General features: G+C 44.3%; 8 protein-coding genes across 9 annotated transcripts; 6 read left to right on the top strand and 2 right to left on the bottom strand.

The window, feature by feature from the left end:
- Window positions 1-4,012: 4,012 nt before the first annotated feature.
- On the top strand, window positions 4,013-37,518 carry arhgap23a (Rho GTPase activating protein 23a). The gene is given in 25 exon segments (XM_069709106.1): window positions 4,013-5,238; window positions 11,975-12,178; window positions 14,867-14,891; window positions 15,363-15,455; window positions 16,581-16,659; window positions 17,651-17,705; window positions 19,331-20,390; window positions 20,393-20,959; window positions 25,748-25,903; window positions 26,959-27,067; window positions 27,195-27,234; window positions 27,926-28,063; window positions 28,160-28,468; window positions 28,577-28,638; window positions 28,839-28,957; window positions 29,723-29,841; window positions 29,954-30,106; window positions 30,223-30,301; window positions 30,388-30,461; window positions 30,601-30,690; window positions 30,784-30,909; window positions 31,058-31,099; window positions 32,131-32,224; window positions 35,111-35,142; window positions 35,250-37,518. Coding segments are annotated over 25 exon segments (5,553 nt in total). The 5' UTR covers window positions 4,013-5,001; the 3' UTR covers window positions 36,741-37,518.
- Window positions 37,519-40,116: 2,598 nt separating this feature from the next.
- On the bottom strand, window positions 40,117-42,142 carry hexim1 (HEXIM P-TEFb complex subunit 1). The gene has a single exon (XM_069709134.1). The coding sequence runs from the start codon at window positions 41,955-41,957 to the stop codon at window positions 40,824-40,826; it is 1,134 nt and encodes a 377-aa protein (XP_069565235.1). The 5' UTR covers window positions 41,958-42,142; the 3' UTR covers window positions 40,117-40,823.
- Window positions 42,143-46,352: 4,210 nt separating this feature from the next.
- Window positions 46,353-66,228, top strand: LOC138627052 (1-phosphatidylinositol 4,5-bisphosphate phosphodiesterase delta-3-A-like). The gene is made up of 15 exons (XM_069709110.1): window positions 46,353-46,683; window positions 53,956-54,123; window positions 57,868-58,096; window positions 59,057-59,186; window positions 59,864-60,089; window positions 61,203-61,404; window positions 61,542-61,686; window positions 62,005-62,157; window positions 62,349-62,495; window positions 62,589-62,739; window positions 62,901-63,017; window positions 63,226-63,404; window positions 64,102-64,237; window positions 64,622-64,771; window positions 64,867-66,228. Exons 1-15 carry the CDS (start codon window positions 46,593-46,595, stop codon window positions 65,007-65,009), a joined length of 2,367 nt encoding a protein of 788 aa, XP_069565211.1. The 5' UTR covers window positions 46,353-46,592; the 3' UTR covers window positions 65,010-66,228.
- A 1,332-nt stretch (window positions 66,229-67,560) lies between these two features.
- Window positions 67,561-74,031, top strand: LOC138627001 (glycylpeptide N-tetradecanoyltransferase 1-like). 2 transcript variants are annotated; one of them, XM_069709035.1, is made up of 12 exons: window positions 67,561-67,699; window positions 70,373-70,502; window positions 70,683-70,827; window positions 70,997-71,115; window positions 71,265-71,356; window positions 71,526-71,642; window positions 71,961-72,131; window positions 72,249-72,357; window positions 72,446-72,616; window positions 72,697-72,861; window positions 72,966-73,103; window positions 73,681-74,031. In XM_069709035.1, the coding sequence occupies exons 1-12, from the start codon at window positions 67,596-67,598 to the stop codon at window positions 73,699-73,701; spliced, it is 1,482 nt and encodes a 493-aa protein (XP_069565136.1). In that variant the 5' UTR covers window positions 67,561-67,595; the 3' UTR covers window positions 73,702-74,031. The 2 variants fall into 2 exon arrangements, with proteins under 2 accessions (XP_069565136.1, XP_069565137.1); XM_069709036.1 differs by having other exon boundaries at window positions 70,373-70,478.
- Window positions 74,032-76,844: 2,813 nt separating this feature from the next.
- Window positions 76,845-82,582, top strand: retsat.2 (retinol saturase, tandem duplicate 2). The gene is made up of 11 exons (XM_069709012.1): window positions 76,845-77,045; window positions 77,747-77,929; window positions 78,127-78,368; window positions 79,557-79,758; window positions 79,877-80,074; window positions 80,181-80,300; window positions 80,710-80,848; window positions 81,077-81,186; window positions 81,306-81,475; window positions 81,875-82,034; window positions 82,142-82,582. The coding sequence occupies exons 1-11, from the start codon at window positions 76,886-76,888 to the stop codon at window positions 82,288-82,290; spliced, it is 1,833 nt and encodes a 610-aa protein (XP_069565113.1). The 5' UTR covers window positions 76,845-76,885; the 3' UTR covers window positions 82,291-82,582.
- A 1,261-nt stretch (window positions 82,583-83,843) lies between these two features.
- Window positions 83,844-86,560, top strand: cdk21 (cyclin-dependent kinase 21). Its single transcript, XM_069709058.1, has 7 exons — window positions 83,844-84,073; window positions 84,307-84,439; window positions 84,547-84,714; window positions 84,914-85,023; window positions 85,153-85,203; window positions 85,532-85,664; window positions 86,144-86,560. The coding sequence occupies exons 1-7, from the start codon at window positions 83,844-83,846 to the stop codon at window positions 86,219-86,221; spliced, it is 903 nt and encodes a 300-aa protein (XP_069565159.1). The 3' UTR covers window positions 86,222-86,560.
- A 1,327-nt stretch (window positions 86,561-87,887) lies between these two features.
- On the top strand, window positions 87,888-111,328 carry LOC138626990 (supervillin-like). Its single transcript, XM_069709013.1, is given in 35 exon segments — window positions 87,888-87,960; window positions 90,434-90,953; window positions 92,230-92,388; window positions 92,531-92,595; window positions 92,598-92,697; window positions 93,226-93,260; window positions 94,205-94,266; window positions 95,196-95,341; window positions 96,491-96,722; window positions 96,911-97,491; window positions 97,687-97,813; window positions 98,517-98,564; window positions 98,687-98,749; window positions 99,940-100,014; window positions 100,115-100,184; window positions 100,272-100,346; window positions 100,443-100,475; window positions 100,567-100,741; window positions 101,522-101,688; window positions 101,766-101,891; window positions 101,979-102,115; window positions 103,169-103,316; window positions 103,609-103,754; window positions 103,874-104,049; window positions 105,224-105,368; window positions 105,867-106,185; window positions 106,359-106,510; window positions 106,845-106,947; window positions 107,055-107,262; window positions 107,358-107,491; window positions 107,582-107,737; window positions 108,450-108,593; window positions 108,760-108,872; window positions 110,486-110,641; window positions 110,857-111,328. Coding segments are annotated over 34 exon segments (4,947 nt in total). The 5' UTR covers window positions 87,888-87,960; window positions 90,434-90,672; the 3' UTR covers window positions 110,947-111,328.
- A 1,195-nt stretch (window positions 111,329-112,523) lies between these two features.
- On the bottom strand, window positions 112,524-118,150 carry tmem98 (transmembrane protein 98). The gene is made up of 7 exons (XM_069709143.1): window positions 117,976-118,150; window positions 115,658-115,812; window positions 114,742-114,873; window positions 114,617-114,650; window positions 114,309-114,424; window positions 114,155-114,214; window positions 112,524-113,698 (listed from the first exon to the last, which is right to left on the bottom strand). Exons 2-7 carry the CDS (start codon window positions 115,786-115,788, stop codon window positions 113,497-113,499), a joined length of 675 nt encoding a protein of 224 aa, XP_069565244.1. The 5' UTR covers window positions 115,789-115,812; window positions 117,976-118,150; the 3' UTR covers window positions 112,524-113,496.
- Between the last annotated feature and the right edge of the window lie 23,485 nt (window positions 118,151-141,635).

Genomic DNA, 141,635 nt, shown 5'->3' on the forward strand with positions numbered 1-141,635 from the left:
CCCCCCCTCTCTTAAAGATTCAGCGTGAAAACTCATTTGAATTTTTTTTTTAAATGACAAAAGCAAAAATAAAACCATTTTTGGGGCGTAAATACGAAAGAAATGATGACTCTTTCACATCCCGCCGCTCGTCTCATGACTTCAGCTCTCCACCGTCGACCCCTCTGGGAGGTTTCTGTGCATCACGCATATTTTGAATCACTTATTAATTTAGACCAACAGTGTGATGACACAGATATTTCGCGTGGTTGCTGCTTCATCACCTCCTGCGCCACATGTTGAGTCAGCAGTGTCGGTGACGGTGTCACCAGTAGGGGGACCGGATTCACACTCTGAGCCTAGGACACTTTTCCTGAAGAGTTTCCACACTTCAGACTTGCAGTATTAGTAAAGTTCTCCTTCTCTATCTTGGCTTTATTGTGTTTTTTTTTTTTTTTATTATTTTTTTTTATGAGTTTCATTGCGAGCATCAAACCCGGCCTGACCTTGGGCGACCTTCACTCTGTCCCGTCTCTTGAACGGTCTCGGCCCGTGTTTAGAGAAAACACCCCGCCGTTGCGTCTGCAGTCCGGTTTGTTTGCGACACGCCGACCGAGATCTCACTTCTCTGCTTCCTGTGCGCTTCCTGTCGAGCCCTCGGCTCGTTTCTCCCTCTCGCAGCTCCGCATTTTAATGTCTAGACGCAGCGTGAGGAGAAAAACTTTTGTTTTGTCTTGCGAGGAAGGGGAAGGGAAAAAAAAAAAAGGGTGGAGGGAAGCCTCTGTGTGTTAATCTGTCGGGCCTGCGGTCGTGTTATGAGCACGAAGGAGGATTTAAAATATATCGCTGAACGAATCTGCCCGGTACCTCCCTCCTCAGACATTTTCACGTTTCACTTTCCACTTGATGGGTTTGTTATCGGAGAGCAGCGGAAGGTCGGGCAGGAGGTGAAGCGCCATCGCTCCTCCGACATCAACAGCCTTTGATTTCCTGACTTCAGGAACTTCATGCTGGCAGGTTATAAAAAAAAAAACTAAAAAAATGAAACTTTCCTAATATGAAGTCTGGCCGTCTCCAGGGGGGCGTGTGTTTACTCAACAATCCCTCTCATGCAAGTCAGATAAGGAAGGTATGCTGCGACGATGTACATGAGGCCCAACGTGCTGGATATGATGGATGCGTATCCGTCGGCCTGCTCGGGCAGGTTTCAGCCTCGGCAGCCGACGGTGTGGGTCACCGGTCGGAGGCGTGTTATTGTCACGGCTCCTCATGTGTGTCCTTCGTGTAAACTGTAACTTGATGCCTTTTTTTGTTCATTTCTCATCTTGGCTTTTTTTTTTTTTTTTTCTCCTTGTTTTTGTTCAAGTCTCAGACGGATAGACAGACAGAGATCTTTTGTTTCCAAATTAGGCGTCTCCCCCCCCCTCCTCGGCAAAACTAGCTGGTATTGTTACCCCCCCCCCCACCCCACACACACACCACCACCACCACCACCACCACCTCGGTGCTGCCATTGTGAACCGGAACGGTGGTGTGTTTCCAGATATTAAACCCCCTCGTCTGGCTCTCCACTAGAGATCCACCGGGTGTGGTCTCCTCTCTGCCCCCCCCCTCTACCACCACCACTAGGGCCTGGAGGAGAGCTGGTCCTCCTCCTGGACCTCGCGGTTCCGCCCGGTGGTGCGTCGAAACCCGGAGCTCTGGTCCGAACCGCAGAAGAGAAGAGAAACCCCCCCCACATAGCCAGAGCCTTATTCTGACTTTAAGAGGAACCATAATTACACAGCCGGGTGTATTTATACTCAGCTGTGACTCAGTGGGACATGTGGCATGTGTTTGTGTGAATGTGTGTGTGTGTGTGCGTCTGTGTGTGTGTGCGTCTGTGTGTGCGCGCGCGCGGGGGAAGCAGCCTTTGTGTTCACGTGTGTGTGTGTTTGTGTGTATCAGTGAAAGTGCATGCTGACTCAATAAACTATTTAAACCGAAGGATGAAGAGGAGTGTAGAGCCACCTCGTCTGGTATGGTCGCAGAAACGGTTCTTTTAAAAGTGAGACCGTATGATGCTTGGAAAAAAAAAATCAATAACTCGGTCTTCCTTTTGCAAAAGTAAAGTTTGATTTCGTAAGCAATAAAACACGTTTGCTGAAATCGATAGACTTCAGTGTTTTGGCATTTCAGCTCGGTCTGGTATGACCAGTCGTTCGATAAATATTACATATAAATATTTTATCCAAACAAGATGTAAACGCACCTTTTCTTACCCGGGAGATGTGCTCATTTATCATCGATACACTCCACGAATGGAGAACATGACTGCTACTTGGACGTGGACTACCGTGTCGCAATCCCTTCTAGAGTTTATTTTCCGAGTACTTTCCATCCAGCCTTGTTTACATCTATGTTTACTAGCCTGTAATATCTGGCCACATTACCTCCCACCTGTATGAGCAGCGTCCTCCCCACACACGCTGCTAGATTACACACCGACTCGGCTCCACCGCACTCCGCAGACATCCAACCCTCCACGGGGAACCTTTTAGAGTCAGGATATCTCCTACTCGTCTCCCTCCATTCATTTGTTTTTCTCTTTGTAATCTCTTTTAACTTTTCAGTGTCTTGCGAGTCGCAAGAAGAAAAGTGCAATATTGAAGCGCTGGAGGGCACCGAGGCGAATAACTGACTTCACAGAAGAAGGGAAAAAAAACAAACAAAAAAAAACAACTTCTTTAATCATATCTCGCTTGTAATTTTCTATTCTCTTATTATTGTTGTGTATTTCTTTTTAAACTGACAACCCACTATTACAAAAAGCCCGATATACCAAAAGTGTCACAAATTAGGTTAAATCCTGAGATGTGAGTATCTGATCTAAAAGAAACAGACTTAAAAAAAAATAAGTAGTTCATAAAACCATAAATCACTACTTTGTAATTGTGGATATTTACATTGTGTTTCATATTGATCTCTCGGGCTACTTTTATTTTATTTTACCACTTCCGTGACTGTGTGCGAACTATTCAGGCCTGCGAGAGTGTGTTTCTGCCTGCGACGTTGCAGCGTATCCAGAGGGTACGGACTCTCTCTCTCTGTGTGTGTGTGTGTGTGTGTGTGTGTGTGTGTGTGTGTGACGACGGCGGCGGCGGCAGCTCCTCTTCTCTGCAGTCGAGTTGCTACTTGCCCCGGCGCGCGGCCGGTGAAACCTGTCTAACCTCATCGGTAACGGATGTGTTAGCGGCGAGATGAGCGTCGGAGGGGGAGAGTCGTCGGCAGCAACATGGTCACCTGCCTGCCGCTCTCGCACATCTCCTGGACGCCTGGCTGTTTGGTGAGAAACTCTCTGCCGGTGCGGGTTGGTGGGCGAGGTCACCTCGCTCTCTCTCCGAGTGTATGTGTGTGTGTGTGTGTGTGTGTGTGTGTGTGTGTGTGTGTGTGTGTGTGTGTGTGTGTGTGTGTGTGTGTGGGAGTACGGGTTGGATAAAGAGGTCAAGTTGACATCCAGCAGCAGCCGTCTTTTTATTGTTGTTGTTGTTGTAATTTTCACGAGCGTCGCTCTCCGTCTCTTTCTTCTTCTTCTTCTTCTCCTCCTCTGGATTTTTCCACGTTCTGTCATTATCATCCTCCCTCCTCTCCTCTACATTTTCCTCTCTTAAAGCAGAGAAGAAGAAGAAAAAGAAAAAAAAAGGGAGGGAGGGAGGGAGGGAGTGAAACAGGGAGAGTACAGCAGCAAACGCAAATGTTTTCTTTTTCTCTTTGTGCTTGAAATGGGCTTCTTTCTCGTTTTTTGTTTTTTTTGTGTTGTGTGTTTTTTTTTTTGTTTGTTTTGTTTTGTTTGTCTCCTCTCTGAGTGTGTGTGGGTGGGTGGGTGGGTGGTGTGTGGGAGGTGGGGCGGGGAGGAAGGGGTGGAGGCAGGGCCTGGCTTTTGTAAAGTTTAGCGCCTGGGATCACAGCTTTGTCACTGTGTTTGTGTCGCTTACACACACACACACACACACACACACACACACGCACACACACACACTAAACACACACACACACGCGCGCACACGCAGAGCACGTGCGGCCGCCAGGCTTCCTCTCCACGCAGCACGAGAGGGATCTACGGAGGATTTATAGCCTATCAGCAGGAGATATCTTCATCTGGACTGTGAACCGCTGCCGACGGGCCTCCTCTTCGTGTCTGGACCTCAGTGATGTTCAGTGTGGAGGTTTTTTTTGTTGTTGTTTTTGTTTTTTTCCCCGGAGTTCCGCTTTACAGTCGTTTATTTGTGGCTGACGGTCGGACCGGTTCGATGTGGAAGGAGTTAGATTGAGTTACAAAAACAAGAAAAGAAAGAAAGAGAAAGCAAACGAGAGAGAGAGAGAAAAAGGAGGGATGAAGTAACTGACGCCGGGGAAGTGATGAAGACGGGTGTTTAGAGGTGAAGAGGGAGGGTAGAAGAAGAAAAGAGAGAGAGAGAGAGAGAGAGAGAGAGAGAGGGCGGTGGGAGGAGGGAGAGACGGACGATCCAGCCCTCTGGGACAGCGGCCTGTGTTTTTGGGATGTGGACAGAGTGGATTTGTATGCAGAGCAGCACCGGACACCGACGAGAGGGACGCTGTCAGTTGTTCTGTGTGTGTGTGTGTCTGTAGTGAAACCAGACCTACCTCCGATCCCTGTACCACACACACACACACACACACACACACACACACACACACACACACACACACACACACACACACTCCTCCATCTGCTGCCCGGGAGTGACGGGCCGTGATGTGGAACTCGTGGGATTAAATTTTTCTCGAAAACGCTCGTCGGCGGCGGCGGCGACGGCGATGGACGGCAGCCAGGAGACGAGGAGTTGAGCCTCTTCGAGCGAACGACCTGGAGGATCCCGGAGGGAAACTTTTTCGCAGCTTAAACCCACCAACCAACCACCACCACCACCGCCACCCCCCCGCCCTCCTTATCGGCTCTGTGTCTCTGCGTCTGGACACTGTCCGCGGCTTCGGCGTCGGCAACCCGAGTGCCCGCGGCCCATGCTGGTGGCGAGCGATGCGGATGTGAGCGAACCCGGCGCCCCGATGCCCGCCGCTATGCTGCCATGCCCTGCGCCGGCCGGGTCTGACTGGAGTTTCCAGAACCCGGTGGGGGTGGACTGCAGCTCCCCCGAGCCTCGCTGCATTTGGCTGGCGGTTCTCCGTGGAACCACGGGCCCGCCGCCGCCGCCGCCCGCCATGCCCGCTGGGCAAAACCAGAGCTCTCGCCAGCCCAGGGTAAGGAGAGGTCACCCGTCCTCACCGGTCTGGTGGCCGAACATGGAGTCTGTGACTGTCGGTGGCTGCTGTTGATTTATTCTCGCTAACTCCACATTAAATGTTCTAGCTGGGTGACATGCACACGATCTGATGAGGACAGTATTTATGAATGACCGAGGCAGGAAATAACTGTTTTTTTGGGTCATTTTTTTTGATTCACTGATATAATTTTTGGTCTTGTAAAAAGTGTGTTTTACAAGTTAAAAACCAGGGTTGAAGTTTTGTAAGATACAAAAAAGGATTCTCACTTTTGGGAATTTTTTTATTTGTGTGTGACGCATTCGTGAAACCGGTCAATCGACATGATCAAGTATTGTTGAATCAATTTGTTTTCTAATAGTTTATGACAAGACAACGTGTTGAACACGAGCCGCTAAATCCTCCTGAGATTTAAAAAAAAAAAAATGGTATTGTTTGGTTCCCGTGGGAATTTTTACGTCGACAGCGTTTCTCCGTAGCCGTTGTTTGAAATCGGTTGACAGATTCTTCAACCTTTCGTTGTTCCTCCAGCTCAGAGTCGTGTTGCCTTCAGGCTCCTTTCTTCTGGCGCTCGCTGTTCAGACATTCTTGGAAACTTTTGCATCAGTGGATTTGATGCGTTTCAGTCGTTTAGCTACAGTTGGTCTGCAGAGCAATTATGAGTTAAATCTCTTATTCTGTTGGGAGTCTGTATGACTTTTTTTGTATTCTGGTTATTTGGAGTTTTCCAGATGTTTTTCTTTTTTTAGTGGGTGTTCAGCTGGTTTCCTCTGGAGAGCATGATTGGCGTCTTTAGTTCAGTCGGGGACGTCGTGGTAAACAAAGCTGTGTAAACAACGATCAGTTACCGTCAGAAAGTAAACAGCCACCTGTACATACAAAAAAAAAAAAAAAAAAGTAAAATTCGAATATTTCTTTTAAGATTATTTCCTCGTACAGCTTTCATTATTTAAAATACCCTTTAAATATATATTTTATGAATAATGCATTGAAAAAATTAAATCCAAACCCCTTTTTAGCCTGTGTAAATACCCATGAAAGGAAACTGGTGTTGATTCAGCCTCCACTACATCATGATCCGTATTTCTCTCTTATTTTTGGACAGTTTATGTGTGTTTCAGTCTGCGGGACTCTTGAGCGCGTTGCGTATTGACCTTTTCCTTCCTAATTAGTGGCTAAAGAGTGGAGATGAAGGAGGCTGCTAAGTGCCACTTTTAGCGAGGTGCCGTGGAGGCGGGGGAGCTGTGGGAGCTCTGCGATAGTTTCCCCCCCCCCCTCCTCCCCCTTCTTCCTCCCTCCCAACTCAACCCCCCCTCAGTATTCAGGGCATCGCATGATCTAATTTTAGTGTGGGCATTTATGTGGAATATTACGTCTCTCTTCTTTTCTTTTTTTTCCTCTTTGTTATCAACAACCCCCCCCCCCCCCCCCCCCCTCCATCTGACTCACTGACACAGTTAAGAAATGACCCAATCAGGAATGCCAGTGTGTGTGTGTGTAGTGATGGTGGTGGTGGTGGTGGTGGGGGGGGGGGGTCTATGGACACAGCTGGGACAAATACAAACTGTACACGGTCTACATTTTAGGAGAGAGGTTTCTGTCAGACCTTTTTTTTTTTTTTTTTTTTGGAGGAGAGCCGGTTCGGAGGCGGAGCCTCGTTTTTAAACCAGGTCTTCCCATTTTTTGATAGAAGAAGAACCGACTCCCGGTTAGGTCCAGAACCAAGAACAGCTGATGTAATGACGTGGCTCTGAAGCCCATCCAGAGGTTAACCGGTTCTTGGAAAGGAAGTAACACCTTCCCAGAAACCTGAACTGGGTTTTACTGGATGGAAAGGTGGGACAGTCCGTTGTAATTTCACTGGAAGGAAAAGGAAAAGGAAAAGCAGTCCCACCGTCGCCATCTGCTACCGACGATGCCAAGTTTATCTGTGTCAGATCGTACGTCGGGGATTTTTGATTCGTGGTGATGTCGGTGAGATTTCCACCGTGTGTGAAGGGACCACAGGATGTGTTCCTCTTTCTTAACCTCATCGAGTCAAACAAGATGCAAGCGTCACAATATGTAGAAGCTTCCTCGGATGAAAAGAAAATCTATTTTATTTCATGTCGGAAGGTGATAAAGTGTGGAAGGGAAAAAAAAAGAAGAAAAAAAAAGCAAGGTCAACACACATCAATCATAGTCTGATGTGCTTTTTGTGGCTTTTTTTTCCTCAAAAGTTAAAAGTGGAGACAAAAGGGATAAAAAAAAAGTCCCTGGTCAGATTGAAATCCACTTCAAACGCTGACTGCATGCCACGTGCTTCTGCCCACCGGGCTACCGAGTCACGCTGTGGAAGTTCTTCTCTCCTCCTGGAAATGCTTCGGTGCCGAATCCAAACGGCCCCATTTTTTTTTTTTAGCATCATCACTGGCAGCGAGACGGGTTTCAGTCAGAGCGGAAGCAACAATACGTTTTACTGTTCGAGTAGAAAACCCAGTTTAACCGACATTGCATCATCACCTGTTGGCCTGGTTGAACTGACGCTGTGGGGTCGGACTGGTTTTTGTGCACACACACACATTCATACTGACACAGAGGTGCGTGCAAACACACACACACACACACACACACGCACACACACACAGTCAGGCCCGCATGTACGGCTCATAAAAACATCTTGTTATGTAAATTACAGAGGGATGTGCAGTGTTTGAGCTGCTCTTTGTTGTCGAGGGCACATTGTGTGTCAAGAGCTCAACGGGATGCGTCTGCTCCTCGAGTCGTACGATGCATTTGGACCTGCAGAGGCCTCTGTGTGGCCGGTGAGTCCAGCAGGAGTCATCAGGATGAGATGAGTTTGGGGTTGTTGTTCCCCCCCCCCTCCCACATCCCTCCCGTTCCCTCTTGGCAGCTCAGCAGCAGTGCCGCGGGCGTAGACAGCCGTTGGGATTAAAGGCTCGTCAGCATTTGTAACGGCCCCGTAAAGCTCCCATTTTTCAAACAGGTTGCAGCTCTCAGCTGTTTAGAAGGGGGCATTATTGTTCTGTCCTGCTGGGGCGTTAGCAGGAGCCGGGCTCCCCCCCCCCTCCTCCACCCCTCTCCGAACGGCCTGTTGCATTCCTCCGCGCTGCTTTTACCTCCCGGATGGAGCGAGGACGAGAGTTTGTGAGTGCTCGCCAACACGTACGCTGCTCCTGGCGATCAGGACCGCCGGCTTTACCATATTTTCACGCCCTAAAAAAAAAAAAAAAAAAAAAAAGCCTCTTATGAGCAGAAAATCCTTTTAACTGGATTTTTTTTTTCTTTTTTTTTTCTAAAAGATTATCATTGATAGTGTTTATTTTTTTTTAGCATCTTTATATTTCAAACGTCTAAAATGTGTGCAGAACGTTATAGATGGGATAGATGCTGCGCTCTTTTCTTTTTATCTTAATGATATGCACCTTAATTGAGGAGGAGAAATATCCACAGGGAAGAGCTTGCTGCTGCTGTGTGTGTGTGTGTGTGTGTGTGTGTGTGTGTGTGTGTGTGTGTGTGTGTGTGTGTGTGTGTGTGTGTGTGTGTGTGTTGCCAGCACACACCACTTTACCCACTAAACACCCACTCAAAAGCAGGAAGCTGTGGTGTGGCATTACAAGCCGCTCTGCATATTCAATTGTTTCCAGTAGAGCTTTTTGTGTGTTTAATGACATCATGTTCAGGTGGTAACAGGATCTCTGAGGGCTCAGTAGCATCTCATGGACACTCAACAGTTTATATTTGTTATTTTATTTGGCTTCAGCAGAAAATTTCAGCCCCCCCACCCCCCTCCAAGAAAAAACCAGCCAGTGTTAAGCTGTTGAAATTCCCACTTAAAAAAAAACAACCCAAATGTCTTCTTTCCTCAGCAAAACAATTGCGAGGTCCTCCCCCCCCCCCCCCCTCCGTCTATGTCTTCAAGCCTGCGTGGGAAGTCGGGATTTAGACTGAGAAAAACCGCAGGGAGAATTTTCCTAGTGCCTTGTTGGCAAAACTGAGCGTCCAGTCCGGGAGATGGCCGGAGCATGTCAGCAAGTTTGAGTTGTTTTTTTGGGTTTGTTTTTTTTGTCGTGGCTGATCAAATCGAGGTGCGAGGACACATGTGAGGTGTTTAAAAAGACAACTAAGACTGCAGGTTGAGAAGAAAAAAAAAAAAAAAAAGTCCACGGCAGCCGAGTGGGAAAAACGGTCCCGGCTCCCAGACCCAGTCAGACCCTGTGTGTTTTGGGTAATCACAGGGTTTTGGTATTCCCGAGCTCAGGGAGGGGCCATGCGGTCGAAACCGGCGTGCCGGAGCCTGCCCCTCGCTGGGGCCCAATACTCCTCCTCTTCCTCGTCCTCCTCCTCCTCTCCATCCTCCTCATCCTTCTCCCCTCATTCACTCTCTCTCTCTCTCTCTCTCTCTGTGCTCCCTCCCCTCCTTACGCCAAAGTTGCAGTGTGTGTTTCAACATGTCCCGACCCAAACCGCTCCCTCTGAGGAATTCGCTCTGTCTTTTTCCTCCTTTCACCCCCTTCGCTCTTTCATTTCCTCTTTTTTTTTTACTCTCTCTCTCTCTCTCTCTCTCTCTCTTTTATCATTTTAATTTGACACTCCTCGGCCTTCCTTCCTCACGCACTTCTTTGTGCTGCTCTCGTGCCACATAATGGACCTTCGCCGCTCGCCTCTTTGAGAAAATAACAGGGGTTACTTTACATTGTTTAGACTGCCAGACTAAAGATCAGGCTTTTCAGGATCAAGTAGATTTATGTATCTCAAGATACACTTTGGGACTCTTGGAGAAAGAAAAAAAAAAACAGAAAGAAATCTATATGTGCAAACTTATGTTTTTCTCTCTCTGTGGAATGTAAAAGTAGAGGAAAAGAAAACGTGCGGTTGAAAAGTCAGCGCCGCCGGATTTCAAATCGCACGTCTACATGTGGGGAAGTGAGGAAGACGAGGTGGAAGGAAGGAGACGGGACGGAGGAGTGAAGGAGTTCTACCCCACTTCCTGCCTCCGGCCTGCCACTTCCTGTTGTTGTGTGGCCGCCGGGTCAAGTGTGTGCGTCTGTGTTTGTGTGTAAAAGCATATGGGTTCGGTGTGCGTTTGTGTGTAGAAGGGGCGACAGGAAGTGAAATGTGGGGTGTCCATCTTTTTGAGGGTTCGGGGTGGTGGTGGTGGTGGGGGCGGGGGTGGTGGTTGATGTTGTGGTCTAGACGTGTTCACCTCTGACCCACTAACATGAAAACAAACACACACACATTCTCACACTGAAAACAAAACTGCACAATCTGAAGAAAGGAGGTTCAGGAGTTTCAAAAACTTTAATGGCTCTCGTACATCTAATGTGGTTCGATTTAATATTATATATATATATATATATAATTTTTTTTCAGCTGTACTGTGCAGGTGAGAAACCTGCCATTTAAAGTGACAAACCACACATTTACCGCCGTAGTCATACAAGTCCGAGGACTTTGTTTGTTTGCTGATATGTAGCTCGGGTGAATACAAATGATGGCAGCCTATCCTCTGTGCAGCTCGTGCAGCTGCTGTGAGGGTCACCAGAATATCTTTTTTTTTTTAATTAAAACAACATTTTTTTGTCACAGGAAAGATTCGAGACATTCACTGAAAGACTTGACTTAACTGGACCATTATCTGCACCCAGTTTAACCTGAACAGGGTCACCGGGCGCTGGAGCCCCTCCCACTTCGGGTGAAGGCACCCTGGACGGGTCATTTATTGATAAATCATTTGGTACGTCGTCGCATGTCAGAAAGAAAACCATTCAAAGTATTCACGTTGATGCTGCTGAAAAGAAAAATAGAAATGTTTTCTCAAGATTTAATACTTACTGGAGCCGTCAAAACCTTTGTTTAAAAGATTTCCTCTTTTCTGTTGGGCAGCTCATCGCGGTGAACTTGTAATTTAATGCAGTTTTTGACTAAACTTCATTTTGTGAACTCGTGCTGCGATCATGCAGCACTCGATCACTAAACCCCAGAGGACTTGACTTCAGACCTGACAGTGACACCCCCCTCCCTCCCTCCTTACCTCCCTCCTCTTCCTCCTTCCCGCTCACCGCCTGTTTGGTCAGGTGATTGTGTTTGACTGACAGATGTGGGTCGTCGGGGCAACAGGAGGGTGATAGTTCTCACGTGTGCGTGTCAGCTGAGCTCGCTGGGTTTATTTACTCGGCAGCAGGAATGAGATATTTAGAGAGCAGGTGGAAATCGAGCTTTATTTGGGACTCCCTGGACCTTTACTAACTATCACAGGACCATGGTCAGTCCCACAGTCCCCCTGTGGCCTCGTCTAGACGGGGGGGGGGGCCTTCCTGGTTGTCGACCTCCCCTCACCCCCCCCATTATGTTTATGGCCTATTGTTCTGAGGCTCGCTGGCATGTAGAGCTGACCGGACTTCGAGCTGCTCATGTTCAGCCCAGCAGTCGAGGGGTTAATGTCACCTTGCACTTCTTCCAGGGATTCAGAAAGGTTGTTGCATCTAAAAAAAATTTTTTTAAAAAGCGCACATTTCTACATTTTGTAGATCTTAATGGAATAAATCCATGTCTGTAGTTCTTTTTACGCCATAAATAACACTGAAATCACATATTCCAAATCTCCAATTTGCTATTCATTCCTTCCTTTATTCCTTCTCTGCTTGTTGGGAAACGCCGTTTACCGCCGGTGATAATTTCTCGACCTGACTCCCTTCGTCTGTGTTTCCAGGCTAAGGGGCGGAGGGATGGTCTCTCCTCGGCCGGCGACAACCCTCGGCCGCCGATGGCGACCCGGCCGGGAAGGGAGGGGGTCGGCGTGGGCTGGAAGGGTCCCCGGACGCTGGTCCTCCATAAGAACTCCCAGGGTTTCGGTTTCACGCTGCGCCACTTCATCGTTTACCCTCCAGAGTCGGCCCTGCACACCAACCTCAAGGTGAGACTGAATTGAGTTTCAAGATGTTGAAAGGTATTAAATTATGTTTCAAATATTATTATTTTTGATCAAGCGTTAAGTGTCACAAACCCCATTTCTTTTTTCCTTTTTTTTTTTTTCCAACTTCCGTGTTTATTTTTACGACACACATGGTCTCTATTTCAGCCCAGTTGGCATTTAAAAGGGTTTCCGAAAGCCTTTCGTTTAACTTTCTGAACTCGGGACAGAGCCAATTTGAGCTGGGAGATCAAGCCAATCATACTGCAGCCGAGGGTCAGCCAGGTTGAGCTGAGCCAAATGAACATCCAGACAAAGAGAGAAATCCAGCTTAGCTGATTAGAGACAAACAGACTGAACAAGCTGAAAGCTGTTAAAGGAGGAGAAACCCAAGACTTGGAGACAAAATACAGATACGGGCTCCGATTTTTAACGTTTTGACGATTATACAGTGAAAACGCTCCTCTATATACAACAAACTGGACTGAAAAGTGTTCCTCCTGTTTATTTCACGGGCCTTTTTTTTTTTTTTTTTTTTTCTGCCTTCGGTGAATTTCAGATTGTTTTGGAACGAGCATCTGTGAGCGAGTGGTTATTTAGCTCTTTGAGGTGTAAGGGAGGGGTGTGGGGCAAATGTCTCCAGATGTGACATTGAAGGATACGGAGGCAGGGGTGGGGTGAGCCGGCTGAAACAAGGCCTCTCTTATTTTTTTTTTTCCACCACCCCACCATCCAGCAGCTGCAGATAGGAGCACCAGATTGAATGAGATCTGTTGTCTTAGCCTGGTACCACTCGCTGGCAGGCAGGCCGTACCAGGCCGGGTCTGAACAATAGGCCCACTGCTGGCCTTTGGCCCCCGGTTCTGTCCTCGTCTGCACCGCCTCACAGGGGCCGGGGGTCACGTGGTGTTTTTTTGTACAATCGGTCTCACAGAGCCCCCGAAGAGGCTTCGTGGAAGTCGCCCAAGTTACCCCTCACGGTGTCCGGCTATCAGAGGCCGACCGGGCGTGTGACTCCATCGGGGTTCATATTTCAGGGTGTCTGCGGGTCCTGCAAGTCTTCAAGACTCTTTAGTTATACTTTCAAAAGCAGAAATCAAACCCCTCTCGTGTGGTGGTCCCAACAGTTCTCTGGTTTCAAAAACCTTCGGAGATGAACTGTTTGTCAAACGCGCTCGCTCACAAATTTCGAATCTGCAACCTCTTGACACTCAACAGTTATTAGGATTTTATTTTAATTGTTTATTATGCAGGAAATAAGCTTCCAAATGAATGTGAAAGTGAAGATGACAGAAAATTAATTGTGAAGGCATAAGGATACAAAATTTGGTTGTGTTTATATTGTAATATCATTATATTATAAATCTGCACAATGGGTTCAACTACTGCTGACATCAAAAAGCGTCTTGTAATGAAGAGATATTTTCCTGAATATGTGGATGCAAGTTTTAATTAACAAAACTAAATGAATATTGTTCAGCTTCAACAATTGAATTTCTGTTTAAGCTGAAGGATATTTTACACTAGAATATTCATATTTCATATTAAGTTTTAAAGGTCTTTTAGATGTGTCAGTTTCACTGTAAACTGCTCAGAGTAAGACTTTTTTTTTTGTCTTTCAACAAGCGAAACTGGTTTTGAAATATTACAAAAAGATGTTACAATGCATCACATCAAACTTATATCGAATCTGGGAGAGCTGATTTCATGGTTATAATTGTGGCGTCTTTATTAATAATGTCCCAGTGTCGGGTATCTGCAGTGTCAGGTCCCCAGACTCCCCCCTCTCCGTCCCCTCCCACCATCTCCTCCTTGGTTTCCGGATGTGCTGAGATTGGGACCGAGCGGTGGCCGAGCATCCCCGGGCTCCAAGTTCTATTCGGGGGTCGGCAGAGGTCCTTTCTCTGCCTCTAAACCCCCCACCATTGTCTGCAGAGCCCTGGAATGAGCCCACTCAGCGCAGCATAAAGCCACGCAGCCGTCAGCCCACCGTGCCCCTAACCCCAAACTGTCCACTCAGCTCAGTGTGTGTGTGTGTGTAGGTGATCAGACACGGCTATCAAATCTCGCCCACCAACCGCCGTTCTCTCTGCCACACACACACACGCGCACGCACACACACACACACACACCTTTGTTTTGTGTGTTCGCTGCAGTGTGTGTGTGTGTGATGTCACGAGTCTAACCTGAAAAGTCGGTCTCTGCGTTGGACCTGAAACTCCGACATTAAAAAGCTCATGAAAAAAATAACAACAACAAACAAACAGATCTGTCGCAGGTGTCTGGGAAGTTCCCGGCATCTGGAGGAGACTTGCCAACAGTTACTGGTGGCGATGCAGCTATGACGGCCTCGCTCCGCTTGAGTCACCTTATTTTTGATATTAAAGTCTATTTCCTTCCTTCACAACTCCATAGACAGTCAATTTTTGCTTTTGCATTAAAACTATGTCATTATTTTTTTTTCCACATTTTCTTAAGAGCAAAAATAAGCTCTAGAGGCCATATTACATGCTTACAGTCTTCATGTGTGTGCGTGGGACAGTTTACCCGCTCACTGTCATCTCACTTTTAAATCCCAGCTCAAGACCTTCATTACAATTGTGTTAAGAGTTATAATTATAACAATCAAAGTCGACACAAACCAACTTGATTTGAATGTGAATAGTAATTCTGCCTCCGTCTGTCCTGCAGGATGAGGAGAACGGAAATGGAAAGGGTAAGTCGTTTCTATCTTTCTCTCTCTCTCTCTCTCTCTCTGTGTGTGTGTGTGTGTGTGTGTGTGTGTGTGTGTGTGTGTGTGTGTGTGTGTGTGTGTGTGTGTGTGTGTGTGTGTGTGTGTGTGTGTGTGTGTGTGTGTGTCACTCTTTCATCAGGCCACTAATTAAACTTTACAGCAGTGGGGATGAGGGTGACGTAATGAGCAGGGACCTCCTGCGTTTCCTGCTGTCACCTCTGCTCTGCAGCCTCGCTGCACCACCTACAGGACACCATGCAGCACTACAGCTACAGTAGTCATGAGAACAACACACGTGTGCAGTAATGATATATTCTGAAGGTCGAAAGAGTCATAAACAGAAACGCTTTTAAGCAGAAAAGGTCTCATCTTTAAACAGCATTCGGTGTCACAATTCAACAGTTACAGTCCCTGATTTTTTTTTGGATTTCTTCTTTACCTTCTGTCACGCAGGGTATCAGAAAGGTCGACTGGAGCCGATGGACACCATATTTGTGAAGAACGTGAGAGAAAAAGGTCCGGCCCACCAGGCGGGCCTGTGCACAGGTAAAAGGAGCGCATGTGGTGGAGGAGCGTGAACATCGCGATTTGCATTTGCAAATCAGTCAAGGTTTGGGGTGGTGGGGGTGGAGGGGGAGCGACGGTCATGTGACGCTGCACACGTGAGGAGTTGTGAACTAATGCGGAGAAGGGCAAGTTAGCCGGGAATTAAAAACAAAAATATGTTCTCATTGTTAGAAATAGCAGGTTTTTTTTGTCGGCGACACGGTGCCGATACCAGAACGGCAGCTCAACGTCTCGCAGCGTATTTGACTGTAACGGCGCTACCGAGGACTTCCTGTTGCGTCTCGCTGCCTGAGCAGATCTGCAGTCAAACCAAACTGGGAAAAGCAGCAGAACAATTCAAACGCAGGCTGTCACATTCAGAAAGTCACATGCTGCCTTGAATATTATGCAAATACACACACACACACACACACACACACACACACACACACACACACACACACACACACACACACACACACACACACACACACACACACACACAGAGCACTTTGTATATGTATTTGCTTGAAGTCACCGTGAATGCATGCAAACTTTGAACACACACATGTAGTTCTCATGTAGACCCGGTCACAAAAAGGTAATCTGTGACGACATACCTGCTTTTTTTTTTTTTTTGTATTATTGTCGTGCGACAACTTTGTAGATCTGCTTGTTACATATGTTTATATTTGATTGATATTATTAACTTTTCCAAAAATGTGCTTTCAAGACGCGCCGGAGTAAATGTACCTGAAGTTTTTACTATAATAATAACAAGTATCAGATTAAATTAGAATTGGTTTCGTCCTTCATGCCGCACTTCGCCGTCCTCCCGTTCTAAACACGGATAATAAGGAGAATGTTTTGCCCGCATGCTTTTGGTTTAGTTGAGATTAAACACACCTTAGTCACTGGAACGTAAATAGAAAAGAAAAGAAAAAAATCCAAATATGGAAGCGAATGAGAATACAACTCTTGTTTTGATGCCTCAGGGGAAATAAATCCCTTCTCGGTGTCTTCGTTGGGTGTTTTCTTTATCATCGTGTTTGGGTTTCTACCTGCCTTAAAGGTCAAAGGTCACCATAAGAAGATATAATACGTTGAAATGTCTGTGTTCTGCAGGGGATCGACTGGTGAAAGTGAACGGAGAGAGCGTTCTAGGAAAGACGTACTCGCAGGTGATCGCCCTCATTCAGAACAGGTAAGACCTGCCGTCCGTCAGACTAGTGTTGATTTATTCAAACGTCTGTTTTTTTTTTTTTTCTTTGCCAGCTTACCTAAGAGACGACATGCAGCGAGTCGGTAGTATAAATCTGACCTACTTTTTAAAAAATAAAAAGTCTACCCTGAAGCGGTGTGCTCCACACACCCGCATGTCTACGTGATTCCAAATCCAAATACTGTGGTGCTCCAAAGGGGGAAATTAGTGACTTGACAAGAATGATGCTGGACTCGTGTTTTAACCCTCCCGTTGTCCTCGGGTCAAAATGACCCGCAGCTGTGTTCAGCCGTGTTCTATTTTATTTCTATATTTTTAGGGATCATTGGTCATCATTCTTTAAAGAAACCCTCACAGCCTCATTGTCACCAATGACCCCAAAAAAATATGAAAATAAAATAGAACTTGGTTGAACACAGCTGCGGGTCATTTTGACCCGAGGACAACAGGAGGGTTAAGACCAGTAAAGTACGTTAACATCGATAAAGTTGCTGGTTTTGAATCAAAAAGAATTCCACCCAAAATAAAATTTTGTAGGCCTTTCTTGGTTTTGGTTTGATTCTGAAACCTGATTTTTGTATATCATATTTACCCGCCTGAGTTGCTGACCTTCTGTTAGACCCCAAAATCCACAGAGGTCTCCAAAGCAACCAAAACACCTTTTATATTGATATGAGGCATTTGTTGTGGGTCTAAAAACAGAGTGTACAGTGAAGTGAAAGGATGATGCAACAACTCGGTGAAAATCACTTACCGACTGTGGACTTCAGCGAGACAGACGTTTCACTGAAATTAAACTCTATAGTTATTATTCTTTTATTTGTAATAATAGCAAGCACACATGTGTACATTTTTTTATGTGAAGTCATTTCCTTCTTGTGTAATTTGGCCTCTCGCCGAGTCTATTTTTCATCTCTATCTCTTGTGTACCTTTATTCCCGCGGCCCTCCCTCTCCCTGAACGTGTCCTGCAGCGAGAGTGTGTTGGAGCTCTCCATTATGCCAAAAGATGAAGACGTGCTTCAGTTGGTAAGTGTGAGTATGAGATTTTTGTTTTTGCGCACTTTTTTTTTTTTGTTACTCCTCTCACCCCCCCCCCTCAACCAAACAAAAAAAACCAAAACAAACAAAACAAACCCACACACTTCAGGAATTACACACTTCCATATATTTATCCCAGGACAAGCGTGTATTCTGCGGCGCTCGTCGGCCGGGTTGAACCAAGATTCGCCCCGTCATTGTCCAAGAATGTAGAGATTCTGTTAGAATGGCTGCCGAATGACTCACCGGCTCTCCGCTCTGTGTTTAGATTACAACACGCGTTCTTTAAAAGCCGCTGGTATCTCCACTCTTGGGAGTTTACGTAAATTTAAAAAAAAAAAACTCACAACAACTCGCTGCTCGTTCACACGCCCGCGTACAGAACATCGCATTTTTTTTGTCGCTCCACAGGTTGCTCCACGCTCGCTCACATGATCCGACATGCATCGTTCCCCCAGCCCCTCCCACTTTTTACCCCGAGCGACATGTCAACACGCAAACACCACACCGCCACATTTAAGCGATTCTCTTATCGCGCACATGCAGAAGCGTCCGACCGAAAGAGCACCCAAAAATGTGCCTTCCGTTTTTTTTTGTTTTTTTTTAAATATCCTGCCATGTCTTAACATTATAAACCCACTGCTCTGTCCTCACGCTCCTCCTCCTCGCTGCTACGCCTCTATCTGCTGCATTCCTCGCATGACATCACCAGTGCTGCGCCTCCTTCCACACTCCCACAGGGTGGAGTAAGGCAGAGAATGAGAGGGAGGAGAGAGGGAGTTTGGAAAGGATCTGAGAGAGCAGAAAAAAAAAAATAACACGAACGATCAGCAGATAGAAAGAAAAATCACCAAAAGAAAGTAAAAAGAAGCGAAGTGAAGTGGATTTTTCCGGCTGTTGAGTATGAAGGACGGCCGGTTTTAAGCAGCGGGAGGGGTCGTGTCGGGAGTGTTGGTGAGAATAAGTCTGCTCTTCCTCCTCTTGGGTTTGTTTGTGGTGACTACAAGCTTAACACACAAGCTGTGGGAAGACTCCGGCTTCTGCTGGACGGCCTAAACGATTAGGTAAACCTTTCAAAATGTGCCAAAGGCGTTGAAAAATGACCTGTTTGTTTTTGTTCCTCCCAGAAATTCAAGTCGTAATTGACGCTTTGAATGTGACACCGCGGCTAATTGATAAAGCAATCGTTTGTTCACGAGCTTGTTATTTGCAGGAGGTGCTGTTAAAGCAGCGGGAGCGTGTGTATGTATTTCCTGTATTTGTGTACGCAACGTTGCCGGGGACATGTATTTGCAGCTGGCTGCTGTGCAGTGTGTGTTGTGGCTTTTGCTCGAGGGACTTCTTGCAGTTTGCTCGCCAGCATGTGTTTTCGTCGAGCGTTGAGGCCCCCGGGGACGAACTGTGGCAGAAGGGGTTGAGCTGGAAGATCCTTCCACTTTAAGGCCTGCTGTGTAATATTGAGCGATACGACTCCGTCTTTAGTTCTGGTTGTCGTGTCTTGTCGTCCAACTTGTTTACACATTTTTGATTTGAGGTCGTGACTGCTGCACACGCTCCCTCCTTCCCGTCGCGTCCTTTTCTCACCTCTCCTCTGACTGTCCTCCCTCCTCCAGGCGTACTCCCAGGATGCCTACCTGACGGGGAACGAACCCTACGCCGGGGGAGCCGAGAACCTCCCGCCACCGCCTCCCCTCTGTTACCCGCGCACCAAGACCACGCCACTGGCCGGAGCTCCCCTGGCCGCGTCCATGGGCCAGAACCAGCTGGACAACTGGAGTCGCTGGCCAGGCTCTCCCAGCCCCTCATCGCCTCTGGACAACCGCTCTGCCGTGGGCAGCCCCGCCAGCTGGCAGGAGGGGCGGGCGGGCGAGCCCGGCGGCGTGGGTCACAGCAGTCCGGCCCACCGCACGGAGGAGATCCAGTACGGTATGACCAGCCAGCAGCCTCAGGGCCAGACCAGGGGACGCTCCTACTCTTCATCTTCCTCTTCAGGAGGCCCTTTGTCCAGCCCCCTGCAAGTCCACTACCCCAACCACCACGGTGCCGGCTCCTCGCAGGCTCAGCCGCGCAAGTCCAGCTCGGCCTGGACCAGCCCCCCCCCGCAGCAGGTCGGCCACTGCCGCACCGAGCGCTGCCAGCAGGCCCTCTCTGACTGGTACTACAACCAGCTGCCCGAACGCCCAGGACGCAGCATGCAGACCCGACATCGCAGCTACTCCCAAGACCGACTCAGCGAAACCAGGCGGCAGCAGCAGCGGACGGGCGGCTGGCCGCACAGCGCCTCCCAGGACACGCTGCTCTTACTGCAGCAGTCGGGCCCCGGACCTCACGGTGAGCCCTACTGGTCCTACGAAGACTGGGAGGGGGGTCCGGGTCGGGGCCCGTCCGGCTCTAACTACACACGAACACGCTCTGAAAACCTGCTGGCCGAGTACGATCGGCACGGCCGCTCGTTGGAGATGTTGGACCGAGCAGCAGCTGGACTGGTGTCGCCTCGGTTCGAGAGGCCTTCGTGGCTCCAGCAGGCTCCGCAGCCGCCCCCCAGGACCGACGCGTACACCAGGCCGGGGAGTCATTTCACTGCAGCGCCAGCTCCTCCGGCGCCCCGACACCCGCAGTCGCAGTCCAAACCCCACCCGCAGACCCAGGCCCCCCCCAGCCCCAGCCCCAGCCCCAGCCCCAGCCCCAACAGGCGGCCCCCCAGAGCAGGCGGCTTCCTACCGGGCAGAGCATGGACGACCAGCCGGTGGGCTACCGTAGCTACAGCCCCTCGTTTTACCGCAAGACGGGTCGCATCATGCAGCAAGCCCACTCTTTCAGGGACCCTTCGTACTCCGGCCCCCACTTGAACTGGAACCCGGCGCCGAAAACCAGCCCACCAGAGGCCACGTCGGCCCCCCTCGCCGCGTCCCCGCTCGCCTCCGCGTCCCCCGAATCCCAGGACAGAGCGTACAGGCCGACGAACCACGAGAGGGAACGAGGGGCGGCGGAAGCGCAGGCGGAGCTGGTGGCGCAGACCCAGGAAGTGGTGCTGAGGCAGAAGCCCCCCACCGGGCGGAGGAACGCACACGGCATGCGACACCCCCACTACGCCCTGCCCATGGACGGGCTAGAACCCTCTTTGTTTTCTCCCGATCCCAAAGACTCGGCGCCCGCAGGAGACGCGGCACCGCGCAAACCAAACGGCAACCTCGCCCCCCTCCCCGTAGAGGACGACTCTCTGGCCTCCATCCCCTTCATAGGTACGTAGGCAGCTTCTCGCCTCCATCCCGTGTCCCTTTCCCTCCAAAAAAAAAAACTAACAAAAAAAAAAACAACAACCTCCGACTGACCTTCAGGTTTCATCACTTCTCTTCTCAAATTTAATCCCCATTGATTGTTTATTAGATGTTAGTGAAAGCTTAACGGGAGGAAATGCAAAACCCGTAATTCAGAATGAAACGATGAGTTTGGGGAATGTGTGTGTTTCCTTTATTTCCTTCTTGTCTGTCTGTTCGGGCTCCAGGCGAGGTTTCCATCATCTGACTGTGATGCTGCTGCTGTGTGTGTGTGTGTGTGTGTGTGTGTGTGTGTGTGTGTGTGTGTGTGTGTGTGTGTGTGTGTGCGCGTGCTCGCGTTGGGTAATACTGGGACTTACCAGGGTCTCACAAACAGCATTAGTTGTATAATTGAATCATATCTGATGGGAGTTTTCGAATCCGGTTGCCTTGAAGGTCACCGCACCGCGCCAAGGAAATGAGGTGGAGGTCTTAACTTCCTGAATCTTTTTTTTTTTTTTTTTTTGTCCGTGCGTGAGCGAGAGAGTGATGGAGATTTATGTCATTTTAGCCCGGTATAGCCAAAAAAAAAAAAAAAAAAATGGACATTCAAATTAGGAACTTGTAGCCTAAAGAGGCGTCTAAACTTAACAGTGAATGTTTGTACCAATAATAATAATAATAATCTGTCGTAGCTGTTGTTCGTGCAGGATATGCAGGTTTCTTTTTTCTGCATGAATGTGTTCGTACTGTAGAGTTATGGCCTATAGCTGGTGTCGGTGGGAGGTGACTGCGATCGTGTCCCGGCTTGCTTCTCGCTGTGCAAAGACTGAAAAGAGACGGAGCCCCGCGGGCTTCAGGTCGGCTTCTATCGCCTCGACGTGGACGGCGGCCGCGGAGTCAAATGAAGCCGGTCGGGCGAGACGAGCCGTGCCTCCGTCCTGAAGGGGACGAGCACGGCCGGCGCTCACCCTGACGACCGACAGATTTAAATCGGCTGACCGACGAAGCTCCGGCCCGATCTCAGAGCGACCGTCGAACGTTTGAGCACCCGGACGGTCGTTTTTAAAAGAGAGAAAATCCAGGGCGAGTCCAGCAAACCAGCGGAGGCATCGCTCTGCCTCTGTCAGTCTGTCTGTCAGAGTCACATTCTTGCCTTCACCTGAATCAAACGAAACCGAGCAGTTGGCGCTGCAGGCCGGGACACGTTTTAATGGCCACGGACTGAAACTAGGCTAGTTTCTCCCCATAGACGAGAAGAGGGAGCTTTTCTCCTCCTGCTCCCTTTCTTCCTTTCTTTCCTCATCTCTTTATCTCTCTGACACAGATGCCGATACGATCTGGGACTGTTTGAGAACATGCGAATTCACAGGCTGTTGTTTTTCTTGAGATTTAAAAAAAAAAGAAGAAAGAAAAGAAGCACAAAGGCAGGGCTGTTGTCTGAAGGCAAAAATGCTTTTTATGACATCTTGTGTGTTAAGACGCTGAAAGATTTCCGAACTTTGATCAATATTTTCTGTTTCTTTTTTTTCTCGTAGCTCATGCAAAGTGAAATTGAAAATGATGTAAGCAGCTGTAGTGTTTTACTCTGCGCCCACTTAGTGTCTTTCGACATGAATCTAAGCTGTAAATTACCAGGAGGTTTTTGTGGTCCTTGTGGGGAACAGTAGGGGCCCGTACTCTCAGCTCCCGCCTTCAATGCTGCTATTGTGCTGCTCTGCTGGATGACGGGGTTTGTGGGTGTGTTGGGGGTTCAGTCTGTGACTGTCTTTACTAGCTGCACCCTGGACACTGACAGACCAGGACGGAGACTTCCTTGTCTGGGTTTCCTGTGCCCTCCGTGTTGTCTTACAGGCACTAACATTCTTTTCTTCCTTTTTTTTTTTTTTTCTTCTTTTCTTTTTTTTCTGCTCTCAAGTTCAATCTTTCTCTTTTTCATTGTTTTGTTTCCTACATTTCTGTTTTTAATCTTTTTTGGCACAGACCGAAATGCATCCGATATGCTGACTGCTGAAAACTATCAAGTCCCAAAAGTTGTCATCGGCTCCTCGGACAGATTTATAGTCCTGTTTACACAGCTGGAACAGAACATTAATCAATTATTCAATCAACTCATAATCCTCAACAGGCAAATTAACTATTTAAAGTAATTTGTCAAGTTGAAGCGGTGAATATGATCTCGTTCCAGCAGTTTACTTTTAGAATTTGCACCTTTTTTTTTTTGTCGAATATCTTTTTGACAGTTGGCCAAAAGCAAAACAAGCAAACTGAAGTCATCACCGCCATGATTATTAAAGTAATAAAATAATCTGCAGTTATTTTTCTAGGGTAATTGTTAGTTATCTTATCTGTCAGACTTTAATGGATTTAAATAAGACATTTGACATTTTAATTTAAAAACCAATGAAGGTACTGAAAGTGTTCGGTTGCTTTTCCCCCAACCTCCAACATTTTAAATATAAATTTCAAGTAGAGTAAGTAAAGACAGCCTCATTATATGCTTAGCAGCAGCGTATTTTTTTTTTTTTTGTTGAAGTAATCCAACGGGGTTTTTGAAGGAGGTTTAAAAGGAATTAACCTCAGAGTATCGTGTAATCCTTTGTATAATTTATCTCTTCTCTCTTCACCTTTGTTCCCATAGAGCTCTAATCTCTGAGTCCCTCGAGCTCCACATCATATGTTATAGGATGTACGGTGGAGTCGGGACACAGTGTGCTGCTCCCCTCTGCTGGCCCGGCTCTCTTCCCCCTCTGAGCTCACTCTCTGGCTGCCTGTTAATGACGGCCTTTGTTAAACCCACAGCCCGGCTATTTCTGGGCCCTGCTGTAAACAGGCAGATTCCTCATCCCAGATTGGGAATGTTTTCCGTCCCTGTGTCGGGGCACTAATATGCACGAGGAGGGCGGCGTAGAAAAAGCAAAAGGGCGGGAGGTGGAAAGAGAAGAACGAGGAGAGGTGGAGGACGGTTATATCACGAGGAGGCAAAGAGGTTCAGAAAAGATGAATCCGGTCAGATGGGAAAGAAAAAAAAAAAAAAAGTCATACATTTTTTTTTTTTTTTTTTAAATATGAAACCATAGCAAGAATTCTTTTAAACAGACTTTGCGGTGGTCTGACGGGGTGGCGCACGCCCGAGTCCGTCCGGTCCGCAGGGTTGTGCTGCCCTCTGCTGCCTCCACAGGGAGCAGGCCGGCGCCTCGCAGCTGCTCGGTCACGACAGTTGAAGACATCACCGGCAAATCTAGCTTCTCCTCGCTTTATGCAAATGTGATGCCGGTGTCTCTAATCCTCTTCGTCAGTCAGGAAGTGTGTGTGTGTGTGTGTGTGTGTGTGTGTGTGTGTGTGTGTGTGTGTGTGTGTGTGTGTTACGGTTTCATATCCCTTTACTTACGTCTTCATGTCAACTGAAACTGTTTAGGACTATTTCTCCTGCGTGGCCAATAAAACAGCTTTATTTCTGTGCGCTCTTTGAACACTGCAGGCTTCAGTCAATAATGTAAAAAAATACCCCTGAATATTTACATTCATTCACCCTCATGGTATTTTCTACTCGTTGGACATTTTCTCCTGCATGTGTTAGATCGTACACTACTTTAGATTTCATAAAGAACTGAAACCTGGACCTGGTAAATCTCTTTTACAAACCGACCTCTGTGAGCAAATGAAAAGCTCTTCCCATGGCAACTGAAGACTCAGGTACTGTACCCTATGTCGGCTATTTGCCTTTTTCTCCATGCGGGACTTTTTCTTCTTCTTCTCTTTAGGCAGGTTGCAGTCATGTGGATTCATTCCTGAGACGAGCAGCACAGGTTTCAGTGCCTTTGGCCTCTTCTGTGGTTTTGTAGATGACCGTCGTTGTATTTGTATTTCGTGTCTGTGTATCTTTCGGATACTTCCCTGTTGGAGCCTGGAGGGGCCGTGTGTTCCAGCGCGACAGCTGTACATGTTGATTTTACAGTTAAAAGAATGATATTGGAATGATATTGGGGTTTCCTGCGCCCTATGTGTTGTGTTACAGGCAACGGCCTTTCTTTTTACTCCGTTATCCGCTCTGCGGCTCTTTCTTTTCACCTTTTCCTGTTCTTGGCCCAAAACATTTTTTGACACCAACAAAAATGCATCCAATACACTCCTCGGTCAGATTTGTAGTCCCGTTTACAGAGCTGCAACAGTACAATAATTCATTAATAGGACAAGCAGATAATCCTCAACAGACTAACTAACTATTCAAAGGAATTTATTTCAGTAAAATCGGTGAATATTAACTTCTACCAGCTGTTTACTTATTAGCTTTTTTTCTTTTTTTGTCTTGCGTGATAATAAGCTAAATATCTTTTGACATCTGCTGACCAAAAAAAACAACCAAAAAGCTGTGTGAAGTCTCACCTACGGAGATTGTGATCTGCAACTCGTGATGCACAGATTTCTGTGGATTTGTAAATGACTGTCGGTGTTTGTGTTCGTGCTGCCGTCTGCTGTTGGTTCCAGCTGTACATGTTGTTTATGCAGTTAGAGGGATGACATCGAAGGATGAGGTGGAAACCTTGAAATGCACTTCTCTCCTTCAGTATCTCCGATGGTAACCCTTCGGCTCCTCGTCCGTCCTCTCCCTCGAAACCTCTCCTTTCCTTACCCTCTCCTGCTCTTAACCCCTGATCCCCCCCCCCCCACCCCTTTCTGACCTTTTTCTCTAACACCTAACCCTGCCCTCCCTTTTCTCCTCTTCCTCCCTCCTTCCTCTTTTAACCCTGCCTCCCCTCCACCCTCCCACAGACGAGCCGACCAGCCCCGGCGCTGACTTGCGCGCCCGCCACGTGCCGGCGTCCTCCGTGGTGTCCAGCGGCATGACTTCGGCGCCCGCCGTGGTCACCGGCCCCGCCTCCCCCACCTTCACCTTCCCCCTCACTAGGCTCTTCTCACACGACTGCAGTGAGTTCCCCCCCCCCCTCCCCGCCCCTCTGCCTCTCTTCCTCGCCACTGCATGCAGCAAAAAAAAATTAGATCTGTGGTTCCTCTTTTTATTTCCAACGTGGATTTACGAGGCGTGCATGAGATTCCAAAAACCTGCTTGGTTTGTTGGACCCAGTTTTACATTGTAAAGAGCCTGTTTGGGTTCTTCACTGCTGTAATTTCCATCTTATCAAACGTTTTTGTCTTAAGTCCTTAAGGTCTTATTTTCTGAAAAAGAAATCAGACAATTTCAACCTGTTTCTAATAAAAAAAAAAAAACACTTGTTTAAATATTTTACTGACATAAAGTGTCATTTTCCATAATTCAAGTGCAGCATTTTTCACCTGATAATGCCGTTTTCATTCACAGTCCTGACAAATCATTTCTGCATAATTCATGAAACAAGTCACTTTTTTTTTTTTTTTTATTGAAAACAGTTTGAAATAATCTCACCGAACGACAAGACGTCACTTTTAGTGTTCAACAACAGACTGAAAGGACTCGACGAGAGGAAGTTTTCAGCAGTGCCATTGAAGTGTTTGCATGTCGGATTTGTTAGAAACGTTTGTTCAGAGTGGTTTTGGTTATTTATTTATTTTATATCCGTGCATGAAGCCCCAAAAAAAAAAAATCTTTTTTTAAAAATGTAATCCCTGGTCTGGTTTAAAGCGGAGATCTGCATGATACGTCTCCTTGAAGCACAAACGCATGTCCGTCTGTACTCACAGGGACTTTACCTGCATGCTAGTGGTGAGCAAGCAGTCCGGAGGAAATGTAATCTAACCCACTGCTCTAGGTCACGTCCCCACCGTGAACATCGCAACCACGTCACCCGTTCCCTCTCACCACTGAAACACCCTCGCTCCCCCTTCCCCCACCTCCCGCTTTCCTCCCTCACTGTCCCCATCTCCCAATCCATCACCCTCCACTCTGGTGATTGGCATTACATCAACAGTCTGTCTTTCTCTCTGTCTCTTTTCTTTTCCTTTTCTCTCTCTCTCTCTCTCCGCTCATTCATCCTTTCACCGAGCAGGCAGTATTAAATCCAGTCGCCGTTCCTCCTATCTTCTAGCCATCACCACCGAGCGCTCCAAGTCATGCGACGAAGGACTCAACACGTTCAGAGAGGAAGGACGAGTCTTGTGAGTACAGCGGAGCGGAGACAGCTGGCTGTTATTGGATGAAAAAAAACAAAAAAAATTATTTTATATGTTGTGTCTGGCAGGCATTTTGACCTTTAACCCTTTGTTGTGTTGTTGTTTTCCACAGGAGGCTACCAAAGAGAGTGAAGAGTTTCTTCACAGATGGGGTGAGTTCTTCACCTTTTACTTATTTACATGAAGCAGCACATTTTTTTTTTGGGTGCTTTGCAGCTCTTCTGTGGGAGTACAGAAAGTGTAATTTAAATAAATTCACTCGGTCGGTCGACTATTAGTTACATGTTATAATGGTGTAAAATTCAAACCAAAAAGACCGCAAACAAACGAGGACATCATACAGTTAAAAATACCAAATTTACCAAACTTGCATTGAATTAAAAATCTATAACTTGTGACTCTCTACAGAATTCAGTCACACAAACGTGATATTTCAAAGAAATGTTTCACGTCGTTGGTAAAAAAAATTGCAAACAAGTGATCTGTGTAAAATGCTGCCTGAGGTTTGAAGGGAGTTTAAATTCACCTCTTGTTGCCACGGTTACCAGATGACAACCTTGAATTTTCTTTCCTTTTTCTTTTCCTCTTGAAAATTGAGTCACTTTTTGAGTTGAACTTTTCTCATAAAATCATTGAGGTGTTTACCTGTGACATGCTAAAATGTAGCAGAGCAGAACAGAAGAGTCATACAGTCAGTGAAATGACATAATGATGTCATTTATAGTGGTACGTTTTGGCCTAACATGGTGTTTATTTTCAGGCGTAAAGACAACAATGGGTAGAGGATTTAAAAAGGCTGACATGTCAACAAATACTCTGAACACGCTCCTGTCTGTGTTTCAGTCTCTGGACAACCTCGGCACCGCAGAGGAGGTCCGTTCCAAACGTCACTCCACCTCAGAGCTGGGAAACATCACTTACAGCGACGTACGGCGGGAAGGATGGCTGCACTTCAAACAAATCCTCACAGAGAAGGGCAAGGTGGGCGGACCTGAGCTCGACCGGAGGATAACGAAGGCAGGAAATCGTTGACAAGGATTCACTCGCATCACATCGCATCTCTTCTTCACTCCGCAGAAGGTGGGCAGCGGCATGCGTCCCTGGAAGCGGGTCTTTTCGGTCTTCCGCTCCCATTCGCTGTTCCTCTACAAGGACAAGAGGGAGGCGGTGCTGCGCGGGGCCACCATCGGAGGCGGGGCCGAGGACGAGCAGCCGATCAGCATCCGCGGCTGCCTGGTGGACATCGCGTACAGCGAGACCAAGCGAAAGCACGCCCTGCGGCTGACCACGCAGGACTTCTGCGAGTACCTGCTGCAGGCGGAGGACCGGGAGGACATGCTGGACTGGATCAAGGTCATCAGGGAGAACAGCAAGACGGACAGCGAGGTCAGAGGACGCACCTTTACCGATCAGATCTTCACGTGTTCAGTGTAGTGTGTTTTCACTGGAGCAGAGCATCACGGAGTCATCATGAAGATGTGTTTGTTGTTGCAGGAGCTCGGCGTCTCCAGACAGGCCCTCATCAATAAGAAGCTTAATGACTACAGAAAACAAAGGTGAGTCAGCCGAGGACCTGAAATAACCTTAAAATCAGGTTGCAATAATTAGCAACTCCAAAAAAAAAAGTTTGAATGTGAGTGTAAATAGTTTTTCAGGATGTATCAGCTCCTGACCCCCTCAGCAGATATACAGTAGATCGTTGTCAATGGAAGACATTCAGCTGGACTTACAGCCGTCTCTCTGTCTCCCCCTGCAGTCCCACAGCCAGCAAGCCGGACTCGTCTCCCAGGTTGCCCCGCATGAAGCCTCCCTTCCTGCTCAATAAGCAGGAGAACGCTGCCGGAGCGCCGCGATCCCCGAAATCAGACGGCAAAGGTCAGTGTCGGGGGGGAAAGAACCGTCGATGTCGCTCAGTGGTATTTTTAGAGGGGACCTGGGGTCAATTTAACAAAATAATTTTCGAGTTGCTATTTGTAAATTTGATCTCTACAAAGTTGTGGAAACCGCATCGTTTAGTCGTTCAAATTCACTCTTCTTCTAAAGGTGCCATTTGGTGAATTGTTGACAGAGCGCACCTCCAAAACTGGCAACTGTTTTACATTTGTTTTTATTAAAATATCAGAAGTTATTAAGACTCATTTTCACCTGTAAGCTTTTTCACTGTTGGCATTAGCTATGGGTAATTCAGTTTTATATGACGAAAGGGAAATAAATCGATGAATTTGTTATTCTGCTTATAGCTAATAATTTTACGCTAAAACAGGACATTTCTTTTCAGTGTTTTTGACCATATTTTAACCATATTGTGCTTTTTAACATGAACACTAAACAAAAATAAAAACAAGACTGACTTAGAACCAAAGTCAATACTTCTATGGCGCATATGCTGTAAACAGAACGTGGAATAACCAAAGATAAGGCAGCATAGTGTCAAAGTAAGTAATACAGAAATAAAAATAAGATGATAACTTTTATTTGTATTTCTAATTCTTTACATCAAGATGTATAAGTCTTGTAGAAATCCTTTTACATCATTCTACAGGTATTAATTCTAATATCTGCTCATGCAGTCCCATATTTCCAGCATTGAGGCTCTGTGTCGAGCTCCAAAATCTAATGTAGTGTTCGATCCGTCCCCAGATGAGAGCAGCCCTCCCAAGTCTCCGTGGGGAATCAACATCATGAAGAAGACGAAGAAGACCGGACCCAAAGCTTTCGGCGTGAGGTTGGAGGACTGTCAGCCCGGTGTCGATAACAAGGTCGGCCGCTTCAACCTCCGTCTCCACCTGAACGCGTTGGAGCTGATTTTATTTTTATTTTTTTTTCTCTTAATGCTCTGTGTTTACATCCGTTGTCCTTCTTCCCTCTCAGTTCATCCCGCTGATCGTGGAGATCTGCTGTGGTCTGGTGGAGGACATGGGGCTGGAATACACCGGCATCTACCGAGTACCGGGGAATAACGCCATGGTGTCGTCGCTCCAGGACCAGCTCAACAAGGGCGTGGAGATCAACCCCGCGGAGGAGGTGAGGGCGACGGGAAATAAACCGTCAAACCGGGCGGGTTTGCTTCGACTTTATTCAACAACACGGTCTCAGTCGTGTGCGGGAGGTGAAATATTTCCGTCCTCTGTCGTCCGCAGAAATGGCAAGACCTCAACGTCGTCAGCAGTTTACTCAAATCCTTCTTCAGGAAACTCCCAGAGCCGCTTTTCACCAACGGTGAGTCCAAAACACGACGTGCCACCTCATGCTGCCACGCCGTCTCGCCTTTTGCACGCGTTTTAATATTTCTTACATCTTAACAGACAAGTACAACGACTTCATCGACGCCAATCGGATGGAAAACGCGTCGGACAGACTGAAGACCATGAAGAAGCTGGTTCGTTCGTGTTTGTTTGTTTTGTGTTCACGAGTTCAGTGGAACAGCATCATTTACCCTCCTGGTTAAAGTGTGTGTGTGTGCAGAAGTCCTGCAGGTTAAACAGGTTTATCATCGGTGTCGTTTGTCTCTCCGGCAGATCCGAGACCTCCCGGATTATTATTACCACACGCTGAAGTTCCTGGTTGGTCACCTGAAGACTGTGGCCGACAGCTCCGATAAAAACAAGGTGCGTCGGATGAGATTTTCTATTCAAATGAATCGTGTTTCCATGTAAAGTCCCTGGTATTAATGTCACGTGACCTCTGCTGGGCGCGTTCAGATGGAGCCTCGTAACCTGGCTCTGGTGTTCGGGCCGACGCTGGTCCGGACGTCTGAGGACAACATGAAAGACATGGTCACGCACATGCCCGACCGCTACAAGATAGTGGAGACGCTCATCCAACATGTGAGAGATGTGACGCCCACACACACACACACACACACACACACACACACACACACACACACACACACACACACGCATGCATACACATAAACACTTAGTAAAATGGCTTTTCGTGCTAAATGTCTGTTTCTCTCTGTGACTCTTGTAGTGCACCTGGTTTTTCACAGACGAGCTGGACAAAGATGAAAAGGTTTGTGTCTTTATTGTGGGGAGCAGAAGACTTTAGAAAATGAAGAGTACAACAGGTGGTTTAAAAAAAATGCAACAGGAAACATGCAGCAGCTTTGAAAACTACAAGTCAAAGTGTAGCTTGTTTTTTTGGGTTTTTTTGCAGCCTTAACTTCGACATTAACTGCATCTATTTTTTATTAGCAGGTCACAACAAAAATGCAACCATATAAACAACGATCTAATAATAATTTGACACGCTCTGTAATAAGAGTCAGCTTTTAACAAACCCTGACATGTACTTCACTGGCTTATATTTGTAGCAGCTGTTTGACTTTGTATATTTAGTTTTTTGCCATATCGTGTGTTGTTACAAGATGGTGACAGTAAAAAAAAAAAAAAAACTTTAATAAATGGGATGTTTTTAATGTTGAAGAAAAATACAAACTAAGGGGTTAATTATTTTTCATCATGTCATGGAGTCGTTGATCAAACCAATAAGTCACTGCTGTTTGATTGGTGACATCTAGTGTGATCTTATTGTAGTATAGTATAACTATGACTGTTGGTGCTTCCGGCAAATATTTACACTGGGATTTTTTTTTTTTTTTATAGATGATGAACATGAATGTGGACATTATGACAGCTGGAACAGTCTTTAATTCAAGAAATGACCAATTACTGTAATTCAGCCTTTAAAACCAGGAAAAGATATATATGCAATATTATGATGTTATGATTATCCAGAATCTAAGATAGCATCTAGTCTTATATCACAATGTCGATATAATATGGATATATTGCCCAGCCGCACTTAATCACTAAAAATATAGGTTTTAAGATGCTAAACACATTACAAAGTCCTGACATCTCTCTACTACCTGTAATAAATAATAACAATCCCCAGGGATATCTTAAAACAAAAACAAAAAAACCTCATTAAACATTAGACTCATCAATTTAGCAACACTTTACAGTTTATGGATGAGCTGCTTCAGTTCTCGCTGTGAGTGCCAGCCTCTGACGCTGTCGGCCTCGTGTCTGTCCCCGCAGACGCCGGTGGACACGGAGGACGTGCAGCCCGCCCCCAACATCGACCACCTGCTCCCCAACATCGGCAGGACCACTTTCCTCGGGGAGGCCTCAGGTGAGCGCAGCGTCCACGGCTCTCTGCCTTTCACTCACCGAGCCGACCGGTAGATTTGAAATTGCCCACCAACCCCCTCCACCCCACCCCAAAATGAACGCTGCTTTTCATTTAAAGCTGGAAGTAGGAAATTCCCCTCCACTAGTGTGCGAGTCCGGGTACTTCTCACACTCGAGTCAACAAATCTGCCAAGTTTCACGATAAAATGTAGGAGATGCAGTTCTTAGGTTTTAAAAGCATGTCAAGTGTAAATCCCCTCAAGTGTCTTCTGGCGTGAAGTCCGACGGCTCCATTCCTCCCGTGACTTGAGAGTCCAGCTTGGGAAGTTTGTCCCACTTTAAAGCCAGAATTTCCTACTTTTCCAACGGAACTGGAACGCAGCAAGAAGAATTGGAAAGTGTTGCGCTCGTTATCACGCGGGAGTGTTTCTGTGTTTGATAGCGTGCCTTTTACTTCTCTCCTCTCTGCTGACCTCTAGATTTCTCCGCCTCCACGTTGCTCATCTTTCACTCTCTCTGTACGTTTCTGCATTTCCTTTCTCTTAGCTGAGCCTGTGGAGCAGCCACTGCGGTAGGATGGGAACTCCCCTGGCAATATGTGTGTGTGTGTGTGTGTGCGTGCGTGCGTGTGTGTGTGTGTGTGTGTGTGTGCGTGCGCGTGCAACTGCGTCAGTGCATCATATTGTGAAAGTGACATAATGGGTGTGTGCTTAGAGGGAGTGTGTTAACGGTGGTGATGGTTTGTGTCGTCTCCATAGCCTCCATTACCCTCCTGAAAGTCGTGCGTCTCCCTCTCGGTGTCGGTAAAAAAACAACAACAACAACAACAATATGTCACTTCGCTGTCGCCCCGGTCTGACTAATGAATTAATGGATGACTGGACGCCCTTCTTGCCTGTTAACGCTGCTGTCTGTGACACTGGGGGTGTAAAACTGCCGTCTGTCACCGGGAGACGCCTCCCTCACTGGTGACCGAGCGCCGCTCCGCGATCATCCTACAGGGGGGGGGGGGGGGGGGGGGACAGACGGTTGGTTTTAAAACCTGTGCAGCGCCACTCATCGGGCTCCGAAACTCCACTTGTACCTCTGGAGGGACTCTAGGTGGTGCCGTTTCTGACCCGTGATGTCAGTGCTTATTTACTTTTAGAATAAAATATGTTGTGCAAAGCTTCTTGATTGACATGATGATGATGCTTTGATTTTTGATTTTTTGATTTTATACACTTTATTAATCCCCGAGGGGAAATTTCTTCATGATGATGATGATGAGACATAACAGACAATCTTTTCAGGTGATGTGAAGTAAGAATACGGAGCGTTAACACCACCAGAACAGGGCGTACACAAGAATAGCACGTACTGTAATATCCCCTACCTCATAAAATGTGTGTAAAATGGAACCGTACCTCAAATAATCTTGAATATTATAAGTAGCTATCTATAACTGAGTGAGGTATCACCATGGTTATTGAGCCTGTGGTCCGTTGATGAAGAGCTTTTTGTATTTGCAGGGTTACAAACTGAACATTCAATGGGGACTTTCTCAGGAAAAAAAAACCCACACGCGGAGCAGTTAGTGAAAAACTAACAGATTGGATTTCTGGGAAGTGAAGTGAAATCTAAAAACACAGCTGCATTTACCGCTTATCGCCATAGGGGGCGCCAAAGAGAACGAAATGGAGATTTTGAGTATTGAGTAATGTTGCACATTCGCTGAGAAACGTTAAAGGTAAAGATTAGTGTGCTGCAGAACTGTATATAGATTATTGTATGGAGTGAACGTCTTTATTTGACCCCTCAAGTTCATGTTTAATATTTGTAATATATTAGTAACAATCAGCAGATAATTTAATAGGAAAAATTACTTTTCCTCGAAGCTCAGAAAATAGTTGAAAAGGTCCAAGACGAGTTTCAAGTGTCATCAGAAAGTGTCTTTTCACAATATTTTCAATTAGCAACATATCCTCACATTAGAGGAGCTGGAACCAAACATAGTTGTCCTGTTTTGATTGCAAACTCGTCAAAATGGCTGACCTAAGGACTTCCTTTTGGTGGGTCAACGATACAAAGACAAAATATGAACCGTGAAGGCCAAAATCTCCAAGCTGGGCACAAAATGAAGGGATATTAACCACCGATGTCATCGGCACATCAGAAACGGCTCCTCCTCGAACCCCCCCCCCCCCCCCCGGAGATTTCATACAACATGTGAAAGAAAAACAAACCAGCCGCATCGGTGTGTTTGTGAGGGAATGTGTGTCTTTTCACTCTCTTGATTATTTCTGCTTCCTTCACCGACTGATGTCGTCAGTGTTTTTTTTTGTGTTTTTGTTTGGTGATGTCATCGGTGTGTGCCGTGGTTTCCTAATGCCGTTTCACCTCCCCAACACCCCCCCCCCCCCACCCCCCACCCCCGCTTCCCCCCTCCAATCACTGTTTGTTTTTTTTCCTCCACACACTGCAGTGTCTACATATTTTCTCTTGGGGGGGGGGGGGGGGGGCGTCATGATCGGAGGGCACGGAGGGAGACCCTCACAAAGGTCCTCACATGTCGTCAAAGGGATTTGTACTTTATTTTTGTAATCAGTCAGAAAGAGGACCCAAAACTGCAGCTGCACTGCTCACGACAACAGAAACGTACAAGTATGTTGTGATGATGTCACAGCAGGTGTTTTCCTCTTTACAGCTGATGGAAATCTCCCCCCCCCCCCCTCCCCCCACCGCTCCACGGTAATATCAAGCCTCGAACACAGAGAGCAGTGCAGGAGCAGTTTTTTGTGATTTATTGTCCCTTCACGGCCTCCGTGTCCTCCACCAATGACTGTTCTGGCCTTCTGTTGACTTCCACCGTTCTGACCCGCTGATGTCTTTCTTTCTTTTTCCCCAGACTCAACCAACAGTGACTCAGCGAAATCTAAGGTAACGTCTTTTTCACACGGTGCGAGGTTATTGTTCAACATCGTGTAGCATAGAAGATGTGCCGGCGCTAAAGTGACGTCTCCTCCTCCTCCTCCTCCTCCTCTCAGGGGTCGTGGGGGTCAAAGAAGGACCTCAGAGCCAAGGACTTCCTGACTCTGTCCATCATGTCCGCCGTCACGGGCCGCAAACGCAGGAAGCGCCACAACGGCCGGCGCGTGGGCAGCAGCACCGACGACGACTCCGAGCACGAGCCGACCAAAGCCGGACACCCGGGGGCGGAGGAGGAAGAGGAGGCGGAGTCGCCGGTGGCAGACACTGCTCCTCGAGCAGAGGGAGAGGAGGACGACGACGAAGAGGAAGAAGAAGAAGAGGAAGAAGAGGAGGAGAACGATGAGGAAGTTGCAGAAAGCCGAGCGAAAGAGGAGGTAGAAGAGGAGGCGGCGGAGGTCGTTCCCAGTCGGCCGTGCCGCAAGGAGGAAGAGGAGGCGAGAGGAAGGCAGGCGGCCTTGTTGTTGCAGGAGGAGGAGGTGCAGGCGGAGGCGAAGGGGCCGCCGTGGCGAGCGCCGGAGGACGCCCGCTCCATCGTGTCCGGTTACTCCACGCTCTCCACGTTAGGGCGGAGCTTGGGGTCGGAGGGGCGGGGCGACGACGCGGACGACGAGCACAGCGAGCTGGTGAGCGAGACGGACAACGAGAGCGGCTTCGCGTCGCGCTCGCTCACCCAGGAGAGGCCCGACAAACACCCGACGGCGCCCGACAAACACCCGACGGCGCCCGACAAACACCCGACGGCGGCCGCCAGCACTCAGCCGGCGGCGCCGCAGCCGCGCAGCTTCCTCTACACACACTACAAACCCCCCGTTCTCTCGCCCACGAACCTTCTGGCCCCGCCCACTGCCCTCACACACATGCCGGACTCGGCGGAGAGGAGCGAAGGAGGGGCGCGCTCCACCACGCCCTCGTCCTCCTCCTCCTCCACCACTCACAGACTGCACTCGCGGCCCTCCTTCAACTCCCACAAGCTGATCCAGTGCGACACTCTGGCCAGGAAGAAGCTGAAGTCGGAGAAGTCCAAGGCTCGCTCGCTGGACCTGCTGGAGCTGTCCGGGGGCGCCGGCGCCGGCTCGGGCTCCGGCTCCGGGCCGGAAGGCGCGCCCAGAGTCAAGAGGGAGACCTCCAGAACCAACCCTTCGTCGGGCAGCAGCCAGGAGAGCCTGCGCCCGGCCCGACCCAAACCGGCCCTGCCGCCCAGCGAGGCCGCCTCCTTCACGCCGACCGGCCCGGGCGGCAGGTCGCTGCACGAGCACGTCTGCGCCCGGCTGCTCGGCTCGGCCGACGACCTGCGCATCGTGGGCCTGCGCAAGCCGCTGTCGCCGGAGACGCGCCGGAAGAGACGGGCCTGGCGCAGACACACCGTGGTGGCCTCCCCGACCGAGACGTCCGAGAAGAGACCCCCGCTGAACGTCAACGACTTCCCCTTGTCTCCCATCAACCAGAACCAGGTCAAAGCGCAAGGGCCGCCCCGGGACGCGGACGGGCTCGACCAAGGACCGGCCGCACGTCAGGCGCCCACCTCTCGGTTCCACCAGTACCTGTGAGCCTGCTTGGTTGGTTTCCAGGTGAACCGTCAGCAGCAGCAGCAGCAGCACCCTTTATTCTTTTCGATGAGCTCCGTTTGCATGACGAGGGGCGTTCCAGTGTTGCCAAAGCTTTTTTTTTTTTGTGTGTTTTTTTTTCCGTTTCCTCTACGTGTGCTTTTATAGAAACGACACAGGGACACAAACAGACCTCAACCACCAAATCCACGTCGCAGCCAAGAATTCTCTTCCCCGCCGGGCATCCTTTCCGGGTCGTCTTCTCTTCCTTTCCTTCCCGGCCTCGACTCGCAAGACGACACAAATCAAAGGGTTTGAATCCCTTCGGGTGGCCGGAGGAAGATGCTTGAAACGCGGCCTTTCCTCCGGCTCCCCGAGAAAAGAAATGGTGCTTTTCTTGTCGCAGCGGGGTTTTAACTGTATCGCAAAAATGTTTCCGAACCCACGTTCAGTGATCCGCGAGAGACGGCCACGAGAACACAAATTTAAAAGTCGTTTTAAAACCATTTCAAGAGGGAGATCAGCTGATTTTTTTTTTTTTTTCATATCAGTCTTCCTAATCTGTTCCTCCTCCTCCTCCTCCTCCTCCTTCTCCTCCGACCACAGACACTGTAACTCTCTCGCTTCCCCTCACGGGAGATCCGTTCGGTCGCCGACACGCTCGGTTACAGTCGCCTCTCTCTACTTGTTAATAATGTTTATGTGTGTTTGCGCAACAATATTCGTGATCATGTCCGAGCGTGCAGGTGTTTGTGTTGAGCAAAAAAAAATAAAAAATAAATACATTTTTTTTTTTGTAACATTTGTACAAAGCCTTGTTAAGTTAACCTTTTGTAAATATAAATATTATCATATTTGTTTTTACTTTTTTTTTTTTTAATGGTTTACAAAAAGTGCGTACAAAGTGCACAGTCGTTTCCTTCAAGATGTTACTTGAAATGTTTCCCTTAATATATTCTTTTTTTTGTTTGTTTTTGTTTTGTTTTATATTCAATATATATATATTATATATATATATTTTGTATTAAAGTTAAAAAATAACTAAAAAAAAAAAGTACTTTTATTGTGATTTCACCTCTCGGGCGTTACCTGTTCGACGGAGACGAGATGAACGCGACTCCGACTGTTCCTTATTTCCTCATCGATGGCCTTTTCTCTCTCCGATTCGCAGCACTGTGCAGGAAAACCTTTTATCTCACCAGGCGTCGTCTTAATACTCCCGATCGCTGCGCGAAAACTCTCCAGTAACTGCAACGTAGCCAGCGATGAAACGTAAATCCGGTTAAATTATCAGGTGGCACTCGCGACGGCTGACCTCGTCGTTCCCTCGGTTGCTCGTGTCCGGGATTACCGAGCGGTCGCCCCCGCAGATCCGCTCGCACTCACTGAGCCGGAGACGAAGTACGAAGCCCCGACGGTGTCTCGACAGACTGCTGCGTCTCTCGGCGTACTTGTTACCTCGGGTGGGGGGGTGGGAAAGGGGGGTGGGGGTGGTGGGAGGGGGTTACGTGACGAGTTTGTTTTTTCCTCCCATCGGGTCAGGTTGTGATAAATCCTCCCCCGGCTGAGGAGGTGGGGAGGGGGGGGGGGGGATGGTACATTGCAGGAAATGAAAGCAAGAATGTCGTAAAATGTTCTATTGTTTCTTGAGCGTGGATCCAATTTGCCACCAGAGAAGAAAAAAAAACCCAACAACAAAAACAGGAGGTGCAGCTCGAGGAGTCGCCAGAGACTCGCCTTGTTTCCATCTGACCAAATAACCCGGTGAAGAAGAGTAGCAGCGACGATGATAATAATAAATAAGTTCTAGTCTTGTCTTACCTCAAGATTTTTTCTACAAGTGCCTGATTTCTGGAATGTGTTTTTTTTGTTTTTTTGTTTTTGTTCTGCAGTGCCATGCTCGCTTCTCATCTTCCCGTTTCCCTCGTCGTTATTTCTGGGTTCTCGCTCCCTCCTCTGCTGTGGCTGACGGTATAAACTAAGGCACGGACCCCAAAGATGTGTACATTAATTACAAGTGATATAACTGAGAGAAAAAGAAGAAGAAAAAAAAAAGAAGAAGAAGCACACTTCAAGCCAAGGACACGTCTATGCACTTCTCTCTGCCTTTCAAACGGAGGCATTAACAGCTATTTACCGATGCTGCTAAGAGGGGGAGAAAAAAAAGAAAAAAGGCGTATTATTCTCTCAGCTGCTTTTTCTTAACAAACTGAGGTCATCGCTCTTTTGCCTCGTAACCCACCGTGTGTGAATATGGTACACCTAACAAGCCCTAACCCACCCCCCCCCCAACCCACCCCCTCCCCGCCCCCTTTCCCCTCCCTTAAACTGCATTAGGTCATGCCAGACAACATCCAGTTTCCTCCAGATGAAGCAGCCCTTCGTGACTTCATCGAAAAAGGAAACCTCAACAGTTGGTGTGTGTTGTCTGAAATGTGATTTTTACCTAATGTCCCATTATTGTATTTTCAAATCTTTTTTTTTTTTTTTTTTGTACATACTATCTTAATATGTAACATATTGTATTGTGTACATTTGGAATTGCTTTCGAGTATAACTAATATGAAAATGAACTGGACTTAAAAAAAACAAATTTAAATAAAAAGGTTGTCCGCCTGAAATCATTTCCCCTCACGGCTGTGTGCTTTAAAGCGAGGTTATATGATGTAAATAAACAGAACTATGTTTAAGAAAGAAAAAACAAAAAAGGCTTCACGTGCGTTTGATTTTGAGATGTCTTTTTGTTGTTGTTTTTTTGTTTTTTTTGCAAGACACACTTCACAGGAAGCTCTTGTGGCTTTTGCAGCGCAGGCAACTTATAAATAGGAGCTGAATGTCGCCCCCTGGAGGCCGCAGACTGGAAATGTCCCTCCAGGCCTCCGGGCACAGATTGCCTCTCCGGAGGCACGAGGGAAAACTTACTCTAAACCACTGAGGCTCGTATTTTTAACTTGTATATTTATGCATTCTGTAAACATCGGCTGTAACACTGGAAATCTGTTTAAACGGATTATCCTAAAAAGAAGGGAAAAAGAAGCTTTATTAGCACAATTTTCTGCTGATTATTTTTTTGGAGGGGGGGGTGGGACTTTTCACGTGACCCACACTTCTCCAGATTTGATCAGAAAGAAGAGCAGTAAAAACCCATTTTTGCATTTCTTCCTGCCTCACAGATTTAGCTGTGAGTGGGTTCGCCTTCATAAAAAGCAGCATCTCCTCCACCTTCTCCCCCACCCCCACAACCCCCTCCTCCTCGTCTTCTTCCTATTCAGAGCCCACTCGTGTCGTGTGTCTGGCCCTGTCCGGGATCCTCGCAAGACAAAAAAATAAATAATAAAAAGATTAGGGATTATAATCTGACAAAAGCCACAGACAGTAGTTCCTCACTGCAGCTTTTATTAACCCCTTCCTGTTGTTTGGTTGTTATTTTTTTTTTAGCAGGCTTTTACAACACATGACAGCTTGAAATCAGAACTTCAATATATATATTATTATTATTATTATTATTGGAACTAATGTTAACACACAACTGTTAAAATGTTCACTCTGGAGTTTACTGCTGCAAAAAAAAAATAAACAACATAAAAATAAAAATAAAAAAAAGCAGTCTTTGCAGGCTGGCCAGATTAGCTGGAATTTCTTTTTTTTTTTAAGTTTCTGGGAGGAAATGCCACATACAATGTTTGTTTTCTTTAAAAATTACAAATGAAACGGCTCATATGTCAGTGGACACCAACTGAGTTGACCGGGAAAACAAACAAAATATTCTGGTGTTGTTAAATACCTTCTCTTTATAAAAAAAAATAATAATAATAATAAAAAAAAAAAATCTTAATTTTGAAATATTTACATTTCTTCTTGAAAAACAAATTTGATCAGGACACCTTAATAGAAAAGAAACGTCAGTATTGTATTGCATCGCAATGCAAGGACTTCATTGTCCAGATGACAAAGTGATTACACAAAACGGATGACAATTTGGTTTTTTTTTTTTTTTTTTTTAAATGCAGTAGTCCCATGTTGTTGTTGTTGTTGTTGTTGTTTTTACCTTATTCCAATGGTTTTTCCCTACTTGACATGTGTCCTTTAATTTGTAGCGACCTGCCCCCTGTCCTTGCTGGGCTGGCTCTGCAGGAGCAGCTCCGTGTTTTGGGCTCTCAGTCTCTCCAGCTCCCTCTCCATCTCTCCGACCCGGACCTGGGAGATCTCCACGGTCAGACCGCCGGGCTGCACGGCGCGCCTCAGCCGGTTGTTCTCCTCCTCCAGCCGGGACATGCACTTCTCCAGCTCCAGGTACTCCTGCACCAGTTCCTGCTTGGTCATGTTCTGCAGGCTCTCGACGTGGTACATCTCGTAGGTCTCGGAAAAGTCTCTCTGGAGAAACTCCCCACCTGCGTTGCCGGGCCTCCCGATGCCGTCGCTGCCTCCTCCGCCGCCGCCGCCGCCGCTGCCGTCGTCGTCGTCGTCCTCCTCGTTGTCGAAGAACTCCTCCTCGCTGCCGGTGTCCTCCATGCGGGCGCCGACCCCCAGAGGCCGCCTGACCCCGGTCTCGGTGTTGAGGTCGGGCTCCTCTCGGTCGTGCTCGTCCATCAGGAACTGGGTGGTGTTGTAGGGGGCCACCGGGAGCCCTTTGGCGAACATCTCCTCTCTCATCCGCGAAGCCCTGGCCGTCTCTCTCTCTTCCAGGGCTTTCTTTTCCTCCCAGGAAAGTTTGTTGTAAGGCTTCCAGTTGCGCTTCTTCCTGGAGGTCCTGCGCCTGTGCCTCTTCTTGCCCAGGCGCACATCCAAGCCGGTGTCGGAGTCGACGTGCAAACTCTCCTGCACCTGGTTCAAAGTCTCCTGCAGCGGTCTGTCTTCGCCGTTTTTCCCTTGCGAGGTGTGATTACCGTCGCTCGCCGAAAGGACACCGGCTTTTTGCTGAGGCTGAGATGCAGCGGGGCACTTCGGGTGCTGGTTTCCGGACGCTAAGGCAGGGCACACCTCCCTCTGTCCGCCTTTCATTTGCCATAACTTGTCTGTGTTGATAGCCCCACAGTTCTCCGCCCGCCGCTGCTGCTGCTGCTGCTGCTGCTGCTTCTGCTCTCTCTGTCGCCCCCTGTCGCCGTTCAGCGGTCTACCATGGTTGCTGGCCGGGAGATGCTCCAAACCGTCTCCGCTGCTCCCACCTGATGGCCTGCCTGAAGTTTTCAGGTGATGGGTCTGCTCCACCGGCTCCGTCATCCTGATGATCCGCTCCGATGGCTCCGCTTTTCTCTTTTTTTTTTTTTGGTCTTTTTTTTTTTTTTTTTTTTTTTCTTTAGCACATTTTAGATGACGTTCATGCCCTTCGAGGCTTGAGCTTCAAAGTTCGTGAAAAGACGTTCAACTTAATCCGAACCAAAATAAACTTATTCAAAAAAAAAAAAAAAAAAAAAAAAAAATTACAATGAACCGAAATTGATAAAGAAAGTTTTTTTTTCTGGTTTTTTTTTTTTTTTTTTTTTTTTTTGGACGTTTTCAAAACAAAACTCTCGCAAAGTAAAAGTACACTTCCGAACAGTAAACACTTGTTACTCCTCCAAGGGTTTGTCAGAGCAACTGTCGCTAACTACCATTAACCGTTTCGATGCTGTCAGAACTACCGCTCACCGGGAGACTACGTTCTACCGTCACAACAGTGTCCCGTGTGCTTCTCAAGAAGAGGGAGCTCGTATTTATATAGCAGCTCCGCCTCTGGCCGCGCGCATGCTACTGCTTGTAACACCTAATGAATTGTGGGGCATGTGGTTTTAATTCCAGCCGATCATTGGCGGAGAGCTCCCCACCGAACTACATGTACCACAAGTCTACGATAACTGACGAGCATTTCGACCAATCACATGTCAGGATCTTGAGCCCGATAAACCCCATCCTTCTCTTTTTTGATTGGACAAGAGAGCAACTTTACTGTTGCTAAGCTTAAGGTATTTTGTGATTGGACGGTCTAACGGTCAATCAAAAGTGCGTAATCCTCACCAAGAAAGCAGTCCCGGGCATTTTTTATGGACGCTACTATTTACAAATTAAGGGGGGCACGATTAAAAGTTACGATATACAAGGTCGCTTAATCTCCTTAGAATGACATAATATCGAAGCGAGAGCAAATAAGAAGTGTTTATATTTACGACAGTAGGGTTTATTTTCTTATTTACTGATCAAATAGTCCAAGCTGGAGTCAACAATACATTGTACGCCTCCTGTATTTTTTAGCAAAATGAAGAAAACCTCGTGCGGGAACTAGTCCGCTTTCAATGTTCACGTTAGAAAACGAGTAAATACCGCTCCTTCTCAAAATGGAGCTGCTCTTCACGACCGGCGGCATTAAAAAAAAAAAACGCGTCGTTCCGGTGCCAGCTGGGTAAAACAAAACGTTTCGGTCTCGGTAGTCTTGTGTTGTGCGGAGGGATATGTTTGTTGGGCAAGGAGGAGGAGGAGGAGGAGGAGAGAGGAGGAGGAGGTGAAGTCTGGAATCAGCGTAAACAAATGACATTTATTGTGAAGCCGCCGCTGCGTTCACAGTCCGAAGGGAGGGTCAGGCGACTCGTTAAATAATCCTGTTACCGGTCGACGGGAGTTGGTGTAGATTAACTTCTTTTTTTTTTGGAGTGTTTACACAGTTTTTATTTTATTATTATTATTTTTAAAAACCGCTAAGAGTAAACGAGCTCGTAGCCAAACGTAAGCTAGCCAATACGGAGCTGCGTGGTTCGTCGCTCCCCACAAAAATATTAAAAAAAAAATAAAAACACTGCATCGTTTCTCCGCAAAAATGTGAAGCCATACGCACCAAAAACCAAAATAAAATAATAATAAACCTTTAAAAAGTTTTAATCGTTCACCAGTAAAAAACGGTCCGGTGTGACGATGACCGCCATGAAGCTAGGCTAGCTAGCATCACATAATAATAATAATAAAAGTTGATAAACCACGAATGGTCGAGCAGTTTCAAAGAATATATTTTTATAAAAAAAAATTAAAAAAATCCGTCGATATAAATGCAGCGAGCACGCAACGGAAGTAAAACAATTCACTTTAAAAAATAAAAAATAAAAAAGATAACGTTAGCAAAGTTGCTAACTAGGCCGACGTGTCCGTGAGGGACCCGCGTACTTCCTGGACTGTAATATTTCGTGTGCGCGTTTCCTCTCAGTATTGCGATTAAATTTGATTGTTACGTTTTAAGTTTGAGCCAGAAACGGTGGAGGAAACAACAACAACAACAACAACACAAGCGGAGTGAAAACACCCCGCGTGAGATCTTCGATTTAACTGTCTTTAGTTTCAGGAAGTAGACGGCGCCCGGATCCTGCAAAAAAAACACAACAACAAAAAAAAAAACAGGTAGCACTGGAGCTTTCATGTAGTTTTTGTTTTGTCTTTATAGTTTGTTTTTGGAAGAAGTCTTCTCATCACAATGCACAACGTCCTTTTCTTTCAAGCTTGTGTAAGAATATACAGTTTAAAAAAAAATTAAGTGGAAAAGGAAAGCTTTTTTCTTTTAATTTAATTTTTTTATTATTTTTTTTAGTGCACATCTGAATTATTGGTTCTGTACTGTTCTTGGTCTATTTGTTCAAGTCTTTACATTCACATACAGGAAATATTAAGACAGACTGGAAGCGTTGCTGTCAATCAGTCAAGTGCATCTTTAACTGTACACACACACACACACACACATATATATATATATATATATATATATATATATATCTTCAGTTTTCTCTTCCATTAATGGAAGAATTAGGTTATTCAGTCTGTGACCTCTGACGGTGGCTGACTGCTTTCTGTCTCTCTCCTAAGACTTGGGGGGGGGATATCCACTGGCTGCAAACAACACAGGCCGACTGTTTCTACTAATAGAAGCAGGCGAGAGTTTCAGCTCAGTGGCAAAATAAGGGAGCTGAAACTGGAAATCCTTTTTTTTTTTTTTTTTTTTTTTTTTGAGGGAAGAGGTGGTGAGACGTCCTAGTTCGTATGTCGGTAAGGGTGGTGGTGGTGGTGGTGGAGGGAGGGGTGGGGGGGGTCCCATGTTCTGGAATCAAGGAGCTGGTGCAGCCACAGGAAACCCAAAGCTGCTCCTGCATAGATCAGAGCTTGTGAGGATTAGCAGGCATGACTTAATCTCTCACCCTGTCTAATGTTGGTTGTTGCTGCCCATTGAGAGGAGATGAAAGATTAAAATTATAAAAAATAAATAAATAAAATTGTGTATAGTGTGATTGCACGGTCTTGGAAGTGTACATTTTAGGCATTGGCTAATATCCGTCTGAGCACAGTTGGAGACTTCCTGCAGGTCCAAATGGGTGGGTTTTTTTTTTAAATTTTGGGAGGAAAAATGTAACAGAAAAACATGAGATGCAGCCGCCGCAATAAATGACTGAGTTAAAGAAACATTTCACCTTAACATCTCTCCACCCAAACCTACCAAACCTGCTTCTTTGTGTGTGTCTGTGTGTAAATATGTGTGCTCTTTGAATGGCTGTGGATCAGGAGAAGATCACATTTTTTTGCTCTTCCGTTGGCAGCTCCTGCTCCAGCTGAGGTCTGGTCCCTCTGTTCTCTGTTATAACTCCATTACAAAGATTTAATTAAGTTTGCAGCCATTGCTTTGGTACTGTGAGCACCATCTACTTACACACACACACACACACACACACACACACACAAAGATTACAGTCTGTTATTTCTCTTTCATAAAGTACCATTCAAATCCACTCAGACATCATGCACGTACAGGCTGCACAAGATGAATTTGGCATTATAGAATTGATTGTTGTTGAGATCTTATTAGGTGCTTTAAACAACCAACAGGGGGCGCTGCTTCCTCATCCACGGACATAACGATTTGGATCAGCAGTAGGTTTTTTTTCGTTTTTTTTCTTAAAGTAAATACATTTTTTTCCCCCCCTGCTTTTATTCTGTAACCCCCGCAGAGAAAGACAATTCAGATTTATTCTAATGTTGGTTTTTCAAACTTTTTTCAAACAAGGACCAGCTCACCTGTAGGAAAAGAGTCCAGCTGATTAGATGGACCATGATGCAACAGCAGGCGAAAAAAAAAATATGTCACCATACTTCCTGGCAGTGGAAGTCAATATACTTGTAAGTACACTTTTTTTTTTTTTCAGTGAGAAGTTAGGTGCAACATAGGCCTGTAAATCACGGTGCAGTTTTTTTTATTTTTATTATGAGCCCACGTACAGTGTGCAATTCTATTTTATATTATCAAACAAAATAAGGATAATCAAAACCAGAATATACGAATCATTTCAGGACACTTAGTGAAATCACGTAAAAACATATCCATGTCTGGCTTTGTATATTTTCGTGCTAGTGAAAAAAAAAAAGTTCATAAAATCTTTATTTAAAACTTCTTAAGTCTTAAAAGAAAAGAAAAAGTGACCTTTGTGATCCGGTCTCACCCTCGTAAACAACTGGTGTGTTCTCAGGAAAGCTTTAAAAAGCACATAATAAATGTATGCATGGTTGTGTGTGTGTGTTGGGAGCGGGGGGAGTGGGGGAGGGAGGGAGGGAGAGGGGATTTGACCGTTTTGTCTGTGTTGGGACAGGAGGAGGAGGAGGTGTTGGTGGTGGTGAGGGCGCCCGAAGTGTGCGCCTTGGTTTGGAGTCATGTTACGCACAGGCATGGAGAGCAGCGCCGGGGAGGGACTTTATACTACATGTGGAAAAGGAATAAGCTGTTGCGCGCGGCCGCGTCTGTCTGCTCTCGGGGTCCTTGTGGGGCAGCTCCGCGACACCTGCAACCCTCAGACGCAGCGCCCCGGAGGAAACTGTCCCGAGCGCTGGTAGGAAAGTTGCAGCCCGCCGGTTTCCAGCATGTTGGGCGGCGGCAAGGCACCGAGCACCGGTCAGCGGGAGCAGAGGAGCAAAGGGGCCGAGAGGACCACGGACCCCATTAGAAGGCTCGGTAAGGAAATCTCTAAACTTGAGCTGCTCCTTTGGCACGTAGTTAACAGCCTGAAGCACAAGTCAGTGCAAGTATTTGGTATGAAGGTATATGAGGTTGCAGTGATATTTGAATTAGTTTCACATATCAGCTGGAACTGGAGGTTTTTTTTTTTTTTTTTTTTTTTAAATCAATCAAATATATGACATTTTGTGTTATCAATACCATTTCTGTCACAGTTATTTAAGCACTTTGATTTGCACACTTTTGAAAAGATGATTGGATTATTCACCACTGACTTCATCTGGAGATTATTTGGTACAATCGTAAAGCCTCTTCTCCGATTCGTTTTTGCTCCTTCATTTTGCACGCGACCCCGTTTTTCCTCCCATTTCACCCCGAGTTCAGAGGTCAAGTTGATTTCGATCAGTTCAAACAGCGTACGACTGATGTGCAACAGCACTTATAGAAAATTACTGCATTTTTGCTGACAATCAGCAGATGACGGCGGCAGGATGCCACTGACACATCAAAGATGAGCTGAAATTGGGAGTGTTGTGTGGGTGTAGTTGAAGGGATCATGTGTTCGTGAGGCGCTGAGCTGCTCACTGGTCTGCTGCTGTGATTCGGCCTCCTCACCGTTCCCGTCCACCGGCCTACTCCCTACACACACACACACACACACACACACGCACACACACACACACACACACACACACACACACACACACACACACACACACACACGCACACACACACACACACACACACACACACACACACACACACACACACACACACACACACACACACACACACACACACAAGCAAGCCTTCTTAAGCAACCTCGGCCCCTAAAATAGACACCTGCTGAGCAGCGATAGAGCACCTGTCAGAATCTGGACCACTGTTCAAGCTGCGGTGCCATTTGACCCATTTATTCCATACAAATGCAAAAAAGATTGTGCCCAGAGCACAAGTCTTAAAAATCATCCAAGGGCTCTTTGGCAGGTTTTGCAACATTTAGCTAAAAGCACGACATGTAAGGTGTATTGGGGGACATGTTTAAGTACGTGCTGCGCACATCATTTCGCTATAAAACACACCGAAATCCTCCCAGAAATCGAAGAAAAAAAAAAATTGGTATCTTGAATAACTTTTTGTTCAGTTCCTGCTCTAAAATGCTTCATTTTGTGTTCATTTTCATGTTTGTGCAGCAGTGTTGTGTGCACAGGGATCCGGACCTTCGTCACCGACACACCAGACTATGTTGAAACTCTGGCACCATGCAGACCCTCGTATTACTGACGCTTGCGTTATGAACCCGTATCTGTGTCTGAAATTGTAAGACGCAACTGTCAGCGCTATATTTGAGCGTCCTGCTAATACTACATAATGAAGCCAGTGAACCCCCCCCCCCTCTGACCCCTTTTTACCAGCATGTGTCATCATAAATCAGTCAGGTGGCCTTCACCTTCCGCAAGCAGCCTGTTAATCCTCACTTTCATCTCACAGAAAACAGGCACACAGTTCTGTCATCTGCAGACCAGAATGAGTGGAGTCGAGAGGTTTTTTTTCTTGGTGTCTCGGGACTAAACTCTGGCCTCCCTGCTCAGAGATTTCTCACCTGCTTTTCCTCGCGGACGGAGCGATGAATGATGAATGCGGCCCCGTGAGGCGCAGATTTTTGCTTCGTTCTCAGATAATCTGCGTTTGCATCAGACAAGTGCACATGCGGATAAATATATTCGTCGCCCCAGACAGCCTCGGGTGGGTGGGGGGGTGGGGGGGGGGGGGGGGTTGGATTTGATCTGAGGGACAGAGTCCGAGGTTGTCGCCTGTGCTGTTAACTGCGGGACGAAAGCAGTTAGACGCTTGTGAGAACAAACAGCCTGCACAGCATAAACCCAGGATATAAAATGGATTTTCATATGTTTTATATCTATGATTGGCAGTAACAACACTTTCCATGCAGCACCAAGCCTCCCAAATCCCAAATATATCTTCATCTTTTGTTGTCTGTTGTTGGAGTTTGATGTGTTTATGAGAGGGATTTAACATCTGTGGGATCCTAACTGAGCTCAAACACGCAGTAGTATTCTGATAGTATATGCAGCATCCCATAAAAGTCATTTATTCTGAATGACTTTATGGCATTTTTTTTGTGTTTATTTAAAGGATTTTAGGATAATGAACATGTTTTATGCTTGTTTCTTACCTTTATCAAATGTGTCGGCTCAGTTTGTAGCAAAATAAATTGTTACGGCATCTGTACTTTTCCGCGTGTTGAAAGAAAACGAATAAACATTTTAAGGAAGAAGTGATTTTTGAAATGTCGTTGCACAAAAGTAAAGTAATCTCTTTGTTTCTCAAGGACCTGCAGGATCTTGTGAAATTATTCTTTTTGAGAAGGTTTTTCTTTATTACATTTAGAGAAATTAATACATCAGAAGAAATACGGATTAAATGGTGAACTTTGTCCTATTTTTCTGGCTTTTGAGGCAAATTTAGCAAACTTAAACATGTCAAAATCAAACAACCATCACAGTTGTGATGTTTTATATACCTGAATATTTAGATAGTCCTTGTAGGCCCTGTCCAAAAGAAAATTGGGATCATATTTCCCCTCTAAAAAACCCACACAGCTCAATCAGTCATGTGTCCTCCTGCCAACATCAGAGGGAAAAAAAAAATCCCAACGACAGAAGATCTTTGGCTTCCAGATGAGGGCAGATGGAATTCATAATTCAGGGATTTATCGTTGTGAAGACACATATATTTCCTTAATTTCTGTTTTCTCAGGATATTCGACCAATTTTTAAAGTAAAATGCAGATTTCTTGGTAACCCCCATGAATATTTCACAGCACTCCAGATATTAAAGTTTGTGATGGCCGTTTGGAGCGAAGCTGTGAAGCCCGCTCACGTTACATCCGCCTCACTGTGTGGTCATAGCTTGCTTATTAATGAGCAAACGAATGATGTTTCATTCATTATGGAAGACAAAGAGAATGTTTAACTGAAAGCTGCTTATTTTCAGCTGAATACAAAGAGGGCTGCGTGGCTTTCATGTTCAGCTCTTGTGCTCTCCAAAGAAACATTGGCAGTAGTTCTGCATTTCCAAATAACACTCAGTTTGATTCTAATCCTTTTTCTTTCTTTTTTTTCTAGTGGGAGGGAGGCGGGGGGGTAACTGTTTTCAGATTAGCCTGATGATGCTGAGAGTCTCAACTCTTAAGTATTTTTTTGTTTGTTTGTTGAGATCATCTTCTGCTGTCGTTCTTGAACCTCGTATTTAGAGACGCTGACTGGACGTCCGTACTTTGCCCTCTGACCACCGCAGCTGTGGGACCGAATGGAGAAACTCCAATTGGCCCTCGTATCATACCTAACCTGTCTATCTTTATGCAAGTGTAGGATCTTTGCTAGCTGGCCCTCGTGACAGTTGTTATGCTGAGAGAAACGTGAACCGTGCCCTGGGGGGGGAGCTGGTATGTGCAGAATCATGCAGACTTATACTGACCAGCTGATATAGTTTGTTTTTTTGTTTTTTATCCTCCTCCACTGCTGCTCACAGCGTCCGTGCACCGTTGGAGAAATGCTCCTGATGGGATTCATTTAAAAGTTTATTGTTTTGTTTTTTTCATTGCTGTTCAAACAGGAGGGTTTTTTTTTTTCTTTTTTCTTTTTTGGGTTTTCACCAGTTGTTCACACATGCAGCTGAAAGTTTTCAGTCAACAGATTTTTGTGTTTTTAAAGACGGTAATGTCAATATATCTGTCAACCACTTTGGTCCAGAAGTATCTTTACAACTATTGGGTGAATTCTTCCACAGACGATGACATCCTACTGACTTTCATGGATCCCTTCACTTTCCATATTGCATCATCTTTAAAATCACTACTTCAATCTGTGCGGTACTTTTGGTTTATGACGAAATACCTGCAAAAAAACCTCCCATATAGTCTCCGCTGTGTATGTCGTGTTTACAGCTAATAGCAAAAGTTAGCTAATGTGCTAAATTTAGATGGTAGCCCTCCCCCCCCGTCTGTGCCGTGTTGAGATGTTTGCGTTGAAATACCTCAGCAGGGTTGCGAACCAGATACCGTGCAGGGATTTTAACCAGCTGATGAAGTGGATGTCAGACAGATTTTCTGCAGGAGGCGACAAAAAGAAAACACAATTCAGCTCTCTGGGTCTGAAGAATCAGGCCCATCAGTGGGGTTGACGTGCTTATAAAGAAGCCATACAGTGTTTCAACACATGAATGAGCTGCGTGTTTAAAACGGTGTCTCGGCCAACACTTGTAGACTTGAGCTCAGCTGCGGGGGCGATGTGGAAATGATGCAGGTAGGAAAGTAAGAATGTGGTTTTTACAAAAGTTGAGACAGAGCCAGTTAAGGTTGTTTGGGCAGCTTAACGTGGTCAATGACCTGCAGTTAATCAGGTCCTTGCGCTCCGCTTTGTGGTCATGCCTCGCATGTGGTAACTGCTTGGAAAAACAGGCTTGTTATGGATTGAGGTCCTGCGGGGGGGGGGGGTTCTTTGTGTTCGAACCTGATGGGAAGAAATCTGTAGTTGCACCCAGTTTGTTTTTAGTTGGGAGCGGGGGAGGAGGGGGGAGGGATTCGAGAGCAGTTTCTGTGCTGCAGCTTCAGGGGCCCTTTGAGAAACTCTTTCAGCCATTTGGCACCGACAGTACGGCGACTGTGATTTAAGGGGAAGAGAGGGAGAATGCATGCCAACTGTGTCTGGACGAATCTTTAGAGGTGAGCAGGAGAGACTAAAGCCTGAAGAATAATTTGATGAGCTTGTTTGCGCTGCTTCTTTGAACGGTACTGAAAGAGGAGCGCTCTGTGAGAGGTCCCATTTGTCTGTGCAAGAGAAGCACTGAAGCATGCAGTCGAATGTCCTTCAACACTTGCGCTGTAAAGCGTTTGCTGCGTTGTTCTTGATTTAATAAGATAAAGCAGTTTGCAGTCACCAGATTTTGAACTAAACTTTTAAATCTAGCTGTTAATCTTGTCGCAGATGTATTCCTGTTTGGCAAATTATACATTTCCATTTGGCAAAACCTTCAAACCAGATTTGAGTCTGAATCTCTTTGACTCTTTTTGTAACTTCTGCACAAAAAAAACGTCCCCAAGAGGAATCAGTAAATATGGCCCCTGATAACCAAACATTTATCCAAATGAGGAATTGAATAAGAAAATAGCTGCTTTTTTAAAAGGATTTAGTGGAAAAAAACAAACCATTCCCTGTTGGTATAAAACAAATAATTTATTAGGTATTCACAATATAGTGAGTAAATCTTACATAACCTTAAATTTAAGTTATGTAAAAATATCCACTTCACAGGATTGGACCGCACTCGGGATCTGCTGTGTCTTTGAAATGAGTCAGGGAAACAACTGTGTAAACACTCTTGTGAACTTGGGCCTTGCGGTCTGAAATCATCACAAGTTTCCCACCGCAGCTTCTGCTAATGATTTTGTTCATCGTTGAGTAATCTGCCAATTATTGTCGCCGTGTTTAATTAAAAAGTCAGAAAAGTGTAAAAAAAAAAAAAAAAGTGTGACATCTTTCAGGTTGCTTGTTTTGTCCAAATAAAAGTCCAAAACTCCAAATATATTTGGTGTACAACAACAACAAAAAAAGAAGAAGGGGGAAAATCCTCTCGATTGCAAAGCTGAAAATAGACCATGTTTGGCTTCTTTTTTTTTTTTTTTATCGATAATCAAAACAGTTTCAGCCCAACCATACAAGTTACTTAAACAAGATTTCATCAAAACCAGTTCATGTAAAATGGCCCTTTAAATGAACAATGAATGTATCTTTACTTCTAACAAGACCTGAGTCATTCTTGATTCATTTATGGTGCTGTAATGGCCACAAAGCACTAGTATAAACGATACAGCCAGAAAAACACTTTGCAATTTTTCCATACAGTAACTGTTATAACAGCCTCCTTTCCCGCTGCCTGTTGGCGTGCTCCGAACCCAGGGAGAAATAAATTACAAATTATCATGACTCAATTACATCGCACCAATAAATTTTTCTCTGCTTTCTTTTGAACTTGCAGTATGTTCCTCATGTTTTCTGAAGTCTCGACTGGAAGAAAACGCACAGAGAAACGTTACTTTATTATAAGTCTCTTTTTTTGTTTTTTTCAAAACCGTCCCGGTCAGCTTCACTTATCCGAAGCACTCAAAGGTCATTTGCTCCGAGGTTTGTATATAAAACACAACCTGAGGTTTGGGGTATAAGCAAGAAAGTGTTGTCAACATTTTTGAGGTCAGCTTCAGGAGTACAAGCTTGGTTTTCAGGGACATTAAGTTTGACTTAAACCTACTGAGGGGTCTCTCAAAAATCTCTAAAAATAGTGACATAATTGTGGAGTTTGGTGAAGTGCCACTTAAATGAAACAGATATGCAACTGACTTCAAGACAAAGTCACAATTTCTCACAAAGATATTATGATGTCTCTATACTCAGGAGTAAGACTTATAAATCATGTTGTACTTCACAATATTCTTGATATTATCATACTCTTAAAGGGAAGTTGGAAACGTTTTACAGATTTTCGTGACTCCCAGAGGATGAATCCCAACGATTTTTGTCATTTCTTAACTTTTCATCTTGCTCTACCAGAAAGTCAGATTTTTGAAATATCTCAACATGTGTTAGATGGACTGACCTTGTGTTAGATGCTGGTTTCTCAATGACTTTACTTTTTTTTTTTAATAATATTTCCGGCTTTGTACTGTCTCAGACTTCTTATTTCCCTCAGGATGAATTCTGATTAACTCTGTGATCCCTTAGCTTTTCATCCAGTTCTGTCATCAGCTCAAATGTTTCTGACCTTTTTCAATATTTTGGCTTATGAAGAAAAATACCTCCAAAACTGATGACTGATTCCCATCAGCCACAGCTGATGATGCCCTCAACATTTCTTTAATAATTATTCAAGATTAGCGTGTCGGCATTTTAAACTAAGATAGTGAACATGGTAAAAAATGATACTCTAAACTGTCGTAATGAGCCTAACAACAGGATTCTTAAGAAAACTTCTGATGTTATTGTTCTTTTTACTACCGGTTGATTTCTCAGAACCTCCAGAATCCTTTTTCATGACTTTATTTGTTTCGGGGAAGGTTTGAAGGTTTGAAGGTTTGAACTCATGCAAAAAGTTAAAAAAAAAATCAAACTCAACGTGCTGATGACGCAGTGATACGATGTGAAACATTGAGTCATTTTTACATTGGACTCATTTTGCTCGTGTGGCTTCCTTCAGGGCTGCTGGACGACGAGGACGTCCGTGTGATGATGCAGGGCTCCAACATGGTGAAAATTCGCTCTTCGAGGTGGCAGAAGAGCCGAAACCTGCGGCTGCTGGAGGACGGACTCACCGTGTGGTGTGAGTCCACCAAGAGCTCCCGCAAAGCCAAGGCCCAGCAGACGTGTAAGGAGAGCTAAGTGTGTGTGTGTGTGTGTGTGTGTGTGTGTGTGTGTGTGTGTGTGTGTGTGTGTGTGTGTGTGTGTGTGTGGGCCTGGTTTCAACCAAGAGGAAAAGGGAGTTAGTTATGGGAAGGGAGGAGGGCCGGGGAGGAACTAGAGCTCTGAAAAGTGAGCGCGCTCATGAAAAGGATTCGTTCTTTTACTACAAAAACAAAAGGAACCCCAATCAATATTAGATTAGGGGAAAAGTGGAAGGAAACTTATCTCCAGGGAAGTATTGTAGCAGACCTTTCGCCAGTACAGTTCAAACTGGGATGTGAGTCAATGCGCTCATTCAGCCCGCGCATTGTTCGGAGCTGTTGAGCTGTTTTATCTTGGCTCTATCTCACGGCGTCTCCTCCACTTTCCCTCATTAAAAGGGATTGCTTGTTAAAAGGGAGGCTAATCATGGACTCTGCAATGTGGCTATCTAATGAACGCGGTAGTCTTGCACGTACCGAGACCTCTGGCTCGCTTCTGCGTTTGTGAGACAAAAGCGTACAGATCAGATGAAGCTGGCACGAGCTCACTAATGATACCAGTTTAGAAGCAACAAAAAATGACCTAAAAGTATGTGTATGGTCAGAGATTTTTGTGTGTGTGTGTGTGTGTGTGTGTGTGTGTGTGTGTGTGTGTGTGTGTGTGTGTGTGTGTGTGTGTGTGTGTGTGTAACCGATCCTTTAAAGAGGACCAATTATGTTTTTCCATGTTTTCTGTCACATATTTAATATTATCCCTGTGACCCTGTTCGGGATAAAGAGGGTACGGATAATGGGTGGATGGATATTTAATGTTATTGGATAATCTAGCACCACCTCTGGATGCTTCCTGGAAAGTGACCAATCAGAAAGAAAGTGGGCCTCTGAGGAGGTTGGCCTTAAAGAGACAGGAACTAAAACAGCTTGTTTCAGACAGAAAATGGACATAAAGGGCCACCATAAGAATATTAAGGCTTATTTTTTTTACACACAAATCATGTAAAGCTTCCTCAGCGGAGTCCCAGCAGGTAACAAGAATGTGAAACTAAAATTAGGCAGAAACATAGACTCCTGTACATTCAGCCTACAAGTCCCAGGAGGTTATTTACAAGATGAAAACCTAGATTAGTTTTTCTTCGATTGAATTTGCATGCTGTTTATGGGTTGTTTTGTTAAAAGCAAGTCAGATTTTGTCATTGAAAATGTTTTATTTTAGAGATTTAATATCACCCCTCTTGGAGTATTTAAATAATCATTTGTGGGAGAAATAATTAAACTCTAAAAGCAAAGTTTTATTCTCAGTAAGGAAGCGGAAGAGAAAGGGCAAATTATACTTCATTTCAGGGCTCATCCATTATGTTAAAATGCTTTCATTTTCAACCGTTGTTTTAAAAGACCAATCAAGCTGTAACGGCACGTTGTGTCAACTCTAGAGGAAGCTACTAATGTCTGTGATCAAACAGTTTTTAATACACATATCTTATTAGAGATTTTCTTACTGACTTTTTTAATAATCGACTCTCTGAATTAAATGAACACAAACACCTGGAATGAATCAATGAAACTAAAGGACAGACTCTTCACACTAAATCCGGTGGGTGTAAGTAAGAGAAGATGGTCGTTTAAGAGGAAAACACGAGCTTGTTTTCTTATTGACAGCAGAGGTGCAGAAGGTGCAGTAGCATTTATTTAATCTTCCAATACTCTCGAGGTGTTTTTCGGTCATTTTTTTTCTCCTGAAAGATTTTTTTATTTTTACACAGCTCAAGGTGAAAAGGTGTCAGCTGATGGGATTGAGATCAAGTTCCCTCTCTTTTATTTTCTTCCCTCGTGGCCTGACCTTTGTCTCTGCCACCTCTGTTTGTTCTCTCTCTCTCTCTCTCTCTCTCTCTCTCTCTCTCCGTCCTGATGCTGGTGTGTAGTTTAACGCTGACCCCCCCTGCTGGACCTACGGAGCGGGTGGGCGAGTTGGTGGATCAGCGCTCGGTGAAGGCCGCCTTGATTGTGGTGCAGTCGAAGCCGGAAATAGAAACAGAGCGGTTGAGTTGCAGCGTGAAACGCTTCTTACGACAATGACAACAAGCCGTGTCGGAGCAGGGTGGCCACTTCAGCGGACAGATACTGATAATGCCTCACTGGCAGGCCAAATCTGTGTGTGCGTGTGTGTGTGTGTGTGTGTGTGTGTGTGTGTGTGTGTGTGTGTGTGTGTGTGTGTGTGTGTGTGTGTGTGTGTGTGTGTGTGTGTGAGGCCAGGATGGTTTGGCTCGGTTCCTCTTTTCCGAGCTCCAGGCGCTTCTCCAGGTCCTGTTTGATCTGACGCCTGCAGTTCAGTGTTGTATCTTCACGCTCAAAAGCACTACAAGACACCACTTTAAACTTCTGCTGTTGCTACCCACCACACACACACACACACACACACACACACACACACACACACACACACACACACACACACACACACACACACACACACACACACACAGACACACATAGATGTCACTTTTGCCATGTCTCTGGGACAACCACAAAGGAGGAATGTGGAGTCATTTCGAAGAGGTGGCCAGCGGAGGCTTTTACGACCTCCAGTGCAGAGAATGAGGCTATTGTCGGGACAGACATTGCTTTTTGCCAAGCTGAGTGATCACCACACTGCAGGCAGAAATACCAGCTTCTGTGCTGAATAAAGTTCTTGTGCTAGAATCAGCTAGGAGCCGTTGTATGTTTGTCGAAGGCTGTTTCGTTTTTGTTTTTCTGGCTTTACTCTGCCGCTTTGGAAATATGATGTTTAGAGATGATTTATAGCGAATTGAATTTATAGTAAATCTGGACCTTTTTGACCTTTGACCCCTCTGACTAAACGATGCAGTGAGAATGTGCAGTGCCCACCGTAATGATGTTAACCGTACAGTCATACTGATCAACTCACAGAATTCAAATTTCAAATGAAAAAAAATCGGAAAATATCTTATATTTATATACCATTGACATTTTTTTTTTTAAAGCTGAGCTCAGCATGGACTGATCTCACAAGAGGGGGGGGAGGGTACTGTTCAAGAGAAACGGGGCCCTAATGGCAAAAGCACAATCCCTTTTGGATTTGCCGAGGGTTGCAGGGTATACCTCAAACTTTATTTATTCATTTTTATTTATTTATATAGCACTTTTCGTACAGTTCGGACCATTTCAAAGTGCTTAATAGATGATTGAAAGGCCGATAATGAGACAGACATTTGTAGACCGGGAAATGATGAGAATTTAAGACCTAGACTTGGAATAGGTCCAAGTCGTATGACAGTGCAAGATGAGATAGAGCCTTGTGAGCACTTTTTAAAAATCCATTCTGTGTTAGCATGCTAATACTTTCCTTGAGCACACACAGCCTTTATCCCATGTTGGCAGCCAACAGAATAACTAACATAAAACTCATCAGAAGGCCCGGCGCTTCAACTGTCAGCACACAGATAGCAAAGTGAAGGTCCAGCTTCTCACTTGTGTGTCACTGTGTGCGCGTGTGTGTGTGTGTGTGCGTGCGTGTGTGTGTGTGTGTGTGTGTGGGTGTTGAGGGCTTGTCATATTTTACAATCTCATTGCTATGTCAGTGTTCGCGGTGGGATTTATGGCTCCCTAAAAACACCTCACACTTGACCTTTAGCCGCTCCATGTGTTGTTATGATTTACTCATCAACACGACCCCTTTTTGTTTTTTTTTCTCTCCCGCTCCTCTCTCCCAGTCGCAGTGACGGAGGTGGAGTGCGTGCGCGAGGGCTGCCAGTCGGAGGCGCTGCGGCGGCTGTCCGGGTCGGTGCCGGAGAACCGCTGCTTCACGGTGGTCTTCAGAGGGGCCAGGAAGAGCCTGGACCTGCTGTGCCGCTGCGAGGATGAAGCCCAGCGCTGGGTGCGAGGGATCCGCACTTTAAAGGAGAGCGTGGCCAACATGACTCAGAAAGAAAAACTGGACCAATATCCTGCCCCACTTCTAATATGCACGAGTACATATAGTGTAGCCGAGGCAGCATTGCTATGGTGACTGTGTGCCACAGCTAAGGTGAGCAGTAATGACTCGATTAAAAAAATAAAAATAAAAAAAGCCCTGTCTAATTATAGTCCGACACATCACAGTTAATTACAATCCCTCATAGCCAGAGGATAATATGAGTGAAGGTATCAGGTAGAGTTGAAGATAATCCCTGTTGATCTGTTTATTTCCCCCTTTTCTTCTTCTCCACGTTAATCAATGTTGACATTGAGAGAAAGCACCAATTTGCATTATGCTTTTCACTCTATGTGGTTAAATTGTTTACAGAGAATAATCAGTTCATGAACACTGAAACGCTCAGCAGGTGAAAATTTGAACCCAAATTTTAGAAAGCTTAAATGTGGGTCAGTTGAAGTTTATTGTCTGTATTAGCACACATTAAAAGATAATCTGTTTTAATGCTGTCTGGAAAAACACAAAAACAAAGTGAATTTCATTCTAAAAAGGATAATATTTTGGAAGATAAGATCTTCATTTGGCTAAATAGGTCTGCTGAAGCGTCATATTACTTTCAGATGGAATTTACTGATTGTGGACTTTGTCCCCCTTTTCTTCCATTACAATTACGCTGTGAATATAACTCCCTGGCTAGCATGGAGCGGAGGAGTAACTACAGTGACTTTAAGTGCAAGAGTTATATTAACGTAGATTTCAAAAACCTCTCAGATAATCAGGGGAGTAATAAAAACAAAGGAAACCATGAGAGGGACGACAAAAGACAGAAACCCCTTCTGGAAAAATAAGTGAAAAAAAAACAAACTGCAATATGACTTGACAGATCCACATTAGGATGTTTGATCCAGACAAATATATCAGAGTCCAGAAAGTGCCCTGACTGTTTGACTCTCTGTTTTAGTCTGGTTTTATTCCTTAACTCTCTACACTTGGATCCGAGGCTACCTGAGGCGAGCGGATCAGAACCAGGACGGCAAGATGAGCTACGACGAGGTCAAGCGGCTGTTGCAGATGATCAACATTGACCTGAGCGAGCAGTATGCCCGCTCTTTATTCAAGGTCAGAGTCACGTGAGCAACCCGCGTTGGGTCGGTAGAAATAAGTTGACGCGAGCTGAATTCAGTCAGCGCCGAGTGGAAGAAGTGAAGCAGTAGTTGGTGAGAGCGACTCGGGCTGGTATCATTTTTCCTCCGACACCCCGGAGTCCAGAGTCTGTGTTCAATTACCAAACCCAGCGGCGAGCCAACCCCCCACCCCCTCTCCTCTACACACACACACACACACACACACACACACACACACACACACACACACACACACACACACACACACACACACACACACACACACACTTATCTTCATCCCCTCCCTCTCTTCTTCCCCCACAACAAATCAAGAGCCATTTATGTGGTTATCGTGGGGGATTACTGCCCGCTATGTCCCTCAGCTCTCCATTACAGCCCAATCCGTGGTTTTATGCTCCTTCTCCGTACAATTTCCAACACCGACCCTCCTCAGAGAAGCATGTTTTTGAATGTAAGTGAGCACAGCTGGGCTGAATTACTATGAAGATGCTTTCCCCACAGGGAACATGAAGCACTGCCCAAAATAAAAGCACACTGCGTTTGATATTTGTCTATTTTCCTCTCTGTGTGTGGGATTGCTCATCGTTTTTGATCAATTTTTTTTTTTTTTAAAGTGTTTTAACTAACCCCTCTCTCCCCTCGCATCCCCAGAGGTGCGACCGATCCGGCGATGGCCGCCTGGACCACATAGAAATTGAAGAGTTCTGCAGGGAGCTGCTGCGGCGGCCCGAGCTGGACGCCGTGTTCAGACACTACTCGAGCAACGGTTGCGTGCTCTCCACCGCCGAGCTGCGCGACTTCCTGGGAGACCAAGGGGAAGACGCCTCGCTGAACCACGCTCAGAGCCTCATACTCACCTATGAGCTGAATGACTGGGGTAGGTCCTCCAAGCACTCGTCACAGGATTTAAAGGAAGAACACGCAATGTTTTCATATAAACAGGACGTCAATGCGTCTTTGAGCGTCTCCTGACTCACAAAAAAACAGTGATTTAGTTAAACACCATAAACAGTTTGAGAAAAATCCTGCTGTTGCACAAAAAGAGATCCATTTTCTTTCTAGCAGCGAGTGGTTTGTTTTAAAGAGTCTTTAAGTAGTTCACATTAGCCGCCATGGTTGAAATGAAAGAGAACAAATGCAACCAACGATAGTCACAGTGACAGTTGTGTACTTTATATATAAAGTGTATGACATAAAAAAAATTATAAAAATGATGAACTCAATTTTAAAGTATTTTTAAAACACGCTCTGTAAAGAAGGCTACGGCTCTTTCGCTGAACTCGCGACATGCAATGTGACATTTATGAGTTAATGCTAAACGTGTTTTTAGTATTTAGAGCAAATATTTGTCTTTATTCTAACAGCAGCAGAGCGGAGAAGAGTCATTGAACTGCTTCAGTAATGCTCCACTATACAGCAACATTTCACTGAAGTTAACTAACATTTGCCACCAAGCGGTACTTGGTCGTACCATCAGCGGAGCACCCGAGTGGAATGAAACGGACAATGGTGCCTTTTGATTTTTATAAATTCAACTCTTTCACTTATAGGTGCAAAAATATTTTATTTTTTCTCTCAAAAGTTACTTAGGAAAGACATAATTCTAACTAATAGGGTAAGAGTTTGAAAATAAAAACAATATTTTGAGGAGTTCAATCAATTGCATCCTGTATATTAAAATATGATATATTTAGTGAGCAATGTACTTTTAACTTTATTTCAAAACTGCTAAATGAACCGCAGTGCAGATACACTACAACAACAAGAGCTTATTATATATGAGGTCAAAAAAATTTATTATACTGTATCTGCTCCCGGGACTTTTTAGCTTAATTTCTTCGAGACGAAAGATTTGTTTTAAACCTGTCGTGTCTTTGCTTGTCTTCCATGTACACCAGCTGTCTTTTATGTTGTTCAAACCCCTTAATGAAACTGCCTAAACCCACTGAAAGATAACAACTTGATGGAAAGACCCTGCCGTCTATTACAGCCGAGAAGAACCAGTTCATGACACAGAATGGTTTCACCATGTACATGCTCTCCCGGGAGAATGACGTCTTTAACCCTGACCATGCCAGAGTCTCCCAGGACATGAGCCGCCCCTTGGCCCACTACTTCATCTCCTCGTCGCACAACACTTATCTCACCAAGGACCAAGTCACCAGCGCCAGCAGCGCCGAGCCATACATCAGGTACTCGGGCGGAGACCGATGACGCATCGTCGAACAGCACAATTTTTTTTAAACCACGGTCATCGACTCCGACCAGAAATCCACCTCCTGTGATGTTCCTGTGGTTTTAAAATGAGTTATCTGTCCGTCACTGTCAGGGCTCTGATTCAGGGCTGCCGCTGTGTGGAGCTGGACTGCTGGGACGGAGATAAAGGCGAACCCGTCATTTACCACGGCCACACTCTCACCTCCAAAGTGCCCTTTAAGGAGGTCATCGAAACCATCGCCCAGTACGCCTTTAAGGTATGAGACACTCAATTTGGCGGCTTTTGAATGGTGTAAATCCTCCGCCGTGACACCACGCTCGCTGCTCCTCCTCCCCGCTAATGAAATAAGGGAGCAGTTAGTCAGTAAACAATTCCACATCAATCTTTGTTTCGCAACCAACTGCACTTCATCTGGTGTGCGTGCTTAGCTCTGAGGGAGCCCTGTGACATTTTGGTTTTGACACAGTATAGTATTACAGTATTGGGTTTTAGATTACATTATCTGATTGAATTTTAATGGCTCAGGATAAGAGGTTTCCCGTGTCCCCCCCCCCCCCCAACATCACTCATGCAGGCGTCCCCGTACCCTCTGATCCTGTCCTTGGAGAACCACTGCTCTGTGGAGCAGCAGGCCGTCATGGCCAAACATCTTCGCACCATCCTGGGCAGAAAACTGCTCACCAAGCCTCTCAGCGAGCGGCCTCTGAAAGAGCTGCCTTCCCCTGAAGTACAAAACACACACACACACACACACACACACACACACACACACACACACACACACACACACACACACACACACACACACACACACACACACACACACACACACACACACACACACACACACACACACACACAGCTGAAGAGACCGCTGGCTGTCTGGTTTTCTAATGAAGCCGTTTGTTCCCCCCGCAGGAGCTCAAGGGTCGTATTCTGGTGAAAGGGAAGAAGCAGACTCCTCACCTGGGTCAACTGGGCAAGAACGGGAGCTCGGCCAGCTTCTCCTCGAGCTCCGACGACGACCTAACGAGCAGCAATAAGAACACACCCAAGAAGACTCCTGTAAGGATCAGTTCAAAAACAATTGCCATCAATCCTGGAAAGCTGTTACCGCGAACGATTTAGCTAATCGAAAGATGCGCTTGACTTTGCCAGGTCTGTTCTAAACTGAGCCCCGAGCTGTCTGAGCTGGTGGTGTACTGCAGGAGCGTCCGCTTCCGTGGCTTTGAAAATGTGTCTGAAATACCACCGAACGAAATGTCTTCCTTCTCCGAAAGCGATGCCCTTCGGCTCATCAAAGACTCGGGTACACCAGCGGGAGTAATTGCATCTTGACATTGCAGAGAGAGAAAGTCACAAAGATTTCAAATTTCATCTCTGTTTTTTTTTGTGCAGCGAGTTCTACAGAAATATATAATCAGCCTCCGATGTATGGTGGCATGTGGTTTTCCCTCTTTTCATTTGCAGGGAAGCTTTTTGTAAGACACAACAGCAGGCAGCTGAGCCGAATCTACCCCTCTGGCCAGCGCCTCCAATCATCCAACTATGATCCTCAGGAAATGTGGAACGGCGGCTGCCAGATGGGTTGGTACTCCAGACTAGAAGCTAGGATGTTGTTTTAGTGGCAGCAAAGAAAGGAAATTTATTTTGAAAGAAATGTGGTCAGTAAGCAACAAAGAAAAATTGCCGCCACATCACAACACATGCAGAATTGACTGTAATTCTTTGTCCCCTCGTGGTGAAATGTCTGCTGGTGCGACATGACTCCACTCTCCTCCTTTGTGCTGTGCAGTGGCTCTGAACTTCCAGACACCCGGGGAGCAGATGGACCTGAACCAGGGTCGCTTCTTCCCCAACGGCCGCTGCGGATACGTCCTCAAACCCAGCTTCTTGTGCAGCCCCACGTCCAACTTCAACCCGGAGAACACGGGAGGAGGCCCCGGTCACATCCCCACGCAGCTGACTATACGAGTGAGCTGAGACTGCCACAGAATTGTGATGAGATGACACAAATCCAGGATAAATACTCCTCTTATATGTTTGCACTATATTCACATAATACTGTGTTGTTATGCTGTTTCTCTATAATGTCATTTCACTGTTGTTATTACACTTATTGCACGGAAAACGGAACCTGGTTCTGTTGCTCCTCCGAATATTTCTTAATCTGATAATAAGGGTTTCCTGGGACGTTTTTCCATTTCCCTGACATGATGTTGTGTGTTACACAGATTGTAAAGTCCCGTTAGGGAAATGTGCATTTTTGGGCTTTTAGTAACAGTGTAACTAGAAGGAGGAACCGAGTGCACAATACAAGAGGCAGGAGATTGAAACCAAAAGACGAGCGTCACGTCTAGATTATTACAGAACTATAACAGGAACAGGAAGATAGTGATGCACAAGAAACTGCAGCAAACTCACAGATAAGAGTAAGAGCAAGTATGAACTGGCAATCATTGGGGAAGTGAGAGCAGATGAGGTGGGCGGGCGTGGCAGGTGGGAGGAAGAAAGACAGGGAAGGACAGAAGGGCGAGAGACAAGGAAGAGGGAAACAAAAGCTGAAAGACAACTGAGGTCAAGACCCTTTTCGAGATATGCAGAATTACATTTCTACATTTTTAATGTGAATTTGATTTGCAAACTGATCAATTACTGTCCATTTTTCCAGATAATATCTGCACAGCAGCTGCCAAAAATCAACACAGACAAAGTGAGCTCCATTGTGGATCCACAGGTGTGGGTGGAAATTCATGGGGTGGCTATTGATAATACAAGAGACAAAACCCACCGCATTAACAACAACGGTAACACCGAGATTCTTTTTTTTTTATTTTTTTTTTTTAATAAAGTCACAATAAAGCATTAATCAGCCCTGTGTCTTTAGCACCATGGCACTTTTAAACAGAGAGACAACACCTTTATTCTTCATGCATACTTAATTATTTAATGTTTAGTGCAATCATTTACTGTAAAATCATCATGTAAAGATTCGTTTTCAATATTGTCTTATCTCAATATGATACACAAAGGCAGTAGTCAACGAATCATATCAATAAACGCCTTAATACCTGTACAGAGCAGATTGACCTGTTTTTGTTGGAGCCTTTCCCTGTCCAATGCCATGATTAGTTAGTTTGAAAGGTACACCACCACATGATGTATTTACAGCTCTCCTGCGCCCCCTACAGGTTTCAACCCACACTGGGACTGCACGCTGAGCTTCCAGCTGCAGGTCCCAGACCTGGCCCTGGTGCGCTTCGTGGTGGAGGATCACGATCACACCGCCAAAAACGACTTTGTGGGGCAGTTCACTTTACCGTTCACAAGCCTCCACACAGGTGAAGATTCAACCCGCACATCAAGTCATGCATCCAGTCGTCAGTCGGGGCATGTTGTTTTATTAACGTGCGTGTGATCCACTCTTTCTTCTCAGGCTATCGACACGTTCACCTACTGAGGGCAGATGGCTCCAGTCTGTCCCCCGCCACCCTCTTTATCCATGTAAAAGTGACCCGCAAAGGAGTTCCTGTCAAAACTGTGTCCGAGCGTATGGCCATTGCCAAAGGCAAAGCGTGACACGCGTCCGAAGCAGATGGAAGGCTGAATTTCTTGACAACAAAGGGCTTTGGATGAAGGAGCTCTGGATGTGAGGAGAGAGAAAAGAGAGAGCGAGAGAGAGACGCTGCTGCTAGCCGGTCTCCCAGTCCAGACCTCAAGTGGTCCAATTTATACTCAGCCGCTTCCAAATGCAGGAAGAAAGATGGTATTTATCAGAGATGAAGAAGCACTTTGGCTCTCATACACAGAGAGAGTATCTGGTCTATTCAGATCTCAGTGCAGTAGAAACAAGGCAGTGATGATTGCGGCTCATGAAACTCTAAAAAAAGATTTTAATATTGTTAACTTGCAAATACTTCCATATAAAGTAAATAGGTTTTATGTGATCACTATTTAGTTTTATTGGGATATTTTAACATTTTATACTTAAATATTTTGGTTTTTAACTTAAACAATTACATTAGTTTAACTAAAAAAAATAGCACTTACTTAACAGAGGCTATACCAAAAGTGCTATAAGTAGGAAAGCAGGTATAATTAGCTGTGATTAAAAAAATGATGAATCACTGTTTAGTTCAGCAGTGATGTAATAAGGATGTAATTATGTCTCAGTCATTGCCACGGGTTGTGTTGTTGTCCATGAACAGTTCGTCTTACTTACTTACTTACTCACTTCAGATACTTTGGCACTCTGAATTTCCCTCTGGGTAACTACAGGATATATTTCCACAACTTTCAAATCAACTTGAAACAGAGACAGTATTTACTTACAGATAGATGTTTACGTGTGCTCCTTAAAAATTCATCATTTCACACACGTCAAATGAAGGTGTTTGGTCAAGTCATGTTTGAGATATTTGCATGTCGGCTACTGGACTATATTTTTGTTGTTCTTGTCAGTTCTTGTCCTTAAATTCAGATTAAAAAAAAAAAAAAGTGGTTCAACACTAATTGCAATAATCTAATACAACCACCAATTACTGCAGGCTACAGTGAATCATTTAATACTCTTACAAGGGGCGTTCACGGATGATAAAATGGTTCAGTAATGAAAGGTGATGCACAGAGATTGCTGTAATTACAGTTTATATAATCAAGATGGGTTTCAGGAGATGGAATTTACAGTGAGTGAAGTAAGACTTTGCAGTGTTAAAGTTTATAGCTGACGTTGTGTGAATGTGAATTTGTATATTGTACGCAAGAGAAAATGCTGTTTTTATAAAGCACTGATAACACATTGCCGTGTGTGACTCTTTTTTTCTGTTTTGTTGCTGTGGATATGATGTCACGGGAGACCGTGTGTGTACATAAGTTGCAGACAGATCAGTCACAGGCATACATCTCTGTTTGGTTCGGATTTAACAGCTATTTCTCCTCAGAACAGCTAAAACCTGCAGACGACTAAAGAACTGCATGTGGACCGCGGACAAAATAATACAGCTGGTTGGTCTTAAAGCAGGCTGTTTAAATCCAATGGCTTTATTAATGTTTATTAATCAAATTTTAGGTTGTTACAAATCTCAATCATCTCATTATTGCCTTTGTATAGGCTATTACTCTTTCTATTTTATCATAGAGAACTTTTTAAATTCAGTTTAGGTATTATATCACAGTTCTATCAGTCTGTCAGTCCTTTGATACATCTAGTGTTAAAAGATAAAGCTGCCAATATGCTATATTTTCAAACAGGCAACCAATCCAATGAAAGCATCAAAACTTAATGAAGTCTGTCTGTCAACACTTTCAGTTCCTACTGATAATGTAACTGTAAAACTGGGTCACTGTAGTTATTAGCAAACGTTACCAAAGTGAACTCATTACAGGCTGTTAAGTAGCGGATTAACACTCAGGGTTTGGTGCTTTGGTGCATATTAATAACAACCACTACAGTGCCCATGTGCATAATAACAAAGTACATCACCGTGACCAAGTGATCACTTTCTGTTTCACACGTTGAACTAGTCTTTGTTTTCGTTTTGTGTCTATTTGTGGATCTTTTTTTGTGTGGTTTTTTTTTGTTGTAGTTTCGAGGTAGTTTTGTGTCTCAGGTTACTTTTGTCTTTAAATTGAGGTCTTTGACAAACAAGTAATATAACAGGTCTTTCCATAAAGGGGGCACAAACCTCAGGGGACTATGGTCCATTAGGTTATTCCAGTAATCAATCATCACTGCATCCCTTTGCAATATTAACATATTCATTTTTTTTTCTTATTATTTTGCATCCTGTACAATTTAAAAAAAATTTTTTTTGAAGCTCTCGCGTGTTTCCAGTTAAACACGTCACTGTCATAATTTGATTTGAAGCTTGAATACAGGTCACGTGGTTTTAATGTCCGCGTGAGGGGAAAAAAAACAAGAAATTTTTTTTTTTTTTTAAATGTCTCAAATTATGACCGGAGTCGTGGGGAATTTAAAATGTGGGCTTCAAAATTTTTTTTTAAAAATTTTAAAAAAAATATTTTGCCTTTCATTTATTGTAAATGTTTTTGAAAACAGTCGCTAAAAGACGGCAGACTTTCATCACCCGCTCCGAGCCAATAGGATCGAGGCAGGTTTAAAGGCGTCGAGGGCACGCGGTTGGCTTCCTCACTTCCTGGTTGAAGATGGCGGATGAGAATGAGACAGCACCGATGCCGGAGAAAGAAGACGCAGAGGACCACGGGCACTGCAGCGACTGCGAAAACGAAGAGCATCACTTTGACGACGGGTAAGAAGGCAGGCTCGCCCGCGCGGCTGTGTAAAACGCGTCACGTCGCCGTACGCGTTCAGCAAAGCGAGCGGCAAACTAAAGCCTCGGCGAGCGGTCCGGGATGGACAGCCATCGCTGAATTGTTTGTCCGGCCCACTTTTGGCTTTTAATCCTATTGGTTAGAAACGGCTGTCGCCAGGCGGTTCTTTGCCGTGATTGGCTGAGGAAGCGGTCGGTTGCAAATGTGGGCGGGTCTTAAGCGTCCGTTTTTTTTTTTGCTTTTAGCTCTGATAGCAACGCGTAGTACAGGAGGAGGAGGAGGAGGAGGAAGGGGGGGAGAAGAGAAACCAAAGTGTGCCTGAAAGCTCATGATCTTAACGAAACACAACATTTTCTATCGCTTATTTAAGCCACAGGAAAACAAAAAACAAAAATCTGTCTTTTTTTTTTTTTATCCAGCTGACAGTTTAATATGTCGCCCGCGCGCGGAAGCGAATTCACGAGAACTCCAGCTGACGTTTAGCACCGTTTAGCTCCCGGTGCTAACGGAGCTGTCAAACCTCCCTCCCCCCCCCACCTTTTGTCTTTGCGCGGAGGCTTTCGGTGCCAAATCTGAAGCGAATACGAGCCGAACCGCGCTAACGATATTAACCTCCAGCGTGGAGCTTTTATTTTTTTTTTTTTAAATCAGAAATATGCAAGAATCCCGAAGATCCTGAAAATAGGCTTTTTTTTGGATGGAGATCCTGCTTTTCGCTTGGCGTCGGGTTTGTCCTCATGTTTACCAAAGTGGCGACACGCCTGCAAGTTTACACAAGTGTGCAAAAGTTTGAGGCTGCCCGCTTTGTGCGTTATTGGAGAATATTATATGCTTTTTGTTTTATTTATTATTATTTTTTTAAAGCAGCCTTTTTCAGTCCTTCTCCATTTATGAGGTCATGAGTTGCAAGTTTGACCTCCCCGGAGAGAATTTTACCTTTTTCTTAGACTGCTTTAACTTGAAGGATTTTATATTTCCCAAAAAGCTGAACAAGGACAGAATTTTTTTATTTTTTTTATTTTTTTATTTTTTAAAGAATAAATAAACCTAATATCATGCAACAAGGTGTTGAACGTGATGTTTATTATTTGAAGTGAAACAAATGTGAAAATTTTTTTTCTGAGTAGCACATGCACCCCCATCTCCACCCCCACCTCCACCTCCACACACACACACACACACACACACACACACCCCCCTCCCACTGCACCCAAACGCCCAAACAAAGACTGGTTCTGGCGTTCAGCCGCTCTGTCCGGGTTGAAATGGAAGCCCGGAGAACAAACTATTGAATGTTTTGTTGTCCATTGTCCCAGCCACTCGCTGACCTCTTGCGCACACGTATGTACACACGCATAGATACCGCACACTCTTCTTTCCTGAGGTCATGCGAGTCGCCGTCTGCGCTGGCGTTACAAATACGGGGCCGACGCTTTGGCCTCTCTCCTCTCTCTCTCTCGGACACTAATGAGATTACCCTCTGTAAGTATGTTGTCTTTCTAAGGCCACAGGATGGGATAGATGGGTGGCTTCTCAGGTTTGAACTGATCACGGGAGGGGGTGGGGGGGATTATGGAGAGGGACACGGTGCCCGTGTGTTTTTTAGCACTTTACCTTATAACTGCCCTGCCAGTGACTTACGTTTTTTGTTTTTTTTTAGCTGATGGGACTCGTGTGGTTGTTTACTCATCTGCCTCAAAGCTCCAACTGGCCCTGTCAGTTAAAAAAAAACAACAACTATAGTGTCGCTTTTCCATTTCATTTTATGACTCAACTCGACTCTACCCGCTTTTATTCCCGGCTACTTTTTTTTGTTGGGGGGGGGTTTGATTTCCACTGCACATTACTAACCCCTTCAGTGGAGCTGGGCGTCATAGCGACGCTGCGTAAGCCTACCATCATGTAATCTTCAACTGGACACACACACACACACACACACATTCGCTGAATCCGGCAAACAAACGGAGAAACTTCTCCTCGGTTGACGACTGTGTTGTTTTTGTGAGTTGCCATTTAATCAAGTGAATTAATAAATTACAGGCTCGATCGAAGGCGGCCCTGATGACGCGGTTATGATTCTAGTGACCATTTTCCCTGATTAATCAGTGGCCTCCGCGGGGAGTTACAATTATTGCTTATTTTCTGGAACGTTAACATCCAGGATTCTGGTCCATGGAGCTGAAATGATTCGAAAATGAGTTGTTCTGATAATTGATTCAAGCGGAAACACTGAATGTTTTCTCAATCCAGCTTCTCCACTGAGTGCATTTACTGATTTCCCCGTCTTACATGAGTGCAAACTGGAAATCTTTGGGTTTTGAACTGTTCAGACAAAACAAGACATTTGAAGACGTCGGCTTAAACTCTGGAGCCAATTATTAACATTTACTGGACCACAAGATTGATCGAGAAAATAATTGAGAGTTGCTCCTCTCTGGCATATCATATTTTAAATGCATTAATGTTGCTCTTTTGCATAATAACAATGGGTCTTATTTTAACACAGAAGTGAGAATAATACAGCTTTAATCCTCTTGGGTCTTGTGTTTGCATATCGCAGTAGATTTTGGAGCAGACTTTTTGACCAGGACATTGTTTTCCTCGGGGATGGTAGTTTAATAAGGATGCCGTCTATTTCTGTCCCGTTGCAGTGACAGGGGTCTGGGTGACGACACTGGCGCCAAGAAGAAGAAAAAGAAGCAGAAAAAGAAGAAGAAATCTGGTGCCACAGAAGCAGCCCAGGACCCCCTTGCCAAGGCACGAAGTTACTCATTAACTGAAGTAACAGACTTTAACCTTTTAGAGTCAGATCATCTTTCACCAAAAATTACAGTTGTTTTACTTTAGGATGGAAAACATCACAACAAAACTGTTAGAGCACAATAATGGTTTTGTTTGTTATTTAAAAAAAAAAAAATTAATTTTTATTTTTTATTAAATGCTTCTTAACTTCCCAAACAGGTGAATTCATTGCCAGCTGATAAGCTACAGGAGATCCAAAAGGCCATCGAACTGTTCTCTGTTGGTCAAGGTCCAGCTAAAACCATGGAGGAGGCAACTCGGAGGAGTTACCAGTTCTGGGACACGCAGCCTGTTCCCAAGCTAGGTACGACACACACACACACACACACACACACACACACACACACACACACACACACACACACACACACACACACACACACACACACACAGTGTTGTGTACTGCAGGCTTTGCTGCTTCACTTCACAAATTTTTTTTTTTTTTTTTTTTTTTTTTTCTCGCTTTCCTTCAGGGGAGACGGTGACATCACACGGCTCCATCGAACCTGACAAAGACAACATTCGAGAGGAGCCTTACAGCCTCCCACAGGGCTTCATCTGGGACACCCTCGACCTGGGGGACCCTGGTGTGGTAAGAGAGTGGAGAATATTTATCTTCGGCATCGTTTAAAGAATGTTGCGTTCTAATTAAATCTGCTTTCTCACCATTGATCTGTTACGTCACTTTGTTAGTAATGTCATGACTTTGTCTCTAATTCTTTGTTTTGCCTCTAAAACCAGCTCAAGGAGCTTTACACCCTTCTCAATGAGAACTACGTGGAGGACGATGACAACATGTTCAGATTTGACTACTCTCCTGAGTTCCTGCTCTGGTAACTTCTTCATAATTACATTTTTCACTTTTACAGCTGGTGAGACTGTTACATTGAAATACTGTTATCAAAATATAGGGTACAGGAAATAGTTTATTTTATTTAGCGTCGGTACAAGTGAGGGTGACCCAGTAATATGTTGCGTTTGACTGACTTGTGTCCTCCTCAGGGCCCTCCGGCCCCCTGGCTGGTTGCCCCAGTGGCATTGTGGAGTGAGAGTTAACTCCAACCAGAAGCTGGTCGGCTTCATCAGTGCCATTCCTGCCACCATCCACATCTATGACATGTAAGTAAACAAAAAAAAGTGCAAAGCGGAGGAAAAATCTCTATTGTCCGGTTTATGTCATGAAGCCTGGTCACGAAGATTTAGCTCCCTTTTTATGACATTTTCTTCTCCGGCTAGAAAATAAGAAGTTGTGTAAAATGTAAAAAGTCTTCACAATTTATCCTTAAATTATGAAACGGCTGGAATTTTTTTCTCACATCAGTATCTTTAGTTGAATTTTATAGAAGCAAAATGTCATTATTAGTAACTCGAATGTAAATCGTACCAAGTACTGTAATTTCATTATTTTTCTCACATAATTAATTCATTGTTTTTCAGAGAAAAGAAAATGGTTGAGATCAATTTCCTCTGCGTCCACAAGAAGCTCCGCTCCAAACGAGTCGCTCCGGTTCTGATCCGAGAGATCACCAGACGGGTGAACCTGCAGGGCATCTTCCAGGCGGTGTACACTGCCGGCGTGGTACTGCCCAAACCTGTGGGCACATGCAGGTGGGTCTGACAGAAGAACTCTTCTCTTCCTTCTGTGGCAGCGTTAATTATCACTTACTTCATGATATCTACTGTTTGCTTTTTGTTTTTGTTGTGGGTTTTTTTTTTCCCGTGCAGGTACTGGCATCGCTCTTTGAACCCCCGGAAACTAATCGAAGTGAAGTTCTCCCATCTGAGCAGGAACATGACTATGCAGCGCACCATGAAGTTGTACCGCTTGCCTGAGGTTGATGGAAACGAAACACATTTTGCAGCGACAACCTCCTTTTTCCAGCATGTGTTTACTCTCCTCGTCTCTTTCTTGTCCCCCTCAGGCCCCGAAGACGTCCGGTCTGCGGTCGATGACCAAGAAGGACATCCCGGTGGTGCACCGCCTCCTCCGCGAGTACCTGAGCCAGTTCAACCTGGTGCCCGTCATGAACCAGGAAGAGGTGGCCCACTGGCTGCTGCCCAGGGAGAACATTATCGACACTTACCTGGTGGAGGTAAGGAGACAAATGTTTTCTATCTCTGAATAGCCGTCCTGCTGGCGGTCGTTGTAAGCGTCGTGTTGTTCTCGTGACAGAACGACGGCAAAGTGACGGATTTCCTGAGTTTCTACACGCTGCCCTCCACCATCATGAACCACCCGGTGCACCGCAGCCTAAAAGCAGCGTACTCCTTCTACAACGTGCACACCACCACCCCCCTGCTGGACCTGATGTCCGACGCCCTCATCCTGGCCAAATCGGTGCGTGCTTCTGCTTTGCAGAACCTTTCTGTGTCGCCTGAACGTTTACTCGCAGTCAGCTAATTAGTCTTTTTTTTGTTGTTTTTTTCCGTCTCTCTATCCAGAAAGGGTTTGATGTCTTTAATGCACTGGATCTAATGGAAAACAAGACTTTCTTGGACAAGCTGAAGTTCGGCATCGGTGATGGAAACCTACAGTATTATCTGTACAATTGGAAGTGTCCCAACATGGGTTCAGATAAGGTACCTTTTTTTGTTGTTGATGATGTCACTTTCATAACTTTGAGGTGTCTGCAGGGTCCTGCATTGAAATAAGTGTCCTCCAAAAAAAAGGCATTAAAACATCTTCAATTGAATTATTAATACAAAAGTCTTGAACATTTTTTCTTTAGCCTGTTGTGGGCAGTATGGGCGTTAATAAAATGTTCTGGAATATGATCGTATGCAGTCGAAGCTTACAGGAGGCTGTTCAGTCTGGTTAGCACCATCAGACACATGAAGCACTGTCATCAACCTTAAAGAAACGCATCATTTTTCATTGTTTAGTCTCTCTGTCAGTTTTCTTTCGACTTACTGTAGTTGTATTATTGGCAAATATTGTTATATGCGCCTGGAAAAGGTTGAGAAATGGCCTAATATGTGGAATAAATATTATTCTCGGCCATGTTTTTACTGCAAGTTTTCTGTATTTTCATCCTTCGGTCGGTTATTTGTAACTAGAAATGTCTCTAATTTAACCTGCAGGAACGCCCGTTAACTAAAGCTCACTGAAGTTACGTTTTGAAGTGTTTTCCTAACGGCTGCTCTGCTCCTTTCTCAGGTTGGGTTGGTTCTGCAGTGACATCCTTTTTACGCCATTTAGCAAGCGTCGCCAACAGGCCGGGTGTCCGCACCATCGCACTGACCGCCTGACGGATGGACCGATGACTTCCTGCTTTAGGAGAGGAAACCCACCGCCCATTTTTACGTTTTGACCTTTTGAACTTTTGACCTGCACTACCGCTGCCAGGTGGGGAGGCGGGGGAGAGAGCCCTCCACTGCTCTTCGTCCTCCCTCGATCACACGGACCTTAAGCCATTGTAGTTACCATCCCCGAACGACTGTATTGCATCTGAAAGCTGTCTTGATTGTACCAAACACATACACACGCATACATACGTATATACACACATATATATATATACACACACACACACACACACACACACACACACAAAAGAACAGTTTGCACAGATTTACTGGATACCAAACGCTCACTGTTGGCATTCCTACGAAAACATACAGTACGTGTAAATACTCTCAAACATAACTACGGATGAAGCCCTAACACCTACAGACTAGAACCCACTGTTTGATTTTATTCCTCAATGTTGGAAGTGCTTTTTGCAACTTAAAAATGAATCTGTCATCCTTAAGTTTTAGAGATAAAAAAAAAAAAAAAAAAAAGAATAAATCAAAATGATAAAAAAAAATATTTTATGGAGGAAAAAGTCTCTAAAAGATGAGGTAATAAATGCCAAAAGTGGACACAAGATAAGGGCTTCTGTTCCGAGCTTTCTTGCCACTCATGACCCCGTGTCTTTTTTTTTTTTTTTTTGGTTGGGTTTTGTTTTGCTTTGCTCATCACTTTCTGTTCTCGCAGTCAAGGAGATGTTTCGGTACTGTTGGAAGTTGATAAACCAGACTCGGCATTCACCTTCTGGCGTTCCTCTCAACTACGTTAACGCTCATAACCCCCCACACACCCCCACACACCCCACCCCTCCCTCCCTCCCCCTCACTCGGCTTACGGCACTAACAAAAAAACCCTGAAACAGACTGATGACGGATCGGCTCAGTCGGAGACAAAAATCAATCGTTCCCGACGAGGTTGGACTGCAAACCGACTGGTTGAAGGCATTCTGACGTGGTTTACTCAACGCATTTATCAGCAGGGGTGAGGTTTGTAGTGACACCTCTTGATTTAGCTGTGCCCCAGTTTGCGGTATCCACCTTTATGATTCCACAGACTTTTGACAGAAGTCCCTTCCCCCCCCCTCCCACCTCCCCCCCAAAAAAACCAAAAAAAAAAACTGCGAGGGCTCAGGGTGAAAATCGGAAAATCCAAAGTACTTCAGGACACTTTCGAGCTCATTATGCTGACTTTTTGCTCAAAGGAACCACACAGGAGGTCTTACATTTCTATAATAAAATACAAATAAACCTGAAAGAGTTGGCAACCAGTTTACATGCACACAGCGAAGCGCCATGTTTGGTTCTTTTGCTGTATGAAGGCACGATCATGGTGTGTTTTTGTCTTATTTGATGAAATAACATCGCCGGTGGTATGCTTTTCTCTGCTATACGTGGAACGTGACAACAAACCTGCAATATTATTAACCTACATGAAATATTTCACCTCCTACAGCGTATCGAACAGGTGCCGTCAGTTTTTTTTTTTTAGGTAGGTGATGTTTCAGGGTGGATGTTGGGCGCTGGGCCTGTGAACAGCGGTCTGGACTTGGAAGAGGTTGTGCAGAGTGGATGATTATGAGGATGACGGCGATCACTGGGGAAATGCCCCCATTAAAGAGTTTCTTATGTAAAATGTTGGTTCTATTTGCAAAAAGATGTAAAAAAAGAAAAGAACTCGCGGTGTTATGGTGCAGGAAACGAATGTGAAGATGCAGGAGAATTGTTTTTTTGTTTTTTTTTTGGAGCAAAAAAAAAAATAAAATCTAGAAGTTGCTGTGAGATTTTTTTTGCACGTGTTTTATCGAAGGGGAAAATATCCTCAAGACACATTAAAAACACAGCATGTGACAATATTGCTACAGATTCTGAGCTCTCCACACTTGCAATCACTTGGATCAAAATTCAACAACTTTAATTCGGCTAAATTAAATACAGGTCAAATGTGTGATTGCCAGTTCACGTTTAGTGGGAGTCACGACTTGGGTGTGGCCTAATGGCTCGCCAGCGCCCCCTAGACAGAGGGAGGGTGAGTGCCCTTAAGTATAAAGCCACACGGTTTGGGTTTGCATTGTAAATGCAGTCATACTAATACCAAAGGTCAACAACAATACAAAACAAAACAAAAATAAAAAACAAACTATCACGAATTTAATCACCCAAAATCCCATTAATACATTTTAATGCTATAGTAGGACTTTAAAAAAATTAAAAAAAAAAAAAAATTTAATCATATTTCGGGCGACATGCTGCAGTATGACAGTTGTGCAAAAAGTGACTCCAAAATTAATTAATGTATATAGTATAGCCAGGGCGATGCGGCTAAATTAGATGTTTCTCCGTGACACAGGAAGTTGATGTTTAAGGTCAAACGATGCTCCAAACCTCACGATACTTGAGTCGGGCACCGACTTTCATGAGTTTTTGAAGGTGTTAAAGCCGCCAAAAAAAAAGGCTTTTAAAAAAAATAAAATAATAATAATAAAAAAAAAAATAATAATAATAAGGAACGAGTCGGGCACCAACTTTCATGAGTTTTTGAAGATGTTAAAGCCGCCAAAAAAAAGGCTTTTTAAAAAAATAAAATAAAAAATAAAAATAATAATAATAAGGAACGAGATCGAGAAAACAATTAAAACTTCAGGGGGGAATATGCCGGATCCCCGACGTGCACCGTGCGAGGGCCCGCAGATCACTGCTTGCAGTTTTAATTTAAATTATGAACATCTGAAGCGTTAGTAGTAGCACTTATCAGTATTATAGTATATACATAATAATAATATTTTTTTGATGCGGTTATGATAGTTTTCATTGTTTGTAAAGGACACCGGGGTCAAAGATTATGAAATACAGCAGAGACGTCTCTGTTCCTTTTTTTTTAAATTTTAATTTATTTTTTATTTTTTTGCAACGAGGCGTTGGTCTCACTTAACGTTGATTGGTTAAAGACAGTATGACGCATGTCTAAAAGAAGGCTTTAATTGGCTGGTCTCGTCAGCTGCTTGGGCGAATCTTTAGGAGGGCTTCGCGGAAGTAAACGAGAAGTCGTTCTTCCATCATATGAAACGGACACAATGTGGCTGATACTGCCGGTTATCGGCGTCGCTTTGATCGTATTTATATTAAAATATGTCTTCGCCAGCTCCGGACCCAATCCCTTCCAGACGGATACTCGTGAACCGTTGAAAAAGATGGTTCACGACAGGAAAGAGAAAAACAAAGTGCTGAAGCAAGGTGAGTTAAATCAAGACCGTTGCATGTTGTTTAAAACTTTAAACTTTTTAGCTGAAAAAAAACTGACTTCAAAGTCACGCAAATTATATTATGCAAAGTAAAGTTAAAAAAAAAAAAAACACACACACACGGTAAAGTTACACTTTAGTTGAATAATTGAATCGTTGCGTAGAAAAGATCAGTTAAAAAAACAAACACAAATGTTTGTTCATGTTAAATGCTGTCGAGCCAATAATGTGCAATGTGTAGACGTCTGAACAACAATCACTTACAAACAAATTAAAAAGTGTTGTGTGATAGTTTCGTATACTGTGCAAGAATTTCTGCAATATTTCTTTGGAATCTCAATGACGTGAAAGTAAGGAAAAGTCTACCAGGTGTTCCTTGAACTGATACTAATTTAGAAATTAACTTGATGGCGCTCATTTCTTCTTCATCTAAGCATAGTTTTAAAATATGTCAAATTTGGAGTGAGTGCCAAGTCATTTCCTGAAGATGCCAAATAAAAAAATAAAACAATTTAAAAACCTCCAAGATATTTATTGTACGGTGACATGAATGCAGAGCAGAACATTTTTACATTGGTGTAGGTGACAGTAATACTTCAAAGTACTTCAACAAAGTAAATAATGTTAAATGTTTCTAATGAATTAAGATGTTTGCAGATGTTTGAATTTTTTTTTTCTCTCTCCTGTTTTTAGGTTTTGTGGCCGGTAAGGTACCGGAGAACCTGGACGCCGTCATCATCGGCAGCGGGATCGGCGGGCTCGGACTCGCCGTGCTGATGGCCAAAGTCGGAAAGAAAGTCTTGGTTCTGGAGCAGCACGACCGGGCCGGAGGATGCTGCCACACGTTCACCGAGAAGGGCTTTGAGTTTGACGTCGGTGAGACGAATGGCTGACGTCCCGTTTGTCCCGTTTATCCTGTTTGTGTGATTTATCGTGAAGCAACTGGAGTATTGCTGCATATGTATTTTAAAAAAAAGCAAAAAGCAGAAGAAGAATGCCTTGAGACACGTCTCGGTCTTGGCCAACACAAACTCTCGCCGCGTGCTCACGCTGTCCGTGTCGTCCCTCCGCAGGGATCCACTACATCGGCGACCTGCTGGAGCACAAGCCGTTCCGCTGCATGCTGGACCAGATGACCAACGGACAGCTGCAGTGGGAGCCTCTGGAGAACCCGTACGACCAAGTGGTGCTGGGACCGCCGGAGAACCGCCGCCGGTACCCCATCTACAGCGGCCGGACTTGCTTCCCCGAGGAGCTGAAGAAGTGTTTCCCCGGAGAGGAGAAGGCCATCGATGAGTACATGAAGCTGGTCAAGGTGAGGAGAGTGTTGCGTTTTTTTGTTTGTTTTTAGTATCTGCAGCTTTCAGTAGTGCAAACTGTTTGGAGTCCGTTATTATTTCGGTCGTGATCGGGACACTTGTGATTATTGCAGCGTGCAAAGGTCTCGTCGCCCAGTGAAACCGTGTGTTTGTCGGCTGCCCTCGTCGTCCACATTTCTCTTGATGTCGTCACCGATATTCCTCAAATAGTTGTCTGCTGAATCAAAGGTCACATTAAACAGCAGCGTCTCTTTTTCTTTTTTTTTTTTCAGCCGCAGTGTTACATAATTCCACCCAGACTGCGTTGCACATGAAGGAATGTCCCGTTCTTTATCTGTCGGTTTATTGCATCTGTTCATTTTATTGCAATAACTCAAAGCAGTTTGCGAGAATTGAATATCTCGGTGTCGATCCGGCTGCAGGAAATAAACAAAACGAGCAAAAATAAAAAGGGGTAAATTAAATCTAAACGGTTGCAATTATGATCCAACATTAACATTTACTCTGCTGTTGCACCTTGTTTATGTCGTGCCTGAGACATTAATTCTGATATTTAGTCTGTTTCATTTATGGGTTTTTTTTCCGCTTAGCCATTTTCCCGTGAAAGGTTCATCCTCACAGACGATTATAGATAGTGCACATATTCACTGTTGGTTTATAAATGTTAGGACTGCTGTTTAAACTGCCATGAATCACATTTAGTACATCTGAAACCCTTTTTAAATATGGATAAAAAAATGTCCCCTCCCCCCCAAAAAAAATTGTTTACTTTAAAACTAAAATAAAAGTGGGATGTTTTCTGATGTGAGCTCAGAAGAGGGTCCAAATCTTTAGGTCAGGACTTTGCCCTCGCACATGTGTCGCACACAACAGGAGAACGTGTCACGCGTGTTCTCACTCGTTCTCCGGACGACGTCCCGCTCTGTTCGCTCGGCTGGACCGTCACTCAGACTTTGTACCGGGGGGAGGGGGGGGGGGGTAAAGTCTGTTTAAAGTCCGCTGCAGCTGATCGGGACGTTTACGTTATCACATGGTGGTGTCGAGATGCGCTCAAACCAGTTTTATGTGTAACGCACATTTAAACTCCGCAAACTCTCGCCTGCGCGACGTCGTACGTGAAAGCAGCTTTTGTCCGTCGTGCTGTCGACATCATTTGTCGTGCCTGTTGCGTTTTGCCTTTTTAGAAAGTGAGGCGGGACATTTGGCTCCTCGCCGTGCTGAAGCTGTGTCCCGTCCCCGTGGCCAAGGTGCTGGTCTACACCGGTCTCGCCCAGCACCTGTCTTTCTTCTTCAAAATGGCCCCCCGCAGCGCGACGGAGGTGGTCAACGAACTGACGGAGAACAAGGACCTCCGCGCCGTCTTCACCTACATCTTCGGCACCTACGGTAGGCGACGGCTCGCACTTCTTGCCGGCGGGCTCGGATTCGTTCTTCAACCCGCCGCTCGGTTTCTTTTAATTTAAAAAAAAAAAAAAATAAATGTTTGTGTGTCTCTGTTCTGCAGGCAACATGCCGAAAGACGCCAGCTTCGCCATGCACAGTTTGCTGGTCACTCACTACCTGAATGGCGCCTGGTACCCTAAAGGCGGAGCCAGTGAGATCGCCTACCACATGATCCCCATCATCGAGAAGGCGGGGGGGGCGGTTCTGGTCCGAGCGCCAGTCAACCGCATCTTATTCAATGATGCTAAGGAAGCTTGCGGTGGGTGGGAGGGGCTTGTTCTGCACACGGTCACATGATGCAGATCCCACAGAGGGGAAAAAGGGGTCGACTGCTTTCACTTTTTTAAATTTTTTTATGGTTTCAGGTGTGAGCGTCATGAAAGGTCAGGAGGAAGTTCATATCCGTGCCCCGATGGTCATCTCCAACGCCGGCATCTTCAACACCTACGAGAAGCTGCTGCCCAAAGAGCTCCAGGCCAGGCCAGGTAAGCAATTCATAATCATTTAACATTTCTAAATAAATGTAAAGTAAACGGTGCGACGCTGAAAGACACAAATATTCAATTCACATTGTTACAAACTGGAGAAAAGCAGCAAATCTTTACATCTCAGGCTAAAACTAGAGATTAGGAAGTTTGTTTTGTTGTTGTTTTTATAGCGAGATGAGTGAAACAATTACAAAAGATGTAAATGAATCCTCTACTGATTAAATTGAGCACCGCAGGAAATTGTAAAATCTAAGAAGCTGTAATTGTTGCCCCACCTGTTTTTTTTTGTGGTTTTTGTAATTTTTTTATCTCCATTAATGAGGACAATGACTCCCGTTTCTAGTTTTCATGCCGCTTTAGTTTGCGACCTGTTTGTGAAGCTGTCCCTGCCTCTCCCGCCACGCAGCCATCCAGAAGCAGCTGAGCATGATGAAGAACGGCGAAGGTGGCCTGAGTGTTTTTCTGGGTCTCGACGGAACCAAGGAGGAGCTGGGCCTCAAAGCGGACAACTACTGGATCTTTGCCGAGAACAATTACGACGAATTGTATGTTGTCTTATGGCCAAATATTGACTTTCTCTTTTTTTTTTTTTTCTGTTTCTTGTGCTGCCACTTAATCTCAAACACAAATGACAGGATGTGGATTAAGTGTAGACTTTCTTGAATGCTGTGAGTTTACATGTCAGATCCGCTAGAATCGTTTGTAGGTTCTTTCCAGTATTTATAGCCGGTGTAAATACACCATAAATCCCCCCCCCCTGTTTTCTTTTAAAGGGTGGAGGAATATCTGAATGGAGAGAGGGAGGAGTCCACAAAGAAAATACCTCTGCTGTTTGTCGCCTCTCCATCAGCTAAAGATCCAACCTGGGAGGAGAGATCACCGGGTACAGAGACGGACCTGCAGAACAGTCTGCACACATTTTTGTCCTGTTTTTAAAAAAAATTTTTTTATTTAATTAAAAAAATTTCAAACATTTTCTCTTCTTTTTTTTTTTTTTACCAGGAAAGTCTACTCTGAGTCTGGTCAGTTTTGCCAAGTACTCGTGGTTTGAGGAGTGGAAGGACGGCAAAGTGACTAACAGAGGGCCCGACTACAAAGACCTGAAACAGGCCTTCATTGACTCGACTCTGGAGGTGGTTATGGACATTTTCCCCAAGATCACCAGAGACAAGGTGAAGACTCTGCAGCTCTGCTGTCTTTTCACTTCTTCTAATTAGCTTGTATCTTAAGGAGCTGTGAAGTAAGGCTCTCACTGGATGAAGCCATTCTTGGGTTAATGCCACCACATCTTTATAAATTCACCTAAAATTTGCTCTGAACAATTTTGTTCTCAGTTATTTATTTTATAAACAGATCCTGCTTCTACTGTCTTGTTGCGGTTCACTTTTTGGACCATTTTAGACCCTTGATGTCTTATGAAGATATTGGAGCTCATAAAAGGAATTTTCTTTTCTAAATTTCTTTGCACAAATTTGGTTGTAAATCGCAGTTTGTTTGTTTTTTGTGTAAAAATAAATAGCATATAAATAAGATTATATACTGTGCATTCATTGTCTCTTTTGTGCGTTTAGATTGAGTACGCTGACGCTGGAACCCCGATCACAAACACGCACTACATCGGATCCCCCAAAGGGGAAATCTACGGAGCGGACCACGGCGTCGACCGCTTCAGCCCTGAACTCGGCATGACTATGAGACCTCAGACTCCCCTGAAGAACCTCTACCTGACGGGTGAGAGTGTGTGTGTGTGTGTGTGTGTGGTATCATATCACCCAGGCAGTGCATTTAGATTTAAGGACACTGATGCTGCTTTTTTTTTTTTTCTTGTTGTCTCGCAGGTCAGGACGTGTTTGTGTGCGGCTTCGCCGGCGCCCTCGCCGGCGCTCTCACCTGCGGCTCCGTCATTTTCAACCGCAACCTCCACCTGGATGCCATCGCGTTGGCGAAGAAGACGAAACTCCTGAACGACAAGGTGAAAGGGGAGTAAGTGCCGGACAGCATTCACCTGCGCTACTTTAACTAACTCGTACTGCAGCTCAAAGTCTCGCCGAGTGGAAAGTCTCCACAGCAACTCGCGCAAACACTAAACCGACTCATCATATGAGATTCTTTTGTAAGTCCTTCATGATGTTCGAACTAACGTGAACTTTGTGGTGTAACACTCTATGCAGATTTGCCCTCGTTGCCTCATTATGCCGTTTGTTTGTTTGCAGTTTATGAAGGTTACCTGACTTTGATGTTAATTTAAAGGTGCAAACAATAAATTGGTCTGAACTGGATCTGCAGTGTACCGTGTATACTTTTCACTACATTTAATAACTTCTCACTCTATTGGTTAACGTTTAATGTTTTTTTATTTTTATTTTTTTTATTTTATTTTCTGAATGTCACATCTGTCTTGCAACTTGGGGTGTTTATGTTTCAATTTCATCAATTCAAATAATATTTTACAAGCGTTTTTTATTCTTGAAAATAACTGTAGGTGCAGCAGAATGACTCTCATGGTAATTAGCTGATTTAATTGGCACCCAAAGACATATTAGTGTTATACATCACAAAACACAAACACGGTAAACAAAGCCAAGTTAAAAACAACTTTTTTTTTTTTTAAAAACCACTATTTACAAATACAAGCAATAAACAAAACCACAACACTAATAGACAAAACAATATAATTTAAGTGAATTTACGGTATATTTCTAACTGTACAATGATTATACTGCATTTACATTATTATTGGTTCCATCTTGCTTCCTCATGAAGTCCGATCTGCTGTCAACCACCTGTTCAGACATGCATCCCCTCAGTCTCATGACCCTTTATCTGTCTGCTCGATGGTAACCCAAGAGGCTTTGGAGTTTTTTGTTTTGGTGCCATTTTTGTGAGCTAATTGGGAAGTTTTACTCCTTTTCAAATATATGCTGCCGTCTCTGTTAATTACCCAGAAACCACCTACAGTCCTAACCGCAAGCTCCTTCTGTTTGTTTATTTGTTTTGTTTACGTGCTGCGGCCTCAGTAAATATCACTTCTTTGCCTGCACCTGAACGCAGCATGCCTGTACAGTGACACTTGACAGCAGCAGGGACACGTGGCTCCCCCAACATGGAAATATTGAGCTCTCTGATTAGTTGGCGAATAAAAGGGGTGTGATTTTTTTTTTTTTTTTTTTTTTTTTTGCCTCATTAATTTCTCATACTAGACAGTTATGCTTTTTTTTTTTTTTTTTTTTCCTTCCTTGCTGGCGGCAGATGGTGGGAAAGTGCGCACATCAGTTTGCGGTGAGGTAAAAGTCACTTGTTATTTGCATCAAATCGGTGTTCCTACAGGTGGTTTGCGGCTGTGCTCCGACAGGTGATGATTACCGGCAAGCTAAGCTGCAAACTTAAGTGAATTTAGAGGCACAAATATCCGGAGCTAGCTCACTAGCACACAACGCAAAGACTGTCACCTCAAAGTGGACTTTTTTTATTTTTTATTTTTTTATTTTTTTTTCCCCCCTTGCAGAGTTCAGTTTAATTTGCCCTGAATTTTGGAGGACAATGAACGTCTGCAATAAACCTTTGAGCTACGAGCTCCTGGCAGAGGTCGGAGAGGGCGCCTACGGTAAAGTGTACAAAGCCAGAGAGGTGGGGGGGAAGCAGCGTCTGCTGGCCGTGAAGAAGTTCAACTTCCGCGGGGACACATGGGAGAGAGGCATCCCTGCCTTCATGATCCGGGAGGTGGCGCTGCTGCGGAAAATGGAGTACTTCAACCATCCCAACATAGTCAGGCAGGTCCACGTTTCATTTATTCAACTTTAAAAATTGTTTTTTTTTTTTTTAAAAAGGCACAATTTGACACTTGTAATGTGGCATTTGTGCTTTAGTTTTTAAAGTTTGCAGGCTGCAGCTGCTCCTCTCAACCCTTTCTCATATTTTAGTTTGTATTTGACATATTTCTGCATTTTCTCTCGTGCTACTTGGGCAACAATCTGATGCGTTTCAACACCGTGCCCGACCGCAGGCTGTTGGATGCCTCTGCTGAACCAGTGGGCACGAGCCTGGACCTCACTCTGGTGCTGGAGTACATCGACCAGGACCTGTCCACCTACCTCTCCAAAGCTCCCGCCTCCGGACTGAGCCGTGACTGCATTAAGGTGTGGGAACTCCTGATTTGATGATTTAAAAAAAAAAAAAAATTATATATATATTTTTTTAAACCATCACAGCTCCTCAGATTCAGAGTAGTAATTTGTCGCCCCAGGATGTGATGCTGCAGCTGCTGCGAGGACTGGACTTCCTTCACACGAACCTGGTGCTGCACCGGGACTTAAAACCGGAAAACATCCTGATCAGCAGCCGTGGAGAAGTTAAGATCGCAGATTTTGGACTGGCACGCATCCACACCTTCAACATCGCTCTGACTCCGGATGTGAGTGAGGCAACACAAACTTTTGATTTAGTATTAAAAGTTACTGCAGCAATCCTCCTCAAAGCCATTTTTCTTCCACCCGGCACTGTATTCAGTTTATTTATTTGGCCCGAGGTAAAAACAATTTTTTTCCCTCCACCCCCGCCATTGTGTCTCTATGTCTTTTATCCTTCTCCCATACCTCCCTGTTGCTGCTCAGGTGGTGACACTGTGGTATCGAGCTCCGGAGGTGCTGCTGAACTCTGTCTACATGTCCTCGGTGGACATGTGGAGCGCCGGCTGCATCTTCGCCGAGCTCTTCCTCTTGAGGTGAGGATGTCGGTCTGTGTTTATATACGCGACGTCGGAGCGCCATTCTAAATTCGGAGGTAAAACCTTCTGTGCAGTTGTGAAAATAGAGACGAAGCTTCTGTTGTGCCTTGTTCTCGTGTCCCGCAGACCTTTGTTTAAGGGAATCTCGGAGGTGCAGCAGCTGCAAAAAATCTTTGAGTGAGTATTTTGGTTGCTTTTGTACACTTGCCTTAAAATCAGGCAGGGATAATGTTCTGAATTCATAATGCAAAGTTGTTCAAAAAAACCCACAGAAACTGAGTTGTAAGATTGTTATTACAATGAAATACAATTATTGTCGTTCAAGGAGAACATACAGGACATTTTCTTTTACTTTGTAGATAGTAAAATAAATTAATGAAACCTTGAAAAGTTCGGAAATTGCTTGAAAACCAGCTTTAATTGTTTTCATCTGTATTACGTCAGTTTTTGTCCTCTGTTGACGACTGCCGCCGTTCAGTTGGTCCTTGTTTTATGTTTTTTTCAGGGGGATTGGTTTGCCAAGTGAGGAGGACTGGCCCGTGGACAGCCCCATCGCATACTCGGCCATCTGGGGACCGAAAGGCTCCCGCACCAATCTGCTGCCCAACCTGGACCCCGAGGAGGCCGACCTGCTGTCTGTGAGCACATCTATGTTTTGTGTTTCTCCATAGTTTACTTTATATTCAGCACTTAGGAATCATCAACAATCAACAGTCATTTTTTTTTAAATTTATAAACAGTGCCTGACATTATTGAGGTCACTACACGGTGCACAAATTTACACACAGAATTGACTCACTCAAATAAAATGGAGGGTAAAACACAATAAAGTGGAGTGTTCAATAAACAGGGGGTGATTTGGACAGAAATTATTTTGGAAACGGAAGGAATAAATGCACTTTTGACCAGTTAGATATTAAATATCCTGCACTGTAAGGACAAGTACAGAAAAAAAATCTGAGTAGTACTGATACAGTAAGTAGTCTGATTGATAATTAGTTACATACATTTGACAATAACTGATCAATAATTAATTCGATGAAGTAACAAGATGAAGAGTCTGGCAGCTCCGTGAGGCTGTAACTGTTTGTAAGGTGTGACATCTCTTCACCTGCAGAAATGTTTGGCATTCAGACCGAGCGGTCGCATCTCGGCCACCAAAGCCCTGGCTCATCCTTTCTTTGGGAAGAACTGAAGATTTCGGTGGAAGGAGGAAAAATTCAACGGCTCTGAGCTTCTGCAATCTACAATCAGCAATATTAACTAGTGTTGTGCCATAAAATCCACTTTGTTCAGAGCATTGGCTTGTTTATTGGCTTTGAGAGCTTTTAAACTGTAATCACCAGCATCATGAAGGACTGCAGTCAGGTTTGAGGTTTTGCACCTTGTGAGCACTAAATAAGGAACACGTCATGCCCGACTTGTCAGAAATGGATTTTATGGCACAAAAATCCCGAAAACGGAACCGTATAATTTGATAACGTCCCAAAACTTGAAGCATTTCAGAAGGCTCGCCCTCTAACAGTTTTATTTACTCGGTTGTAATTTCTAAGTTTGACTTGCCTTCATGTGAGTGGAGGAACAGTACGTTGTTCTTTGATTTAATTTCAGAAATACGAGATGGTACACTGTGAATTTCCACAAAATGGATTGTTGCTTTGTTGTTGTTGAGCGTTACTTTGAAAAATAGGAATTAGTTTTGCTATATTTTATTGGCAACACTATTATGAGCACCTTTAAGTTGATGTGTTATGTTGTTTATATTTCATTTAAGATTTTGTGTACCAGACTTGAATGCATCTGAGAAAATGTAATGTTTTATTTTTGATATACAGATTACACCTGTATTTATGTTTGTACTGAAGGATTGTACAAGGTATTTCTCTACATAAGTTACACTGTTCAAGCATTTCTATAAATAACTGTCTCTGCATTTGATCCTGTATATATATGTGTGTGTGTGTGTGTGTGTGTGTGTGAGAGAGAGAACTGGTAATGTTGCATTAACAGAAGTACCATTTCACTTGCAGTTTCACAGTGTAAACGAATGAGGGCGCTGTTGGTACATTTGTTGCACCAAGAGGGGAGGACAAGTTTCAGTGGATCATCTCCCAACTTGCAAAGTAAATATAGTGAAATCATGGAGGAATTATTATTTAAATCTCAGGTCTGCAACTTCTTACTTAAAGGGTCAGTTCACCCCAAATTACAAAAACATTCCCCCGGTCATCTGGCAGTATTCGTCTGCGGCTTTTGTTTTATCTGCTGAGGTTAATTTTCTGTTTTTAATCGATCCTCAAAGGACAGAGTAACGAAATATAATTATGAATTGTCACGTATTTAATATAGCTCCTTTTCATTTACATGTATATTCGTATCTTCCACTTTAATTCGGTTAATGGTTGTGTAAGTACACACAGCAGCGTGTACGCGGCAGCTTAATTACATACCCAGAGTAAACGGAGACTGCAGTTCAATGCAGTCGTTTGGTTTGCGGTATTGTAATTAGATTAATTAATTGTAAAACATAACATTTAAGTCTTCAAACTAGATTTTGGCACAGGGCTGCACTTGCAGGTCATTAGTTTAGGTCTCGGTTGGTACTCTGCTTACTTGTTGCAAATTAACGGTCTGTAGTAACAAACGGACACGAAGTGACCCCTGGAGCTTCAGAGGCTCATTTTAAACGCTGTAACGGGGCACAACAACCACAGCTCGACGGCAGGAGCGTCTCTCGGCTGACTTTGACTGCTGCCTCCAGTGCAGTGCGCAAGGGGCGCCCCACGGTTTGCCCATCTATTTATACTCTCCCCCCTTAATACGGAGCGCCATCCACAGCTGCGAGTGTGACTACATTTGGAGCGACGCGCGGCTAGTGAAGGATCAGTGGGGAGGGACCGCTGAGCTGAGGACGGCACACGGCGCGCAGTGCGTGTAAGTAAGGAACGCTTCATTCCGTTATACGTTCATGGTATCTAACAAGAACTTTACAAAATCTTATTTCATCACAAGTTACGGTCACCCACCTGTTGCTGTTCCGGCTGCGTATTGGACGGAATAGTCTGGTTACAGTTGTGATGTTCAGTCTCGTTGTGTGCCGTGTGATTTTAACGTTTAATGTAGTATTGTGCGAGAATAACTTGAAGCAAGTGACCGTTTGGTAGTTTGATGTTTTCGGATTTTACGCACGAACTTCCTTTGTGTGGGAGTGTTCTCTCGATTTAATTTCCACGGAATTCGTGTAAAACTCATTGAATACTAATTTATATGTGTGTGTGTGTGTGTGTGTGTGTGTGTTGTATAACAACAGATCAGTAAACTGTTGCTGTACTACATCCAACTTGGAGCTGATGAGTGGATTACGGTGGGTACATGAGAGAAACTGCTTCTCCTCTCTCAGACTTCCAGCCACATGCAGTCTAATGTGGACATTAATTAAAGGCTTAACAATGTCTGGACCTGCTGAAGTCAATGTAAAACATCCATATCTTACTCATGGACAATGCTAATGAAAAGCTGTCTAAACCCATCCACGCTCAATGATTTGTTATGGTACAGTCCATGTGTCCTATGCAAAGAAGGCCTCGGAGAATGTGTCCTTGAATTACGGAGATCCACGGTGGGCGTCAGAGCAGCAGTCCTCAGCAGGGCAGGTGTAATTGGACACAGGCTTATTCTTGTCCAACCATTTAATCTGGTTTACTTTGCTACTGCTGGACACTGAGGTCTCATTGTTACCTAATATGATCTTTTCTGCAACTGGAAAGTGGAAAACTAGCAATTAACCCAGAGACATACACAGTACAAGTCTTTAAAAGGTGTGGTTAATAGGCTACCGAGGAAGTCGTGGGTGAAAAAAATTAGATTTGATTTCCTCAGGTGAGAGATTAATTACCATTTGTTTGACTTTCTGGACCTTTTAATCTGAATATCATAGCACTGTAGAAGATCAGATCCCTGACAGGAGGCACAGAGTCCGTCATGTGGGCTCAGCCACCGGCTTTATGTCAAGTTAGTGTCAATTTGTGTTGTTGGATTAGAAGCCCATGATCCCTGTTGAGCCCCAATGGCATCGTCCCCTCCAATCGACAATCCTCCAGCTTGTCACGTGACTTTCGCTCTTCACACAGGTGTGTGTCCACTCTCTCAACTCTTCACTCGTGGTTTTTGCCAGCAAAAACATTAAAAAAAAAAAAAAAACCACCTAGAGGAGTGTGGCGTCAGTGAGGCTGGGGGTGTTGCTAGAGTGTTGCTTTCTCTGGGTGTGTTCAGAGAGGTGAGTTCTGCTGTTCTGGTTGGCCGAGTGTTTGCGTTTAGAGGGCATGTACACGTGTTGGGAAGAGACGACAGAAATCCTTTAAGGCTGCTTGTCTCATGCGGGGGGTCACTGCATCCACAGATCAGCTCATTAAAGTTCTCTGTTGCATGTGGGTGTTTGATCTACCCGCAAATGTGGCCTTCAGTTTATTCAACATGACTAATCAGGGTGACCAATCGTTTTGCAGACTTTGGCATATTTTTGCGGCGTAAAGTGTTTAATCTACATCCTCTTTGTCAGCCTGTATTTCTTCCCCGCAGTGTCAGAGTTGCAGTTTAAACGGATAAAATAAACATTAAAGTTGCGTCTCTTACTTTGTGAACTGTGCATTCAGCCCCGCAGCACATCCGTCATGGTGCACTAAGTCTGCGGCTCACGCCTCTTTGTTCTGGCTCCATTGTGCTTCCCGCACCAGGAATGCTGACATGCACAGTTTTGGAAAGCACACAGACACATATGCAAACACACATTTTTATGTTTGTACATATTTGTGAGCGCACAAAGTCGCTCGTTTATGAACCTGATGGTTAGTTGGTGCTTTTAAATGCAAATCGTCATATTTTGACTATTTATATATGTTTTTTTTTTTTTTTTTTTTTTTCCAGTTTCAGGTTTTGTTGTGTGTTAGTTGACAAGTATGTAGCCAAGAGAGGCTGTTTTTTTTTGGTTTTTTGCTTGTATATGTATGTTTATGACTGCTAACATGCTCTATGTGGACATAAGACAGTAAAACTGGTGATGCAGCTTGTTGGATAACATTTGAAGAAGAAAACTGTGACTCGTTCAGCCTCAGTGAGTTGCAGTTTTTTTTTTTTTTTTGGAAAAGACCAGCGAGCCTGCAGACTCGGTGCCATCAGGCCTGGACCCGAGCGGAGCTGAGCAGTGGTGTTGAGTTTCAGTGCAAGGGGAGATTCCTGCATGGCACTGCGGGCTGGTTTGGGTCATCTTACATGGACTTGACTACGAGGAGAGGCGACGGACGGAGACGAAGGATGAACTTTGAGGGCGCATGTATGACCGGTGTGTGTGTGTGTGTTAAAGATGAATACACTTTTCTGACTTAGTTTATGTTGATTTTTCTTCTTTCAGGAGCAAAAAAATCTCATTCACCAGGGGACAGACTGGTTTCCAGCCCCTCATCAGTGGAATCTATGAGTCTATGAGTCTTTAGGTCTGATGGAATCTGAATTTCACTGGAGGAAAGTTTGGCTCCCGTGTTTCGCTTTAACTGAAAAGTGGAGGAAGAACATCCCGTCTGGTCTTCGTTCCTAAATGCTTCGCGGTACTTTGAGGGAGTGTAGAATCGTCTGAATCCTTCTAAAAGGGCCATGGATGCCATGGAGAACCCGGTGCTGGAGCCCAGATCGGAGCGGATCGCCCGCTACAAGGCCGAGAGGAGGCGAGAACTGGCCGAGCGCTACGGCAACGTGGAGGAGCTTCCTTCCAAGTGGGTGAGGAGGGACGGGAAGGAGGGGCAGGAGCCGGCGGGCCGAGCGCGCGGAGAGACGGTGGACTCGGACGGCCTCGGTGAGAGAGTCAACGGCAAAACGCAGGAGGTCACAAACGGATTAGAGGCAGACGCTCCCGCAGAGTCCAACTACCTGAGAAGGTGAGTCATGTCTGGGAGGAAGGGTGAGTGCGTAGGTGGCAACCTGTGGAGGAATGCAAAAAAATGATCTACACTACAACACATTTTTGAATTACAAATGATACGCAGGACTTTTTTTTTAATTTTTTTTTATCAGGAAGCACAACAATGTTTCGGTGCATAAGAACATAAAATCTTTGGAAACAGTAAAACAAAATGTAGCGTAAGCACTTTAGGACGCTCACAAAAACATAACAATTTCGTCTTGTGAGGTATTTTGTCGCTCAGACCAACAGTAGATGGACTCGTCATGGAAGTCTTAGATGTCTGTATATCTTCCTGTTGTGCAGGGCAGCAGGCGCTTTGGGCCTAATTTGTCCAAACACCAATAAAACCACATCCCGGCTACGTGACCCCGATGACACTCGTCACCTGCTTCCAGATTTTTGACCTTGAAATCGATGCAGACTGTAGCTGTTGTTCTGAAATAACATAATGGATGCTAATATTTTGGCAACTGCCAAGAACAGCGTGTAATATTTATCTTCACCACTCAGATGACGATGTAATGAGAATGAGAGAAACAGCAGTGTGTAGTTTATTATGTTTAGATACTGGACACGCAGGTTGACTGCAGCATGGTTTGGAAGTAAATTCTGCAGCTTGTCTTAAAAAAAACCCAAAAAAAACGGTCATTTTCTTTTTGTTTTGAGAATAAACTTCTGCTTAGCGTTTGATTTTAGACTCGAGTACCGAACATTTTTAATGAAATTAGTTTAATAATCATACAAACATATTTAAAAGCATTTAATACACATACTGTATGTATATATTGATATTTTTACAGCTGAGTGCAGAAGTCTTATCCTGTGATGACAGTGTCCCTTCATGATCCAGGCAGGTTGTATTATCAGCATTTAAACCAGCTCTTCTCCTCACCACCTTCCAGCAGCATCAGATCTTTGACCTCACCTTTTGTTCCGCAGCCTTCGTTACTAATTAAATCGGAGAGGTCTAAATCAGTGGGTCCCAGCAGGGAGTTTTAAAGCCAGTCTGATTCTTCTGTTGCATTTGCTTGGTCCTCTCTCAGTTGGACACTTTTCCCATCACGTGATCCGAGTGCTGGTTATCACAGCACCGAGGACGGGTACATCGCTGCACCTTTTCTTGGCAACAGTCGATGAAAAGGTTCAGGATTGTAATTTGTCTCTGAGAGAGCGCTCCTCACCCCCACGTCCCCCAACTCCCCTGGATCTTCACCTACCTTCCTCCCTCCCTCCCTCCCTCCCCCCTCCAGGCAGGGTTGCCCGGACTCTGCCAGCATGCTGAGTGGGGAGGGGCCCGTCGTTGTCCCTCTCGGACTCGACGCCCCGCAGCTCCACACTCGGGTGTCGGTGGGCCAGTTGAGAAGCGCCCTGCTGCAGCAGACGGAGAGCGGAGAGCAGCCCGAGAAAGCGTAGGGTCACCTGCATGCGCGTGATCCAGACTGTCACTTTCACACTGTGTAACCATCCGTGACAGTATTTGTAATCATCTCAGCATCTTCCTCCCCTCCCCTTCCCCACTCTGTGTGTGTGTGTGTGTGTGTGTGTGTGTAGCTGCTCCGATGCCACGTCCTCTCTGGACCTGGCTGTGAAGCCGGGTTCTGAGGGGGCCCGGCGACGCACCGCCGTTACCTGCCGGGCGCGTCGGGTGGCGGTCGCAAGACCGGCGAGCGCTTCAGGACGCAGCCAATCACAGCCAATGAGATGGAGGAGAGCAGCGGGTAGGCCCTGCTTGCTGTGGGCTGATGAGGGTTTTTTTTTTTTTTTTTTTTACCAAAGAAGATGCTGTTTGCTGTGGTTTATTTTGCAGTGTTTTTCTATATTATTTTTTTTGGGTCTATTTTGGGGCCTAAATGTCAGACGATGACACACAACTACAACAACTATCGTCTTATAGGAAACACTTGATTTAAAAAAAAAAAAATGTTAACATGACTTTGACATTAATTTGAACTTCTGCTCGATATCTGGTCCTCACTAACAAAGAAACAGTCACCCTTCAGCTGATGTGTGGCAAGTGCAGCACCTATAGGTACATAAAAGTCCAACGGTTGTGTGGTTTGCATGACAGCATGAAAATATGACACTATCCCGGTTGTCTGAGCTGCAAACTGAGGCACAAAGAGACGTATTGTAAATTTGAAGCAGGATCGAAAAGAGAACGAGCTGAAGATGAAAGTTTGCGTCACCTGCCTGTTCATATTTCACCTGATGACCTCATCTTTTTCTTTTTTTCCTCTCTCTTTTAGGCTCTTGGATGCTGAGGAAGATGAGAACGGTAAAGGTAAAACTGTCTCCTGCTTGGCTTTGTCATTGTTTGCTACTCTTGTGTGTCATTTGTTCAGCGGCCCCTTTGAGGACTGACAGTAAAGGAGAAGGTCACAGTGACCTAATGATTTGCAGCAGGGAGGAAGTTACATCCCATATCTTACGTGAGATACAAAATATATATACCATTCTCTTCACGCAGAAGAAATATTTGCCGTTATGCATCCCACTTTTGCACCGTTGCTCCCAGAAGTTAATTTAATTGCTCGGGAAAGAAACCAGGTTATATTTTTAGGCCCATCATGTTTAATCTCCCCGGTGATGACAGATTTATGTCCCACTAAATCATGTGGGCAGCGGAGGAGTGCTAAGTCAGTCCGACTCTCGACCCCACCATAAAAAGATTACAAGCAAGTCTTTACAAAGATCGAGTCACCGAGAATTTACACCACTGTTAAACAAACTGCACAAACAAGTCACTTCGACTGCCGTTTGGACGTTTGGACCGTTGGTTCTGGTTCCGTGTGTCATTGAAATTGTCCTTCATACTGTAGCTGCCTGCAGAGGAAGAAGTACATCATTTATTTAAGTAAAGTTAGTGCAGGAATATGAAATTATTCTATTGCAAGTAAAAGTCTTCCAAATACATTTTTTTGTTATAAGTGTTTGCATTAGCTAAAGAAAAAGTTAGTTCAATTTAATCATGAAATAAATGATTAAGTGTACATGTCAGCCAGCTAAAGTATAAAGGAGCAGAAATGTGCTCAGCCCAGTCTATTGTGAAATATCATCAGATATTCCCCCTTTAATTTCAGATCCCGTTTCACCACCAGCGGCTCGTTCCTTTACTGCTGCCGACTGTCTGAAGTGTCGGGACGCGTCACAAAGCTTTCAAAAACTGTGACCATGTTTGTCTTTCAAATCTTTTCCATTGATGATTTATGTCTCTTTTTCTCACAGCGGATGTGAAAACGGACGCCAGAGCCAAAATGAGCGTGGCAGCCAAGATGTCTTTGTTTAAAGTAAGTCTGTGTTCGTGGCCGCGCTGAAACAGGATCCTCATCGCCGCTCGTGACCTGCTTATTTTCTCCGCTGCTGCGTGCCGCCAGCCCTCGCGGCTTCTGCTAATAGAAACACACTATAACCAGTAAACACGGATGTTTCGGAGTTATGTACTGAACAGCGAAAGAAAAAGCTTCGTCCGTCATCAACAGTCACCTCAGCTGCTCACCTTACAGTCTGAGATGTCTGCGCTGAGCACGCAGAACACAACCTGATCACGTGGAGGGAATATGAATGGTCAAACAGCTGCAGTCCTGGGTTTGATGCTCCTGTGTGTATGTCTCTACTTATTATCAGAAAGACTAAATTCATAGTGATAAATGCACAACTGCAACAGTCCTGAAACCCGCAGAGTCCCGATGTTTTTGTCTCATACAGAAGTCGAAACGCGCCGTGGATTTTTCTCCCGTCCCTCCACAGCTTCGGTCCTGAAGCACCAGGTGAAAATGTGCCAAACACTGTATTGCCATTAACAACCGGCGCAGCTGCGTTATAATTAGCCCGCCGCTCTGTAGAGGCAGGCGGGGAGGTAACCGAAGGCGGCGGGTCTCTGGTTACACTGTGACCTGATGGGCTGCCATGTAGCGGGTAGCCAAGACACTCCACCTTGCAGCCCGCTGCTTTATTCACCAGCCACCCGACCCGCTTTCCCCCCTCCCCCCACCCCCCTCTTCCCTCCATCTGTCCATACAAATAGAACAGGAGACATCAGGAGGGGAGGTTTTTTTTCACTGCCATTTTTTTTTTTTTTTTGTGGTGTCCCTGATTACTTATTTAGCAGGTGGTGACTGCCATTAGACTTGAAAGTTGGGGATTCACCTGCAGCAGAGACTGAGCTCAACCCGGATGCGGCGTGTTGATATTAACGTCTCATCTTCCTCCTCCGCAGGAGCTGGAGAGGTCTGCGGCCCCCGAGGCCCCGGCCTTCCTGAAGCCTCGCTCGGGCAGCGTCTGCCTTGAACGAAGGACGCGGCGTGGCAACGACCATCGCTTTCTCACCCAGCCAATCACATGTGACGAAATGGTGGCAATCAGGTGGGGAGGGGAGATGTAGAGCTACCAAACCCATATTATATATCCTGGTCATTAGCTTGATTGTGTTGTGTGTGTGTGTGTGTGTGTGTGTGTGTGTGTGTGTGTGTGTGTGTGTGTGTGTGTGTGTGTGTGTGTGTGTGTGTGCATGCGTGGTTTGATGTCTTCATGCTCTGAGGAAGGTTTACGGCCACTTCAAGCATAGATAGAAACATATCATTAGTTTGACAGGGATGTGTTTGGATTCACACGTTTTACAGACAGTGAACTTCTCATAGATCATATGTCATATTAATAATATATATATATATATAACCTAACATATTTTTGAAACACTACGAGATGTTTGTTTCATAGCTGTTTTATTTAAACCATGTTATCTATATCTTCCTTGCATTTGAAGGATAAATGTGTGTATGTAGTATCCTCCTTTTTGTCTTTACCCCATTAATTCTTTCTGCAGACTTAAATATTTAAAAACAAAGTCTTAAATTTGTGTTTTTATTGGGAAAAAACCCAGATACGTTTCTTTAAAATAAGGAATTTATAGTTTTTACCACAACATAATTCAAATATGAATAAATAGAGCTTTGTTTGGGACTATTTTCAGCTGTGGATTAATGCCAGAGAGAACTTAAAGCAGTGGGTCTTATTATGGGGGTTAAAAGTGTTCAAAGGAGTCACAATATAAATCTGAAGGATAACTATAAAGAAATAAAGACTAATAATATACAGTAGGCTGATTAATTGATAGATTTTTTTTTCCTTGTAAGGTACAGTGGTTATTATTCGGATAAAAATAACTTTGCTTTGGTGGAACGAACAACTGTAAGTCGTTGAAATGTGCAACATATGACAACAGGTCACAAATGTTAGCAAATGTTCCCCGAACAGACATAATAGTTGCATTTAGTGGAGTCTATTTCCAGACACACATTTGGTGCTCTGGTGGGTATTTCCAGCAGCAGGACACTGTATGTCAGATTGACTAAAAATAAACTTGTGTGTGTGTTTTCACAGTAACGAAGCAACATGGTGCCCACTGATATGTTCTTAATAGTTTTTGAACAATAACAGAGATCTGTGACACAGATCAGAAAGAGATGTCAGAGTTTCAGTTCACAGAGCTACTTGCATCATGTTTCCCCACAGAGCTCCCAAACCGGCAGCTCCGGTCGAGGTCCCGTCTGTGCCGGCCGAGTCCGCGGAGGACGACGACGATGAGAGCTGCAAGCTGAGCATGAGCGAGAAGCTGGCCCTCTTCAACAAGCTGTCCCTGCCGGGGAGGCAGGGGGACGGCCCTGCTGACGGGCCCCCGGAGAGACGGAGGCAGAAGGGGGCTCGGTACCGCACGCAGCCCATCACTGTGGAGGAGGTCAGTCTGGTGAGTCGGAAGAACCAAAACAATAAGTCAAATCGAAGTGTATTTATATTTTAACAGCAGGAAAAGAATAAAAATGGTTAGTTTACATCTGAAGTCCATTTCTGATCAGACAAAATGTTTCTAAATTCTGCTTTGCTGTCCTTAAAGTACATCTGACATCTTGATTTCACCTTCTTGTCTCTCTTCAGCTCCAGAAAGGCCCCGTTCAGCTCCCCGCCTTCTGTTTGTCCCCTCATCTGTCCGACAGACAGCAGGCCTCGTCTGTCAACCTGAAACCCAGTGAGCTACGTCTTTCACTGCCAAGACCGGACCCCGGACCCAGAACCGGAGAGCCCGGTCCGACCCAGCCGGGCCTGCAGCACTACGACTCCGAACCCGGCCTGAAAGGAATCCTGAAGAAGAGCCGCTCTGCAGGCTCGGAGTGGAGCAGGACGGACGGCGGTCAGAGGGACGCGGCGTTCGGCTACGAACAGAACGGGGGAGGCGGCGGAGAAGCGGAGACACGAGGGAGGAACGAGGGAGCCGAGAGGCCGGAAATCGCTGCAGCAGCACGGAGAGAGAGACGGGAGGCCTCAGGTGTGGAGGGAGGTTCGCTGACGGCTGCTCCCTGGAGGCAGAGGGCTCGAAACAGGAGGGAGACTATCGCCTGCACGCCGATAAGAGCCTTTTCAGAGCAGGATGCTCCTCAGGAGGAGAGGCTGGGACAGACCCAGGAGGAGCAGAGCATCTCCTCGGAGGGAAACGGCTCAGACAGGACTGGGAGAGACCAGTAAGTTGACTATCATTGGCTGAAATACCCTTTACTCTTTATTATTTTGTATGCTACCTGCATACTGTGTAGGACAACTTTAGTGAAGATTTTGATATTGAAATATTCACTATCAGCAGTTTTAGGATTAACACTGAACTGGAATCAAATGTTTCTTTGTTCGACTTTGACTTGCACGTTTTGTTTGTCTGACAGGCAAGAGGAAGAGGAAGTAAGTGTGAGGAAGATGGATGAAGAAACTACGGCGACAGGACACGTTCAGGTCACCCTGGCTAGCTGCACACCTAAAGGACAGGAGACGACCAACACCATCAGAGGAGAGGTGAGAAACACAGATGGGTCTCCCCGCTACTGCAAACGTTTGTAATGTCTTCACAATCTGCAGCTGCTCTGCTGGAGGTTCACCCCTTAAGTCCGTGATTATTTTGCCAGTAAAAACACCCACATTTAATCCATATGAGCTCCACAACCAAGCCAACACGAGAAACCTTGATCTCCGTGGATGAGATGCACTTTAAAGATTTCGAAATACATTAAGTCTCCTCGTCCCCATCGGCAGGCAACGGTCAGATTTGAAGAACTAAAGCAAAAGCAGCCAAACACCAGAGAGAAAACTCTGCTCGGCATTGTCGAGGTTGCTGGGTTCGTTCTTCCAGCCAGCCTGAGACTGAGACGAGAGAATCGGCCGCTGCTTCCCGTTGGGGTATGTGTCATACCATCGAAACCAGATATCGCGTCTCTTAGCAGCGGCACACTGGATTTCGGTATGTGCTAAATGTCTTGAGATCAGACTTAAGTTACCGGGAGGAGTGTATTCAGAGCATTCGGTGTTTATGTAACGAGATGGATTTGAGCTGGACGTGGAATGTAAACACACTGATAATTCGCTGGATAAATGTTGAGCCTCGAGAGCTCAGCTATCCACGTTGCACATGTTTTTGTGTTTAATGTTTAATATTTTTTCCTCCTTATTTGTGTCTCAGCGTTATATTTCTGCTAACATTTTAATTTTGTATCCTCTGTAGGAGGAGTCCGAAAACAGTAATCTGGAGAGCGGCAACCCTCAGTGCTGGGTGAGTCTTTTGACCAATTATTCCAAATCCATTGATATTCTTTATTATGAAAATATAGCTCTTTTTAATTTTTTTTAAATTTTATTTTATATAGCTTCAGCTTTATGTCTCTTCTCTCCCAGGAGCCCGTCTTTGCCTCTGTCTATTCTAGCAATACGCTCCAATATATCATGTGTTTCAACCAGGTAACTGTGTGAGCGGCTGCATGGCAGATTAATCGCCGCTTTTTTTGATTTGGAGTGTTTTGAATGCGGTGAAATGTTGGGGTTTTTTTTTTGTTTTACACTAACAGGCCAAATCTCACCTGCAGAGTCGCTTTTGTCTCCGAATTATTTTGCTCTCTGATGTGACACGTCGCAGCTCTCATTTCACACTTTACATTGACTCCTGTGCTCATATTCTCAGAGCTCTCTCGCACTCATGGTTTCCAGACTTTTGTTTTTTTGTTTTTGCTCAATTTTGGAAATTAAAAAGAAAATGTCTTATCCACACAAAACACCTCCCCACTCTGATTTTTAACAACCTGCAACAATATTTAGAGCCAAGATGTGTTAACAATATCAAGAACAGGAAACACATTTTTCTTTATACAATATTCTCATTAGGTTTTGTTGCTCTGAAGAAAAATGTGGATTAAACTTTGCTCAAACTGCTTCTTGTAAACACAGTAAGTCTCTCAAGATCTATTGACCGTAAACTCGAGAGCAAGATGGTGATTATCATGTTTCGATTTTGAGGTGTTTGCTTAATGATGTCACATGTTTTGCTTTTGTTTACTTGTCTTTATTAATAAGGACGTCACACATACGCCAATGATTTTGTAAATGTGCTTCTGCTTGCAAAACGCCAGTGAAATAATGGCATGAACGTCTTCCGCTACTCAGCATATTTACAGCACTGTGCAAAGGTTTCTGTCATTACGAGTAAAATAAGGAAGCTTTCACAAATAATGCATTAATTAACTTTCACAGCTGAAGAAGCTGTTTTGTGTAGTTTTTTAATGATACTTTTTTCCTTCTTGCTGCTGAAGACTGTTCTTCATGACGTTGACTGTATGTTTGGGGTCGTAGTCACGCTGCAGACGTAACTTGGGATTAATCAGACGTCCCTCAGATGATACTGCATGACATATAAGGATTCAAAGATCTGAAGTGCTTAAAACTTTTGTGCAGGGGGAAAACACAGATAAATTATGATTTTAAAGTTTTGCTCCATGTAAACGTCTACATCGACATCTTGTGCTTTACGTGTCGGTTTGAAGCTTCATGTTTTGGTTTTGCTTCCCCCTGTCTCGCATATCTCCAGTGGGCTCCACTCTCACTGTCCTATAACACAGACTCACCTTCTTATCCACGTATTCTGTTTTCATCCTCAGAACAACCTGTCCTTTGAGGCACAAGAAGTTTCCTCTCCTACAAAGAACCCCATTCAGCCTCAGTGGAGACAAACGGTGATTCAGGCCTGCACATAGTTTTTTATACATCTGTATTTGATGTTTACATCCACAGAGGAGTTCATCTGTGTCCTGACATCTCTGTCTCTCTGTGTAGGCTAAATGTGTTGATTATGAGCTTGAAGGTGAAGAAATGAACTCGCAGGAGGAAAACAAAGAGCAGAGAAGTGAGTTTACTCGCTCGGGTTTTCACTCTAACCCTCCTGGGTCTGCGTTGGCCTCTGACTTTTCCTTTCCGTGTTTGCAACCTCCAGGCCTCGGATCTCCTGAATCGGTCACAAATGACGTCTCTCAGAACAGGAGACTCTCCGCTGAAGCGCTGTCTAAAGGTCAGAGCAGCTTTATATTCATATGATAAAACCTCTTTGTTGGGACTTAATGTCAATTTGTCTCTAACTATTTATCTAACTCGCTTTGCTTTGCAGAGATCTCCACGCAGCCTGAGGTGGAGTTTAATGGTAAGATTAAAACATGTGAACAACCCAGAAGTCCTTAATGTAAAGGCTCATCGATGTATAACAAAGTTTACGTTTCTGTCTTCACTCCCAGCGGCTCCTCCACAGGTGACGGAGGAGACGCCTGCTGATGAATCCAACACGTTCGGCGGAGGTTTCTACGCCGACCAGTCGCCTCCTTCTGCCTGCGCCCCCCCGCCCCGTGGCGGGGTTGCTCCCACCGAGAGTGAGCAGGACCTGGATGTCCTCTGCCAGACCAACACTCCCATGTGAGCCTGGTTTTACCACAGATTGTAAGATTATGAGCCTTTGCTTCCACTGTATCGTGAATCTAAAATAGATTTAAATATGAGGGTTGAAGAAAAAGGCAACGTGTTTTACATATTCACTTTAAGACAAATATATATACATTTTGTGATCAAACTAATGTAGTTTACATGCTCTAACAAATCATTTTATGATAGTGAAAAGTTGACAATTTCAGGTATAAATTCCAGTTTTCTGAAGCAGGGAACACGGGGGTCGAGCTATTTTGAGTTGGACAATTTAAGTTATAATACTAGTTCATATTTAGAAGAAATCATATTTGTCATTTCTATGTTTGCTTATTGCTAAATTCTTATATTTTACCGTTTATTTGACAAATATCGCACTTTTTATAATTGAGATGGATGTTTACACAAGGATGATCTTTATTAACCTTCGATTATACATTTTAAAATCCCCTTTCTTCTGACTCTGTGCTGTAACAGAAACATCTGCTGGTGGCTAATTGGGTTCGAAAACCTTCAGACACTTCTCAGATAATCTGGGAGCTGAGAGGAAGTGAAACAAATTTATGCACAACGCTGTTTCTTAATTTAAGCAGGAAGAAAACAATTATTTAATTCTTTTAATTCTGACACCTAAGATATAATGTATAAAATGGCTTTATACATTCTTGATGTGTTCAGAATACGTTTATGTATAATAATAATCCTTGTATATGATAATTCATATTTTCAGTGAATCCGCTAGTAACTCCGTGTCGTCTGTGTGAAACTGTTCAGACTGACCTCAGCAGTAGCGGAGCACAGACGAGCGGTGCGTCCGTCCCGCCGGACTCAGGGCTCCAGGAACCCTCTGAGGGCCCTCGCAGCCAGAGAGGACATCCGGCAGGACTACATGGGAGAGAGAGTCAACACAGCTGCAGAGGAGACGGGCCAAGCGGAGAAGAGTCAGTCTGTTGTTGCTGTTGTTTATTTTTTTTAATGTTTACTTTGCCTTCCTCATGTTGTGGTTCCCTCGCTGCAGAGTGTAAGAACTCCTCCGCGGCAGCATCGCATCCCGTCAGATCGGAGGTCGTCGTCACCTCCTCGGACGCCGAGACGACCACGTCTTACCCGCCGTTCAGCAGCCTGATGCTCCTCCACGTCAAAGGTCAGAAAGCATTCGGTTCCACCTCCGTGCGTGCGCGTCTCCCTTTTGCGTTGTGCAGTTGGTATTAACCGGCGCCTGTGACGACAGGTAGGCGGCATGTCCAGGTGCGTCTGGCGGAGCCGTCGGTGCGGTCGCTGAACAGCGGGGACTGCTTCCTGCTGGTCACTCCGGAGCGTTGCGTCCGCTGGAGCGGAGAGTTCGCCAACGAACAAGAAAAAGCGAAGGTACCGACGAAGACGATAACACGCTGTGATGCTCTTATTTTGAAATCTATGCCAGGAAGTGGTTTTCATAAAATTACATGACGAGGTGCGCGGAGTATAAAATATTTAGTCAACTGTGCAAAAAACACATTCAATTTTTTCTTTGCGTTGTTTGGAATACAATGATGGGTTTTTTTTTTCATTTATTTAATGCTGGAGAATATTTACAGTTTAAATTTACAATGGGAATAATATTGTAATAATTGCATGCATATTTAATGTTTTCATGCCATATAATACATGAAGTAGCATGAAATATGACACGAGCATTTTGTGCATTGGTTACATTTTTAATAGCTGCACTACATCCTGTACAATTAACACTGTTCTGTGATGTTTGGTGAAGTTTTGCACTCTCGGTACACATCCATGTTCTCCTTTATTGTGCATTGAACACACATGGTTCAGTAGGTTTACATGTTTATGTTAAATTCAGTTAATTTTCTGATCGTTTGCTCAGTTTGTTTTAAGGTCTAAAGTTTCAGATGACGCCTGCCTTGTGGGAAATGATTAATAATCGGGTCACAAACATTCCTGCTGTTTCACCCAATTCCATCAGATTCTACAGCCTGATTCCTGATGGGAATTCCTGCTATAATGCCGCTGCAAACTGTGTCATCACACTTTGTTTTTGATAGCTCTTCTGGCCTTTAGATTCAGAAAAAGTCTCATATTTTGATAGCTGTGATTTCAGTGCACCAAAATCTGAAGTCTCGAGCAGATACTGTCAGATGAGGTGTTTTTGCACGACATAAAAAACACACTCCTTACTTTATCTATCGCAGCTATCAAAGGTAACAGCTGCCACCAAAATAAAGGATGTGACTGAGTATGACAACAGTGTCGACAGCGGCAGTACGGCTGAGATGCCGAACTGGGCTGCAGATTCTGCTGTAACTCCTGTTACAAAACACATTTTTAATAATAAGTCTTCTGTCACCACTCATTACCGTATGTCTGGTTAAACGTGGGGATGAAAGACTTGAGTTTGTTTTTTTTGGGGGGGGGGTTTAGGCCTCAGAACTGGCATCCATCATCCAGAGCCAGAGGGACCTCGGCTGTCTCGCTTCCCAGGTCGTCCATCTGGAGGAGGGTCAGAGCTCCGACAGCAGCGTGGCTGCAGACTTCTGGAGTCTTCTGGGAGGAAAAACAGCGTACAGAGGTTCGAAAACTCGTGAACATCTCAGAAGAAAGTACATTCAGTATGTGATTGTTATAACGGACAAATAGACACATGTTGGAGCCCCTGTCCTTTTGCAGGTTTAAAATGTTGTCTATATTTGATGAATCCAGCAAAAAAAATAATGTCATTCAATTTAAGGCTGCAACAGTCAACAAAAGCAGACAGTTAACGAAAAGATTGATGACTGAAAAAAACAACAAATAAACTTGAGTTTGAGCTGTATGAATATGTTTTTTTTTAATTAATTTTTTTTATTTGCTTCCCCGCTCAGGAGCTGGTGCACCGGAGGACGATGAGCTCTACGAGCACGGCGTGGTGGAGTCCAACTGTGTCTACAGGCTGGTGGAGAACAGACTGGTGCCTCATGAACAGGCCTGGGCCGCCATCCCCAGCACCTCCCTGCTGGGCTCCACCGAGGTCTCAGTCGTCCTGCTGCATGATCAGCTTTGCTCCTTCTCAGATGTGGGATTTTATCTCACACGTATTGTAGAACAAACTTGACATAATGTTTGTTTCTCGTGTGCGTGTGCGTGCAGGCGCTGGTGTTTGATTTCGGCAGTGAGGTGTATCTGTGGCTCGGACAGGATGTTTCCCTGAGGAGGAGAAACGTTGCTCTGCAGCTGACTCGCCAAGTGTGGGTCGGAGCTTACGACTACAGCAACTGTCGTGTCAACCCACTGGATCCCACTCGGTGCAACCCCAACATGCAGCTGTGAGTCCACACGGCAGGCAGCGACATTTCGGCGTGTGCTCCACAAGGACAACATAACGGCATATTATTCCACGTATTAAACAACAGAGTAGCTGCTCACTACGTGAGCTGAGCATTGCTGTTCACACTGTGAAACCCAATCAATGGCTGCCTTTCCTCACTACACCCAGCAAAGCCGATGCATGCAACATTAAGTTCACTGCGCGTGCAGCAATAACCCACAATGTCACGATAGGTCTTTAGTGCACTCTGTTAGAAAGGAGGCAATTCCGCGCTGCGCATGCAGAAGCTCGCCCACGTGGCCTGCTGTAAAACCCCTGCGTGCCGTTGTAAGTCCAGTCTGCACGCCGACATGCTCCAGCGGGCAAATGACAGTTGTTAAATATTTTAAACGAGCAAGACAGTAAAGTATCCTCTGTACGCCCAAACATTACACCAAAGTGTGATTATTAAACATCTCTAAAACCGTACGCATCAATGTGCTGCTAGAACAGTCTCCCCTCTTCTGGGAGTCATTTCCACCAGATTTTCTTTGAACTTTGCTGCAGGGATTTTCTCCCGTACAGCCACACGAATGTCAGTGATGTCAGAGACTGAAGGGTTTTTTTTCACACCAAACTGTGAAAACCATTTCTGTGTGGACCTGTCTTTGTGCACCGGCAGCGTTGTTATTTAAATCGATGCCACAAAGTTAGAAAAACACTATTGTGTAATATTGTGTGCTGTTGCATTAAAATTCTCCTTAATGAGAGCTGAGAGGTTTATCCCAAACTGCAAAACAAAAATATGTTCACCGTCCTCATACTTCTGTGCGTACAGCCATAAATTCTCAATCCAAAATTTTCAGTGAGCATTTCAGTGTTAAAGCATAGAGAATACAGAAAAATATGAACGTAGAGTGTCTGATGAATATGGTACGGTATCATATTGGCATCCAGTAGCAGATGCTAACTAGTGGATTCAGTCTAAAACAAAACAGGAAGTTACAATTTCTACTGTTTATTTGAGAGGTTTTAGCTTCTAAAGTGTATATTTACAGCTTGTCATTCTACTGTAACTCTTGGTGATGGGTTGACTATAAATCTAGAGTATGTTCGGACTATGTTTTATTTCGGGTGCACTTTGAATATGATGATGATGATGATGATGATTGTTCTCACTCCTCACTTCTCAGGAGGGGAGAGGGTCGTCCCAGCTGGGCTCTGTTCGGCGTCCTCTCCGAGCACAACGAGACGGCTCTGTTCAGGGAGAAGTTCCTGGACTGGACGTGCGGCAGCGGAGGCCGAGAGGAGGCCGCTTCAGTGAGGGAGGAGACGCAGGTTCGTCTCACAGTCCAGCGGTCCATAATGCAGCGTGCACAATATTCAGACAGCTAAAAGCAGCATCTCATTTGAATATTAAATCCAGTTCGATTTGTTTTGAAGCAATTACTTATATATATATATATAAGACTCAACATGGAGAGTAACATCAGAAAAATATCACAGCTTTAAGAGTAAAATCTTTCTTGGAAAGGCAGAAACTTTTTTGCCATTGATTCACTTCTTGGTTTTTTTTGCAATTCTTTTCTAAGATATTTTTTTTATCCACAATCGAACATGAGCAGTAAAACTTCTTTTTAGGGTTGCCACTCACAATTTGTTTTGAAACAGCGGGTTCTCACGACTAGAAAATTTCTCTCTTTTCCTTATTACTATTTCAGATTCCACCAGAATGCAGCTGACAATCTACTCTTAGATTTAACCTAGAATATGAGTTTCTGATCATTTTGAAGTTTAATTCTGACCTTCCTTAAAGTCTCCTCTCCCTCTCTGCAGTCCATCCCCGTCCAGTCCTCCCAGCCCGTGTCCCCGTCCCCAGACCTCCTGAGTCCCTGCGACGCCACAGCTCTCGTGTCGGGTCAGTCTTCGGAAAGGGACGCTTCGGTCCACGCCGTGCTGTCGGGGGTCGACGTCCAGCGGGGTCACGGTGTCATCACGCTGGAGGAGGGACGTCAGGTGGAGATGAAGACGGTTGCCGTGGACACTTGGCACGTCCAGGAGTTCGATGACAGCGAAATCCCGGTGGAAAGCAGCGGACAGCTTCACGAGGGAGACTCCTACGTCATCCGCTGGACGTACAGCATCGACTCTGTTGGTCTGTGACCGAGCACTTCTTATTTTTCATTATGTTTTTATAGAGAAACTGGAGTCTATTTTGTAGTATCACGCTTTGTGGTACGATTTAGACAACATCATATATTTAAAAATTTTGATTAATGTTTTTTTTTATGTTTTTATTTATTTAAATTAATTATTTCTCTGTTTTAGAAAACATGAGCAGCCCAGATGAGTGTGGGAGCGGTCCTGAACCGAAGGAAAACACTGCCTTCTTTCTGTGGCGAGGCCGGCAGTCCAGTGTCAGTGGACGGGACACGGCTGCTTTCCTGTCCATCGGAATGAACAACAACGAAGATTCACAGGTAAACTTGCAACAAAAAACATCTTCTCCTCAAATACATGACCCAAACATGAAGCAATGAGACTGTAGGATCTATAAGTCCAGTATTAAAGTATAACTTTGGCATTTGCACTAAAATATCTGCAGGAGACATTAAAGTAGCTGCACACAGTTCGGTGTGCTGTGAAATGCTCAGTCACCATCCCCCCATTTCCCATCTACAGTTCAAGTACAACAAAATGGAGAAAAATAATACAACATTTCAATTAATAGGAAAGGTGACATTTCCAGCGGGACTCCTGCAGGACTGTTGTTGTTTACAGTCTGTGTGTGTGTGTGTTGTGTTGTTTCTGAAGGTGGTGGTGCCTCAGGGAAAAGAACCGCCCTGTTTCCTGCAGCTGTTCCAGGGAGGTCTGGTCATTCACAGGGGAAAGAGAGAGGAAGCTGCCACTACCGCAGGTGCGTTAAAATCAGCTCGGTTTTGAGTCGTGTTTCTCCCGTCTTGTTTTCCTTTTTCACGTTTTGTCAATCCGATTTTTAAGTGATTTATTTATTTTATTTTATAGCGGAGTGGCGTCTGTTCTGCGTGCGGGGGGAGCTCCCTGAGGAGGGCCTGCTGTTAGAGGTGGAGTGCTGCTGTGCGGGTCTGAGGTCTCGGGGCTCTGTTGTGCTGCTGAATAGCCAGCAGGGGGTGCTCTATATCTGGACCGGTTGTAAAGCTCACAGCAGCGCCAGAGAAGTCGGCAAGAGGGCAGTGGAGCTTCTCACTCGGATGTAAGTCACATCTTGTGTGGGCTTTTAAAACACTGCAGCATCATTATTCAGATCTTTAAACTTTGTGTGTTTGTGTGTGTGTGTGTGTGTGTTAGGTGTCCACCAGAGCTGGGTCTCAGCAAAAGCAGCCCCCTGAAGCTGCAGGTAGTGGACGAAGGTGCAGAGCCTGCAGACTTCTGGGCAGCACTGGGACAAATGGACAGAAAAGCCTACGACTGCATGCTGCAAGGTGCAACACGACACACACTCCGGCTTCGTTTCTCAACACTGTAAAGCCTTCAAATCAGAGTAAGAAGCTACTTTTTCCGTCCTCCGACAGATCCAGGCAAGTATAACTTCACACCTCGCCTCTTCCACCTGAGTGCCTCCTCTGGGAGTTTCCAGGCCGAGGAGCTCCACAGTCCAACGCGGCTGCCGGGGCTGGTGATGGCAATGCCCTTCGTCCAGGAGAGCCTGATCTCTGCAGGACAGCCAGGTGACAGCAGACACTAAACGGACTAAAATCTGCTTTGTCCCTTTAACTCCACTCCAGATTTTAGATCCGCACTTCTGTCATTTTGTAGATATGTTTACAATCGTGTGTTTGAGTTTATTGAGATATTATTTGAGAAGTTACTGAAACATAAAATGAAGAACACAATATCAGATTTTGTCAAGAGGCAAAAAAAAAGGCCTTTAAAAGTGATTTCATGGAGAGAATACTGATCCATATAACTATATTGGGACATTAAAATGTAATTTATCAAAATATTTGTCATATTATTACTGAATTTTGTTTTCCAGTTTTTGCAGGACTAACTGCGTATAGATTATTAATGGATTTTCTTGTTCTACATCATATTTTTTGTCATGTTTTTCAGATGCAGAAATTTTGCTGTAAATAATTAAACACTGAGCTCATATAGTTTATGTACTGGAAATGTCCTAGTGCTTTTATTCACATCATCAACGCCTTCATTAGCAACTGGCGTTTGCGCGGTTGTCATGCAGATGGTTCCGCTACTTTCACATGAACTAAGAAGGAAATTATTGAATATAACATCACTTCACCGTCTCATCTATATGTCACTTTCTCTTTGCTATTTTCTTACTAGCCGAGCGTCATCTGGGAACATCAAAGTCAAACCTAATTGAATCTAATTTCACTTTATTGTTCAATTTTCTCGTCTCTGTTGTCGGCCCGCCAGCCTTGTTCCTGCTCGACAACCGTCTGGAGGTCTACTTGTGGCAGAGCGGTGAGCCGGACCAGACGGAGAGATCGGCTTCAGCCTGGAGCCTCTGGCACGATGAGAGGAAGTGTGCCATGCAGACGGCGGTGCAGTACTGCAAAGGTGTGTGTGTGTGTGTGTGTGTGTGTGTGTGTGTGTGTGTGTGTGTGTGTGTGTGTGTGTGTGTGTGTGTTTTGGGGGGAAAGGTTCATTCAGAACAGCTTGGAAAATAAAAGGATTGCAGCGACTTGATGATTTTATAAATGTGCCGTTTTGCTCCGTGTTCCAGAGATGAACCCGAGAAGGCCCCCGCAGGCCTACCTCATCTTCGAGGGGTGTGAACCTCTCACCTTCACTAATGTCTTCCCCCGCTGGGAGAGAAGCCTCAGACCCCACACGCAGGTACAAACACTTTTTTTTTTTTTAAACCAGAAATGGGGTCAGATGTTGTGCAGTGCTGTGATATGTGTGAGGGTTTCTGCACATGAATAGAGCTCTGGCAGCAGATTCACAGCTTCACAAGTTTATGCGTAATAATCTTTTACCAGTGCTGGTCTTTTATTTATATCCCACAGGACAGAGGTCTCTCACCAGTCAAGGCTACAAAAATACAGCCTATAAAACCTGCAGTGATATTTTATCGTTTCCCTCTTTATTGGCTCATCAATTATACTATTTGGAAATTCTTCATTTGATTTTATCTTTAAAACCTCTTCATTACAGAAGAAGCGAAAGCGGGCTCTTATTTATCGTGTTACGTCCCATTTGGTAAAAAAAAAAAAAAAAGGGGGGAACGGAGACGATAACGCAACAACCGAAGAATTTAAAGGAGCCGGGGTAGAAGTGAAAAAAACGGATTTATTTTCAGTCCATCTTGATTGATGACAGCTGTAACAAAAGCTTCTCCAGAAATCAACACAGGCCTGACTAATGCTTACGTCTGTAAGCAAAAACAAACTAAATTCCTAACTTCCTTTGGCACCATCTAATAATCTTGACAAAAGTTAACTAGGTGTGTGAAAAGTGTGACGCGTATCCCAACTCATCTATCGTCCCTAACCTCCTACCACATACTGTTTTTTTTTATCGTTCTTAACAAGTTTTCCTCAAACAATGCAGCTGGCTCAGGCAGACAAAAAAAAAAAAAAAAAATCCTGAATGATGATAGGGAAGTCTGAAGTCTGAGGAGAGCAGCGCACAGCATGGGCAGACTGCACAGGTGTAAAACACTCATGTTATTAACACCTGGAAAGAAAACAGCAGAGGGTAGAGAAAGAAAAACAGCGGGGAAGAATAACACACGCGCGCACACACAAACAAACAAACAGGCACTTTTCTTCTGCCGGCCACATAACAATCCTAAAAGAATTCCTTATAAATTAAAGCTGCTGTGCAACAGTCAGGTTTTAAAACCTTAATGTCAGTGACAACAATAACGTTCTGTTGTAAGTAACTGAATATTCTTTTGAATTATCTCTGAAACCTTTCCTGCAATTATTGAAAACAAAATGAGTTTTTCAGACTAATTACAAGTACTTTGCCGATCTTTCAAAACTTTAAAACTGACCTGTGATTATCGAAGGAGAAGCTGGTATTTACTCCTTCTGTCAGCATGATTTTTATTTTCCTCCTGTATGATTTCTTGATGTAAATGTTAGGTATGAGTCACCACAATGTTTTTAAAGATTACCAAATTTTCTACTAGCTGCTGTTTATTTTGGCAAGAAGTCATACAGGGGACCAAAATTGGGCTTACAAGAGGAAATTACACCAAGTTCTGCCCTAATTAAGCTTCAAATAATTGGGATAGTTTTTATTTTTTCGCATCATAGATCAGTTATAGGTCAAATTTAACATTTTAGAAGATGCAAGCAAAAAGTATTGTGCCATTTTGTCACTAATGGGAGGAACAAGTGCATTAAATTATGTCTACAAGCACAGTGGAAATCAATTTTTCTGTCTATTTATCAATGCAGTCTGTATTGACAGTCATGCGCTTCATGTGTGTGTGTTAGGGTGATACATGGCGAGTGAAGCTGACCTTGGTGCAGGACGCCCTGGCCCAGCTCATGAAGACCCAGTACCCTCTGGAGGAGCTGCTGCGGAGCCCTTTACCCGAAGGAGTGGACCCCCAGCGCCTAGAGGTCTACCTGTCTGACCAGGACTTCCAGGTAAACTGAAGGGAGGAGCAGCACCAGCGTGCAGTGACATATTTATACCAGCAGGGTGCAGTGTTCACCAGACTTTACAAAATGAAAATACAGATGATCTCGTGCTTATAATCTGATGATAAATCCTGAGAGGAAGTTTTATCAGAACTTTAATATTTATACATTGATTTCTACACTATTTCCTCTCTCAATAAATCTTTACAATTATGTTTCAGACTATTTTGGAAATGAAGCGAGATGAATACGCGTCCCTCCCAAGCTGGAAGCAGATTGATCTGAAGAAAAGCAAAGGGCTGTTTTGTTAGACGTCGAGATTGAGAAGGGGGCAGACAGATGCTCCAGGGTAGCGAGGACTTCCTCCTCTGCTGAGAGAGGAAGGCGGCGCGGGGACATTGGCGCCATGTTGCTGCACAAAGGACTGCTCACAACGTAATAAAAAGAAGGAAAAAAAAAAAAATCATTTTTATTTATGTCAAATTAGTACGAGTGTGACATGGATTTCTCTGTAGCTACCATATGGTTCACAGCAAAGAAAGAAAGAAAAAAAAACATTTTCCTATTGAACGTAATTTTATCTGTACAAATCAGCAAAAGATTAAAAAAAAATTAAAAAAAAAAAAAAAGTATGTGGGAGTAAAGGAGGGACTTCAGTAACAAACTGTGGAAAACAAAGGAGTGCTTACAAAACATAATCAATGCTAATAAACAATGTAAACAGACAAAACACGAAAATAACAGAAGGCTAACCACTTTCTAAACGTTTCCTCTTTGACTGATATCTTTCCATCAGAACATCTGTTCGAGCCCGAAGCTGCTGTTTTTTTTTTTGCTTAAATTCGATTAACCGAACGAAAAAAAACAACCTGCCGCTTTCCTTCCCTGCTTCATGATTGTCACCCCTCCAAAAAAAAAAAAAAAAATCTTCAAAGAAGTGCGTCTGACAGCATAACGTAGGATGTGTACTTTACAATCGTGTGTCATTCGATGGACTGATGTGTTCATTTGTCTGCCAGCCTTTGTGTGTGCGCAGCTTTGTGCCATGTGCCTTATTAGGGCTCCCTGGGGATTCACTATTAGCTATGCATGAAGGGTCAGGTAGACATGCTCCAATAACATCCCTCTGGCCCAAAACAACACGCTAATTCTGTTTCACCTCAGTCAACACGGTGTTCAAACCATCCTCATAGCACGGCAATACACACACACACACACACACTTGTCTCCTAACAATGTGTGAACGCTGAACATTTCTGAGGAGAAATCATCTATGTAACACTTTATGTACCATTTAGCCAAAGGAGATGTGTGTAAATGTCTACTTTGATATGTGTATTTGTCTATTTTCTGGTAGTTTGGAGATAGAAACAGCAGCTGCAGCTGAATTTGCGGGCAAATTTGATTTAAAAAATTTTTTTTATTATTTTTTTATTATTATTATTTCTATCAGTTTGCTGCCTGTGTTTCTGAGCTCACTGTCTTGCACCGACTTCTGGAAGTTATACAGGAGAAACACGACAGAAGCTGTGTTTCCAAATACTTGTTCTAACTCTCACTATTTTGAGTGCATCGGTGCGTTCACACTGTCAAAAGTACAGAAACATGCAGTGAGCTACAAGTACCAGAACGATGCTCTCAGAACGATGCTCTCAGAACGGTCCCCCAAAAAAAGAAAGTGTGAAACGCTGGACATGTTTCGCCCTAAACGTTCGCCATCTTGGCTATGCAGAGGAAAGGGGCGGGGCCAGTGACGTAAAAAAATTTCAAATTAAGACATCTGAGGAAGCTGCAACGGTTTTGCAGGATTTAAGCATAAACCAAAGTATTGGACAAAATAAGATTTTGACCTGCCAGATATACAAATTTACAGAATTTTGTGGCGATCCAAGTTGTTGAGACACCTCATGAACCTCCTGGTGGCGCCAAAGGAAAAGTCGGAGGATATTTGTCCTCTGAAACCCTGAACGTCTACAAACATTTGTGTCAATCCATCGGGTTGAGATTATTTTGATCTGAACTACAGTGGTGAACTCTCTCTGTCCAACGCTGTTTCTCTGAAACGTGCTGCTAATGTGGCTCTGAACTTGTAATAGGGAGAACATTTTCACCCTGATGCTGATGTGGCAAAAACTAAAAAAAAGGAAACTACTTCTGCTTATTTTTGAAAATCCACCACACAGGTGATGTACGAGTATCTCACCCCCACAAATTGTAAAAGGTTTTTTGTTTTTTCCATTTGTCCACTGAATCGGAGCCCTTTTGGGTTCACTAGCTAATGGTTGTTATTTTCCTCAGGATGGATTAGCTGACTAAGCCTCCATGTGACTGCGGTGCTGGTTAGACTGGATTTAGGCGCACTGCTGGCTGATGGCAGACTAGAAGAAATTTCCAAAGACCTTTTTACTCTTTAAAAAAAAAAAAGATCTGCTTTAGGGTTCCATACGAAAAAAAAACAAAAAACATCTGTATGTGCACTTGAGATATCTACTTGAGAAATATTACTAGCTGTACTGAATGAGGCACTCCTCGGTGCAAATGTGACTTTTTTTTATTTTTTATGCGAGATGTGAAAATGAGGGACAGTGTCAAGTGCCTGCATCTCTCAGCAGAACCTATTTACTGCTCAGAAGTGTCCTTATTAATTTGGACTGGATGATGAGTTTGGGAAGCGTGTCTTTTCAACACAGTGTGGCAGAAAATATGCCGGTTGGTGTCACTCGGGTGCAGAATTTTGAAATGAGGCAGTTTAGGGATAAAAAAAAAAAATAAAAAAAAATAATTGACACGTTTTCATTTTCACGTCCTGCTGCTGTCTGTCTGTCTGTCTGTTTGTTTGTTTGTTCGTGTCGGTGACCGCTTTAGATGGCTTGCTCTCTCTGAGCGTCGGCTCCAAGCATGCACCGTTCTGGTTCGGAGGCCAGCGCCGCCTCACGCAGAACCACCATGTGATCTTCAGCGGCGTGGAGCGACTGGTCGATCCAGTCCATGCTGCCGGACATGTGACAGGCGTTGCGGGTGACCAGCACCAGGTGGCTGACTGACAGGAGGAGCGCAGTGGCCCTGAGGAAGGATAAGACAAATTGGTTCATATTAACAAGCGTTTTTTTTTTTTTCTTTTAGCTGCTGGATGAAAGTCACTTAACTCCCGAATAAAACAACAGCTTTTTAAAAGCACTGATTTCGAATGGGTCTGTTGGGCCGAGCAGGCGTCGCACCGTTTGCATAAGTGATGAAAAAAAACTCCAATTTGGATATTTCTAATGCTTTCCTGGTATCATACATTTTCTGCGACATTTGAGCATTTGTATTCCCGTCTCCATCATCTCTCTGCACATCTCCAAGATGATTACATTATGGATGAGTCCAGCCGTGTGCTCCGCTGCTCCCCAGCCTCTGCAGACGCTACTAACCGATCAATGGAGCTGGAAGGTCTTTTTGCATTCAGTGATCAAAGCCATGCAAAAAGGGGGGCCTCTGTGGGGGGGAACAAAACTGAAACAACCCAGATGTGTTTACCTGGCGTCCAGGAGGATCGGGTCCAGAGGAGGGTACATGGACCTGACCACGTCGTCCACCCTGTGAGAGACGGACAAGCGAGGAAGACGCTCAGTCTGCGTCGGTAATGTGAGAAGGTGGAAGTTGTGACGGGTCGTGTGTTGTTGCGTTGTACCTCGGGCTGATGCGTTTGGCCACCGTGATGATGTCACTCAGGCTGGCTGGCGCTTTGACTTTCGCCCCCGAGCCCATCGTCATGGCAACCAGCTTTTCGGTCAAAGTGTGGCAGATCTGCACGTGGGAAGGGAACTCTTTCAGTATCGGACGCGTCAATAAAATCAATCAAATTATAACAATAGCAGTATATATATATATATAAAAAAACAACAACAACTGGAATTGGTATTATTTATTTTTTGATGGATTTTTTTTTTTTTAATGGATAATGTTTAAATTAAGCCGGTGTTTGAGCACTTCTGTTACCTTCAGGATTGAGATGCAGTGAGACACCAAACCGCTGTTGGAGAATAATTCAAACAATTAATCACAAATCCCAGTGAGAAACATCTAAAGCGCTAAACTTCTGTGATTCAACCAGCAAGACGTACGAGGCGTCCTCTATCCAGTCCTCGTTCTCCAAGATGGCTTCAATGTGAGGGTTAGTGATGACCACGTCGTCCAGCTCCAGCTCCGACAGCTCGCTCTGGGTCTCCATGGCGCCGATCAGATCCACCGTGGGTCTGAGAAACAGCAGAGAAGGAAGCGTGTGAGGAAGAGGCTGAGTGACGACTCGGTCGGGATATCAGCGAGTTGGAGATCATTTGAGGCCATTTTACAATTTAACAGCAGAGTTACTCTTGGGGATAAGTTATTAAAAAAACAAAAACACTTCCTTTAGGTCTGTCAGCATTTTTGTCAAGTCAAAATATTATTATTATATAATTATTGAAATCATATTAAATTGCTATTATTCTGGTATGAAGATATACCTAAATGCAAAGATTAAAGTGACAATAATGAATACCAGATTCACTTAATTAATTAAATTCTTAGGTTTCCATCCAACCCTCCATCCTGGACAGGTTTGGTTACTTCTTGATTGGTAATACTTACAAAGTAATACTTCTCACTTTTCTCATGTATAAACAAAGCATTCATCCACATAGCAGGTAAAGCTGTGAACCAATAGTATGAAAAAGCCGTGGAAAGGAGATATATAAAGTCCACAGACAAAGAACATAAATAGGCTGCATATCGACTTCAAGTCTACCGAATTAAAACAGAAAACTGTCATCAAATTCAAGATTTATTGCAGGACTGTTGTGTTAGACTGTCTTGGTTTTTAGCCAGGTGTCCCTAATAAAATGCCAACTAAGTGTGCATAACCTGGTGCAAATAATATGAAAGATATTTCAGTAACTTTAAAAACCTTAAATTATGGTTGAATGATTCTGAAGGAAACCTGTCACAGAAATGAAAACTCCTGCCTTATAGATTCACTGGCTTTCGTACTGATGCACTAACTTGGAGTCGAAGGGGTACAGCAGGTCGTGAGGGTGGCAGTAGCGGTGTCTGCACACCATCACCAGGGCCACGAAGGAGGCCAGGAAAATGGTGGCCAACACCCCGATAGCCACAATCACCACCGTCTCCATTGGCGACTCTGACTCCCACAGCGCCTGCAGGCAGCGACTCGTCGAGAGAGAAAAAAAAAAAAAAAAAAGTCCAATCAGGGTCGGCAGATTGTCCGAGCTCAATTACAGACGGGCGCTCATCTGTTGAGGAGAGAATAATTGGGAGTTTCAGTTTGATTGGGTGTAAAAGAGAGACATCAGCACCACACTTGAGGATATCTGAAGCCGAAATTCCCATTTTGTTTAAACGCAATAGCGACACCTTTGAACCCAAAGAGAGGAATACAATCTGCAGCGCTCTGTCTGTTTCTGAATATGGCACACCAGCAATACGCACACGTACCCAAGTACGTGAAGTGCGCTCGTCCTTTGTTCTGCACTTCCTGCAGTATTATATATATTTATATAATGAGAACAGAACTGTTTACTGTACGGAGACATATAGCTGCACCGGGAACAAAAACAAAACGGTAAATAATATAACAACGCTTTCAACTTGAATAGCTCGTCGACAAAGTCAACAGCTTGAAATACTGTGTGGTTAAATCCTGTTAAGACTCACTTTGATTTGCAGCTTCAACTATACGCACGCACACACGCACACACACACACACACACACACACACACACACACACACACCTCGACAAAGAGAAAAACCCTCAGGCGTCTTCTCACCATCTGATGTTTCGCGTCCCGGCTGAAGTATTTTTTTTTTTTTTTGGGGGGGGGGGGGATTATTTACAGTTCAATTTTGGGGACTTTTAGCTTCTCTCTCAGAGTGTAAAGTATAGCTGCCCTCTGCACCCTTTAGTCACTCGTTAACCCGTCCTGTCACCTGCTCGCTCCGTGTGTAAAAACTCTCCGGAGAGAAGCTGTCACTGGATACCAAGACATCTCTCCAAGGTGGACTCTAAAATTATTTCTATTTGAGGTATATGACACTTTCAAAGCGGCGATCCAGTTTTGGAAGCGGTTAGCAGCACAGTTTTAACCACCGGGCGGCTGAACTTTCAACACTACAACATTGCAAACCTGCATTTTCACCGGCATGATTATGTGAGATTCCGCCGAGGAATGCTGTAATTCTTTAATCAGATTAATTGGCGTTACGGCCGTCGTATTATACTGGGCTTTCTTCTGCCTCACAGCTTTGCTGAAGGCTTTTCTTAACACAGGCCAGTGGTTTCCTGAAATCAGTGAGGTCTGCTGCTCGGGGTGGGGGTGAGGGGTGGGGGGGGGGGTGGATACATATAGAGGTAAATAAAGAGGTGTTTTAGGGTATACAGGAAATCTCCACGCATTCCTCAGTGGCGCCTGCGATGATTCACAGCACCACCAGAGCTTTCTACTAGATTGAAGAGGGAAATTTTGCCCTTTTAACCCCAGTTTTTTACTCCAGTGTAAACTATCTGACGTTTCTTAGTTACATTGCAGAGTCAGTGTTAAACCCCCCCCAAAAAAAAAAAAAAAAAAAAAAAAACAACCGATGTGCCTGCAAAACAAGGCTAAAACCCCACAAAGTAGTTAAAATTCACTATCTTAACCTGCTATAACCTCAAAATACTGCTGTAACATTATTTCATCAATAATATAACAAGAAACATTCAGCATAACACTTTTATACTTTTTCTTTTTTCTTCTTTCTGGTATAATTGTGACTGCTCTGTGCAGAAGCTCCAGAACCAGATCAATACACACAGAGAAAGAAATATATATATATATTTTTAACCCCAAAGCTTTAAACATTCAACTTCTGTAAGGTTGAAAACCGAGTGGAATTAGTAATAAATACAATTATGAATACTTTCAGAACATACATCTAAAAGGTTTCACAGGATAATGAAGGACTTGATTAAAAAAAAGACCAGCAGAAACAATAGACCAAAAGCCTCAAAAAGTAGTCTCAATTTGAGTGCCCGTTCTGCCTGAATAACTGTGCAAATACATTTCTTTCATATTTTTTTTTTCCTTCAACAACAGTTCAGTGAAAACCTCCACAGACACGTGCTCGTGATTAACAAAGACGGGACAAATAAAGGTAAAGTTGTCCCATTCTGTAGTGTTTTCACAAACGTCGATTTCAACACTTCAAAGTTAAAGATATAGATTTTGCTGAAGCTTAGGAGACACTTCTAAAACTGCGTTTTAAACCAAGACAACTTTGCACTTGAAAGAAGTCAACAAACTCTCTTTTCCTGGGGACTTACCTATACATTTTGTCCTTTTAGTCGATTCCTGAGAGGAGACAAAATCAGTTTTTGCTCCGCCACCACGAGCGCGGAGACGGCACCGACATCTCCAGCCCCGGGGCGTGCACGCGCACCGAAGCAGCCCGTGAGCAGCCTCGTGAAGGGCTGAGCTGAAGAAGCTGTCGGTGAAGTGACTGATGATCAAAGTTGGTCCTTCTTACTTTCCTGGCGCGCGCCCTTTGCAGCGTTGCCCTGGTAGAGGCGGCCACGCGCGCGCGCGCCTCCGGAAAGTTGCTGCTGAGACCTGCGTGCGCGTGAAGCGCGCTCTCGCTGCCTGGAGTTAATGCTTAGCTGCTTAGAAAAGATTCAATTACCGCAAACGAGACACACGTTTGTACAGTTAACGCTAGGTGGCGTACTCTAACTGCTGTATTCTTATGTTTTCATCAAATATACTTGAAGGTAAGGGGTAAAACCGTAGCCTATATAATTTTTTTTAATTTTTTTTTTAAAACTTGTGAAACCTATCAGTTTCTGTGGTGGAGCGTGAAGTCTGGTGTTAAATTAGTAAACTAATACCAATGCTGAATGTGCCACATTTGATATTCTTACTAAACTTGACGGTGGTGGAAAATAGGCTAATTAAGTAGCCTACCTACCACTCAGATACTGTCGCCCACCTAAATACCTGTACTTTAATATTATGATTTTTTTTTTTTTTAAAACAACAGCATCTATTTCATACTGAGGTAAATTGTTAATTTTACTCTATTACATTTATTTGATAACCGTATTTACTCCCGACTTTACCAAAAAAAATTTGGCGCACTTTAAAAACCTCATTAACCTAGCGTTCATTATTTACATTGGAAACAGCAGCTGGCAAATCAGGAGTTCAATCAGTTGATGAAAACCCTGTGATAGGCCTATATTTGAAAAAGAATTAGGCTTTAATGTCAGATTGTTGTTTTCTGGGGAAAGAATGCAATTTGAAACTCTCCTTTAATCCAACATGGATAGTAAGTCCTTAAAATGTTCAGACAACTACAATTCCCTCATAAATGCTGATGATTATCATGGGATATAATTGAAAACTCCAGATCAGCCATTAAATGGACCTTGAAACACGATCATTTTCTTCTAAATATTCCTTTAAGAAAATCCCTTCACAGGTATTAGAAAGGGAAAAATACAAAAAGAAGGGACTGTGGTTTGGTTGCGAGTGGAGTTTTTATGTGTCCTACAAATCTGATTATAACGTGACCTTCCTTCACCTTTGCAGAGCTCTCACTCCATGAATGAGGTGCTGAGGTCTGCTTCCCATCACAAACATGCTGAAGAATGGCCAAGATGCAACAAAAGGAGGTATGTCCGCTTTTTTGTGTGTTTTTTTTTGCTCGGCATACTGTGTAAACTATAAAGTTGCAACATCCTCTTTGTTGTCATCTCTGCTACACCACAGCTTGGTTCTGTGTCTTATATATATTATCATCCTCCTACATGCATTTCTGCCTGTGTGTTCCACTTTGCCGGAGCATCTCCTATACAGTCAGCAGGGATAATTATCTCCCCACCCCCGTCTTCCACTGAATGCAGCGTTAAAGCCGGGGTACCTTGGCACAAAGCCGGTTAATATTTGAGCAGTCCTGTCAATCACAGCGATTCATCATTAGGTGTGTCTGTGCCGCATTCTTGTACAGGTGGGCGTCTTTGAAGTTTCCTCCAGCGCGAGAATGGATCATTGACTGACAGCAGCAGACTCGGCCGGCTCTCTGTGAAAATATATATATATTTACATATATATATATATATTTATATTTGGGCTGAGAACAGAAATATAGATCATCGTAGTTTCACTGAAATGCTTCTTCATCTCAAAAACTCATGACCACCAAGATGAAGTCGTTTCTGTTTCTGCTGCTCAGCTTTTCATCCGCCCCGCCTGAGGGTGGTTATCTTTGATGTGGGTGGGGTAACTCCGACTTGTATCTTCTCCACTGGTCTTTGCTCACCTGTGTCTCTCTTATCGAAAACAGTAGACCAGCGACCTTTGAAGCGGTGCCAGTAAACAAGCACACAAATATTATCCAGAGCTAATCAGGTGGTAGGAGTCGATTTCTCCCCGGAGACTGACCTGCTGTGCTGTAAATTGAACTATTAATGGTCTTTGACGCTGCTGTGTCGGCTCTTCTTAGGGCCAGTAGTTGAAATGTAATTACTTTATCAAGAGTTAACAAAAAAAATAACAAGTTTATTCATTATAGATTTGTTAAACTGCTGTGATTTTCCATTATTTGTTCTTTAAAATATAATCTTGGTTTTACTTTATTACTGAGGTTGCAGGTGTGGAAAGTAGAAGATGGGAAACTTGTAGGAGAAGCCCTCCAACATATATGAGGTGATTCTCTGAGTTTTTTTTGTTGCTTTGCCTCAATGGCTACGAAATTGTGATGTTTCTTGTTAATACAGAATTGCAGCAACATTTGAGTTTACATTTATTTGCAGAGGAGGAAGAAGCAGTTTTTCTCCTACTGGTTAGAAAACCGGTGGAGTTTTCTGAAGTTATCTCTTGAATCTTTTATGCATCCCTATCAAGAAGCTGTAGGCATACAGCCAGTTTGCAGAAGCAGTTATTATTCTGCTATCAGTATGATGGCAAGATTGCCTGCTGCTCATAATCAGATTCAACAGACTGTATTATAGCAGAAATCTCCACCTGCTATCTTTTTCCTGAACCTGCAGACAAACTGGTGCACCAGCTGCTGAGCGCTGCGGTCGAGAGGAGGCAGTAAAGGACGCATGGTTCCTTTACAACTGCTCTTTAATGTCATTTCTCATTGTCTCAGATTCGGAAGTGTTCCTCACAACGTGGCTGAGGAGGACAGCAGACCAAGCTATTCTTTCTGGTTTTGTCCTTGAATCGTAAACAGAAAGAGAAAAAGAGGTTCATCGCTGCTGCTTCAGACAGTCTACCTGTGACGGAACGATGTGGAGGGAGGATGCGGGTTCGTTTGCGGTCCCTGTGGCCTTTTGTGACATCATGTGGACCCGTGCAGCTCTTGCAGGGGCTTTAAGTGTGTGTGGGTACTTTCTTTAATAGATGGCTGAGGGTGGCCTTTGAGAAGCGGCTTGATCTAGAGCAGCACTCGGGTGATTTATCCGTCGCTGGCTGTCTCTTCATCAGAAACAATGGGGAAAGATTTTTCAGCGTCTCTGCTTGACAACAGTCTTTGTGTTTGACGCCTGTTGTGGACAGAGTGGCAGGCTAAACAAACAGCTTTCCCTCAGCCTCCCTGGCAGGTGTGGTCGTTTTAGCGGAAGAAAATCAATCAACTTCGGCAATTTCTTGCTTTGTTATTTCACATTTTATTCAAATTAAATTTAATAAACAACTACATATTAGATCTATGTTTTCATCCATTCAGATGTAATCAGTTTTTTTGGGTTTTTTTGTACCTTGGTTGATAAGCTTGTCTTCACGTCTTCCTACATGAGTTATGGCTTCATTTCAACAGATCTGATACACGACTATGAAAATGTTTGCTTGAAAATACAGAGAAAACTCCTCCACAAATACATCGTGAAACATTACTGTCCAGTCCGCAGGGGGAGTTTTAGTTGAAGCCCATGTACCCCCCTCCTGTATTCTCTGTGCCCACCCTGTGTGTGTTTTTGTGGGGGTGGTAATGCTTCCCAGATTTCAGAAAAAAAGAAAAAAAAAGATCTTTTGTTTTATCTGTTTTATCAGCACTCTGACGCTGGAGGCAAACCATGACAACACCATCTGTATCAGAGATGCAGGAGAAGTGCAGAAACAGCACAGACATTTTGGGAAAGAGGCTTCACTCCAAACCATGGGGCTTAAAAGGTAAGATACAAAGTGCAAACCCAAGAGAAGAAAATAAAATATGGAAGAAAATGTTTTATGTTGCGCATATGTTGAGTTTTGAAACCTAAACTCTCAATCACCCTGACCCAAAGCGGCATATCAAGTATTCCCTGTTCACTTTGTGGTTTACTTGCACAGTTTTACACCTTGAAATTTGTCATCCATCCAATTTCTGCGGCTGCGATAAGGTTGAATCGGCACACATGGTTTGATAATCCAGTGAGCAATGACTCACGTGTTGTGTAGAGGCGAGTGGTATAAGTATGTTATTGCATCAGTGCTAAAGTTGGCCAGAAGGAGAGCTTTTACGAGTCCACTTCTATTGTCAGCACAAAGAGGGCTGAGTGCATTTGAAGCCGTGAAGAGAGTACTGCAACTCTGAGATTTTATGCCTAAATTCATGGTCTTTTTTTGGGTGGGATTCTGTAGTTTCACTTTTCATCACAACGCTGAGATGATGGGAATCATAACGACAACAGGCCAGTTTTTAATGCACATGCAGTTCAATAGTCTTGTCTTTATTTTGAACATACATTCATTTCGATTTTCTCCTGTGTCCTAGAGGCCAAAGGTCTCTGTGCAGTATAGGACACAAAATGATCTCGCAAAATGACGTCGAGAACAGCAAGTCAAAATCATTGCATAGAGGAGCAACATATCGAGGAGGGGAAATGGCATCCTCTTGATCTAACCCTCACCCGTAGTCATGAATTCTGTGTAATGTCTGAAAAAATGAAGACAAGTTGCTGACTTCCTCACCTGCAGGGCCGGCATGAGGAGTGTGTTTGTGCAGCGGAACAGACTGCACGGAGCTGAGAGGCACATTTCAAATAGCCTAACTGATGTTTTTGGCATCTTGGCGTCGGCAGAAATTTATATTTATTTACATTTCGATGTTTGCAGGCTTTTTGTCCTGTTTTTGGTCTCTGCCTGTTGCTGGTGAAACATCTGGCTCTTTAGCGGCTAAATGCTCCATTAATGCTCCACTCAGATTGTGTGTTGCAGAATCAGCAGGAGCATCTACTGCTAGAACACGTTTAGTGTGTTGTTCAGCGTTGTCGTAAGGATTGGTGCTGGATTGGATCAGCCAAAGGGACGCACGCTCGAAGCTCTACACTGCTTTGATGTTGTTTCACTGTCAGTCAGCTGGTCCCCAAACCTTATCACGAATCCCAACCCTCACCTTAGCCCTCCTAGAATACAACAACCACTCACAGGCGAAGCGTCCCTCCCGCTGATCCAATCTTGCGCTGGCCAAGTCATCAGGTGTGTCCTCCTTCCCGACTGTCAAGACTGAAATGAGGTATAACCAGTTTTCATGCGTGGCCTGTCCAGTCTCTGGGCTCAGCTCTTCATGCGTTGGTGAAGCAAAAATCATCCAAAATCCCAGATTTACTTCCAGCTGATGTTTTGCAGGCTGTTTGTTACTACAACAAACAAAACAATTTTGTTCTGCAGTCTGGTTGTGCACGAAGACCATTTGGCATGAGGAGACCCAAAAAGAGTCGGAAACGGAAGCGGAGAGGAGTGTAGAGAAACAAAGAAATAACATCAATACCTTTTACAATCTGAGAGGTCCTCTGACTATCTTGGAATCTTTTGTTACTTGAGGCAACAACACATTGTCAGGCTTTACCTGTAGGAGTTGGAGAAAGAGCCTGAAAGGGCTCTCGACTAATCCACGGTATATAATGGCCCTGGCTGAAAGGGCCTCTTGTACTGTATGACATGAATAGATTCAATGGTTTGTTCTTTGCGAGTTTCCGGCATGTGGCGACAACACAGCAAGCAGAAGTGTTTTGTGTGATAATGTGTTCAGGGCTTTTGAAATGTATGGAGCTCGTGATGTAAACTGTGACAGAGTATAGGACTGAATCACTGCCATATTTCATAAATGAATGAGTCTAAATACAGCAGCCTGTGAATAGACTTTCTGGAATATTTCCACTTCTAAGTGCCACTTATGATGTAAGTTTGCTTTTAATTACCCTGCTTAATAAGACCTGTACTGCTCACAAAGCTCTCCGGCCTGTCAACTTAAAGGGGGGGGGGGAAAGAAGGCAATTTTATGTGAAGAGCGACTTAAAAAAATCTCTTGACTTTTGGAAACGGCGGTTCAGAGTAAGAAAAAAATAACAGTCCAAAAGAAAAAAAAGTAGAGAGTTTTTCCGAATGTTCCCGGCTTTACCCCAGGGATCTCCAATCCCTGTGGCTTCAAAGGCTTACATGGCTTTCTGTTTTATAAGCAGCTGGAATTGCGTGAAGCTCTCTGCTACTGAGAGCGATGCGATGGGGCTGGGTGGGGTGGGATAAAGGGTGTGGGACTCGGCGGAGGATAGGACACAGAAATGTCCTTGAGAATCAAAGAACTGCAGCTCTGCTTCTTTATTTTTGCCCAGTCTCTTCAGTGCTGCTAAAATCTCTTTCTTGGCCGACAAACAGAGGAAAAGCAGCAAATGTTTTTCTTTTGTTGCTTTTGCTGCAGATTATGGGATGGTGCAGGCTAACTACAGTCTCCCGGTATGCGTGGATTATATGCACAGTTCAATCGGCAATCCAATCATCGGAGTTGATCTCTAAAGAAAATTCCAAACCTGTTCACAATATGGTGACACGTGTGGTTTGTCTTCTGTTATGTGATTGCAGTTAAGGGACTTTATGATGCTCCGCTGTGTCCAGCAACCGTCGACTGTGACTGTCTTCTATTATAGTGCTGAGCAGGTTGTGCACAGCGGCGTTTTCACTGCTGTGGCAGAAAACGCTGACAGTGAAGTGAAACGGTAAAGCTTCGGCTTCAGAGAATTCATTGAGTCGGATTTATACTTAAATGCACATTAAGCAGAACTTTTTAATGTCTTGCGTTTAGCTGATCCCCCATGAGGCCGTGATGATCATTCCACATTTGAGGATGCATGAATGCACGTAAGCAGCTGTGTGATTACGGCGCGCCTTCCCTCATCTCTGCAGAAGGGAAATAAACACATGTAGTAAAAATGTTTCTCGGCTTCATCACCTGAATGACTGAACAAGATGAAAACGCAACACTGATGTGTAGTCAGTTGGGATAGGTGGTAAATTTAAATACAAACAGAATGTAATGATTTGCAAATCATGTAAACCTGAATTAAATTGAAAGTTCCAGGAGCTGGTTTTTTCAGATATGTTTACAGAGTGTTGTTAAAAGAAGAGATGATATAATATAGTGGGACACATGCCCCTCTCCCAACTTCTTAAAAACATTTTGCTGCCGTCAAATTTAAATTGAGCATAATTTTAGCATAAAACAATAAAATATCCCAGTTTCAACATTTCGTTTGGTCTATTTTCAATTAAATATGATTTGACGTGATTTGCGAATCATCAAATTCACAGCGTCCCAACTTTTTTGGGAAACAGGGTCGTATGACACGCGTCTGCAAATTGTCACCTATTTAGACATGCAGCAGACAATAAGTTTTAAAAAAAGTACAATAATCTCTGCCTTTCTGTCGGTTGGTCATTGAGGGACATTGTCACTTTGTTTCCATGTTGTCATTTGATATATTGTCCAAAAAATATAGATTCAAATCAAAGTAATTGAAGTGATACTTCTTCTTTTAATTTTTAATGGCAAATTAAACACAAATTCAACAAATTTAAACTTAAAACCCACTAAGTAAAGAAGTCATGGCAATCTCATTTCCTTCTAACAAAACTCATCTCAGGAAGTGGCAAAAGTCATCTCAACAATCCCGTGAAGAGCTTTTGTTACAAGGTTTAAATCTGGTTGAAATGATTCACGCTTCATTTGAATGTTAATTGGAATTAAACTGGTAATTTGGCACGTTAGCTGAAAATGTGTGTCAATGATCTCGTCCCGTCATCATTGACATCCACACACTTTCAGGTCTTCACGCTCCGCTCGCTCGGCTCAGACGGAGTCTGCAGTGACTCGACAGCACCGGCAGAAAATTCTCTCGCAGCTTGCGCACGACATAATCCACTTGTCCGAGGAGGTTTCTTTAAATTACACCTCCGTTTTAGTCTTTGTGGGATTCTCACCGAAGCGTCCCTTTAACATCATCGGGGGCGACACAGTGTCTGTGAGGGGGGGCTGTCAGGATCTGGTTTTTTTAAAGCAGAGTCTAGACCACGAGAGCACAGCCATGCAGTAGCCTATGTATTTATTTTATTTTTTTGATTAAAGGCAGAGAAATTATAGCGTGAAGTCACCCTGGAAATGAAGTTCAGCGTCACACGGAGCCTCCGGCTCGTTGAAGCGTCCATGCGCTGCTCCTTGTCCTTTGTTCCCGTTGACTTCACATAAAGATACTGGCTTGCAGGCAGAAGTGTTTTCTTTTTCGAAGTTGGTAAACAGATAAAACATCTGTCTACTGTTTTCACCAATTAGCTACTTATTCATTTGAATTCTGGGTACATTTTGCATGTTCTCACTTCTTCAGAAGTTCTCTTTTGCCTTTAGTGAAACTACATCCAAAAAACTGACACAAGTTGATGAATGAATATTCTCCCACTTGGAGCCGAGTGCTTCTTCCCCGTTTTTCTTTGCTTTCTAACTGTATTTTTGCATCCACTTATCATTTCTGATGATACTGCCTCTATTTTATATTCCTCCCAACATTTCCAATTTCATATAATTGAATCAAATTTGATTTAAGGGATTACTCCCTTCTCGATTTCTTATCACTGCACCATAGAGCTGGGAAATTGCTTCCTCCTTAGATTCTGCTTCTAATCTGTGAGCAATTTCTTTCTTCCCAAAAGCAGAAGGGGAAAGCGGGGAGACGCGAGAAAGCCGGCGCTTTTATATTCGTGGCAGGTAAATTGACAGATCCACTGCTGCTCTGAAACTATTCATCTAGAAAAGGTGAAGTGGATGGACCTCTCGCACAGATGGGAGAATTAGACTGAATTAACACGACACAGACAGTTGACCTAAACTTGGCAGCCTCCTTTTAAAAGAGAGCTCCAGACTGGAGTGTTAGCAATACACACATTTATTGGAGACTGAGTAGAGAAAAGCTTTGTGAGAGGTCAGGTGCTAAGAAGAGGGAAAACTTCTCTGAAAATTCAAAATCATTCGTGCTAAACTGCCCTAAATATCAAAGTTAGTAAGTTAGCTTAGCAATGGCATTTAAGATCTGACATAACAACATTAGCCCAGGTTAAATATTTATACAGGGAGGGTAGTTGGAGAGCCACCTGACATTTTAGGATGTCATGTCATAAATGAATAAAATGTCATTGACATTTCTATTTTATTTTTTATTTTTTTTAAATTACGCCTTCAGCTCCTTCTTTGGCAGTCAGATTTCCCAGGAAAAAACGTCTCTGTGCCTCATGAGATTTACCTCAAAGTAGATTTTATCTCGACTTCAAGAGTCATACTGTCTTTGTGTAAATGTTTCTACAGCTAAAACTTTTCTGTCAAGCTAAAAAGAAAAGACTGAAGATGTGTCTTTGTGTGTCCCGGTAGCTCGGTTGGCACCCTGTTCCCAAATCGTCCAAGTGTGTGTGCCCTGTCCAATAACGCTTCCCTGGAAAACAAATAGTTCATTACTGTGTAATGACAGTGGTGGACAGGTCCTGTTAGCTGTGTTTCTGATGAGGATTAATGCCCACAATGACCTCACTGTTTAATAAAGCGATTCAAATGACAATGGTCCGTGATCGCTGCGGTGATGCTCTGATTGACTCGCTATCAGATGTCCTAATCAGCCGCGCATAGGTTCGAGTCAATCCTGTGTCGAGGGCACGCCGCCGTTTTAAACACTACCCGATTTCTTTAATCGGATTCTATTACTGGACAGACCTCCCGTGATTTTATCGCTCCGCTCTTGGTCGACGGCGCGGCTTTAACCGAAGCCAGCCGTGAAGGTCGGGCGAAGCGAAAAGGTTCGTTCGACGTGGTGTTTGTACCAAGCGGTGTTTGTACCAAAACCTCCCTCCATAGCACTGATGAAATCCACTCTGTGGTCTATTGATCTGGCCTGCAGTTTGATTGATGCTGTCTTTAAAAATTCATTAGTTTGAGGCATGGGGGAGCTGCAGGGCGGCGGGCGCTCCTGCAGGGCACATTTGTCTATGTTTACAGAAGCAGGAGTATTCAGTCAGCGGCAAGAAAGGAGGCCTGACAGGGCCACCCAGGGCCAAATGAGTCACACTGTCATTCTGCACCAGCACATAAAAACACACACGGATCCCACAAGGTGAGAAAAAAATAGGGCGAATATTTTGCAGCTACATTTCTATCTGAGGCTCTTATTGATTGCCTGGTGTGAAGCACCTCATTGTTTCCTGCGTGCTTATTGCCGGCTGCGTCCGTGAGTGCAGTTGTTCTGCAGCAGCACAAATCCTTCATCTTAACAGATGTGAAATACATACACTTCATTTAGAGGCCTTGGTTGTTCAATTATCTCACCGAGTCCTGGCTCATAAATCAGCTGCAGCCGAGTTTTATGGGATGTTATTAATATTGTAACGGGGCTAAAATGTCACTGTTTATATTTAACAGTTTTAATAAATTCATATCATCCCAGGATGTTTAAAAAAAAAAAAAAAAAGGTTTAAAAACATCAGAAAACCAACCGTGCATTGTGAAAGACATAACCTTTATTATGGTTATTTGAAAATGTTTCCTCTTTGAATTTCTTGTCCAGCTGTGTAAATCTGATCGATGAACTACAAATATGAATAATTTGTTCCGCTTTTATGATTGTGAAACAGCTCTGTGTAAAAAGTTTCCTGGCAGAAATAGGCTTCCATTGTAATCATGTTCATATTTGTAATCATCCATATTCATGGGATTTTTCACCACTTTTTCTCTTCAGTAGTCAAATCTGTTTAATCTTAGATATCCTTATATCGCAAACTTTCATCTCTGACCCTGTGTGGCCCTGAATATTCGTCTCTGATGTGATCACTGTGGCCGTATTAAATTATTGAAATTACGGAGCTGCAACATGGGATTTACTGAAAGCATTGTGTTCCCTTGCATGCGTGATGAAGCCATGAGGACTGACAGCAAACGAAGCGTTAATCACCCAAAGATCGTCCCTCGCTGTGGAAAATACTCCGACCTGATGAGCAGGGACATTAAGACGTGCTAATTAAGGCTCGTTGATAATTATAGTTGTGTTCTTCAATTGGTGCTGATTGGAGGCCGGTCCAGTCAGTAGTTAATGGTGAACAGTGGGTCGGCGGGACCGAGCTCTTAGGAGGGATGATGAGTGAGGGGAGGAGGGTGAATGATGGAGAGCCGTGAGGCAGGAAGAAATTAATGCCAAGAGCAAGACAGAAAAAAAAACAAAAAAACAGTCAGACGAAAAGTAAAAGGAGGAGCAAAGACTTTTTGTCTGCGTGATCACCCGACTGCTGTAATTATAATTGCGGCGAGATTCGCATTCGAAACCCAGCAACCCGCTCGACTAACCGCCACAGACAAAATGCCCACAACGCTCCCACTTGCGCATGAAAGCGGAGACTGAACAGAAGGCGATCCCCGCAGTCTGCGCTCGCGGCTCCCCCGCAGTGGATTCTGGGTCAGGTTGTATTCACCAGCGGAGCAGAGGGAAAGCCTCGCTGCCAGCACATGAAACACTACGGAGCTGCCGGCTCTTTGAAGCAGGGAAATGAGAATTTGCCTCTGCCTGGGCTTGCATCACCCCCTTGCTCCTCGCCCACTCCCACGATAGAGTGGGGAAGAGTTCAGGCACACAGCGCTCCACTCGGGCTTTTCGTCAGCGCAGACCGGAGCCCACGCTTTGTTCTCCAGTTCTGTGAGGATGCTGCGATTGATGGGCCCCAGTCGTTTTTAATGGAGCGCCGCGCCGCGGAGGATGTGTGCTTATGTGCTGGTGTGTCGGCTCCGCTGACATGCTATGTTATTGTTGCACGTGTGCGCTTGTTCGAGCGGTGAATATGTCTGCATTGTTGCACAAGTTACATGCGAGAAGCTCCCCTCGGCGAACGTCATCGCCGTGCGGGTTTTCATCCTCATGACTCAGTTGAATGAAATAGCACCTCTGGCTTCAAGAGGGTTGTGCAAAAACATAGGACGGTAATGACTTCTCTCTTCTGCAAATGGGATTGTGCATATCATGCCCTCAGAGGTAATGCGCACGTCCTCTGGGGAGATAATAGCCTGTATGGTGTAAATGTATGAATACTGATTAGCTGCTTATCAGGGTTATCAGGTCAGGATCTGCGGCAGTGTTGTGTCACGCAGCTACAAGTTTGAATAATGAGATTTCAGGATGACTCAAAATTATACGCCTCAAAGGTGCCATATTTGACACTTTTCCGGTGTTTTGTTCGCAGGTTTGATGTCCATAAGAAGATGTTGTTGTGCCTTTAAGTACCAAAACCCATCTAAATATAGTATTACATTTTCCCTCTTAACGTTTATCCCTGGAGCTCTAAAGACCAGACTGATGTAGGTGTTTGTCCTCGAGATGCATTTATATCGATGACCCTCTCTTCTGATTGGCTAACTCGTTTCTCGTGTCGGCGGGTTTTCTTGGGTTTTGTAGCTTGCCAACTCTGCGACATGATGACCTCTCAGTGTTTCCTTCCACATAAAAGGTTAGACGGTGGGCCGTGCTGACATATGACATCAGCACAAGTATGTGATATCACAGTCTTACGAAAGGCCAAACGGCTTGTTCAAATGGCAGTTTGCTGAAATACAGGCTTTTGAATGTCTCTGGAGTTTTTTTGTGACACTCGTGGTATTTATGAAGAACCTAGACCTGCTTTATAATTAAAAAAAATGGAAATCTGAATTTATTCACCTTTTAAATTTCACATTATGCTACTGTGAGTGCAGATTCAGTTTCCTGTCATAACATTTAGACAAACCACGTAGCACCTGCAGGATTGAGTCAATATTTATTGCTTTCTTCTGTCATATCTGAAGCAGCTGTCAGATTTTAAGGCAAGAGCTTCCAAAAATGAAGGCGCATCTTTAAGCCCTTTTGCACACTTTAAAATAATGACATCATTTGCACCATTTGAACACATTTTTGCAGCAAGAGGCAATTCTTTAGCAGATCAGTATAATGCTGTTTTATTTGACTTCTTCTGGCCTGTAAAATACAAAAAAAAGAAGAAAATGGGTTTGTTTATTTTTGGTGTTTGGTTCTGGCCGACACCGTTTGTAACGCAGTAGGGGTCAAATTTTAATTGCTCACTCTAAATAACCAACACTATGTTGGCTTGTTAAAAAAAACAAAGGGGGGGGGGGGGTCTGTCTTATGTCAATATCCGTAAGCTACACATGCCCCAATTAGTAAGGCACCACAGACGTTGACAGCGTGTTTCCGACAGTAGCAGCGCTGGATGTTTCATGTCGCTTCCGAGGGAAATGCCCTCCCAGAGGCTCCATTTTTAGACGTATAAAAAAGGTTTTAATGCCCAAATATTTGCAGATTAGGTTTCATGCTCTTCCACTTATGGACAGTTGGTGGCAGCAATGTGCAAAGAAACTATATAATACACCAACAAATGCAAAGGAGAAGACTTGGAAGCTGGTAAACATGGAGGATCGTCTAAATATGGCTCCAAAATAGCAGGATGGTGATTTGCTGTTCATATTGTTTGTATTTGTTTTGTTTTCCCTCCATAAATGTGAGCAGAGAGGTAAATTGTGATGAAAAGCATTACTTCATTCTTTCTCCCGTTTTGCGTTACCAATGACAGCGAAACATTTTTTTATCTGGTGTCTAACCGTTGTGTTCTCTCTGGGAAACATTCAGGAGATTTATAGTTTTTTGACCGGCCTAAATCAGCCAGATATACTTGGCACGATGTAGAAGAGTGGGGTTAATTTTGCTCGAGCTTTTGCTCATTGATTCCCAGAGATACTAATGAAGGTTGGTCCGCGAGGGTGATTAGCTCACAGCATCACAGCGCCTTCAGCTCTTTGTTCCAAGGAGTGAAATAAAACGACTTGTATCGCTCTCTGCAGCATCCTCCAGTTTGCATATTAATTTTTTCTTTATCTCCATTATTAACACCTTTTACTAAATACGTGGCAGAACTCGTAGATATTTTAACGTCACACAGCTTTTCCCTTTTCTCTTCTGAATTAAAATTTTGGAGACACCGGTCCGCCGGTCGTGAGGAATGAGAATCTAGATGCCAAAATCAATGATGTTTCCAAACAAGATCCCCAGGTGACCCTGACCACCTCCTCAGCGGTTCAATATATCGAGTGATCGCAGGCATTAAGCAACATGAGAGAAAGTAGGAACTTTTTGGTAATAAAACTGTTCCCCACGTTATTTAAAAAAAAGAAAAAAAAGATAGAAAGGACAGTGAGATATTATTCCAACGTGTCAGTAACAATAACCATAAAAAGACTTATAGCTACACGATTTATTGTGTAAAATGACACCATTCAAAGTGTTATATTCCTCATGGATTCTTTGATTGTTGTCACTGATATGGCATTTTCATATATATATATTTTTTTGTTTTGTTTTGTTTTTGTTTTTGTTTTACTAATGCTTAATTTAATCAAACTATGCATCATACTTTCTAAAGTTCATGTGTTTTACATGCAAAATCTTTAACTTTGAATGTTAGATAAATAGATTTCCTCCCTGAAAGGGAGTGGAGTACAAACGGACGTTAGCAGAGAATGAAAATACAGGTAAAGTACCTGGAAATTGTACTTGCATACAGTATTTAAATATAAATGTGATTAGGTACGTTTACCACTGCACTGGTATGATAATATCTGAGCCGGATGTTTTCCTTTTTTGCGTTAATTCAATGTGTCTAATCAGATGCGTTTGCACACTTCACCTTGTTTCCTCCTCACATATTGTGATCTGTCTTCTCTATTATTAGATTTATTAGGTTTCACAGCTATTTTGCATCTTGCGCTAAACAAAGTGGAGAACATCGTTCTGTTTGAGTACCTGTGTGCGCACTTTAGTTTTTTTTTTTTTTGTTTGTTTTTTTGCTTCAGTGTTTTTGTGTGGTTGTGGTCGGAGGTCCGTCGAGCTGTCAAACCCAGGAGTGCATCTGCAGACGGAGGTGCTGCTGGGAGAGGACGGTGGTGGGTTGGTTGCTTGGGGGAGACATGCCCTGATAAATCACATCTGTTCTAGAGACGTGAGGCTGATGCCTGAACTGAAGCGTGACCGAGGGGTGAGGGAAGAAGAGCTGATCAAAAGAGGGAAGAAGAGAGGTGAAAAAATTGGAACTTCTCGCTCCTCCTTCTCTTTCTTCCTCTTCCCTCTGTGGTTTTACTTTTTTTTTTTTTTTTTTTTTGGGCCTCTTTACAGACAGGAAGCTCCTTAAACTACCTTTACGGTGCATGCATGAGTAAATTCATGTCTTTATCCAGAACAGTAGCTGAGGTGAACAGATGGAGCATCAGAGAAGGGTTACGTAACTTCTGTTCTAATATTGACCGTCATCCCAGATGTTATGAGGGGAGAAAAGTGAAACATGAAAATGGCTCAGGGATACGAGGGGGATGTCTTTCAGTGAGGATTTGCTTTATTATTTCAAACATAAAATCTGCCACTCAAATGTAGACAAGACCCTTAGCTTTATATGACTGAAAACGTGTAATATACAGCTAATTGAGACATCTACAGATGCAACATGACACGTCCTGGTTAAGTCTAACCTGTTTAATGAAGCTTGTTTGTGGCACCACAGATAAACTACTTAATGTCATCTTTGACGATGCAACAAGGGCTCTAGGTGAGGTTTATTTGCATGTCGTAGCACTCCATTCCCCTTTGTTGAATATGGCTGGTGTTAAAGCCATGGTTTAATTACCATACTGCAGAGCTCTCTGGGCTAGAACGCCTAAATTAGCAGGACTACCCGCCTGTGGTGTAACATTAATTGTGAAGCAAAACACTTGTCACTATAAAAAAACAAAACAAAAAAAGATCTTTTTGAAATATAAAGAGGCTGGGAAGGAGTGGATGGATATAAGAGGAGGCAGCGTTCCTCTCTCTGCAGACCCACCGGGGCTAAATGTGCCTGAACTCTCTAATGGTGCCGCCGTGCATCGAATTTCTAATCAGGCCGCTGACAAAGAGCCTCGGCTGTTTGTGCTAACAGGTGAGCCTGTGTGCGTCCCCATTTATTTTATTCATACATTTTGTACTGGGCCCGTGCATACAGATTAGCAGCACTGTGGATGTGTCCGTTTTGTTCATGTGGATAATCAGATGAAAACCTGAGCAGAGACGAGCAGTGAGGGCAGCAACTAACGGCTGTTTGCATGGTTGATTATGACAGTACATTTCTCGCGTGTGCTTGTGGGTGTGTATGTGTAATGTAGCTACGCTGAGAGGCCATCAAAATATCCAGAGACTGCTCCCGTTGCGCTTGAACGTAGCATAGCACCGCGACGCTACAACCTTTACGAGTAAGTATTCTAAGTTACGTCGATGGAGCCACATCAGCGCCTGAGTTACAAGTTTTGTCACCACGAGCTTAAAGGAACATTTGCAGCAATCCGATGACAAACTAGAGCGTTTTCAACACGCTGCGGATTGGACACGTTGACGTGTTTGAGAACCAACGTGACATCGTGCCAGAGTTCAGGTTGTTTGCACCGAATGTTTTTTTTCTCCAACGTCACAGTAGAACTCGGTGTTGACAGTCTGACTCGTGGTGCACAACCCGGCGACTGTTAAAGACAACCCACCTGGTTGCTCCTGACCTGATGCGTCTTTTTTTTTTTTTTTTCTCGGTCTCGGATGTTCTGCCCCTCAGAAACTCGAACGTCTCTCAAAACACCTCGACCGCCTCATTGATTCATTGCTTTGTTTTTGTTTTTAAGTATTTCAAGGTTTCTCTGTGGCAGATTTCATGAGATTGACATCAAATGCGATGATTTCTCTCTCTGCTCAAGTCATATGCACAAATACCAGTGATCACAAAAACACATGGAACTCGGGTGCAGATGACGATCAGGCGACGTAACTTGCAATACTTACTCTCAAAGCTTTATAACTTCCACCTGCTCCGTGCAGCACGTTTCTTTGATCGAAGAAGTTGAAAGCAGCGAATACTTGGCGTACCTGCCAGCAAAACAGATTTTCATATGCGACATTGCAAAGTTAGAATCTCTGCAACACGAGCAAGTGTGACAAGCGACGCAATCTGGACACAAAGAGCGATTTGAGAGCAGACGGGCCAAATATTGCAAAAACACGGTGACAATTTGCTTTTTAATCTTTGTTTTGCGAGATCGTGCACAAAAGAGCGCGTTGGGTCTTTTGAAGCTCTGCTCGGTAGCCAAAAGGCAGGATGTTACCGCACAGCCACAGAGGCAGCGGAGATGCTCGGCGGAAGATAGAGTGTCGCATCCCTCGTAGTGACTGTGCAGCGCGGCTGTTTGTTGCTGCGCGCTCGGCCGTGATAATTAAAGCCCCCCCCCCCCCCCTCCTGCCCACCTCCGAGCGCTCGCTGTTTCCTCCACAACTCCAAGACCAACTTCCCTGCGTTAACTCGCATCCTGAGGCATGCTTGAAAGACTGTAAAATCACACCGAAATCCACTTTAATTAAAATTGAATTAATATTGTTATCGTGCAGCCACATCCGCTCGCGGGAGCGCTTCTCTGATCACGCAGCGTTCGGTAATTTCACCTCACAAACGGCACGTTATTATCTGCATAAATTGCCATCGTGAATCCCACTTGTGACTTGTAAGCATGAATGTAGACGATGCATTTCACCAAGAAAATGTGAAACATTCATATTACAGTTTATCGTGTATTATTAAGACATATTTCTTTTGTATTACCATGCTTCTCGGCTTAATTAAAAAGCGTTACTTCCTCCCATCTTGAGTAACTTTACAAGTTGTAAACATCGTGAAAGTTTTTTTAATTGGAAAAAACAAAAACAATTTCTCTTGTCTTTTTCCAGAGCAGTTGTGTCATTTAAAGGAGTTGGTGTCTCTTCTAATAAGTAGAAAAAAATAAAATTCTTGCCGCAACTTTTCCAACAGATCTGTTATCGTAACTCTGTTTTCCTTTGTATTCTTCCTCCTTCACCTCGTAGCAGCTTCTCCTCGGAGAAACCATCTTTTAAAAGTAAGCAGACTGGATAGATTATATGTCTTAACATTTCGTAAAAGGGGCCGCAAAGTTATATGATGTGATCTGGGATGATACTAGGCTCAATCTGACCTTGTTGGGGGCAGAACAGTGTGGCTCTGAATATTATTTATTACGTGCGAATCACGGTTATTAGTAAATTTGTTTCCTGGATGTGTTGGCTGCTCGTTTAAGTGCGAACCGTCTTTGCGGAAATCAGAATTCACATTAACAGAGATGAATAAAATGCGAGGATGAAGGGTATTTCTGAGTCTAAAACAGACAGTGAAGGTAACCGTTAGTCTCGGGATGCAGCAATTGATGTCGTTTGCATGTACACACTTTCAGATGTCAATTATCAGACCTCTGACAGCGCCGTGCACATGTTGACTATTGTTTACATCTGCTCCGCCTTGTGCAGAAAGACCGGAGAGCATGTGGCGTACACAGAAAGCGGGAGCACAAACACACACGCGCCCTGTCATCATATTCCTTTTATTGTCTTTTCCATTTATTTGCCTCTCGCAGTCTCCTGTCAGCTTCAAAACTATTGATTTATTTTCTTCCTGAAAAAAATTAAGAAACACGAGTTGCGTTCAAGATTTCTAATGAATTCTACGTGTATATTTTTTTTTAGGTTCGTGGCGAAAAATGTAAATAAAGTAACAAAAAAAAAAACTACTCTCAATCCTTGCACCTCTGGATTTTTGTCATTGTATTCCTGGATTTTCATTAAGGACTGAACTGATGCTGATTCGTGATTCTCCTTTTGTACATTTGCCTGTCCTCTTTTGAATCTGCCCGGTAAAGATCATTGAAACTTACCTGGTGCCTCCTGAGTCTCGCTATTGAGTCCAATAGTCTGACTTTGTGACTCAAAGATACCTAATTTGTCCGTAGGGATGTGGCCATAGGCAGGTGTCATCTTTTGATATGTTCACTGTCAGAAGATACTGACTGATGAATGACCGCGAACCTTGGGTAATAAAACCAGTTCACCCCTCACATGGACTCTCTGTATTATGTATTCTCTGCAGGTGCCTGGCTCGGACAAGCAAACGCATATCGACGCGCATTAAAATGATTTTTTTTTTTTCATAATGACTTTTTCTATTTTATCCTTCTGCTGTGATTTGGCGACAAAAACAAAAATCAATATGCACCAGCAGCTTTCCTCTTTTCACATTAGTACAATTTAACTTGCCAAAATGCATCCACACACATTTATTAGACAAACACATAATGTAGCACTTATTCCCGCAGTGATTTCAGTTATCCACGGTGACTCATGCTCGCCACAGTAATGAGTGAGACGCCGCGTAAACAGGAAGAGAAAAGCGTGCAGGCCTCGGAGCCGTCCTCAACCCCTCTTCAAGAGCCGAGTGTTTGCCACAAAAACCTGAAGACACAGACCAGCGGTCGCATCTATTCCTTCATTCTGCAACAATCTGATCTCCTCGGATCATCTGTGTTGTTTCTCAGTCTGAGTCTGAACAACAAAGAGTTTGTTGGTTGCTGATCTGATTTTGTTGCACGGTTCAGAGGAGGCCTTCGGGAAAAGCAGCGGTTTCCCGTTTTGAGTTTTGGATTGAGAGCCTACGTGACAGGCTCGGTGTGTCCTGCGTGTTGTTGTCCATAGGTGGGCAGTGTTAGAGAGTAATAAAAGGTAGATCTTTTCCTGGAAGATCCATCTCGCCGCTGAAGCATCCAGGCGAGAGGCCGGAGACTCAGGTGCACAACGGGCAGCGAAGCAGAGAGGAGCTCTGCCCGTGTGTCACTTTGACAGGGATGTGCTGTTTCTCACCGTGTGTTTCACTGGATGTGTGTGGTTGTATACGTGCAGGTTCGAGTCATTCCTCCAAATCCATGCTGTTTACTGCAGGGCTGTGGCCCATTTAAAGCCTGTAAGAGGCCAGCACCTGCAGCGCTTGCTGTCAGTCAGAAGTGCGCTCGCACATGTGCACTTTGGCCCCGCAAACTTCACTCGTGAGTGAGCTGTCCCAGTGAGGACGGGGGGTTTCTCGGGGGATTCACACTCTGGCTGCTCCTGCATCTTGAGCCCAGAGGCTCATGGGATATGGAGAGGCTGTTTGGAGGATTCCCCGGGGTACATCACATGACGTGTTGTCGAGGACACAGGTCCAGTATATCTACAAAAGGTAGTGATCGAGGAAAAAAAAGTTTGGCTCATCCAAATTACAGAAAACATCGAGCCATTTGGATAGTTTTAAGTTTTATTTACTCGAGATTTGAGCCATCTGATTTCTGCTGACCCTCCAATATAATTGTGGTCACAGAATTAACAGATGACATGTTTTTTGAGAAACTGTATCTCTTTATAACCCACAGAAATCATGAACTATTTTTTTTTACGGATTATTTCAAATGGAGGCCTTTTCTCAGTCGCCTAAAACCCAAACTCGAATGATGTTTTATGAAACTTTTTATCTACTACTTCTTTAACTTTTTATCAGCAAAGAGCAATGGAATAGAGTTAGCCATAGCAACTTCATATTTTTAGCTGACTGTTGGCAATGCTTGTTAAAGTTACAAATATCATCATCAGAAAATAATATTAGCCAAAGTTAATTATTGTTATGACTTTTGAGTGAAAAGACACATAACTTTGACACCACTTTACGTTTTATTATTTTAACGGGCAGCAAGACATGATCAGCTAATCACTGTACCTCAGTTTAAAAAAAAAAAAAAAAATTTTAATATATGACATTTTTAATATGGCACTTTTAATATATTACGATACTGAGGTTGTTGATAAAGGTTGTGAACAATAACTGTAGTGTAGTAATACTAAAAGCTGCTGCGTTTCTGCCTTTTAAGCCAACGAAAGAGGATTAAAAAGCTTTAAACTCGAATTATTTTACAGAAGTTACTTGTAAATGTTGAAAGGGAAACCAAATAGGATTTGATAAGTGGAGTTTGAATATGAAAAGGGATTTTGGTACTGAATTTTAATTTCAACAAAATGCTATCAAACCCCATTAAATTGTCATATGTACTTTAATAAAGCACTTTCATTTTCAAATACTGAATGATGCCAATTTGGTATCTTCATTTCTGCTTCTGAGCACATCAAACTCACAGGAACAAAGACAACGAGACAAACTAAGCAAATCGAACTCCATCCAGAGGACTCGGGTTGCTGCTGAATGTTTAAAAGTAATTTTTCAATGCTAGGAACGCTGAAAATCAAATTGTTTATATTCTCCTAGACATAACAAAACATGGACACATAAAATCAAAAAGCATATAAATGCAAAATACTGCATGAAGTACAGGTTGTTATTTTTTTTTTTTTTATATATTATTATTTTTATTGTTGTGTAATGAGCCCGGGGTCTCCTTTAAATAAAAATAAGTGTTTGTATCTCAGGCTTGGCAAAAGCTGTGTTTCCTGAGAGGAAACAAAGTGAGGATTGAGAGTGAGAACAAGTAGCAGACAACAATCACACAGAGATGAAGTGTAGCTTTTTAGTATAAATAAATAGTCCCCACAGTGTAAACAACCCATCGAAATAAGTATGGAGAGCTTTTGGCGATAAATGTGAAACCATTTTCTCTACTGTGCACCAACCAGCTGTGCGACTGATCAAAGGTTACCATGGCGCCGTTGGCCCAACCTTTGCCTTTGCGCCTCATAGTCACAGTGACACAGTGACACTTTTCTCTGCGGCCTGCTCATTGTAGCTTAAAGCCGAGCTCCAAGTCACAGTCTCAGATCTGTGCTCCATATAAATCCTTTGATGGTCGGTGCGTTTGGACGTCCGCTCGGCTCTGTTTAAAATTGGGACTGTGTTTATGAGGCAGCGAAACTCGCCACACTGCGGGACTAATTGGACGTGCGAGTGCTTTGTTGACTGGTGAACTATAAATATTACAACGGCTAAGATTCATCCCGTCCGACCGCTGTGCCAATGACTCCCGGTGGGACGCTGCCATTGTAGTCGGTGAAGACCAGATTTGCAAATGCGACTTGTAAAAACAAATTTAGATCATTTTCCTCCAAGAGTCAAAGGCAGAAAATATGTGCTGTATGCACACCTGAACAGCTCGGTATGAAGCGTCATGCAGACACATGTATGCACACGCAAAAAAACGTATTATGCCACTCTCTACGCATATCTCTGTCATGTTGTTTATCCCATGAAGATTTACAAGCCTCAAACGTGTTTCACTCGAAACATCTTGTTTCATCCCCATTGGCTCCATTTGTGTATTTTTAAGGGGTTTCCGTTGCTGATTTACTGAGTTCGACAGAAAGTTGAACGTGTGTGCTCTGCTCGAGCTTTAGGTCCGTGGTGAAGTCGCTGATATGCACGAACGTCAACGCTTCCCACCGCTTCATGCACACCACTGCGCACCGTTAAACTGAAGAGTGCGAGATGCAGTTGAAAGCTGTGATCGGAGCTAGAAAGTGGACCTTGAGTCAAGTTTCCACACCATTAAAATGCTCGACATTAATGTATCTGTAATACTAATCGATGTGGTAAATGAATGCCCTGAAAGCATCGCAGTGTGTGCTTTCATTTTGAACACTTAGGCACACTGAGAAGCATCAGTGCTTCTATTTTACTATTGCTAGTGTTTCCATATTGTTGTATTCATTTATTTTTTTCAGCTGAATGATCTGAATGCGTTTTCCTTCACTGACTCCATTAAACATGTTCCATTTTTTTTGTCCTGTACATTGTTCAGGATGCAAACTATGCTGCGGCTTTCCAAATTAAAACGAATCTTTGCCACAACTACGCGATGAACATGTTGGGCCTGCTGCATCTAATGTCTTTGTTCTTCATGGTAATTCTTTATTTTGTCATTGAAGGATGATGATGAAATCCATTCGTGATATTTAAATGGTATTCATATCTTCTTTGAGAATGGAAGCCTTCTTCATTGTTTCACGTGGCTGCTGCCTCCAGACAAAGGTCTCTCGGAGGATGTGAGAGTGTGACGGGGCTGAATGCCTCCTCGCGGATGAGCTGTGGCTTCACTCCGTGGCGGGACGGAGAAAAATGGTCCAGGCAAGTTTCTGTGGCAGATGCCGGGCTGCCTCATACACATGGGACTTAACACATTTAGGGCCCCGCGGGACTCGACGAACAAACAGTGCCTTCTCTGAAAACACAGGCCCATCCCTCGGCTGCTTGATAGGCAGCATTTCTTATCTTGTATTTTTTGTGTTTGGGATATTTTAAGATGGATCCCAGTCCTGCCCTCAGGATCCCCCCCTCCCCCCTTCCCACCCCCCATTTCCCCTTCCCACCCCCCCTCTCTCCCCCCACGGCTGACTACGCACTACAGATTGCGTCCTGCTGGATCTCTGGACGCCGCAGGAGCCCGTGAGCGGTGCCCGTTCCGGTCTTTTTCCACCCTGCCGTCTCTTCTCCAGCTCCACGGTGAAGCTGCCCTGACCAGCTGGTGGAGCTGGGTAGCTGCAGGCTGCCTTGGACCCTGATCAAGTGTTGATGTCTGGCTTTCTGTGCTGGCTGACTCACCAAAGAGGCGCTCTACGAGACAGAGATAGAGCTCCAGTGCGGATGGCGGTTTCAAAGGAAACCTGCATAAAAATTGAAGAGCTAATTGTACTACCTTAAGCCAAGCTAATTCCTTACATGCATATTTAAAGAGAAACTTTATTTAACTCTCTGAGCCACATTCAAAATCCCTCTAAGCCCTTTACCATTTATT

Source organism: Brachyistius frenatus, unplaced genomic scaffold (assembly GCF_029030835.1).
Source record: "Brachyistius frenatus isolate BFR_SWC_R1_liver_20210118 unplaced genomic scaffold, ASM2903083v1 Contig_80, whole genome shotgun sequence".
Lineage (NCBI taxonomy): Eukaryota > Metazoa > Chordata > Actinopteri > Embiotocidae > Brachyistius > Brachyistius frenatus.

Bases quoted from the DNA above. Each gene is read 5' to 3' on its own strand.
- retsat.2 (XM_069709012.1), top strand. From the start codon at position 76,886: ATGTGGCTGATACTGCCGGTTATCGGCGTCGCTTTGATCGTATTTATA. The intron at 78,369-79,556 runs GTGAGGAGAGTG...TTGCCTTTTTAG, and splicing joins AGTACATGAAGCTGGTCAAG to AAAGTGAGGCGGGACATTTG. The intron at 81,187-81,305 runs GTACAGAGACGG...TTTTTTTACCAG, and splicing joins CTGGGAGGAGAGATCACCGG to GAAAGTCTACTCTGAGTCTG.
- cdk21 (XM_069709058.1), top strand. From the start codon at position 83,844: ATGAACGTCTGCAATAAACCTTTGAGCTACGAGCTCCTGGCAGAGGTC. The intron at 84,074-84,306 runs GCAGGTCCACGT...GCCCGACCGCAG, and splicing joins AACCATCCCAACATAGTCAG to GCTGTTGGATGCCTCTGCTG. The intron at 85,204-85,531 runs GTGAGTATTTTG...TGTTTTTTTCAG, and splicing joins CAGCTGCAAAAAATCTTTGA to GGGGATTGGTTTGCCAAGTG.
- LOC138627001 (XM_069709035.1), top strand. From the start codon at position 67,596: ATGGCGGATGAGAATGAGACAGCACCGATGCCGGAGAAAGAAGACGCA. The intron at 72,132-72,248 runs GTGGGTCTGACA...TTTCCCGTGCAG, and splicing joins AAACCTGTGGGCACATGCAG to GTACTGGCATCGCTCTTTGA. The intron at 72,617-72,696 runs GTAAGGAGACAA...TTCTCGTGACAG, and splicing joins TCGACACTTACCTGGTGGAG to AACGACGGCAAAGTGACGGA.
- hexim1 (XM_069709134.1), bottom strand. From the start codon at position 41,957: ATGACGGAGCCGGTGGAGCAGACCCATCACCTGAAAACTTCAGGCAGG.
- LOC138627052 (XM_069709110.1), top strand. From the start codon at position 46,593: ATGTTGGGCGGCGGCAAGGCACCGAGCACCGGTCAGCGGGAGCAGAGG. The intron at 60,090-61,202 runs GTAGGTCCTCCA...CGTCTATTACAG, and splicing joins CTATGAGCTGAATGACTGGG to CCGAGAAGAACCAGTTCATG. The intron at 61,405-61,541 runs GTACTCGGGCGG...CGTCACTGTCAG, and splicing joins AGCGCCGAGCCATACATCAG to GGCTCTGATTCAGGGCTGCC.
- tmem98 (XM_069709143.1), bottom strand. From the start codon at position 115,788: ATGGAGACGGTGGTGATTGTGGCTATCGGGGTGTTGGCCACCATTTTC. The intron at 114,651-114,741 runs GTACGTCTTGCT...ATTCTCCAACAG, and splicing joins GACTGGATAGAGGACGCCTC to CGGTTTGGTGTCTCACTGCA. The intron at 114,215-114,308 runs GTACAACGCAAC...CGTCTCTCACAG, and splicing joins GCCAAACGCATCAGCCCGAG to GGTGGACGACGTGGTCAGGT.